Below are 144,179 nucleotides of genomic sequence, written 5' to 3'. Positions count from 1 at the left end.
GTGGCCACAGCAGTCACGTGACCAACGTTGCCTTTCTCCATGACAACACCCATCTGATCTCCACTGGTGGGAAGGACATGAGTATCATTCAGTGGAGTGTCGTCTAGGTTACTGCACTTTATCCAGTGATGCATTCCAGCCATATGGGTTGGGAGGTGCTAGGGCACCACAAAGTACAACTCTGTTCCCTGGTGCCCCATTAGTTGCCATTTTTGTGGAATCTTTTTTTTATTTTTTGTGGGGGGTTGCTCTTGCCCATTGCCCTGTCCTCAGCAGCTGCACTATGTGCTTTTTGAGATGACTCGCTTTTCAGAACCGTTCCAACTAAACTTGAGGACAATCCCAGTGCTCCATATAATCAACTCGCAGTCAACTGCATAGTCTGTCACCGCCTCTACTGCTATCACCTGTTGCTAAAGTCATGCATGTGGTCAACAATTGTAATAGTTCAGGTGGAAATCAGCTCCCATATTAAGCAGCGGGTTTACACAGGACTCCTCCTGTGAGGATTTCTCCTCTGGGGAATGAGCATTTAATTGCAAGGGCAGGGTGGGTAGGAGAGAGGGCTGGGGTACCTTTTGCTTCAACTTGGGCACCCAAGGCCGATAAAGCTGCTGTCAAAAGGCAAACAGTATGCTGGCTTATTTTAAGTGGGAGATTGTTTAAATATGCAAATCAGGGTCCTATGTCATTGCAGGCCTCCCAATCGGGATTTTGGTGGGACAGGGTGGGCGATACCAGCCCATGGTTGGACCCGCCCCCCCCCCCCCCCCGCACCAAGGGTTCCCTTCTGCCTCATTTGCACTGACAGAGCAACACAGCAGAAATTTTTAGGGCCTCTGAGATCAATGCCTATTTCTCGTTCCCTGGCCAATAACTTGGCAAAGAAGAAGCCATGATCTCTACTAGCAGTGCTGATTCTGCTCACCAGGGTTATAGCCATCCTTTTTTATAGCTGCGGATTTAAGCCACATGTCTATCACTCCTGGGGAATCTATGTAGAAGGGCTCTTGTGTCACAATAATGGTTGAGGAGCAAGAGCATAAGCAATCATTGGTTTTCAATATATTTTGTAACCTCTTAACCTGCTGGTTAAGAACTTTTTTTCCCTAAAATTTAAAATTCAAAGCTGACAATTGGATTTTTGATTTTGATAATCATCCTGTCTAGTTGGATTTTCTATACTGTTCCTACAACGTGACATTAGTGCAGGTCTATAATATACTGTTCTAAAATGATTTTTAAATGGGAGGTGAGGGTGTTAAGAATAGTCTTTGCTTTATTATATTTTCTTGGGAAGAAAGTGTTCCAGGTTCATGGACTTTAATTTCCCTTTTGTGTCTAGTGCATTCTCCAAATATAATTGTTGTCCTTTCCCAATATGGTGGGCTGGCAAGCAGAAAGCTTGTGCACATTTCCAGCATGCTGATTTGCAGTAGAGTTTCCTTTACAGGTGGCCTGACTAACAGGGTAAATTTCCATTTGTGGGTGTGGCCTGTTTTTAAGCACACCGATGAACCTATTTATACTAAACTTTTGTTCACTCAATTTAAATACAATCGTCAATGCCACTATGGTGGCTCTGCCTCTGGTGCTGTGCTGGTAACTCTGAGCTCATGATCTCAAATTGGGAAATTGAATTGGATCAATTTGATAAACTGAAGGCTGACACCAGAGATGAGTTAAAAGCCGTCAGATTATTGGAAAAGCCTTCACCAACGCCTTCAAGAATGGGAACCTGCTATCCCTACCTGCTCTGGCTGAGCTAAGACTCGTATTCCAGACTGCATGGTTAACTCCCTCCTAATGCCTCTAAAATGGGCTCATAAGTGCACTCCCAAAGCAACTAGAGGCGACCAATGTATCCAACCTTGCCAGTGTCATCCACGTTCTGAGAATAAATTGAAAATACGTACGTTATCATTTAAATAATTTAACAATCATGTTGAAATAATGCCGATAGAAAATTAATTGAGCATTTCTGCTGCAGAGAAATTTAACCTTTGAAATGTTTGTGTTGTGGAGGCTACAGCAAACTGTACAGTGAGAAAGGGGAAGACATTGATCCAAAGTTTCAGCCAATCACAATTTTCCTGTAACTTCCTAAACTTGGGTTAGATACTTAACAATCAACAAAGTACACAGAACTTTCGCCACGCACAGGCATGTTTCAAACCCACGCGACCTTCCAGTACAAGGTGACCTACAACTGGGAATACTTCCATTTAAAAAAAAAAAATGAAACTGTTTCTGAGAAATAGGAAGTATGAGAGTAGGGAAATTTTCTTCGATTTTTTTTTTCACTTTTTAAAAAAAAACTATCCAGTATGGAAGGTGGTCATTTGGCCCATTTTATCTGCACTGGATCCACAATCCAAAGCCAATCCCACTGCCCCACTTCCTCTTTATAGCCTTGTATCTTCCTCTGAATCCAATAGTTATTCAGTTCTCCCTAAAAAGGTGCAATCGCTTCAGTTGATATAGTAAAGGGTTTCACACTCCAAAAAGCCACTACATGAGAAAATTTCTCCCAACCCCCTTCCTCCCCTCCCTCAGTGATATAATTAACAGAAGAGACCTGAATGGGGTTTTTCTCCTTTTTATAACCCACCCAGCCCCTTGACATCCTGTCCAGTTTTACTCTCCATTTTGAAATCCGTTTACCGTCTAGCAAGTCAAGTTAAAGTTGACCTCAACGCCTTTATCCCCCGTGAAAGTCGCACATCGGATAAATGTTGGAGAAAATCCTCTTCTGGTTTCTTTCCCTCTGCGCCTGACACCAAATAGGAGTGCATCTTGACAGCCGTGCAAGGAGCAGGCACAAGTGGGATGTGATTCAACAATCTATTTTGGGCTTACGTGGTGTAAGAATTTCTCCGGTTGCTCAATGTTAAGGGTGTTCCAGATTTCCTCAGTTGCTGGTTCCAGCAAAACTGTAAACGAGCTCTAAAATGGGGGTAGGGGAGGGGATGGGAAGTAAGTTTTGAAGAGAGGTGTGGGGGTGTTGGTGTGAGTTGGATAATTGTGGCTAGTGCTGCATCAGAGGTAACCCCAGTGTTTTTGCGCCTGCATGATTGACTGAGCTGGAGAGGAATTTCCTTCACCTCTTCCTGACATTAACCACAGGCTATTATCTTACCCTTTTTATATTTTCTTTGTCTGCTCCCACAATTAAAACTTTTTATATGGTGCAGTGGTTATCACTGCAGCCTCACAGCTCCAGCGACCCGGGTTCAATTCTGGGTACTGCCTGTGCGGAGTTTGCAAGTTCTCCGTGACTGCGTGGGTTTTCACCAGGTGCTCCGGTTTCTTCCCACAGCCAAAGACTTGCAGGTTGGTGGGTAAATTGGCTATTATAAATTGCCCCTAGTATAGGTAGGGGAATTGTGGGGATGTGGTAGGAATATGGGATTAATGTAGGATTAGTATAAATGGGTGGTTGATGGTTGGCACAGACTCAGTGGGCCGAAGGGCCTGTTTCAGTGCTGTATCAATAAATATAGCGTCTTTCACAACCTCACGACATCCTGAAGTGCTTTACAGCCAATCAAGTACTTTATGAAATGTGGTCGCTGTTAAAATGTAGGAAACCTGGCAGCCAATTCATGCACAGCAAGCTCCCACAAACAGCAATGTGCCAATGACCAGATCATTGATGTTGATTGAGGGATAAATGTCGGCCAAGACAGCAGGAGCAACTCCCCTTCTCTTCTTTGAAATAGTGGCCGTGGGATCTTTTACATCCACCTGAGAGGGCAGGTGGATGCTTGGGTTAACGTCTCATCTGAAACCTTCGACAGTGGTGACAATAATTAGAATTGCTAAGTGGTTAAAGAGTGTGCTGGAAGATTGTACTGTCTATTGGGTAGTGTGAGCAAGAAGAGCTCTTTTGATCTGTAAAAAGCACTGAATTATTATTTCACTAGAAACACTGAAAAGGGGATCTGTTTAATCATGGTATGCATTGCAACCAGAGGAATTCTTGGCCATGGCTCTTCACTTCAGATAGAGGGATCTTTAACTTCTCAGCAGTAATAATTTAGCAGAGAGCAAACACAAAAATCCCTGTGAAATAAAGTGGTTGAAATAGCTCGAGACTGAACCTAATGGGTAGTTTTCTGTGTAACTGATGGGAGAGGAGATTCTCATTGACCAGAGGCCCATAGCGGGGAACAACAACACTGCCCGTGACACTTTGTTGAAATAAAAGGATGGAAAATTTCCAGCACGGTGCCAGTGATGTACACTTTTAGTGGGTGAGATTTCTCAGTACCAGGATGCCCCAAAATCTCGCTTTTGCCACCATGTGTGGAGGATGGGTGAGAATACAATCAGTACCTTGCTGAAGGATGTGAGCCGAGAGACAAATGTTGTGAGGCTATTGGACTGCAGGAACCAGCACAGCCAACCCTGATCCTGTGAGGTCTGCTGACACTATCCCCTCAGTAACCAAAGGCACTGGAAGCACTCCAAATGCCACCTTGGGTGAGCTCACTGACTCAACCTAAGATACGAATTTAATTGAGGACTTTAACTATATTGTTGTATTAGAGCAACTTGAATTAGATGGCACCTTTTAACATCATAAACGTCCCAAGGCACTTCACAGGAGCGTTATCAAACGAAATTTGACACCGAGCCGCACTAGAAGATATTGGGACAGGAAACCAAAGGATTGGTCAAAGATGTAGGTTTTAAGATGGCATTAAGGAAGAAAGTGAGGTGGAGAGGTTTAGGGAGAGAATTCCAGAGCTTAGGGGGACCTAGGTAGCTGAAGGCAATGGTGGAGCAATGAAAATTGGGGATGCTCAAGAGGCCAGAATTAGCAGAGCATGAAGATTTTTAAGGGTTGCCCGGCTGCAGGAGATTACCGAGCTGGGGGTGGGAGATAATAGGAGTTCAGATGACTGTTTGAAAGTCTCACTATGTAAACCTCTTAAGTATATATCAGATCCATCTTGCTTACATGTGTCAATCCCATGGCAAGTTCCACTCTCTTAATTTAAACTGGGTCACAAATGTTGTCTCCAATAAAGAACACATCAAGTTACAAGTAGAAAAAGAATTCTGATTGGCTGAAGATATTACCCATAAAAGCATTTCATTTCATTGTTTATTTCCCCACCCCTCAATACCCATTCAACAGAAGGCATTGTAATGTAAACCTGTAATGTGAAGACATTATCACTTAGTGGAACGCTGTGAACTCAAGGTTTTTTTTTAGTGGGACTGGTTTTATGTTGTTGCAGGAGACCCGTTGCTTCCTATCAAAGTGAGTCCAAATAAGTTTTTAAAAATCCAGTGCACATCAGTTCCTTTGTTAGTGCCTGACTGCTGTATTGGTGTTTTGCTTAATGTGGCGTATTATTAATTAATTGGGAGCCTATTGCACATCACTGACCATCAATTTTCTTTAATGTTTTCCCCTCGCCAAAAAAAAAAAGCAAAGCTCGAGGGGGAATGGGGTGCAGGTTGGGGGGGAAAAGTTTGCCCCAGTAATTCAAGGGCTGAGTGCTTGCTGCCTGACCAAAGGTGGTGAGGTTAGCCAACGTCATGAAGAAGAGCATAAGCCAAACTTAAACACAGTGCCTGGTAAGACACGGATCTACTATTAGTTCAGGGACAAGGGATCTCAAAAAAGGTCTTTCAACATGTGAACAGTCAGTGACTAACAACCAACATCAACGGCCAAACTACGAGGTGAAGCAACGGATGCAAGTGAGTTCAAGCAAAGAGATTTTTAAAACATCTACAGTGGACAAATCCTGGGATGAGAGACTGAAAGTTCCTTGAACTATGGACATCACCTTTTTTGAAAAAAAAACCCTATGCAGTTTTTCGAAGACTGGTTCGTTGTGTGCATAAGTTCTTGACTAACATTTGATCTACTGTGTAGCCCTCAAACTACTACTTCATCCACTAATGGTGCTTCTGACCCTTTTCTTGTTATGCTGCTAGACTTTGTGAGAAACCTCAGGAGTGAAGGATAGTCATCACGGAAGTAGTTAGAAAATAGTGAAGAGTTCGTGTCACTCAGCACAGTGCAGGAGGGGTGTAAGGCTTGAAAAGCCATTGAATAGTGGTCCGCTTTCACGTATAGTAGCCACGTTGGTGTCGTGGCTGACTGGTTTGCTGGCGTGTTTTGTGCGTTCGCTGAAGTATAAATGTGACTAATGGACTAAGACGATGGAAGGTAAACAGTACACGAGGATGGGTAACAAAAAACACAAACTGAAGTGAGCCCTTATTACCACAAATTCATTGCGTTTTAAAGTAATTGGACCCGCTCCATTAACAAAAGAGTTCGGTGGACTGGCTTTTTCACTCTCAGGCCCTGGATTTTAAATCCAGCATTAACTACTGGATAGGTGTATCTGTTTGTTGATGCCTGCAAAAATCTTTGTATTATTTTCAATCCAGGCCCACTGCATAAAAGGTGCCATGAATTTGACACTAAATTAACAATCTTGGATTAGACCCAGTAGATGGGCATGTGTGAGAAATGGAAAATATATTGGGCAGCCAGGGCGCTCTACTGAGGTTTGGACTTGAGGCATGTTATTGGGATGGAATAAGTAGAACTTCACTCTGCATCTAACCCAGGCAATACCTGACATGGGAGGGCTCAATGCTAACAATGAAAGCCCATATATACCATTTTCCAACACTTGACATGGTTTGCATTCAGCATAAACCTTTGCAAAGCAACGTTTGTGTTGCTTGAGTGATGCTTTCCTGATCGCCTCGCCTTCTTTGTGGGTCCCACTGGGCCTATTTTAGCAAGTTTGGACTGCATTTAGAATGCATACGATAAGAGTAAGGGGAGATGGAACAATCTTAATCTACCTATTAAGGGTTGCTAATGTGTGCTTCTCGCTCACATCTCAATTATTTGACCTTGAGCCGCTGACAAGTAGGAGGGAAGTTATTTTCTGATGAAGGATCACTGACCTGAAACGTTAACTCTGCTTCTCTCTCCACAGGTGTTGCCAGACCTGCTGAGTATTTCTTGCATTTCTTGTTTTTATTTCAGATTTCCAGCATCTGCAGTATTTTGCTTTTATTTAAGTTATTTTCTTTATTGCTTTCGTCACCTTTTGCCTCCCACTTGCCTGGGCCTGCGTGTTCGTGACCTATAAGGTGGATGGTGCAGCTGTTCCCAGGGCTGTCAACACGGTGATCAGCCATTAGGAACTGTACCAGGTTAGATGCGCCCTCTCTCCCTTTCTTTTCCCTATGCCCGGCTTCTACTCAGCATTCCGTCATTTCTTTCCCCTCTCCCACACTTCCCCTGATGAAATGGAGCAGCCCAAATTGTGTGGGGGAATATGGGAAACCTGCTTTAAACCTTTGAATAACAGCAAGGTTAGGAGCACCAACACCGAAGTACAAAATATCAGTGGTGAGCAAGATTGGGGTGAATAACTTTGTCCCGATTCTCCATAATGATGGGGTGCTGGACCTCTGCATTCTGGATCGATGACAGCAATTGCAGTGTGCACTTTATAAAAGTTTGTACTGAGGTGAGAGTGTTAAAAGCTGCCTACCAGAATGGAGGGGTCTGTTGTGTGCACAATAAATTATGATGTTTGGTAATTCTTTTGCAGTAATTGGACATTCTACTCATTTTGAAAGGGGCCAGTTCTTCACCAGTTGTGTCTCTAAAGAAATTTACTCTCCCCCATCACCACCTAGGGTTGCCAACTCTCTAGCATTTCCCTGGAATCTTCAGGAATTAAAGATTACTCTTCAGGACACTGCTATGAGAAAAATTCAGGAGAATAATCATTTGTTTTCATTCTAAAAATATTCGACATGGGGAAAATTGCTGTTGGACTGACAGTATGGAATCATCCAATTGGCGAATGAGATTCACCTTCTGATTGGGTGTGGGAAGATGGTGCATAGCGAGTATGGGTGTATTGGTCGGCCAATGGCAGGAGTGTATGGGCGGAGCAATTGAAGGCAGGAGGTCATGTGATGACATTTAACACTGAGAAGTGCAAAGTGATACATTTTGGTAGGAAGAACGAGGTGAGGCAATATAACCCACAGGATACAATTCTAAAGGGGGTCCAAGGGCAGAGAAACCTGAGGGTATATGTGCACAAATCATTGAAGGTGGCAGAGCAGGTTGAGAAAGAAGTTTAAAAAAGCATACAGGATCCTAGGTTTTATATATGGAGGACTGGTGTACGAAAGCAAGTAAGTTATGATGAACCTTCATATAACATTGGTTCAGCCTTAATTGGAGTATTGTGTCCAATTCTGGGCACCGCACTTTAGGAAGGATGTGAAGGCATTAGAGAGGGTGCAGAAAAGCTTTCTGAGAATGACTTCTAAATGAGGGACTTTCGTTATGTGGATAGATTGGAGAAGCTAGGGTTGTTCTCCTTGGAGAAGAGAAGGTTGAGTGGAGATTTGATAGAGGTGTTCAAAATCTTTAAGGGTCTAGACAGATTAGTTAGAGAGAAACCGTTTCAATTCAATAGAATGGTTGTGAACCAGAGGACATAGATTTAAAGTGATTGAATAAAGAACCAAAGGTGACATGAGGAAAAACTTTTATCCAGTTACAACCTGGAATGCACTGCCTGAGAATGGTGGTGAACTCAGGCAAGGTTGTCGAAAGGGAATTGGATAAGTACTTAAAAGGAAATAAAATTGCAGGGCTACAGGAACATGGTGGAGGAGTGGGACTAGCTGGATTACTCTTGTAGAAAGCCTGCAGGGGCTCAACAACTTGAATGGACCCATTCTGTGCAGTAACTATTCTATGATGCTTCCAGGAATATGTCCAACTAGAGTTGGCAACCCAATCCCAACCCATGAGGTGCAAAAGTTGCCAATCCCAACTTCCCTAGTTTACCAAGTTTTATTTATCGCTTTGTTGGTATTAATAAATTGTTTTCCTGTTCATTGACGATATAAGGTAGTTATGATGTGGGAGGTGATTTGTGCCCTCTTTGATACCATTTTGGATGTCTCCAGTTTCGAAGGCGGCTGGGTGGTGGGGGAGGTGGGGAGTGGCAGTGATGTTGGCAATGCTCAAAGCCAGCAAGATAAACATGGAACAAAGTCTATGAGAAGTGAATAAGTGTAGAAGCTCAGGATCACACTCACAGCCCCGGTGCACATAAGAAAAGTCCAGGCATTTAACTTTTCTTGCCTTTTTTCTAAACTTCTGTCCATGAGCTTAGTCCTTCACTCTTTGGGTCCATTGTGGCACAGGCTAAAATTCTCTTTCCTTTCCAAATTGCTTAGGAGAAATTATAAGGCTGGGGTGCATATTCATGTGATTTTGAGAATGTTTATTAAACTGGGGCTCCGAGGTTTGTTGAGGTCATTTGATGGAATGTGTTAGAGACAAGAAAAATTTTCATTTGACTCAGTTGCTTGGGGGCATTGGTTATGAGAACTATGAGCGAAATGTGACACCAGCAAGGTTGGGAGTTGGAGGAAGGTGTTCGGGCAGAAAGCAAGCTCTGGGAAAGAGATTGTCTAAAGTACACAATATATTTTTATAACTATATTTAAAAATATAAGTCTGACTGATGTAAGTTGATAGTTGAGGTAGCTGAGATTGAGTTTGGCTCCCCTGGGCTAGGGAGGGAGCAAAATCAGCCAAGGTTCCCTCTCCTGATTGCTGTTGGCCTATGCTGGAAGGAGTAGATGCTTGGATGCCGGGTGTGGACAGCTTTGGGCTCACCTCTGAGGTTACATAGAGTCCAATGACCAGTTGAGATTTGCTATCGAGGTTTACCCGCTTGAGTGAACTGTCAGGCAGTCGCTGGTGGAACCTTACCCAGCGAGAGTCAATACCATCAGGAAAGGAGGATATCGGAGGAACAAAAGAATGAAGGCAAGCCCCATGCATTATTGTTTTGGTCAGCTCTTCGTAAATGTCCAATGTGCATCATTAAACGAAAGTCCCAATTCTTAAATACCCACATTGCTCTTCACAAACTCCTCCACTGTCTTTGGAAAACTTTCTTTCTGTATCCTTCTTGAAAGGAGAGTACATACTGGAGCTATCCTCTACTGTCAGGCATCCACAATGGCGGCACAGGCTGGTTGACATCTGGGCAGTACCTCTTAATTTTGGTGAGTAAAGGGTGCGGTGGGAGGGAAGAGATTGCGACCAGAAAGTAGTTACGATTTACAAGGTGCTATGATGCTGTCACAATCAAATATCTGAATCATCAAACAGGGACATTGATATAAAATTCTTGTGTGGCTTGACAGGGTAGATGCTGAAAAAATATTTTCTCTGGCTGGGAATTTGGGACACGGGATCACATTCTTAGAATGAGAGGTTGGTCATTGAGGACTGAGATGAGGAGAAATTTCTTCACTCAAAGGGTTGTGAATCTTTGGAATTCTCTACCCCAGAGAGCTGTGAATGCTCAGTCATTGAGTATATTCAACACTGAGGTTGATTATATTTTTGGGATATTGAGGGATATGGGAATAGGACAGGGAAGGTGGAGTTGAGATATCGGGTTAACGGGCTCGAAGGGCCTACTCAGCTCCTTTTTTTTCTTATGTTCGTTTTTTTTTAATGAGGCAGAGTTGGTTTGAGTTCCTACTACCATGACCTTGTTTTCTGTCTGTGTGAAGGCAGAAGGGAAACCAGTGCTGGATCTCAGCACTGGCAGATGGTACTGGGGGTGGAATGGCCATTGAAGGGAGCAGCAGGAGGAGGCTTATGGTTACTGACTTGGTAGCTCAGATGGTAACTCTGGCCCAGGGGAGAGGGGGATAAAGGTTTCTTCCCTCAGGCTATGTGTTCGGCAGGGACTGAAGCTTCGTTTTTGACCCAGTTCTTTCTGAATGTGGTTCTGTCGTGCAGCTGTCAATCTTTCTTTTGGGCCTCCTTATCTCGAGAGACAATGGATACGCGCCTGGAGGTGGTCAGTGGTTTGTGAAGCAGCGCCTGGAGTGGCTATAAAGGCCAATTCTGGAGTGACAGGCTCTTCCACAGGTGCTGCAGAGAAATTTGTTTGTTGGGGCTGTTGCACAGTTGGCTCTCCCCTTGCGCCTCTGTCTTTTTTCCTGCCAACTACTAAGTCTCTTCGACTCGCCACAATTTAGCCCTGTCTTTATGGCTGCCCGCCAGCTCTGGCGAATGCTGGCAACTGACTCCCACGACTTGTGATCAATGTCACACGATTTCATGTCGCGTTTGCAGACGTCTTTATAACGGAGACATGGACGGCCGGTGGGTCTGATACCAGTGGCGAGCTCGCTGTACAATGTGTCTTTGGGGATCCTGCCATCTTCCATGCGGCTCACATGGCCAAGCCATCTCAAGCGCCGCTGACTCAGTAGTGTGTATAAGCTGGGGGTGTTGGCCGCTTCAAGGACTTCTGTGTTGGAGATATAGTCCTGCCACCTGATGCCAAGTATTCTCCGAAGGCAGCGAAGATGGAATGAATTGAGACGTCGCTCTTGGCTGGCATACGTTGTCCAGGTCTCGCTGCCGTAGAGCAAGGTACTGAGGACACAGGCCTGATACACTCGGACTTTTGTGTTCCGTGTCAGTGCGCCATTTTCCCACACTCTCTTGGCCAGTCTGGACATAGCAGTGGAAGCCTTACCCATGCGCTTGTTGATTTCTGCATCTAGAGACAGGTTACTGGTGATAGTTGAGCCTAGGTAGGTGAACTCTTGAACCACTTCCAGAGCGTGGTCGCCAATATTGATGGATGGAGCATTTCTGACATCCTGCCCCATGATGTTCGTTTTCTTGAGGCTGATGGTTAGGCCAAATTCATTCAGCTGTCAATAGACTGAAAAAATAAATGGTGGGAGAGACGGGTCGGGGAGAGAATACAAAACTTATTACCATAGGAAAATGGAACTGATTTGGAAGGAGATAATAGAGTATTAACTATGGGCAGTGTGGCATTTTGGTAGCGACATCAAATGGTTGAATGCAGAAGCTACCAGTCACTCCTGGTCATTCTGATTCCTGGAGTAAGACTAATATTTACTTTGGGTCGGGCCAGTCAAACCCTTTGAAGCTGAAACTTGACATGTTTGATATTACTGTAAAAGAGTGATATATTCAGATTGCTGGAGGTCGGGTACAGTGTATGCAGACTTGTACAGTGTATGCATGGTATTTTTATATCCTGGCAGCAAATCTTTATAACCAAAATATACTATCATGCTACAAGGCTGGAGAAACAGAAATATGAAGATGGCTTTTTAGCTGCACTGCAGTTTTTTTTTAAGAAAAGAAAATTTATGTTGTATGTGTACATTTGATCGAATAAAATATGAAAAAATTTTCACGTCATGACATATGCTTGGGAACTTTTTTTGTTGAAAGGATGTGAGCATCACTGGCAAGGCCAGCATTTATTGCCCATCCCTAATTGCCCTTGAGAAGGTAGTGGTGAGCTACCTTCTTGAATACAACTGAATGTTTTGCTTGGCCATTTTAGAGGGTAGTTAAGAGTCAACCACATTCCTATGGGTCTAGAGTCACATGTAGGGCAGACCAGATAAGGGTGGCAGATTTCCTTCCCTAAGGGGCATTAGTGAGAACCAGGTGGGTTTTTATGACAATCAATGATCGTTTCATGGTCACCATTGCTGAGACTAGTATTCTCAGGAGGGAGTTCCAGCATATTGACACAGTGAGCATGAAAGAATAGTGATATATTCCCACATCGGTACTTGGAGGGGAACTTGTATTTGTCTGCTGCCCTTGCCCTTCTAGGTGGTAGAGGTCATGGGTTTGGAAGGTGCTGTCGAAGGAGCCTTGGTGAGTTGCTGCAGTGCATATTGTAGATGGTACACACTGCAGCCACTGTGCGTCGGTGGTGAAGGGAGTGAATGTTGAAGGTGGTGGATGGGGTGCCAATCAAGCGGGCTGCTTTGTCCTGGACAGTGTCAAGCTTCTTGAGTGTTGTTGGAGCTGCACCCATCCAGGCAAGTAGAAAGTATTCCATCACATTCCTGACTTGTGCCTTGTAGATGGTGGACAGACTTTGGGGAGTCAGGAGGTGAGTTACTTAGTGCAGAATTCCCAGCCTCTGACCTGCTCTTGTAGCCACAGCATTTACATGGCTGGTGTCAAACCTGCCAGTAAAACCAAGCAAGAGGCAGCAGAGCAGCTAGAAGTGGCCAAGGTAAATAATCAGAGGAGCAAGAAGAAATCCTCAGGTATTCTTGCCCTCGGTCCCCAGCAACCCGCTCCCGCCAGCTGACCTTGACATCTTTTCTGCCAGCTTTGAGCGGGTCACTGATATCAGTTAATCAAATGGGATCCTTAAGTTAAAAGGAGTGGGGCCTTGCTTCCTTCATAAACATATAAAATTCTTCAGGGACTTGACAAGGTCGGTGCTGAGAAAATGGTTCCCCGGCTGGAGAATCGGGTACACGGCCATCTCAGGATACAGGGTCAGCCATTTTGGACTGAGACGAGGAGAAAGTTCTTCATTCAAAGGGTTGTGAATCTTTGGAATTTTCTACCCCAGAAAACTGTGGATGCTCAGTCGTTGAGTATAATCAAGACAGAGGTTGATAGTACCCAAAAATCTAAGAGAATTGACAGATATGGAGATAGTACAAGAAGTTTGAGTTGAGGTAGAGTAGCAGCCATGATCTTGTTGAATGGTGGAGCAGGCTCGAAGGGCTGAATGGCCTACTCCAAGCCCCTATTTCTTATGTTCTTACATTTTTATATCTGCTGGGTGCCTTCCATAAATCCCACCCCACGCCCTCAAAAATGGAGCCTCAATCTATGGTCTGTTAGACCAGCACCCATAACCATTTGACCATGCTATCCCACAGGGCCATGTTAAGATAACCCAGGTCAAGTTTTGAAAAATCACAGTAGCAGCAATAAAAATAGGACTGGTGCACCACACACACACACACACACACACACACACACACACACACACACACACTGGTTTCAGCATGTTGCGGTTGCAGAACTTTCAAAAGCCGCATAGGGCCAACTCAGCATCTCTGATCTGCACAGCGTATAGGCTCCAGATGCACTGCTACGTTTTTCTTGGATCCCCAGGAGTCATTCTGATGTTTTTATTTTATTACGTATGCTTTTTTTTTACAGGAATGTTTAATAAAAAACCCCGAGTCAGATACTTAGTTTTGTTTTGAATTGGGTGAAGTGTTTTTTTTTTAAGTTTTCGGGATTTATGTCGAGCTAATACCTCTGGGAGTTGTGCTGTCATTCTGAAGCTTGTGACTAAATGCTTACAGCAGAGTGATTCAAACAGTGCCTGGAAACCTGTCTAATACATCTGTTTATGACTCCGGTTTGTGTCTGGTATTTTGTCGATGGCACTGATGGTTCCACTAAAGAGACCGGAATCCCTTTTGAATCAACTGCAGTAAAAACAATTTTCTTACAATGCAATAACAGCCCGAGCGATGCATTAGCTAAACCACCAGTTAGCCTAACACTAATCCATATATATTGGAACCAGGTTTAATTTCTGAACTGTGTCAACAATAACAACAACTTGCATTTATATAGCGCCTTTTAAGGTAGTAAGACATCAGAAGGCACTTCACTGGCTCCACATAATTTGACACTGAGCCACATAAGGAGATATTAGGACAGGTGACCAAAAAGCTTGGTCAAAGAGGTAGGTTTTAAGGAGCGACTTAAAGGAAGAGAGATTTAGGGAGGGAATTCCCAAGCTTAGGGCCTCGGCAGCTGAAGACACGGCCGCCAATGGTGGGGCGATGAAAATTAGGGATGGCACAAGAGACCAGAATTGCAGGATGTAGATGCTTTGGAGAGGGTGCAGAGGAGGTTCACCAGGATGTTGCCTGGTATGGAGGGCGCTAGCTATGAAGAGAGGTTGAGTAGATTAGGATTATTTTCATTAGAAAGACGGAGGTTGAGGGGGGACCTGATTGAGGTGTACAAAATCATGAGAGGTATAGACAGGGTGGATAGCAAGAAGCTTTTCCCCAGAGTGGGGGATTCAATTACTAGGGGTCACGAGTTCAAAGTGAGAGGGGAAAAGTTTAGGTGGGATATGCATGGAAAGTTCTTTACGCAGAGGGTGGTGGGTGCCTGGAACGCGTTGCAAGCGGAGGTGGTAGATGCGGGCACGATAGCGTCTTTTAAGATGTATCTAGACAGATACATGAATGGGCAGGAAGCAAAGAGATACAGACCCTTAGAAAATAGGCGACATGTTTAGATAGAGGATCTGGATCGGCGCAGGCTTGGAGGGCCGAAGGGCCTGTTCCTGTGCCGTAAGGGAGGGGTGAGGGCATGGAGGAATTGAGAATTTTCAGTAAACTGGGACAGCATTAGTGTGTACTAGCATTGTCCTCTGTACTACTGGACAAGGGAGGGTGAAAGTCAGCCAATATTCTCATTACTGATGGCTATCTCCTGACTCCTGCTGGAAAGAATATGTAGGTGGATAGAAGGCAAGAATATAATCGGGTCCTGTTGTGAACCTCCTTCCATAGTCAAAAGCCTGGCAACTCTGACTAGGCCTAGAGCCGTATCTCTGCGATGGATAGCTGGTTAGAATTCTGTCGAGAATTTAGAATCCCTCTCCAGACTTGCCGTCTGAGAGGGGGTTGGGTCGTGACGGAGAATGTTAGCGTGCCTACCTTGGTAACTTACCCTGTGATATCCTAACTCTACAACAGTGCAGTCAGTATTTAAATAGTCTGGTTCAATAGTAAAGGTTCACAATCCTGATTTCAGATCAGTGTCTAGAATGACCCAAAGTCAGTGTCAGCATTACAGAGTTGTGATTAATGACTTGATCACTGGATTTGGGGAATGGCCCACCATCCTCAACTAGATCAGGAAACATTTGTTACATAAACAAGAAATGCTGGAATCACTCAGCAGGTCTGGCAGCATCTGCGGAAAGAGAAGCAGAGTTAACGTTTCGGGTCAGTGACCCTTCTTCGGTCACTGACCCGAAACGTTAACTCTGCTTCTCTTTCCACAGATGCTGCCAGACCTGCTGAGTGATTCCAGCATTTCTTGTTTTGGTTTCAGATTTCCAGCATCCGCAGTATTTTGCTTTTATTTTAGGAAACATTTGTTGATGTGAATCACTCTCTTCCAAAAGTATTGCCAATGAATACCTCCTGGGAGTGTTGACGGTATAACCAAGTTATGGCTCTTTATCTTGTTTTTCTCCCTGAACCTCAAGATGGAACTGAAATCCCATCATCTTTGCAATGCTGCCTTTGAGGTCCCAGAAGTAACATGTTTTTCTTCGGGTGACACTAATATTCTTCCTTATTTAAATGCTTCCACATGGTCTCCCTTCATCAATTTGACACACGGGGTGGAGCACTTTTTTAAAAACAAAAGCAAGGGGTCAGGACTATTTGCAGGTCGTGACCCCGATTGGCTGTCAGGGAATCCACCTGGGAGATCTTCCCGGAGGTAGCCAATTAAGAGGCTGTCTCCACGTCTGCTCTCCAATTAAGGACAGTGGGAGGGTACCTGAGGCTGCAGGCCCACCGCCAGAGGCGGGCAGAGCCGCTGCAGGATGGGGACCGTGAGAGCACCTCCATCTTGAGGCACCTCTGATGGCGGCGGTTCCAGTGGGGGGGCGCGGTTAGCACAGGAGGCCTCACGGGCCCTAACCGCCCGCCTCCCCCCATTGCTCGCCAACAGCAAACTGCCTCCAGGCACCTGCTGGGCTTGGCGCCTAGACGGGGGGCCCATCTACTAGTGGGAAGACCCTGCCCACAAATTGCCCGTTAGTGCCAGTTAGTAGCACGGTCACCTCAGACGGTTGTGGGTTCAAGCCCCACTCTAGAGCTTGACCTCTTAAGCTAGGCTGACTCTTCAGAACAGCATGGAGGCAGAGCTGTACTGTGGGAGGTTGCTGTTATTTGGATAAAACACTAAACCAAAGCCCTGTGGGCCTGTTGAAATAGAAAAACACATTGCACTATTTGAAGAACTGCTGGGAGTTCTCCCAGCATCCGACTAACATTCCTGGTCATTTTCTGGTCATTCTTCTCGTTTGGTGCCTTTTGGGGTCTTGCTGTGCATATATTGGCTGCTGTGTTTGCATATGTAGCAACGGGAATTGGCTGTGAAGTACTTTGGAATGTCCTGATGACCTGGCGATGTGAAAGACAATATATAAAATATTAGCTGTTTCCTCTTTATATTTACAGTATGTACAAGTTCTTTTAGACAGAATATAATTCTCCTGTCGCACAAAAGGGTGAAAATGCAAGAGTGGAACTGGTATAAATCCAGGTTCAACCTGGAATCAAAGCTACATCAATGGCTGAGCCCAGGACGGACATGCCTCACCAGAGGCCAGTGACCACCTCCTCAAAAGGGTTGTTGGGCTAATCAGACAATTGGGTAAAAATTGCTATGAAGGAGATGTTCCACACACACTAGTTATAGCTGAGTATGTTGCAGGCAAGACTGTTGTAGTTTTGGCCTCCTCATTCAAGGAGAGTTTAACATTCATTGGAGGCAGTTCAGAGAAGGTTCACTAAATTGATTCCTGGGTTCAATGGATCCTCTTAAGAGGAAAGGTTGAGCCGGTTGGGCCTTATACCGATTGGAGTTTAGAGGAATAAGGTGACCTTGTTATGGGGATGGAGGTGGTGGTGTAGTGGTAATGTCACTGGGCTAGTAATCCAGAGGCCAGGCTAATGCCATGGGTTCAAATCCCACCATGGCAACTGTTGGAAATTAAATTCAATTAATTAATTTTAAAAATTTGGAATTGAAAGCTACTCTCGGCAATGGTGCCTTGAAACTATCTTCGATTGTTCTTTTTAAAAAAACCCATCTGGTTCATTTCAGCTATTGAGATAGGCTAGGGTTGTTTTCCCTAGAGCAGAGAAGGCTGAGGGGGGCCTGATTAAGGTATACAAAATTATGAGGGGCATTGGTAGGTTAGATAGGAAGAAACTTTTTCCCTTAGCGGAGGGATCAATAAGCAGGGGGCATAGATTTAAAGTAAGGGGCAGGAGATTTAGAGGGGATTTGAGGAAAAAGAATTTTCACACTGGAATCTGGAGCACACTGCCTGAAGGGGAGTTAGAGGCATAAACCACCACAACATTTAAGAAGTATTTAGATGAGCACTTGAAACGCCATAGCATACAAGGCTACGGGCCAAGTACTGGAAAATGGGATTAGAATAGATAGGTGCTTGATGGCTGGCACAGACGCGATGGGCCGAAGGGCTTGTTTTTGTGCTGTATGACTCTATGACTCCAATGTCCTTTAGGAAAGGAAATCCTTACCTGGTCTGGCCTATATGTGATTCCAGACCCACAGCAATGTGGTTGACTCTTAACTGCCCCCTGAAATGGTCTAGCAAGCCACTCAGTTGTAAAGGGCAATTAGGGATGGGCAACAAATGCTGGCCTTGCGAGCGATGCCCAGGTCCCATGAAAGAATTGAAAAAAGAAACATATGTAAGATTCTGAAGGGGCTTGGGAAGTAGCAAATGTAACCCTGCTATTGAAGAATGGAGGGAGAGAGAAAGTGGAACTATAGGTCAGTTAATTCGACATCAAATTATCCATTCTACTAGTTGCATCCTCAAAAAACTAACTGATTTGTCAAACATGATTTTCCATTCATAAATCCATGTTGACTCTGCTCAATTATATCATGATTTTCTAAGTGCTCCGTTATGTTCCTAATAATAGATTGAAGAGACGTTTGAGAGGAGATTTGAATGAGGTGCTCAAAATCACGAGGGGTCTGGACAGAGTAGAGAGAGAGAAACTGTTCCTGTTGGTGGCAGGGTCGAGAACCAGAGGACACTGATTTAAGGTGACTGGCAAAAGAACCAAAGATGACATGAGGAAAAATTATTTCACGCAGCGAGTTGTTAGGATCTGGAATGCACTGCCTGAGAGTGTGGTGGAGGCAGATTCAATCACGGCTTTCAAAAGGGAATTGGATAATTATCTGAAGGAAAAAAAAATTGCAGGTTGTGGGGAAAGGGCAGGGATGTGGTTACTACCCGAGTTGCTCTTGCAGAGAGCCTGCACGGACACGACGGGCCGAATGGCATCCTCCTCTGCCATAACCATTCTACGATGATTTTCAGGTTGCCAGGCTGTAACACTCAGAGTATGCAAGGATCACTGCTTGGGCCTCAGCTATTTACAATCCATGCCAATGACTTAGACAAGGGGATCACGTGTTATGTATTCAAGTTTACTGATGATACAAAATTAGGCTAGTAAACTGTGAGGAGGACGCAAAAAGGCTACAAACAACAGGATTTAGACAGATTAAATAAGTGGATAAGTAGGTGGCAAATGGAATAGAATGTGGACAAATGTGAGGTTATCCACTTTGGTAGGAAAAATAGAAAAATTAATATTTTTAAAATGGTGAGAGCCTGGGAAATGTTGGTTTTCAGAGGAATCTGGGTGTCACAGAAAGATAACCTGTAGACAATAAGGAAAACAAATGGTATGTTGGCCTTTATTACAAATAGTTTGGAGTATCGAAGTGAAGAATTCTTACTACCATTATATAGGGCATTGGTGAGACCACACCTGGAATACTATGTACAGCTTTGGTCTCCTTACCTAAGAAAGATAGACTTGCCTTAGAGCCAAGGCCTGCTACCCCACCCGAACCCGATGGGAGCCGACGACATGTGTCCGGTTCGGGTCGGGTCGCTCTTCCGAGTCCGGCTTTCGGGCTCAGGTCGGGTCGGACCGGGTCTGGGTCAGGCCGGTCCGGGTCGGACACGCACAGTACTACCTTTTGCTCTGCTGGGAGGAAAAGGGAAGTTGAGTCGGTAAGCATCAAAATTTGAAAAGCCTGCCTCAGCTTGGGACGTCAAGGAGGGGAACGTGCAACCGGACTCCACAGACTCTGAGTCTGCGCAGTGAGCGAGTGAGCGTCTCTATGACGTCGTCGTGCTCATGCTGCAGCTTCCTCCCATTCCATCCATCCAAAAGTAGTAAGTGCAGTGAGTGCACTATGGATGTAAAACGAATGCTGTCAGCTGGAGAAATTGAACATTCTGGTGGTCGGGTCAGGCTCAAGTTGGGTTGGGCGCGGGAAAAAAATGGAAGGACTGGGGCCGGGTCAGGTTTGGGTCCAATGTGGTTCTGTCAGGTTTTTTTCTCCAGACCCGAGCAAGCCTTTACCTTAGAGGGAGGGCAACAGAGGTTCACTAGACTCATTCGAGGGGTGAGGGAATTGTTCTATAAAGAGAGGTTGAGTAGACTAGGCTTATATTCCTTAGTGTTTAGAAGAATGAGAAGTGATCTCATTGAAACATATAAAATTTTTAATGAGTTTGACAGGGTAGATGCCGGGAAGCGGTTTCCTCCTGGCTGGGGAATCTAGAACACAAGGGATCAAGATGTCAGAGTAAGGGGTTGGCCATTTAGGACTGAGATGAGGAGAAATCTCTTCACTCAAAGGGTTGTGAATCTTTGGACTTCTCTACTGCAGAGAGCTTTGGATGCTCATTCATTGAGTATATTGAAGACAGAGATCGACAATGTTTGAGTACTAGGGATATTAAGAGATTTGGGGATAGTGCCGGAAGATTGAGATGAGGTGGAAGATGATCCATGATCTTATTGAATTATTTCAAACTTTTATCATCTGTCCTCACATCTCCTTATGTGCCATCATGTCGAATTTTGTTTGTTAACGCTTCTGTGAGGCACCTTGGGACAGTTCACTATGTTAAAGGTGCTATATAAATGCAAGTTGTTTTTGTTGTTGTTCTTCTGTTCTTTAAAGAGATTGAAATGGCCTCCTCCTGCTCCTATGTTATGTATAAGACACTAGTTCGGCCTCAGCTCGAGTATTGCATCCAGTTCTGGGCACCGCACTTTAGGGAAAATGTGAAGGCATTGGAGAGAGTGCAGAAAAGATTCACGAGAATGGTTCCAGGGGTGAGGAACTTCAGGTATGAAGACAGACTGGAGAAGGTAGGACTGTTTTCCTTGGAGAAGAGAAGACTGAATGGAGATTTGATAGAGGTATTCAAAATCGTGAGGGGTCTGGACAGAGTGGATAGGGAAAAACTGTTCCCACTCGTGAAAGGATCGAGAACGAGAGGGCACAGATTTAAAGTGACTGGCAAAAGAAGCAAAAGCGACATGAGGAAAAACCTCTATACACAGCGAGTGGTTAAGGTCCAGAATGTGCTGCCTGAGAGTGCAGTGGAGGCAGGTTCAACCAAGGCATTCAAAAGGGAAATAGACAGTTATCTGAAACAGGGTTACAGGGAGAAGGGGCGGGGGAATGACACTAGGTAAATTGCTCATTCGGAGAGCCGGAGCAGAGACACAATGGGCCGAATGGCCTCCTTCTGTGCTGTAACGATTCTGTGACATTTGTACAAAATTGTGGAAAGTTTAAGTTGAATTTTTTATTTGGGCAAATGGAAAATTATGTTTAACACTGACATGCTTTGTACAGTCCCTAAGAGAAATGAAATAGGCATGGAAAGAAGGGAATAGAATTAGCACGGAGAATTTGGAAGGGATTTGGAAGCAATAATTATCTCAACATTGATGGTCAATGTGGAAAGGCATTGTAAACAAAACCTATTAGGCTATTGGGACAGACAGAAGCAGTACTGAGACTTTATAAGTACTGGTCAAACCATACTGGGCATTGTGTATGGTTTGACAACCACACTTGAAAAGGGACAAGGGGCATTTTTCTAACCAGTGCTGGCCCTGTACTGCTCATGCTAAATTCCTCCAGTTGTTTTTTGAACATGAATGTAACCTCCATTTATTTTGAAGGTGTGAGTATTGAACAGTTCGATAGGCATGGCCCTGGTTGGAAAATGCATCCATCATACGTACTGCAGTGGGACCAGAGAAGAGTAGCTAGGCTGAATGCAACTGTTTAGGGACTGAGTTATGAGGAAAGATTAGATAACTTGCAGCCTAGAGATAAGGATAACAGGCAATTTCATTGACGTGTATAAGGTATTTAACAAAAGATTTTTGCCCCCTCAAATTTATCCATTTTTCATTAATTTAAATTCATGTCTTTAGATCCAGCTGGCTTGAGATAGCTTGAAGTAATATTTATTCAGAGGTTTGGATTATACTTCACAGAAGGAGGCCTTATGGCCCAGTGTAGCCCTGCCTGCTCTTTGAAAGAGCTGTCCATTTTGTCCCACTCCCCCTACTGTTTCCTTATAGCCCTGTCAATGTTTATTGCCCTTCAAGGGTGGTTAAAGTTTGGAATAATTAACCTTTGGGTGTTGGCCTGAGTGTAGCACTAAAGGGAAAGGCTTCAATGAGTGGGCTGTACAGCTTTGTCTCATTGTTGACTTTCACTTTTGTTCTTACACTCTTCATATCTTTTTCACTTCCCTCGGTTCCCTCCAGAGTGCAGTGACTCATCCAGGATTTATGCTTCGGCCGTGTCTGCAGTACTCATCATCACTTTTACACATGCATGTCTGGGCTCTGAGAGATATTGTGGCCTAATTTAATCACTGCCCTTTTAAAATAATGAATAAAGCCAAGGGCAGGGAGCTCCAATCTCGGTAACCAGCCTGCAATGCCAGAGGGGTCGAAGCCCCTAAGTATCAGTACAGCTGACTCTTCAACTCCGGAGGCTTCACACCCAGAGCCGATGAGGTCATGCTCAACATGTGAGTAATTTAAAATAGTTTATGTAAGAGTGATACATAATATAAAAGAGATTTGTTCATTCTTGAAGTGTTTCTGTTGGATGAGTGAGGGAGGGGGCGGGGCAGGGGGCTGGATCTATGCAGAACACGAGTTACTGAAACTTATAATTTCGATATTAAACTCAATACAGCAGTTTTTGTATTAGTGTCACTGTCAGTGGTTACTGGGAATTTTTCTCTCTAATTTCCTTTTTTTAAAAAAAACATGAGGGACTTTTCAGGAAGACCCAAAGTTTAAAAAAAAAAATTAATTCAAACCATTTTGAGAGCTTCCCTCAAGGGAGCTGAGGCTAATTTGTTCTATAGTTTTCAGTAACTAGGATCACAAGCCGTTGGGTGATGAGTAACTCGGCTTGAGGGTCATTACCAACCTGTAAAAACCCACTATGCCTGCCCTTTTATAGAACTCCGAATGATGCACTTAACAGGTTCAGAGACTTGGGAATGTGGTCAATAGAAGCAGCAGTTTAATTTATCATGATTAAATATATATATATATTTATTGCCCTTATTTGCTTATAATAAAATACTGTTAACACTCAATAAACGGGTGCACTAATTGATAGCCTTTCAGCAAATATTGTCAAGATGTTTGACTGATAAGGACCCAGTTGTGTTCTATTGATACATGCACACACACACACACATGGCCTTTGCAGCATCGGGTGCTCATTAGCCGTGGTAACAGTTCGGAGAATTTGAGTTCCGTTGAGAAAAAGAAATAATTTTGGAAACAGAAGAGCTTTACAGCCACGAATCCCTGACTCGATCTCAGTAACAGCGACCATGAAGATGGGGGACTATCCCGTTGAAAACCCAGCTGGTTCACCCATGTCCCTTCAGGGAAGGAAGAATAAGAATTAGGAGCAGGAGTAGGTCACTCGGCCCCTTGAGCCTGCTCCGCCATTCAATAAGATCATGGCTGATCTGATTCCCGCCTACCCCCAATAACCAAGATAAAGTGGAGCCCTATTCAGGTGTCACCCAGTTTCGTCCGACAAGCTCACATCAATAATTCCTGTTGAATAACGCTGGTGTAAATAATCAGAAGAATGCAATACATTGCAGTCCTACTATGTCAGCTGTGGCTCGGAGTAGTCCTCTTGCCTCTGAGTCTGAATTTGGGGGCTGTTACAGCACTTCGCGACATCCTGAGCTTGTGAAAGGCATTATATAAATGCAAGTTCTTTCTTTCTAATGGACCCCTCCCTCTTGCTACCCCAGCATCTTCCCCCTCCGCCTCAAAAGGGTGATTTTATTGGGTCTTGGTCCTCCCATCACCCCACACGTGTGAGAAGTCTACTTTTATTTTGAAGTGTTTAGTTTCAACAAAATCAGCAGGCGCGATTTTAATTCACTCAAAACCCATTCACTTACCCAAGAGTTAAAATCGGGTCCCAATGTGTTCTTGGAAGAAATAAACCACTCCCAGTCGTGAAGGAGCTTCCTTCTCTGCAATTTGCAGAGTATTTTATTCTGGGACTTTCAGAAGTTCCGAAAGTTTCCTCTAAACTTAGTCATGGTTTCCCTTACGCGGCAAATGTGAGTTCTTCATGAACTGGATCGGGGATATGTGACATAACTGAGCTTCAGGTAAGGAGCGTAAGAACTTAACCCTTAACACGGCACAGGATCTTAAAACCATATGAAGAGGTGCTTCTTTTAAAAAAGAGAAAAGATTATCAACCAGCCACCAGAGAAACATTGTGGTTAAAAAGGAAGGAGATCTCTGCCGGGGCTCTTGTTTCTGAGTGAGGAGCTCATGGATTCAAGTCCCACTCCAGACACTTTGAGCACATAATCTAGACTGGCACTCCCTGTGCAGTACTGAGGGAGTGCTGCACTCTCTTTTGGATGAGATAAACCAAGGTCCCATGTGCAAAAAAAATCTGAGTTACTCAAAGCAAACCATGAATATGGTGTAAGGGGTCTGTGCAAGAGGTGTTCCATTGGGTCTACAACGTGGAAGCAGGCAAATTGGCCCAATTGGTCTAAGCTGCCATATATACTCCACATGAGCCTCCTCCCATCCCTCTTTATCTCACCCTATCAACATATCTTTCTATTCCTTCCTCCCTCATGTGTTTATCTCGCCTCCCCTTAAATTCATCTATACTATCCACCTCAGCTACTCCCAGTGGTAACGAGTTCCAGATTCTCAGTAACAGCGACCAGTAACAAGGATTTCTCCTGAATTCCCTAGTGGATTCCCTGGTGATTATCTTATATTTGTGACCCCCTAGTTCTGGTCTCCCCCCATAAGTGGAAACATTTTCTCTACATCCAGCCTATCAAACGCTTTCATTATCTTAATATATCAGGTCACCCCTCCGCCTTCCCTTTGCAAGTATTGATAGTTTGTTTGTTCTAGTTGCTACTTAAGGGAAATCTTAGTTGTGCTTTTTGGGGAAACTTTTAGTATTGATTGCAAATGTTTCCCTGATCATCACGTCATTGTGACTGGAGATGGGAGTGGAGGGAAACTATCAGAGACATGTGAGTTCAGATGTGGGTTTAAAAAATAAATAAAAACTGCACTGTTGAATTACTGGAACTATTTGGAAAGAGTGCAAGCTTTGCAAATGATGAATTGTAAGAAGACTTATGTTTATTGGCACTTCATATACAAGGAACTTATTGCTGGGAGAGACTGACTCTTATACAACATCTGAACACATTGGCCAGGGAGATTTCAAAGCGCCTCACATGCAACATTTAGGGCTGCAATGACTGTTACTATGGAGGCAAAATGATTAGGGTACTAACTCCTATCTCTTTGCATTATTCATGGGTAGCATGGGGCTGAACATGAGAAATAGGAGCTGGCATAAGCCATTTGGTCCCTAGAACCTGCTCCACTATTCATCAAGATGTTGGCTGATCTTCTACCTATCCCCATATCCCTTAATTCCCTCATTACCCCCAAATCTATAAGAAATAAGAAACAGGAGCAGGATTAGACCATATGGTCCCTTGCCCCTACTCTGCAAGACCTCTGTCTCGAATATACTCAATGACTGAGCATCCACAGCTGTCTGGGATAGAGAATTCCCAAGATTCGCAACCCTCTGAGTGAAGAAATTTCTCCTCATCTCGGTCCCAAATGTTCTGAGCCAGCAGCCCCCATGTTCTAGATACTCCAGCCAGGGGGAAACATTTTCTCAGCATCGACCCTGTCAAGGGCACCTTAAGAATTTTATATGTTTCGATGAGATCACCTCTCATCCTTCTAAACTCTAGGGAATATCGACCTAGTCTACTCAATCTCTCCTCGTAGGAGAATCCTCTCATCCCAGGAATCATCTAGCGAACCTTCGTTGCACTCCTTCTGGAGTACAGTGGCGAGGCTTTATTTGTCCGGTGGCCCAGCTTGTGTTTAAACTGGTCGGTCCCAATTATCTCTGTGTCTCCTGAAGTCGCTGGTTCTGACTGTGGACATTATGGCCACCTTTCAATAGCTCTCAGATGCTTTCACGCTTTACAGACCTGGAGGACACTTTTAGGCATTTGGACATCATCATCTTGACTCTACCCGGAAAGCTGTCAATGAACTGTTGCACACACAGGGAAACGACATGCATCGAAATGACGCCATGAGGACACGTCAGGGACGCTTCAGTCCGCTCGAACTGAGTGGCTCCTGGTGCTGTCCCACAATGCCCTGCCGGCCAATCGCCATCGTGCTCCATCAGATGGCAAAGGTCATGAGCAACACCGATCGACCCAATCATGAAGACTTGAAAAATGCACCATGAAAGTGTTTCAAATCGCAGTGGCCATCCCGGGAAACAGCAGCTAATATTCAGGCAGCTGGTATCGACCCTCTATCCAGATGGACGCAATCGGGGGACACACAGAGCATAAATAACCAGCACCTCATCACTGACCCAACAGCCGAGGTCCCTAGCATCAACCTCCCTTGAGGAGAGTGGACCGAATCTGCACAGGGCCTGTGATGGGCCCACCTGCGTCATAAGTGGAAGGTGAGGGACAACCTGAAGTGCAATTGTGGCCGTGAATCTCAGGCCATGTAGCACTCCACACCAGCCTACTCACTAAAGATCTGCTGTGGGAAGTGCCTCATTTCTCCATTCAGGAGCCCATCGAATGGATAGTCAAACTAGACATCGCATTGTAAGCTTTGTCCTCAGACAAAAGTAGCAGTAGTATTACCTCCCAGAGGTTCATACGTGAACACAGACAGTGGGTGTCAGTAGGTTATTTGTCAGCAGAGTATCTGAGACTGAGCCTGATCATATATTCACCTAAATCGCAGTGCACGCACACACAGACATACACACACCCACATGCTTACACACAGAGACACGTACACATGTACACACACACAGACACATGTACACACACAGACACACACACAGACACACACGCACACAAGCACAATCCCCTACTAGTAGATGTGATCGGCTGACAGTCACTTGTAGTGCTCCATCTATCCCCCCTCTCCCACCAGTTGAGATCATCAGACTGAGCACAGGTGAAGAACTCCACGGGACAGGCGTAGTGACAATATCACCGGACTAGTAATCCAGAGTCCTTGGCTAATGCTCTGGGGACGTGGGTTCAAATCCCACCACGGCAGATGGTGACATTTGAATTCAATTAATAAATTTGGAATTAAAAGCTAGTCTAATGGTGACCATGAAAGTATTGTCGATTGTTGTAAAAACCCATCTGGTTCACTAATGTCCTTAAGGGAAGGAAATCTGCCCTCCTTACCTGGTCTGGTCTACATGTGACTCCAGACCCACAGCAATGTAGTTGACTGAAATGGCCTAGCAAGCCACTCAGTTGTCAAAGGGCCATTAGGGGATGGGCAACAAATGCTGGCCTTGCCAGTGACACCCACATCCCATGAAAGAATTTTTAAAAAAACCTTCTTCTGGTGTACAGGTCTGAGTAGCTGCTCCCGCTGCCAACTGAATCAAGAGAGTTTGTGGATGGGGGTGACCAGCATATTGATGCAATAGACCAGAGTTAATCGGCTGGCAGCAAACCAGACTCGTGGAATGTACGAACAAGAGGAGGCCATTCAGCCCCTCGAGCCTGATCCACCATTCAATTCAATCATGACTAATCTGTATCTTAACTCCATTTACTCATTTTGGTTCTGAAACCCTTCATCCCCTTACCTAACAAAAATCTAGCAATCTCAGTTTTGAAATTTTCAGTCGACCCCCCCAACAGCAACAGCTTTTTGGTGGGGGAGAGAGTTCCAGATTTCCACTTTGTGTGAAGAAATGCTTCCTGACATCACCCCTGAACAGCCTGGCTCTAATTTTAAAGTGACACTCCTTCATTCTGCCCGTCAGAGGAATTAGTTTCTTTCTAGCTACACTTTGAAACCCTCTAACCATTTCAAACACCTCAATTAGAATCACCCCTTCATCTTCAATACTCGAGGGAATATAAACCTGGTCTATGCAACCTGTCCTCATTGTCAAAGACTGCGGGAAGAGTGTGTAAACCGTTTGGAGATGAGCTTGGTTAATGCTCATCATGAATAGATAAAATAGTTAACTCGGTTTAAGCCGTGCCTGACTATCATTCTCCATCCTCCAGCAATATATTCATCTTCTTCTTTAGTGATTCCAATTACACCACATGCTCAACATCCTCCAGCATTTCTTGTTCGAGAGTTCACACCATTTCCACCTTTGCCCAAGTCAGCTTCCTCCTCACTGAAACACAAGTGTGTGTCCAATAATGGGCCTTTTCCCTGATGGATGGAGCAGTTTGTCCATCATTTCAAAGATGGCCCCTTCCATTTCCATTAGCCTCCGCATTGGACCTCAAACCCGGGACTGTCATAATGCACCAGGCAGCAGTGATCCCTGCTCTGCTATATGCTTCAGAGACTTGGACAACCTACAGCTGGTACCTCAAGGCACTGGAGAAATATCACCAACACTGTCTCCGCAAAATCCGATACATTCGTTGGCAGGAAGGGCGGTCTAATGTCAGCATCCTCTCCCAAGCCAACATTCCCAGCATTGAGATGCTAATCACCCAAAACCAGCCTTGCTGAGTTGGCCACGTCACTCACATAACCGACACCAGGCTCCCGAAGCCACTGCTCTCCTCCGAGCTTCGCTGCGGCTAAAGACTCCCAGGAGGACAGAGGAAACACTTTACGGATGTTCTCGATCCATCCCTGAAGAAATCCAACATACCCAGCGACTCATGGGAGCCCCCTGACCCTCGACCGCTCAGAGTGGTCAAGGTGCATTCGGGAAGGTACCGAGCACCTCGTGAGATCTTAGCAAGAGCCCGCGGAAGCCAAGTCCAGGCAGCGGGAGAAGAGAGAAGCGCACAGCCCTGCCCCCCCAGTAACTCACCTATCCAGCTTTTCAAACACCACCTGCCCCACATATGTTAGTGTTTGAGGTTCGTGCATCGTTAGCCGTGGTAGAATGCACCAAACCGGAGTGGAAGCAAGTCATCCTCGGTCCTGAGGGGCCAAGAAGACATGCTGAAGATCACCAACATGTCTTCACAATGGTGTGAAACCGGCTCCTGATTCAGTATAGACCCATTTCACACTGGTGTCATACACCAATCTCACCCTCTAACAATCAGTGCACAGGATGAAACTGAATCACAACTTTTGAGCCTAAGCTGTAAAGTGATATTGATCATCTTGTCTCTGAAACACAAGGTGTGAAACTAGAGAGCAGTTCTTCCCTCCATTTTCCAATGATTTCTTGCCCAGAATATAGATCATCGAGAGTTTTTGTGGATAACACATGGCCCATGTGATCTCCCGGACTAGTTTTGATCGCTTGAGAGAAGTATTTCAGCTGATTGTCCCTGGGATTTTTCTCTGTGTGTTTCTGACTCGCACAGGAGGCTGGATGGGAAGGCTGGGGACAGTGATTGAGAGGGAGGGAGGAAATGTCAAGGCACAAGACTCTGTTCATTATGCTGCCTGCTTTTTGGGGAGGTTCTATTGGAGATTTACAAAAACTTATTTTGGAATTTTTGTCATAACTGAAACCTCTAGAATGAGGTAACATTTCCCATGAAACATTTCTCACCCTAGATTGTAACAGAATCACTAGAAACAGATTATCTGCTCATTATCACATTGATGTTTGTGGGATCTTGCTTTGCACAAATTGGCTGTAGTGTTTCACATAGACGTACATCAAGTCCACAGCATAGAAACAGGCCATTCGGCCCAACTTATTTATGTCGGCGCTTATGCTCCACACAAGCCTCCTCTCACCTTTTTCATCTATCAGCATATCCTTTTATTCCCTTTTCCCTCAAATGCAACAACAACTTTTATTTATATAGCGCCTTTGACATAATAAATCGTCCCAAGGCGCTTCACATCTAACCAAGCCACATAAGAAGATATTAGGACAGGTGACCAAAGGTTTGCTCAAAGAGGTAGGTTTTTAGGAGCTTCTTAAAGGAGGAGAGAGAGGTGGAGAGGTTTAGGGAGGGAATTCCAGAGCTTGGGACCCAGGCAGCTGAAGGCACGGCCGCCAATGGTGGAGCGATTAAAAAGGGCAATGCACAAGAGGCCAGAATTAGAGGAGCACAGAGATCTTGGAGGGATATGGGGCTGGAGGAGATTACAGAGATAGGGAGGGTAAGGATAGTGATAGGATGTAATTTTCTAGCTTCCTTTTAAATGTATCCATGCTATTTGCCTCAATAATTCTTTGTGGTAACGAGTTCCACATTCTCACCACTCTCTGGCTAAAGATTGCAGAAACTGGGCCTCTGTTCACTAAAGTTTTGAAGAATGAGAGGTGATTCCATTGAAACTTACAAAAATTCTTACAGGGTGTGACAGGGTAGATGTGGATAGGATGTTTCCCCTGGCTGGTGAGTCTAGAACCAGGGGACACAGTCTCCGAATAAGGGACAAGTCATTTAAGACTGAGATGAGGAGGAAGTTCTTCACTCAGAGGGTGGTGAACCTTTGGAATTCTCTACCCCAGAGGGCTGTGGAAGCTCAATCATTGAGCATGTTCAAGACAGAAATCGATAGATATCTGGGTACTCATGACATCAAGGGATATGGGGATAGTGTGGGAAAGTGGCATTGAGGTAGATGATCAACCATGATCTAAATGAATGGTAGAGCAGGCTCGATGGGCCGAATGGCCTGCTCCTGCTCCTAATTCCTATGATCCTATGTAAAGAAGTTTGTCTTAAATTCCGTATTGGGGAATATTAATGCTGACTTTCTTATATTTATGGCCCCCTAGTTTTGACCCAAATCCCCCTCCAAAGAAAAGCCTTTACGATCACAAAGATTTTAACCTCTAACTTCATCAACTCCTGCCTCATCCCATATATTACTGAAACCTTCAAAGTGTGTGTGTGTGTACACATACATGGGTTCACATTCCTCTCTCAAGTTCATCTTTTTTTCTTCTATACAATTTCTGGAAAGTTGATTCAGATTTCCTCTAAACCATTTCAGCTTACTCCCTCCCCCTTCCCCTCCCCCGTCACCACCCCCACCTTCCCCCCTACCCCCTCCCCTCCCCCCACCACCACCCTTAACTTCGTTTCTATTTCTTTCTAAAAAGCACAGTAACTCATAGCAGGAAGAAACGGCACAGTTGGGCATTCAATGAGTCACAGCAGGGTAACCTTCTCCCCGTTCTGAGGCGATTTACATACATGTAAATTAGATTTGTCAGAACGTTCTTTGAAGGATAACGGAACCATGAAACTAAAAAAAAGAGCGTGTTACTTGTGTCGATCAGCAGAAAAGCAGCCTTGTGAGCTACGGAGAGCTGGACCCAAAGATCGGGCAACGTGGATCTAGGTTGTTACCACAAGATCACAACTCTCAAGGAACTGCAACTCTGGATGTGAATCACACCTCTCCTGAAGAGAAACAGGTCAGTTCTTTTTCACTTAAGCTTAACCGTCACTTTTAAGCCAATCGGCAAAAGAACCAGGAGGAGGAAGAATTTCTCTTTTGTTCCACACAGTGGGTTGTTGTGATCTGGAAGGTACTGAAACTGCCTCGGCCAGGTCAGTTTTGCGTATCATCTTTCATGTAGTCGGCAGTGAGCAATGATTTTCCACTCCCACGAATTATTAGTTGCTTCTCCTGAAGGCAGAGACACGAGTTACACTGAGTGTCCAGCGCAGAAAACCGGCCATGTACAACCCACCAGGTCCTCGCTTATGTTCCACGTGAGCCTCCTCTCACCAGCAGCCCCCCCCCCCCCCTCTTCAAATCACCCTATCGCCAGAACCTTCTATTCCTTTCTCCCTCGCGTATTTAGCTTTCCCTTAAATGCTATTTACCTCAACCACTCCTTATGATAATGAATTCCACACTCTCACCACTCTCTGGGTAAAGAAGTTTCTCCTGAATTCCCCATTGGAGTTATTGGTGACTCTCTCAAATTGTGACCCGTAATTTTGGACTCCCTCACAAGTAGAAACATCATCTCTGTGTTTACCCTATCGAACTCCTTCATAATCGTAAAGATCTCGATCAGGTTACCCCTCAGCTTCACTATTCTAGAGAAAAAGAACCGCCACCTATTCATTAGTTCCTGATGGTTCTAACCTCTCAGCTCTGATATCATGCTACTAAACCTTTTTCTGCACTTTCTCCAGTGTAATATGGAGACTAGAACTGTGCACAATGCTCCAAGCGTGGTCTAACCAGGGTTCGATACAAGTTTAACACAACTTCTGCACTTTTCAATTGTATCCCTCCAGAAATGAACCTCAGTGCTCGTTTTCTGAAATGGTTTTATTAACTTGCGTGGCTATTTATAGTACTTTCTGATAGTGGTTCCACAGGTTCTGGTAGCTGTCCAGTCCAGCCCACAAGTGCCATTTTTCACCATGGCAGGAAGGGGGCAGAAGGAGTCATTACAACTGAGTCTGGTCCACGTATGTACACCCTCCAGCAGATGCCAATCAGAATCAGGACTCCCCAGGCGAATCCTTTTCCTTCCAAGGTCAGGAGTGCTGACTTGTAACACTCCTACAACAACAACTTGCATTGATATAGCACCTTTAACATGCTGAACCGCCCCAAGCGTTTCACGGGAGCAATTACCAAACAAAGTCGGACCCCGAGCCACATGAGGAGCTGTTAGGGACAGGCGACCAAAAGCTTGATCAAAGAGGTAGGTTTTAAGGAGCGTCTTAAAGGAGGAGAGAGAGGCGGAGAGGTTTAGGGAAGGAATTCCAGAGATTAGAGGCCCAGGCAGCTGAAGGCACAGCCGCCAATGGTGGGGCGATGAAAATGGGTGATGAGCAAGAGGCCAGAATTGGAGGAGAACCTACTCCCACCCCGTCGCAAAACAGACCAGGGACTGACCTGAAATGTTCCTGCTCTGTGTTGGTCAATAACCCCACACATTTCCAATGATGGGCCAAGACCAATTAATGATGTCTCAGAGTTCATTCCTAATAATTCGGTAATCTAGAAACACACACATTATACATTCCTAAGATCACATTTATAATGGAAACTGCCTATTGCAGTCATGTCACAGAGTAATGTTAGTGGTAACACTTTTGCTCTGTCTCAGAATGTTGTGAAGTCCCATTCCAGAGAATTGAGCACAAAATCCAGGCTGACACTCCCAGTGCAGTACTGGGGGAGTGCCGCACTGTTGGAGGTGCCACCTTTCGAATGCAAGAGAAACTGAGGCCAGTCTGCCTTCTGAGGTGAACACAAAAGATCCCGTGGCACCAGAATAATCCAATTTGTCCTCTGAAATGGAACAGGTTGTGATAGGTCAAGTGGCCTTTGCTCACTCTGCATTTTCCTCTGTTCTCAGAATCTGGCGGCCATTGCTTTTGCCTGGTGTTTTACACTGAAGGGTAGTTTTGGCAATATCACTTGGCATGCACAGCTGCTCACTCACTAAAGCTCCCTGCCTCTCTACCTCTCCTTTAAAATGCTCCCTTTAAACTTTCTTGTTTGACCAAGCTTTTAGTCACCGGCCCCGCCTGCAGCCCTACAACTCTCCGAGATCTCCGCGCTCCTCCACTTCTGGCCTCTTGTGCATTCCCAATTTTAATCGCACCCCCCCAAGAATTGGCGGCCGTGCCTCCAGCTTCCTGGGCCCTAAGCTCTGGAATTGCCTTCCTAAACCTCTCCGCCTCTCTCTCCTCCTTTTAAGATGCTCCTTAAAACCAACCTCTTTCACCTAGCTTTTGGCCGCCTGTCTTCATGTCTCCATTCGTGGCTCAGCGTCAAATTTTGTCTAACTTTCCTGTGAATCTCCTTGGGATATTTTGCTCTGTTAAAGGCACTAATAAATGCAGAGCGTATATCGTTTAAACAATGAGACTTTGCCATCTTGGCTTTGGACCCTTAAGAGGAAGGCCAGCCATGGTAGATCAGATGGCCAGTCTATATGGAGTCCAGGGGTGAGATGGAGTTACAGCCTCGAAGATAAGTTGGCATGAACCATTTGTCTTGGCTAGTTGTAGCAACTATGCTTCTGGGACTGGGATATTATATAAATGGTAATCAGCCCACAATCTTCTGTTGGGCCTCACAAGATTGACAAAAAAAGGTCATGGAAACATCTTTATTATTATTTATCCTTGGGAGGTGGATAACGCTGCAAGATCATTTTCATTGACCATCCCCAGTTGCCCTGAGAAGGGGCTCATGGATGCTCCAAGCTGCATATTTGATGTTTTAACAACCGACAGGCTCCCACCCAGGGCATTAAGACCAAAGGAAATAGGAGCTGGAGTAGGCCATTCAACCCCTCAGATATGCTGCGCCATTGAATAAGGTCATGGCTGATCTTCTCAATCAACTCCCACCTTCTCCCCAAATCCCTTGATTCCCTTCCTGCCCACAAATCTATCGATCTTGGTCTTGAATATTCCGCAGCTCTCTGGGGTAGAGAATTCCAAAGATTCACAACCCTCTGAGTGAAGCAATTTCTCACTCATCTCACTCCGAAATGGTTGACCCCTTATCCTGAGACTGTGACCCCTAACGCTAGATTCCCCAGCAAGGGGAAACATTTTCTTAGCATCTGTGCTGTGAAGTTCCTTAAGAATTTTATACATTTCAATGAGATCACCTCTCATTCTTCCAAACTCCAGGACATATAGGCCCATTCACCTTACAGGACAACCATCTCAGTGCAGGAATCAATCCAGTGAACCAACATCATCTAAGATGTATATACCCTTCCTTTGGTAAGGAGACCAAAACTGTACACATTGAGTGCCAAGCACCTAGTTTGGGTCTAGAATCTCTTACAGGCCGGACTGGGTACAGCAGAAGGTTCCCTGCAGAGCATTTGTGAACCAGTGGGGGTTTTTTTTATGACAAAACAGCGGTTTTCGTGTTCATTATCTGGTTGCGGCCCACACACTACCAGATTTATTGAGTTCACTTTCACAGCATGTCATATTAGGGCTTGAGCTCATAACCTCCGGGTTTCTAGTCCCGTATTCTAACCACTGTAGCGTCATACCTATTTCCTGCATCATAAACCTGGAAATAACACCAGGCGATATTATGGCCCGATATTTAATGTATTTGGATAAAATACCTCTGTTTCAAATTTTAAAGGAGGCATTGAACTCTTACCAGTCGGCAAGGTTAACATCTCATTGAAGAGTGGACCCAGGAATCTGATCCAAATTCACGTGACAGATGACTTGTCATGACCTCAAGATTTCCTCGTGTGATTCACATGCAATGGACTAAGTTTCGAAGTGTAGTCACTGTCATTATGTAGGCAAATGGAAATCGGACTTGTAATCATCATTTCAGTGGAAGGGATTTCAGCTATCAGCTATCCATTATCACTATATATGAGGTTGTGGGTTCAAGTCCCACTCCAGAGACTTGAGCACAAAAATCTTGGCTGACACTTCAGTGCAGTACTGAGGGAGTGCGGCACTGTCAGAGGCACCGTCATTTGGATGAGACATTAAACTGAGGCCGCCTCAGCCTTTCAAATGGATGTAAAGGATTGCATGGTCGCTATTTCAAGGAAGAGCAGGGGGGAGTTCTCCCTGCTATCCTGGCCAATATTTATCCCTCAACTGACATCACTAAAACAGGTCATTTGGTCATGGTCACATTGCCGTTTGTGGGATCTTGCTGTGCACACATTTATTGACGCGTTTCTTACATTACAGCAGTGACTACACTTCAAGAAGTACTTCATTGGCTGTAAAGTGTTTTGGGATGTTCCGAGGTCATGAAAGGTGCGATATAAATGGAAGCGCTTACTTTCGATTTACTTCCTAATGGGAATCAGTCAAAGGCACAAGAAATACCCCTGCAGCAACACTTCAACACTACCTGCAATGATCTCACTGTGAGAGATGTTCCTCACCCTTGGTGTTATTATCTGGGGATATGGTAGCACAGTTGTTACGTTACTAGATTGTAATCCATTGGCCTGGTCTCTTCATCTGGAGACTTGGGTTCAAATCCCACCATGGTGACTTTGCAGTTTAAATTCAATTAAGTAAATACATCCGGAATAAATAGCTAGTATCAGTAATGCTGACAATGAAATGAATAAATTGTGGCAAAAACTCCTCTGGTTCACTAATGCCCTTTGGAGAAGGAAATCTGCTGTCCTTACCTGATCGGGCCCATATGTGACTCCAGACCCATGGGGTTTGATTCTTAACTCCCCTCTGAAACCACCCGACAAACCACTTGGCTCTGTATAAGGTGACTTATCAACACCTTCTAAAGGGCAATTAGGGATGGGCAAATAAATGCTGCTATTGTCAGTGATGCTAATGTCCAGCGAATGAATTAAAATAAAATTCCTTGTCATCTTTCTAAGTTGCCCACTCAGTATTTCCCAGACTATATTCACATTAAAATTGATTTCAGTCTCCAGGGGTATATTTTGCTGATATGGTCTCTGAAAAGTCGCAATGTCTTTTTCTCTCCCCCCGCCCCCCGCCACTCCACGGACCCCCACAACAGAGTTGTAATGGGTTGGTGTTAGGGTTGTAATGGGAACACAGTAGGGTGATCTCACCTCTGAGTAAGGAGTTAGTTGATTCAAGTCCCACGCCAATGATTTGAGCATAAACATCGAGGCATTACTGAGGGAGTGCTGCACTGCCAGAGGTGCCGTCTTTTGGATGAGACATTAAACTGAGGCCCCGTCCGCCCTCTCATGGCACTATTTCGAAACTGGCTGTCACATTTCCTACAACATAACAGTGACTATACTTCAAAAAGTACTTCATTGGCTGTCAAGTGCTTTGGGATGTCGTGAAGTCATGGAAGGTGCTATATAGATGCAAGTCCTTCTGGTAATTGGAAAATGTTGGGAAGGTGACGTTGTTGTTTTCAAAATGTGGTCCGCGGACCACTAATAGTCCGTGAGCGTCCTCCGAGATGGTCCAAAGTGCAAGTCACTGACATGCAACGCCATGGCTGAGACCATACGAGAGAACAGACCAGAACCTCATTCCCAACATTCGTGAGACATCACACAACCAGACCGGCTCCCATGTGTGCGTATGAGTCGTGAGCGTGAGCAACAACAATGTAGGTTCATAAGCAAGATTACTGTTACAATATACAACTGCAAGATCAGACTCCCAACAGTTGTGGAGCTGAAAACAACGAGGAACCGGTTGAAAGTGGATCCCGACATGGGACTGAAGCTTGGAACCAGACGTCACCTCGTTGATGTCACATCAAAAGCCGCGCCTTTCTTCCCATTAATTCCGATGTGTTTCTTTGTGGTGGTAAGTGAAGGCAGGTGGGGTAGGACTGGTAGGTGGCCCGCAGGGTCTTTGACCCCGCCTAAAGTGGTCCACGGACGAAAATGTTTGCGAACCACTGTTGCAATGGGACAGTTTTAGAAGTTGGAAAAACACAAAGTATTCTGACAGAATGAGGTCAAAGGTTAGGTCCAATTGGTAACACTTTCAGGTCTAGGTCCGAAGTTCAAGCCCCAACATGGAGTTTGAGTCACTAACATGCTGACAGCCCAGTGCTCAAATGAGGGAGTGCTGCATTGCCAAAGGTGATACCCTTTGGGTGGGACGTTAAACTGAGATTGTTTCGGATTGCTCTTGTGGTTGAGGTTGCTGTTAAAGGTTCCACTATTCAAGGCACACCCCACCCCCATACTGTCCCAACCAAGGGTGATCAGTCAAGAAATACCATCAACGAACAGATGATCTGGTCATTCACCTCTTTTGCTGTTTGTGGTCTGTTTGTACTGACTTGTTATGTGGGTAAACTTGAAAAACAATTCACTAGGTGAGAATTTTAGACACGAGGGACTGTATACATGCAAGTCTTCGTAAATGACACTTTACTGGGGTGATAAGGTTCCCCTGTGCGTGTTTATTGTACTTCGAAGCATCTCAAAGCACTAATGAACAACTCTGGACTGTAAATAATTTATATTTTGGGAAAAACATAATTGATAATTAATGTGGTTGTGGTAATAAGAGGGGGCCAGCGTATCTTGGGCTAAAGCTCCATAGTGCTTTTTTAATCTTAAATTTAATTAAAAATATAAAAATCTGATGGTTGCATTGTGACAAAAGTCAAGGTGGACCAGAAAAAGTGTCCCCTGGATTTCGCGGAGGGCCCTGTTCCTAAATATGGCCGGTCTGAGATTCTTCATAAGGGAAAGAATAATTTCGGTTCATCTCAGTAAGTGCCCTGTGATGCAGAATCACTCACACGCACCGGAAAGCTTGAAGTTCAACCTCTGGTCCATGCTAACCTCAGGACATTCCAAGGTGAAGATCACGGCAGTCAATTTGTGCGCAGCAAGATCCCACAAACTGAGACAATGATTAGATAATTTTTGTTTTGAAGTGATGATTGGTTATGGGATTTTGACCGGGGCACCAGAGAGAATTCCCCAGCTTTTCTGCCGTTAGTGCAATGGGATCTTTTACGTCCAGGCCGGGGCCTTAGTTTAACATCTCATCCAAAAGACAGCACCTCCGACTCTGCAGCCCTCCCTCGGTAGTGACACTGGAGAGTCAGCTTGGATCGTGTGCTCAAGTGTCTGGTGTGGGAATGTCACTCCTCAATCTTCTGTCTTTGAAAGTGTTAACCATAGAGACACACCTGAACTGGCCCTTTCAGCCTGTAGATGAACTAAGCCGTTGATGAATGCAAGTTTGATCGTGCCATCGCTGAATGCCGCACGTGGAGTAGGACTAAAATGGGCGAGGGTTCAGTTGCCAGAGAGAGAGTGCATTACTTGAGCTGTACAGTCCAAAAGGCTTAAAGCCACACCAGTTCGCCAAATGCTACAGTTCCGAATCAAACCAATGTTTGATGAATCAGGATGAATCTCAGCTGCATTTGAACCCTGGCCCTAAAGGTGAAAGGTCAGTACCTAATTCCACGGTGCCGAAGATGAAAGTTTATTGTCTCACTCCACTGCAGCAGATTTATTTTCATAGATCCTAGTTTTGGAATGAATGAATGGCAGGTCTTGGCAGTTTCCCAGATTGTCTCATGTGAATGTTAGCTGATTGACAGGAGGATATAATAAAAAGGACACGATGCGAGTGCACTGAAGAATTTACCGTGCAGATAACTGTGCCCAAGGCAACAGAAAAAAACAGCCTGCCAATCACCGACATCGCTAATAACAACACAGGCACATGCCCTTCTGAAAGAATGCTGTGTGGCTAATGAGGAAGGAGCAAAAACCAAACAGAAAGGTGCCAGCTTTAAGGCATTGTCTGTGTTGAGTAACCTGCTCACCGTCAGTAGGAATATTACACCAAACCTGAGGCACAGGGAGCTGTAAAATCACTCATGGAGAAAAATGAGTCTTGCATTTATATAGCGCCTTTCATGGCCACCGGACATCTCAAAGAGTTTCATAGCCAATGAAGTACTTTTTGAAGTGTAGTCACTGTTGTAATGTAGGAAACGCGGCAGCCAATTTGCGCACAGCAAGATCCCACAACCAGCAATGTGATAATGACAGGATCATCTGTTTTTGTGATGTTGATTGAGGTATAAATATTGACCAGGACACCGGGGAGAACTCCCCCTGCTCTTCTTCGAAATAGTGCCACAAGATCTTTTACATTCACCTGAGCAGGTAGTTGGGGCCCCAGTTTAACATCTGATCCAAATGACAGCACAGCACTTCCTCAACGTTGCATTAGAGCACCAGCCTTGATTTCCTTTTTTGTGTTTAAGTCCTGGAGTGGTTCATGAACCCAGAACATTATGACTAATACTGAGTCATGGCCAACACTGACAAGTCAGTAACTAGATGATGACTACACAGTGACACCTACTGGTGCTTAGGAGCTGAGGGCTAGAGCAGGTTGTGAAGCTTCCCATTGTTGGATAGCCCACTGGTAATCATTGTCCGTGTATCCAATTGAAGAGCTAATTAGATGGCGGGATGGGTTTCGATGGCTTGATGGGATGACCAGCTGCTGGAGGAATTATTAATACTCAGTAATCCCCTTCAGGAGAGGGGAGGACAAGAGATGGCGGGAGAATGGAGTGAAAATTAGTGGGTGTTAACGTAAAAAAAAAAGAATAATATGTCTATGGAAATACCATTTGTAAAAGATGCACAGTAACACCCATGCTTTCCTGATCCCCTGCCTCAACATCTCAAAGCTTCAAAATCAATCCTCCCCAAAGGAATTTGTTACAATCAGTATCACTGAAAGGAAAAGGTGAACCTGTGTGTTATAAATCACTCTGGCTTTATTTGGGAGTTTTTTTTCTCTCCCTTGTAGATACAGAAATGAATTCATGAACTTTGCATTGAAAGGTTTATGCAGAAGAGGAGTGATCATAGGTCGGTGCTGAATTGGGGATTTCCAGAGGAAATCGTTTTTTTTTTCAACTTGTTGGAAGGGGACCAATTTGAGAAAAGAACGAAACAGTGTACAGGGTGCTTTCCACAGCAACAAATCAGTAAGACAAGGGCTTAGCTAATCAGAGAACACTCCTGAGTGCAGCCCTTTAGTTCAATTGTGTCCTTCTACCAAACCCGGCCAGTCCCTGTTCAGCTCGAGGCATTTCTGGGGTCTGAAGGATGGATGATGCATTTATCTGGGTTGTAAAGGGGTCTATGTTTGTTTATTAGCCTGACTGTGGAGACCACACTGGCTATGTTTCAACGGTTTTCCTTAAGGTGAGTCTGTACCTTATTTTTGGGTTCATTTACAGCCTCGTTGAGATTAATATGTTGCAAAGAGTGAAATCATTTATTTTTATTGCTATGAATGAATGTGAAGTGTGTTCTGCAAACCCGACTAAGCAGGCACGATTGGGCTTTTGGGTTTTACAGTGATAAAGGGAAGGTGCCTTTTCTCGTTTGGCAAGATTATAGGAATATGCCGTTAATAAAATGCATTAGTTATTATACTTTGATTGTTTCTGGAGTTCAGGGTGAAGTGGCTGCTGATTAGTAACGTAGTCGTGTGCTGGTCGGTAAACTTTAGTGTTCATGAAAGTGGAAATTGCTGCTGGTGATATTAATGGAAAAAACAGACTTGCATTTCTATAGCACCTTTCACAAACTCGGGGACCTCCCAATGCTCCTTACTGCCAATGAAGTACTTTTTCTTTTGCATAGTCACTGTTGTGATGTAGGAAACGTGGCAGCCACAGTAAGCTCCCACAGACAGCAATGTGTTAATGACCAGATCATTTGTTTTCTTTTCGCTGTTTTTTGAGGGGTAAATATTTGTCCAGGTCACCGGGGAGAATTCGCCTGCTCTTTGAAATAGTGCCAGGGGATCTGTTGCATCCACTTGAGAGGGCAGACAGAGCCTTGTTTTAAAGGCTCAGCCGAAAGGTGGCACCCACTGACAGTGCTGCACTTCCTCAGTACTGGCACTGGGAGCATCATTCTCTGCTTCGATCTCTGGAGTGGGACACGAGACTCCAAGGCGAGAGTGTTACTGACTGCGCATGCAATGGTTGCATACTTAACACATTCTGCTGGAATTCCAACATCCACTAGCTGAATGGAGGCATTAAAATAGCAACGTAATGCCTCACCAATGTATGAAGTGTCTGTGGTTCATTTTCTCTACTCATTACCCATGTGTGGCATTTCTCTTCTCTGTCTTAACAGAGCAAGTGTACTTATTTGGACCAACAATCTTTGTGTTTAATTAAAAAAAAGATTGTAGATAACGATCGGGGGCTGTGTTTGCTCTAGTGTTACCTAGTGTTAGATTTATCCACACAGATTAGGAAGATCCCAGGTTGGTTCCTGGATGATTCCAAGCAGTAGGAGATTCAACGTTGACCTCCGTATTTTGGGGTCATGAGGAGAAATGTTGGGAGCAGTGCTGACGCCCTCTTTAAAGAGCATTTATGCTGTCTTGGTTGTGTGAATGTTTCACATCAGTTTGCAAGTGTAATTTAGAGATGTTCCCTTAATAGTTTTTACTTGGCACGTGTACCAATAAGCAACTGATTTAATCCATTCCGTATTAGAAGGAATTTTGCAATATGGATTCTGTAAGCAGAGACTGAAGCAGCTTTACATAAAGTTTGATAAAAGGTACAGTGAACCGTGAATAAGAATTTTTGAGCTGCTGCAGCCTGGCTAAGCTCTCGTTGTAAGAAGGGTGAGGGACGAGAGAGTGCAGTTCCCCGGGGACAATAACACAGCCCACAACTTCAGGAGAGGAAAGAGAGGAATTGTGGAAAAGCAGTTCTGCAGGACTAAATGCTGCCAGGCTATTGCCAACCCTGCAGGAATGTGCTGGATCCTCCGGGAATTCAAGGTTCATCTCCTGCTCGCTGCCGGGAGACAAAAAGATATAAGGGGCATTAGGACAAAATGGTTTTCTTTTCATTCCCTTCGGAGACTTTTGCTGAATTAATTCTAAAAATAGTGGAGACGGGTTTAAATAAAAGGCTGAAGGCGGATGCTGACAGGATGAAATCTTCACCCTCCCGGTTGTCACATTCCAAGCTGTTCGGGAGCTGTGTTGCCAATTATCTTGTCAACCGCCAGCGGAGGATTTCTCATAAGCCCACTGTAACGGCTTTAGTGCCTAGATCGGGTGTAGAAAGGAGTTTGCTTTCAGAAAATAACATTGGGCTGGATTTTAAGTGCTCACCACCGATCTCGGTGGGCCACCTGTTGCGATATTCAGCGTGGCGGCTCATTTAAAAGGCCTTAATGACGTGGAGGGGACTGGCGGTCCGTCCCTGGCAACGGCGTCCGGTGCCATCAAGCATTTTTAAAGGGCTTCCTGCCCTTCCATTTCGTTCAAATATTTAAAGATATTTTACAGTTCATTAAAAATATTAAGTCAATGTTTTTAGCCCCTCTCTCACCCTCCCCCAATACCTGGACGGTCCATTCCTTGACCTCTCCCGCTCCAAAATATTACCTTGTGTACCTAAACTCCTCCCCCCTCCCTCCCCATCAAAGTTCACGACCTTTTATCTTTAACCCTTCCCACCTTCCCCTCCACTAATCATATTAGTTAGATCCTGCCCCCACTCCACCACACTGAAATACTTACCTGCTCCCAGCTCCCCACCAGTGTCCCGCATCAGATGTCCGAACGCGGAGGGTGGTGGGGGGGGGGGGCGTCACGAGGCCTCGCCATCGCTGGCAAATATGGGGCCGGGACTTCCCGGCATCGAGACCTGTGGCAGGCCTCTCCCGGAGCCTTTTTTCCGGGCCCCCCCCCCCCCTGCCACCACCACCACCATGACCCCCGTTGTGTGGCAGAGTATTTGGGTGATTGAGGCATGGGGTGTGGTGAGTGAAGCACGCTAGCGAGAAGTAGAATTTTGGAACTTAAAGCTCTGCACAACTGGGGCTTTTCCGTGCCTCAGTGCACAGTGGCGCAGTGGTTAGCACCGCAGCCTCACAGCTCCAGCGACCTGGGTTCGATTCTGGGTACTGCCTGTGTGGAGTTTGCAAGTTCTCCCTGTGTCTGCGTGGGTTTCCTCCGGGTGCTCCGGTTTCCTCCCACATGCCAAAGACTTGCAGGTTGATAGGTTAATTGGCCATTATAAATTGCCCCTAGTATAGGTAGGTGGTAGGGAAAGATAGGGAAAGGTGGGGATGTGGGAGAAATATGGAATTAGTGTAGGATTAGTATAAATGGGTGGTTGATGGTCGGCACAGACTCGGTGGGCCGAAGGGCCTGTTTCAGTGCTGTATCTCTAAAACTAAAAACTGTTCTGGACTAATCCACAAGAAATCGATGACTGTGACCGTTCTATCACAGGACTATCAAGGATGATAGAAGCCAATCTAGGTAGTTCTTGGTCTATTTTCAGCCAACAATTCTTATGTGGGGCTTTTTTTTTAGTGACTATCACTTACCAGCTTGGCGGAGAAACTGAAACTAATTGACTGACTCCTCCCTGATGCTGAGAGTTCGCGTCTCGTGTAGCTGATAAATCATGATAAAAGGAAGACCTGCATTTATATATGGCGCCACTCATGACCACAGGTCATCCCAAAGCACTTTACAGGCACTGCAGTTCTTTATTTCCAAGTGTAGGAAACGCAGCAGCCAATTTGCGCACAGCAAGCTCCCACAAACAGCAATGTTATAGTGACCGGATCTTCTGTTTTTCTGATGATAGTTGAGGGCCTTCTTCAAAATAGTGTCAAGGGATCTTTTATGTTCATCTGAGCAGGTAGACAGGGCTGCAATTTAATGTCTCATCCGAAAGGCAGCACCTCTGACAGTGCCGCACTCCCTCAAGCCTCTGGAGCAGGACGTGAACCCACATTCTTCTGACTGAGGTGAGAGTGCTGCCCACTGAGTGCTGCCCACTGAGTCATGCCTAGCACCTACTGTGAATGTCGTGTTCTCACATTGTGCATTATTTTAACAAGAGTATGATGGTGTCATTGAACATGTACCCGTAGAAGAGCCAGGACAGGATATGAGGGTAGGAGGGTAGAAAGTCTCCACCTTCAGGGGAGGGGGAGAGAGAGTCAGCACCTTCAGGGGAGGGAGGGTCAGCACCTTCAGGGGAGGGGGAGAGACTCAGCACCTTCAGGGGAGGGAAGGAGGGTCAGAAACGTCAGGGGAGGGGGAGAGAGAGTCAGCACCTTCGGGGGAGCTGGAGAGTCAGAAACTTCAGGGGAGGGGGAGAGAGGGTCAGCACCTTCAGGGGAGGGGGAGAGAGTCAGCACCTTCGAGGGAGGGGGAGCGGGAGTCAGCACCTTCAGGGGAGGGGGAGCGGGAGTCAGCACCTTCAGGGGAGGGGGAGAGAGTCAGCACCTTCAGGGGAGGGGGAGAGAGTCAGCACCTTCGGGGGAGGGGGAGAGGGAGTCAGCACCTTCAGGGGAGGGGGAGAGAGTCAGCACCTTCAGGGGAGGGGGAGAGAGTCAGCACCTTCAGGGGAGGGGGAGGGAGAGTCAGCACCTTCAGGGGAGGGGGAGAGAGAGTCAGCACCTTCAGGGGAGGGAGGGAGGGTCAGAAACATCAGGGGAGGGGAAGAGAGTCAGCACTTTTGGGGGAGGGGGAGAGAGAGTCAGCACCTTCAGGGGAGGGGGAGAGAGTCAGCACCTTCGGGGGAGGGGGCGAGTGAGTCAGTACCTTCAGGGAGGGGGAGGGAGAGTCAGCACCTTCAGGGGAGGGGGAGAGAGAGTCAGCACCTTCAGGGGAGGGAGGGTCAGAAACTTCTGGGGAGGGGGAGAGAGAGTCAGCACCTTCAGGGGAGGGGGAGAGAGTCAGCACCTTCAGTGGAGGGGGAGAGAGAGTCAGCACCTTCAGGGGAGGGAGGGAGGGTCAGAAACCTCTGGGGAGGGGGAGAGAGAGTCAGCACCTTCAGGGGAGGGGGAGAGAGAGTCAGCACCTTCAGGGGAGGGAGGGAGGGTCAGAAACTTCTGGGGAGGGGGAGAGAGTCAGCACCTTCAGGGGAGGGGGAGAGAGTCAGCACCTTCAGTGGAGGGGGAGAGAGAGTCAGCACCTTCAGGGGAGGGAGAGAGAGTCAGAAACTTCTGGGGAGGGGGAGAGAGAGTCTGCATCTTCAGGGGAGGGAGAGAGAGTCAGCACCTTCAGGGGAGGGAGGGAGGGTCAGCACCTTCAGGGGAGGGGGAGAGAGAGTCAGCACCTTCAAGGGAGGGGGAGAGAGTCAGCACCTTCAGGGGAGGGAGGGAGGGTCAGAAACTTCTGGGGAGGGGGAGAGAGAGTCTGCATCTTCAGGGGAGGGAGGGAGGGTCAGAAACTTCTGGGGAGGGGGAGAGAGTCAGCACCTTCAGGGGAGGTAGGGAGGGTCAGAAACTTCTGGGGAGGGGGAGAGAGAGTCAGCACCTTCAGGGGAGGGGGAGAGAGAGTCAGCACCTTCAGGGGAGGGAGAGAGAGTCAGCATCGTCAGGGGAGGGGGAGAGAGTCAGCACCTTCAGGGGAGGGAGAGAGAGTCAGCACCTTCAGGGGAGGGGGAGAGAGTCAGCACCTTCAGGGGAGGGAGAGAGAGTCAGCATCGTCAGGGGAGGGGGAGAGAGTCAGCATCGTCAGGGGAGGGGAGAGAGTCAGCACCTTCAGGGGAGGGAGAGAGAGTCAGCACCTTCGGGGAGGGGGAGAGAGATTCAGCATCGTCAGGGGAGGGGGAGAGAGAGTCAGCACCTTCAAGGGAGGGGGAGAGACTCAGCACCTTCAGGGGAGGGGAAGTGAGTCAGCACCTTCAGGGGAGGGGGAGAGAGTCAGCACCTTCAGGGGAGGGGGAGAGAGAGTCAGCACCTTCAGGGGAGGGGGAGAGAGTCAGCACCTTCGGGGGAGCTGGAGAGAGAGTCAGCACCTTCAGGGGAGGGAGAGAGAGTCAGCACCTTCGGGGAGGGGGAGAGAGATTCAGCATCGTCAGGGGAGGGGGAGAGAGAGTCAGCACCTTCAAGGGAGGGGGAGAGACTCAGCACCTTCAGGGGAGGGGAAGTGAGTCAGCACCTTCAGGGGAGTGGGAGAGAGTCAGCACCTTCAGGGGAGGGGGAGAGAGTCAGCACCTTCGGGGAGGGGGAGAGAGTCAGCACCTTCAAGGGAGGGGGAGAGACAGCACCTTCAGGGGAGGGGGAGAGAGTCAGCATCTTCAAGGGAGGGGGAGAGACTCAGCACCTTCAGGGGAGGGGGAGAGAGTCAGCATCTTCAAGGGAGGGGGAGAGAGTCAGCACCTTCAGCGGAGGGAGCGTGAGTCAGCACTTTCAGGGGAGGGAGAGAGAGTCAGAAACGTCAGGGGAGGGGGAGAGAGTCAGCACCGGGGAGGGGGAGAGAGAGTCAGCACCTTCGGGGGAGCTGGAGAGAGAGTCAGCACCTTCAGGGGAGGGAGAGAGAGTCAGCACCTTCGGGGAGGGGGAGAGAGATTCAGCATCGTCAGGGGAGGGGGAGAGAGAGTCAGCACCTTCAAGGGAGGGGGAGAGACTCAGCACCTTCAGGGGAGGGGAAGTGAGTCAGCACCTTCAGGGGAGGGGGAGAGAGTCAGCACCTTCAGGGGAGGGGGAGAGAGTCAGCACCTTCGGGGAGGGGGAGAGAGTCAGCACCTTCAAGGGAGGGGGAGAGACAGCACCTTCAGGGGAGGGGGAGAGAGTCAGCATCTTCAAGGGAGGGGGAGAGACTCAGCACCTTCAGGGGAGGGGGAGAGAGTCAGCATCTTCAAGGGAGGGGGAGAGAGTCAGCACCTTCAGCGGAGGGAGCGTGAGTCAGCACTTTCAGGGGAGGGAGAGAGAGTCAGAAACGTCAGGGGAGGGGGAGAGAGTCAGCACCGGGGAGGGGGAGAGAGAGTCAGCACCTTCGGGGGAGCTGGAGAGAGAGTCAGCACCTTCAGGGGAGGGAGGGTCAGAAACTTCAGGGGAGGGGGAGAGAGAGTCAGCACCTTCAGGGGAGGGGGAGAGAGTCAGCACCTTCAGGGGAGGGGGAGAGAGTCAGCACCTTCAGGGGAGGAAGGGTCAGAAACCAGGGGAGGGGGAGAGAGTCAGCACCGGTGAGGGGGAGAGAGTCAGCACCTTCAGGGGAGGGGGAGAGAGTCAGCACCTTCAGGGGAGGAAGGGTCAGAAACCAGGGGAGGGGGAGAGAGTCAGCACCGGGGAGGGGGAGAGAGTCAGCACCTTCAGGGGAGGGGGAGAGAGTCAGCACCTTCAGGGGAGGGAGGGAGGGTCAGAAACATTAGGGGAGGGGGAGAGAGTCAGCACTTTCGGGGGAGGGGGAGAGAGAGTCAGCACCTTCAGGGGAGGGGGAGAGTCAGCACCTTCGGGGGAGGGGGAGGGAGAGTCAGCACCTTCAGGGGAGGGGGAGAGAGTCAGTACCTTCAGGGGAGGGGGAGGGAGAGTCAGCACCTTCAGGGGAGGGGGAGAGAGAGTCAGCACCTTCATGGGAGGGAGGGTCAGTAACTTCAGGGGAGGGGGAGAGAGAGTCAGCACCTTCAGGGGAGGGGGAGAGAGTCAGCACCTTCAGGGGAGGGGGAGAGAGAGTCAGCACCTTCAGGGGAGGGGGAGAGAGTCAGCACCTTCGGGGAGGGGGAGAGAGTCAGCACCTTCAAGGGAGGGGGAGAGACAGCACCTTCAGGGGAGGGGGAGAGAGTCAGCATCTTCAAGGGAGGGGGAGAGACTCAGCACCTTCAGGGGAGGGGGAGAGAGTCAGCATCTTCAAGGGAGGGGGAGAGAGTCAGCACCTTCAGCGGAGGGAGCGTGAGTCAGCACTTTCAGGGGAGGGAGAGAGAGTCAGAAACGTCAGGGGAGGGGGAGAGAGTCAGCACCGGGGAGGGGGAGAGAGAGTCAGCACCTTCGGGGGAGCTGGAGAGAGAGTCAGCACCTTCAGGGGAGGGAGGGTCAGAAACTTCAGGGGAGGGGGAGAGAGAGTCAGCACCTTCAGGGGAGGGGGAGAGAGTCAGCACCTTCAGGGGAGGAAGGGTCAGAAACCAGGGGAGGGGGAGTCGGCACCGGTGAGGGGGAGAGAGTCAGCACCTTCAGGGGAGGGGGAGAGAGTCATCACCTTCAGGGGAGGAAGGGTCAGAAACCAGGGGAGGGGGAGAGAGTCAGCACCGGGGAGGGGGAGAGAGTCAGCACCTTCAGGGGAGGGGGAGAGAGTCAGCACCTTCAGGGGAGGGAGGGAGGGTCAGAAACATTAGGGGAGGGGGAGAGAGTCAGCACTTTCGGGGGAGGGGGAGAGAGAGTCAGCACCTTCAGGGGAGGGGGAGAGTCAGCACCTTCGGGGGAGGGGGAGGGAGAGTCAGCACCTTCAGGGGAGGGGGAGAGAGTCAGTACCTTCAGGGGAGGGGGAGGGAGAGTCAGCACCTTCAGGGGAGGGGGAGAGAGAGTCAGCACCTTCATGGGAGGGAGGGTCAGTAACTTCAGGGGAGGGGGAGAGAGAGTCAGCACCTTCAGGGGAGGGGGAGAGAGTCAGCACCTTCAGTGGAGGGGGAGAGAGAGTCAGCACCTTCAGGGGAGGGGAGAGAGTCAGTACCTTCAGGGGAGGGGGAGGGAGAGTCAGCACCTTCAGGGGAGGGGGAGAGAGAGTCAGCACCTTCAGGGGAGGGGAGAGAGAGTCAGCACCTTCAGGGGAGGGGGAGAGAGAGTCAGCACCTTCAGAGGAGGGGGAGTGTCAGCACCTTCAGGGGAGGGGGAGAGAGTCAGCACCTTCAGGGGAGGGGGAGAGAGAGTCAGCACCTTCAGAGGAGGGGGAGTGTCAGCACCTTCAGGGGAGGGAGTGAGAGTCGTAAGTTGTCTAAGGAGCTGGCATGTCAGTTCCCAAAATTATCCCCTGCAAATCCTCTTTCAGTTTATAGAATTACATGGAATGTGGAGCACAAAAACAGGTCATTCAACCCAATCTCCTTCCAGTCTACTTCGTCTCACTATATCAACATAACCTCCTATTCCTTTCTCTTTCAGGTGCATATCAAGCTTTTCCTTAAATGGTTAGAGTTATTCAGTTCCAGCACTCCATGTGTTAATTGCACAATATAGAGTAGAAGGAGGCCATTCGGCTCGTTGTGTCTGTGCCAGCTCTTTGGTAGAACTGTCCAGTTGATCCCACTTCCCTCCTCCTTCCCTACAGCCCTGTACATTTTTTCCATTCAGCTATTTAATCAACTCCCTTTTGAAAGTTACTATTGAATCTGCTTCCACCGCCCTTTCAGGCAGTACGTTCCAGTTCGCAATGACTCGCTGCAGTTAAAACATTCTTATTTCCACCCCCCCCCGCCCGCCCTGGTTCTTTTACCAATTAACTTAAATCTGTGTCCTCTGGTTACCGACCCTTCTGCCACTGGGAACAGTTTCGTCTTGTTTTCTCGATCAAATTATTTATCTTCGAACAATGAAATAATTTTAAATAGACTTTGATTTTAAAGTTATTTAACCTTTAACAGTTTTAAGACCACTTTAGTAGACGATTAGATCGTTATTTTAATGGCTAGATAATAGAGGGTATGGATTGGGATCAGACAAGCTGGTTACCGTAGAAACAGTACTAGCAGATGTGATGACTTGAATAGCCTGGCTTTGTGCTGGAATATTTTACGATTCTAAAAGGATTAATAATTGTGTCACACTTTGGGATTTTTTTTTTTGATTTTTCTTTCGCGGAAAGTATCTTGAGGTGAGTTACCTTAAAATGTGCTTTGAAGTTAAAACTTGCCACGAAGGATTTCCTTTATTCAGGACAGGAAGAGATGAGGAGAAACTTCTTCAACTCAGAGGGCGAATCTTTGGAATTCTCTCCCCCAGAGAGCTGTGGATGTTCAGTGGTTGAGTACATTCGAGGCGGAGGGCAATGGATTTTTAGGTACGAAAGATATTAAGGGATGTGGGGATAGTGCAGGAAGGTGGAGTTGAGCTAGAAGATCAGCCATGATCTTGTTGAATGCCGGAGGGAGATCGATGGGCCGAATGGCCTAACGCCAGCTCCCATTTCTTATGTTCTTATGTGTTGGGATGTGGATCAGGAGTCAGGTGAATAATGTTTAGAGAGGCCCCAGTCCGGAGGGTCTGTTAAAATACTTTCGAGCAAATGTTCATACCTCAGTGATTCATCCAATCTACGTAGCTCATTTCAAGGCAGGGCCTGCATCCAGATAGGTTGAATTTGTACCCCCACCATCCCAAAGAAGCAAACTACCTCCTCTTGGAAACTCTTGAACCAGCAAAACTACAAAAACAATGCATTTTTATCGAGGAGAAAGCAGCGAGGATCTTCGCTGTGCATGGGCTCGATGGGCCGAATGGCCTCCTTCTGTGCCGCAGTGAAGAGGTTGGAGATGCTGTAGGATGGTTCCAAGACCTCTTGTTCAAGGCAGGTACATCGACCCACTGATGTGAGAAAGTATAGCGTGTGCATTATTTTGTATCATTATTTTGTATCATTATTTTGTATCATTATTTTGTATCATTATTTTGTATCATGCTGTGATTTGTAAGTTGCACTGATTGGACTAAAGTGAACCTGATCACAAGTGTTGCTCCTTATGATGGAGGAAAGTAGTCGAACAATTCTAACCCAGCCTCGGCTGACCCAGTATTAACTTGAGTCACTTTTTGGAGAGGTTGAAGAAACACATGTGAAAAGATGCATGTCCCATAAAAGTGAGCCATTCAGACCACTTACAGGAGCCCCTGTCACCTGAGAAAGCATCCACGGAAGATTTCAGTTTGTTACTTGCTGCATTTTAATAGAATATCGAGTGATAGTGCAACAACATGCCTCCCAGAGAAAATTAAACCTCTTACTGATTCCAGGCATGTCGAGCGTCACTCAGCTGGGGTGAGGGGAGGGGGTGAGTTTACAATCACTGTTAAATAAGTTGTTGGATTAAAAAAGACATGAGGAGTTTCATTTCCGCTCATTAATCAATTGTACAGGAACATCACGGATCAGAAAATAAATACCCTAGAGTACGATGTTTAATCTATAGATCGCTCAGCTAATGTGTGGGATTGAACCCTTGACAATGGGAGGTTCCAGTTCTAATCCTGGATCTGGGCTGAGTTCAGTTTGTATCATGTGTGAACAGGAAGGGCCAGCCTTTCCTTTCCTGCTTCTTTCATTATAGGGTCAGAAGCTGGGAATTCTGCAGTACGTAACTCACCTCCTGACTCCCTGATGCCTGCCCATCATCTACAAGTCAGGAGTGTGACGGAATACTCTCCACTTGCCTGGATGGGTGCAGCTCCAACAACACTCAAGTAGTTCGACACCATCCAGGACAAATCAGCCGCTTGATTGGCATCCCATGCACAAACATTCACTCCCTCCACCACCGACGCACAGTGGCAGCAGTGTGTACCACCTACAAGATGCACTGCAGCAACTCACCAAGGCTCTTTAGACAGCACCTTCCAAACCCGCGACCTCTACTGACTAGAAGGACAAGGGCAGCAGATGCATGGGAACATCACCACCTGCAACTTCCCCTCCAAGTCACACAGTATCCTGACTTGGAACTATATCGCCGTTCCTTCACTGTCACTGGGTCAAAATCCTGGAACTCCCTTCCTCACAGCACTGTGGGTGTACCTACCCCACATGGACTGCAGCGGTTCAAGAAGGCAGCTCACCACCACCTTCTCAAGGGCAATTAGGGATGGGCAATAAATGCTGGCCTAGCCAGCGACACCCACATCCCATGAAGGAATTAAAAGAACAGTTATAGGATTCTGTTGTGTCCCTTTTAATACGAGGAATACAAGAATCTTAAACTTAAACAAAGCCAATTATGAAGGTATGAGGGGAGAACTGGCTAAGGTTAATTGGGGAAATAGACTGGAAGGTCTGGAGGTAAATGAACAGTGGAAAATATTTAAAGAAACAATTCAAAGGTTTCAACAAAAGTACATTCCGTTCAAAAACAAAAACTCGTCCAAAAAATCCTTGGCTCGCTCAGGAAGTTAAGGAGAGAATTAAACTAAAAAAAGAGGCTTACAATGTTGTAAAAAAACAGTAGCAAGTCTGAGGATTGGGAATGTTTTAGAAACCAGCAAAGAGCCACCAAAACGTTGATGAAAAGGGAAAAAATAGCATGGGAGTAAACTAGCCAGCAATATAAAAACAGATTGTAAGAGTTTTTATAAGTACATAAAGAAGAGAGTAGCTAAAGTAGACATTGGTCCCTTCGAGGGAGAGACAGGAGAAATCATGGGGAATGAGGGAATGGCAGAGGCATTGAACAAACATTTTGTTCACAGTAGAAGACACAAGTTCCATACCAGAAATAGGCAGTAACCTAACGGTTGAAAAAAGTGAGGAAATTAAAGATATTGATATCAGTTGAGAAAAAGTATTGGAGAAACTTGAGGGACCAAAATCTGACAAGTCCCCGGGACCAGATGACCTACATCCTAAGGTTCTAAAAGAAATAGCTGCAGCGATAGATAATGTATTGGCTATGATTTTCCAGAATTGCTTAGATTAAGGAATGGTCCCATCACATTGGAAGTTGGCAAATGTTTTGTCACTTTTCAAGAAAGGAGGTAAAGAGAAAATAGGAAACTACAGGCCAGTTAGCCTAACATCAGTCATTGGGAAGATGCTGGAAACTATTATTAAAGAAGTCTTAACATTGCACTTGGAGAAGCATAGTATGATGAGAACAAGTCAGCATGGTTTTACAAAAGGGAGATCAGAGTTTTTTGAGGATTTAACTAGTAGAGTAGATAAAGGGGAACCAGTAGATGTAGTATACCTGGATTTTCAAAAGGCATTCGATAAAGTGCCACATAAAAGATTGATATACAAGATAAGGGCTCATGGTAATATATTAGCGTGGATAGAGGATTGGTAAACAGACTGGAAGCAGACAGTGGGCATAAATGGGGCATTTTCAAGTTGGCAGGCAGTGAATAGTGGGGTGGCACAAGGATCAGTGCTGAGGCCTCATCTATTTACACTCTATATTAATGAAGAGAGTAATGTATCTAAGTTTGCTGATGATACAAAGCTCGGTGGAAAGGTAAGCTGTGGGGAGGATGTAGAGAGGCTGCAAAGAGATATAGACAGGTTACATGAGTGGGCAACAAGATGGCAAATGGAGTATAATGTAGGGAAGTGTGAAGTTGTTCACTTTGTTCGTAACAAATAGAAAAGCAGAATATTTTTTAAAAGGTGTGAAACTGATAAGTGTTGATGTTCAGAGAGACGTGGAGGTACTCGTACAAGGAACACACAAAGTTAACATGCAGGTGCAGCAGGCTGTTAGGAAAGCAAATGGCATGTTGGCCTTTATTGCAAGGGGATTGGAGGACAGGAATAAAGAAGTCTTACTAAAATTGTACAGGGCTTTGGTGAGACTGCACCTGGAATACTGTGTGCAGTTTTGGTCTCCACATTTAAGAAAGGATATACTTGCATTGGAGGCAGTGCAGCGAAGATTTACTAAATTGGTTCCTGGGGTGAGGGGGTTGTCCTATGATGAGAGGCTGAGTAAATTGGGCCAATATTCTCTGGAGTTTAGAAGGAGAGGCGATCTCATTGAGATATACAAGATTCTGAAAGGGCTTGATAGGGTAGAAGCTGAGAGATTGTTTCCGCTGGACGGGGAATCTACAACACAGGGACACAGTCTCAGGATAAGGGGCCAATCATTCAGGACTGAGATGAGGAGAAATTACTTCACTCAAAGGGTTGTGAATCTTTGGAATTCTCTACCTCAGACAGTTATGGATGCTCCATCATTGAATACATTTAAGGCTGGGATAGATAGATTTTTGGTCTCACAGGGAATCAAGGGATAAGGAGAGTGGGCAGGAAAGTGGAATTGAAACCCAAGATCAGCCATGATCGTATTGAATGGCGGAGCAGCTCGATGGGCCGAATGGTCTACTGCTGCTGCTATTTCTTGTGTTCTTGAGGCTGACAGTTTGAATTAGCTTATAAGATCAAAGTGGTTTGCGTCTTTGATCTAATTAAAAGCCCTTGCTTTAATGTAAAAAGTCTTGTTTGTCCCAGTGTGTTGACTTATATAAGATTGGAACATGATGGGTTGATGTTAGTGACTGGGCTGATTGAAGTTTTCCAAAAGCATTACTCATCTCAGTCCCCTGGAGTTCAGTCCTTGCCCATAGAACTGATCCCAGTCAATTAGGGTGTCTGCTGTGGAATGGGGGACATCACTGAGGAGTTGCTTTTATAGATGAAAGGCAATCGGCCATCGCCTGTCCTATTGAGAGATGGTGTGCCCACTGTCCTACTCCCTTACCACCTAATCTACTGGACAAGGCGCAAAAGACAACTAGAGGGAGGGAACACAAACAGATCTCGCTTGTGTTTCTGCCAGCTACATGAGCCTCAAGCATAAGGAACAAGTGACACGAGCACAGTGAGCACACTGATTGCCCCCCTCAGCTGGGGGGGGGGGTGACAGATCCCATGGCGATATTTGAAGGGGAGCAGGGGAGTTCTCCCCGGTGTCCTGGCCAAATATTTATCCCTCAAGCAACATCACTAAGTCAGGGTAATCGGTCATTGCCTCATTGCTGTTTGTGGGATCTTGCTGTGCCTAAATTGGCTGCCATGTTTCCTACGTCACAACAGTGACTGTACTTAATTGGCGGTACGGTGCATTGGGACGTCCCGAGGTCATGAGCAGTGCTATAGAAATGCACTTTCTAGTGAGTCTGTAGCTCTGCAGGAAGCCATTTAACCCTTTTTTCCCCATTGCTGTCTCTCTGCAGTTACAGAGACACTGTCAGAGTTACTGTCCCATTCCCCAAACCCTTTGACATTTTCTTTTTTCAGATAGAGCTGTGCTTGCCTTGTGAGAGTTAGTCTGGAATCTGTTCCTGCCCCTGCTTCTGCTCGGGCATGCTATAGCCTGATAATTATAGAAACATTCTCCAAATGGTTCACTTGGCTCCTTCAGAGCAGACCTTCAGCACAGTGGGATATCTTTCCTGCATCTGAAATAAAAGGTGCAGGGTTCAAACCGTGTTCCAGACAGTCCTGGTGTGCAGAGACCCAAGATCCAGCTCGGAACTCCAGATTCTCATCCAGTGGGATACTTATGTCTGGTTGGTGTGAGTGGATTCCCCCCGCATCCCGTGTGTGGAAGCTCATAAAACCCTTCTGGCTGTAAACCCGCACCCTGCTATCCCACTCCCCCCTTGTCAGCTGGTATAGAGATGGCTCCAACCATGTTTACTTAATGCCCTATCAGACAGCTACTGCCCTTTCCAGAACAAACATCAAAACTGACACTTCAGTGCAGTACCGAGGGAGTGCTACACCGACTGAGGGGGCCGTCTTTTGGTTCAGACATTAAACCAAGGCCCTGTGGCCCTCTCGGTTGGATATAAAAGATCCCCTGTTCGATTTCGAAGAACTAACCCCGGGGTGTTCCTGGCCAATATTTATCCTTCAATTGACATCACAGTAACAGATGATCTAACCGTTGTCACTTTGTTGTTTGTGGGATCTTGCTGTGCTGCCACATTTCCTACAGTACAATAGTGACTACACTTCAAAAGTACTTCACTGGCTGTAAAGTGCTTTGGAACGTCCCATGGTCGTGATAGGCGCTATATGAATGCAAGTCTTTCGTTATCCCTAACATTTCATTGTTTTGCTTGCCCGCTATTTGTTCACCAGCAGAGTCTCAGTGGGGGGAGGGGCTTATCCACCTGGCTTCATCCATTTAAAATAACAGAATGCTTCTCCCAAGCTGAATGGAGTTCAAATCCATCTGTGGAGAGAGAAGCAGAGTTAACGTTTCGGGTCAGTGACCCTTCATCAGTCCCACCTGTACCCCACCCCCAGGACGTGTGGTGCTGAACCCCAGTGAGTCCCAGCACCTTCAAGCCACTAAGATCATGCTCACAAAAATTAACTTACAACTCGTTTGAGGGTGCAGAATGTTCAGCCTTTTGCCTCGAGGGACGGCTGCTGACTGTATACGGTTTGCAAACGGTCATTGCTAACCTGCTGGGGTAGGAGACTGGCACCGTGATGGGTATTATCACACAAAGGGCCGACTGCTGCCAATCCCTCCAATCTACCAAACTACAATTTGACCGCTGACTTCTCAACATCAGTCGCCTGCTGCCGAAAATTAAACTGTCTTTTATGCATCAGTGCCAAAAGAGGACTTCTCTTTAAATACCTGCTACCTGGCAATGGAGAGTGGTGTTCTAGTTTTTAACCCTTGCTATATTTATGTAGTTGAGAAAATTTCCCAATACCAGCAGAAACACAGCTTTCACTATTCGCCCATCAGCCTTTCTCACTCCGTCTTTACATTCCACACCCGAACTGCGTGCATGAGGTAACACATCTGATAATCAAGGGACTTGAGGAGATTGCAGCTGTTGGCAGCTCTTGTCAGATAATGCGGAGGGAAGGGAACAAGAAAATGCAGTGAATATCAAAATTCCAGTGTCTCAGGTGCTCTTCACGGTAGTTTCTGGTATCACCCTGAGTGCAGGGCAGTTCCCACATAGTTTGGTCCTTGGCATTCATCAGTCCCATTAACATGTGCTTGTATGTTTTTTCAGTGTGGGTATGCATGTTTCAGTGTGTTTCTCTGTGCGTCATTTGTGTGTGTGTTTCTGTGAGCGCGTGTTTCTGTGTGTGTTTCGGTATGCATGTTTCTCTTTGTGTCCGTGTGCATACACATTTCTGTGTGCATGTTTTTCTGTGTGTGTGCAGATTTCTGTGTGTTTTTGTGTTTCTATGTGTGCATGTGTATGTGCATGCATGTTTCTGTTTTTGTGTGCGGTGTGCATGTTCCTGTTAAGGTATGGCAGGGCATCTCTGCTGAGTGGAATGTACAGCCTGTGACATGTGGAAAGTCATGGATGGACACATCTGCAGGAAGTGTCACTGGCTGCAGCAGCTTGAGCTCCGGGTTTCGGAACTGGAGCAGCAGCTGGAGTCACTGTTGTGCATCCGCGAGGCGGAGGACTACGTGGATAGCACGTTTAGGGAGGTAGTCGCACCGCAGGTTAGGAGCATGCAGGCAGAGAGGGAATGGGTGACTGCCAGGCAGTCTAAGAGAACCAGGCAGGTTGTGCAGGAGTCCCCTGATATGATCTCACTCACTAATCGGTTTTCCATTTTGGATACTGGTGAGGCTAATTGTTCCTCAGAGGAGTGCAGTCACAGCCAAGTTTGTGGCACCACAGGTGGCTCAGCTGCACAGGAGGGGAGGAAGAAGAGTGGAAGAGCAGTAGTGATAGAGGACCAGTTAGTTAGGGGAACAGACAGGCATTTCTGCAGCAGTAAATGTGACTCCAGGATGGTGTGTTGCCTCCCTGGTGCCAGGGTCAAGGATGTCACAGAGCGGCTTCAGGACATTCTTCTGGGAGAGGGTGAAGAGCCAGAGGTCATGGTCCACATTGGTACCAATGACATAGGTAAGAAGGGGGATGAGGTCCGGAAAGCAGATTTTAGGGAGCTAGAAATGAGATTAAAAAGTAGGACCTCAAAAGCAGTAATCTCAGGATTACTCACAGTCCCACGTGCAAGTGAACAAAGGAATAGGAGAATTGAGCGATTGAACAAGTGGCTGGAGAACTGGTGTAGGAGGGAGGGCATCAGATTTCTGAGACATTGGGATCAGTTCTGGGGCAGGTGGGACCTGTACAAGATGGATGGGTTGCATCTTAGCGGGACTGGGATGGATATCCTGGCAGGGAGATTTGCTAGTGCTGTTGGGGGGGGGAGGGTTTAAACTAAATTATCAGGGAGATAGGAACCTGAGAGGAAGCTCAGATTGGACGGAAGCAGAACTGGTAACTTGTTAGGGGTGTGGAAACCAAAAGGAAATATCAGAGAGGAATACCAAGGTGCACAGAATACCAGGGGAGATAGATAGCACAAGAGTAGGGAATAGTACGTGATTAGGTGGGGTCAGAGTAAGGGACAAAGTAATAAAGTCTGAATCAGGGTTAATGTGTGGGTTAATGTGAATGCACGGAGTGTGGTCAATAAGATTGGTGATGTACAGGCGCAGATTGCCATGTGGAAATATAATGTTGTGGCTATAACAGAGATCTGGCTCAAAGAAGGGCAGGACTGGGTGTTAAATATTCCTGGATACAAGGTGTTCAGGAAAGATAGGGAAGGGAAAAAATGGGGATGGTGGCAGTATTGATTAGGGAGAGCATTGCAGTGCTGGAGAAGAAGGATGTCCCAGAGGGGTCGAGGACAGAATCAATTTAGCTAGAGCTAAGGAACAAAAGGGTGCAGTTATATTGCTCGGTGTTGTCGAGAGGCCACCAGCAAGTGGGAAGAACGTGGAGGAACAAATTACAAAGGAAATTACAGAGAGGTGCAAAAATTATAGGTGGTTATAATGGGGGACTTTAATTATTCAAACATAGACTGGGATAGTAGTAGAGTAAAGGGCAGTGAGGGGCAAGAGTTCCTAGAGTGTGTTCAGGAAAATTTTCTACAGCGGTATGTTGCTAGTCCAATGAGAAAGGAGACACTGCTAGACCTGGTTCTTGGGAATGAGGTGGGCCAAGTGGATCAAGTATCAGTAGGAGAGCATTTAGGGGACAGTGATCATTGTATCATAAGGTTTAGGCTGATTATGGAAAAGGACAAAGAGCAATCCAGAGTAAGAATAATTAACTGGGGGAAAGCCAACTTCAATGGGGTAAGAATGGAGCTGGGGTGAATAAATTGGAGTCAAAAGCTGGCAGGAAAACCGTTAGATGAACAATGGGCTACCTTCAAAGAAGAGATAGTTCCGGCACAGTCAAGGTATGTTCCCCCGAAGGGGAAAAGTAGGGCAAACAAATCCAGAGCTCCCTGGATGACAAAAGAGGTAGAGATTAAGATAATGAAGAAAAAGTGTACTTATGACAGATGCCAGGAAGAAAGTACAATTGAGAACCAGGCTGAATATAGAAAGTCCAGAGGCGAAATGAAAAAGCAAATAAGAGAAGTAAAGAGAGAGCATGAGAAGAGACTGGCAGCTAGCATTAAAGGAAATCCCAAAGTTTTCTATAGACATATAAATAGTAAAAGGGTGGTAAAAGGAGGAGTGGGGCCAATTATGGACCAGAAAGGGGATTTACACATGGAGGCAGTGGGCATAGCTGAGGTATTAAATGAATACTTTGCCTCTTTCTTTACCAAGGAAGAAGATACAACCCAGGCGATGTTGAAAGAGGAGGTAAGTCAGACACTAGAGGGGTTTAAAATTGATAAAGAGGAAATATTAGATAGGCTGTCTGTACTTAAAGTGGATAAAGCACCAGGACCAGATGAGATACATCCAAGAATACTGAGGGAAGTGAGGGTGGAAATCGCAGAGGCACTGGCCATAATTTTTCAGTCTTCCTTAGACTCAGGGATGGTGCCAGAGGACTGGAGAATTGTAAATGTTACACCCTTGTTCAAAAAAGGGTGTAAAGATAAGCCCAGAAACTACAGGCCAGTCAGTTTAATTTCAGTGGTGGGAAAATTTCTAGAAAAAATAATTCGGGACAAAATCCATAGTCACATGGACAAATGCGAGTTAATTAAGGAAAGCCAGCAGGGAAATTCATGTTTAACTAACTTGCTGGAGTTTTTTTGAGGAGGTAACAGAGAGGATTGATGAAGGCAATGCTGTTGATGTGGTGAACATGGACTTTCAAAAGGCGTTTGATACAGTGCCACACAACAGACTTATAGCTCATGGAATAGAAGGGATAGTTGCAACATGGATACAAAATTGGCCGAGTGACAGGAAACAAAGAGTAGTGATTAATGGATGTTTTTCGGGCTAGAGGAAGGTTTGTAGTGGAGTTCCCCAGGGATCAGTGTTGGGACCTCTGCTTTTCCTGATCCATATGAATGACCTAGACCTTTGTGTACAGGGCACAATTTCAAAGTTTGCAGATGATACGAAACTTGGAAGCATTGTGAACTGTGAGGAGGATAGTGTAGAACTTCAAAAGGACATAGAGAAGTTGATGGAATGGGCAGACAGGTGGCAGATGAAGTTCAATGCAGAGAAATGTGAGGTGATTCATTTTGGTAGGAAGAACATGGAGAGACAATATAGAATAAAGGGTACAATTCTAAAGGGGGTGCAGGAGCAGAGGGACCTAGGTGTATACGTGCATAAGTCATTGAAAGTGGCAGGACAGGTTGAGAGAGTGGTCAATAAAACGTACAGTATCCTGGGCTTTATTAATAGGGGCATAGAGTACAAGAGCAAGGAACTTATGTTGAATAAAAGCAAAATACTGCGGATGCTGGAAATCTGAAATAAAAGCAAGAAATGCTCGAAATACTCAGCAGTTCTGGCAGCATCTGTGGAGAGAGAAACAGAGTTAACGTTTCAGGTCAGTGACCCTTCTTCAGTACTTGAGGTTATGTTGAACTTGTATAAGACACTAGTTCGGCCTCAGCTGGAGTATTGCGTCCAGTTCTGGGCGCCACACTTTAGGAAAGACGTGAGGGCATTGGAGAGAGTACAGAAAAGATTCAGGAGAATAGTTCCAGGAATGAGGAATTTCCATTATGAAGACAGATTAGAGAAGTTAGGACTGTTTTCCTTGGAGAAGAGAAGGCTGAGAGGTGATTTGAGTCGTAGAGTTAAAGAGTTATACAGCACAGAAACATCGGCCCAACATGCCTGCGCTGACCATCAAGCACCTGTCGTAACTAATCCCATTTCCCTGCACTTGGCCCAGAGCCTTGTATGTTATGGCTCATCGAAATACTTCTTGAATGTCGTGAGTGTTCCTGCCTCTACCACCCCTTCAAGCAGTGTGTTCCAGATTCCTCTGGGTGAAAAAATTCTTCCTCAACTCCCCTCTAAACCTCCTGCCCATTACCTTGAATCTATTCCCCTTAGTTATTGACCTCTCCACTAAGGGAAAAGGTTTCTTCCTATCTATCCCATCAATGCCCCTCATAACTTTGTATACCTCAATCAGGTCCCCCCTCAGCCTTCTCTGCTTCAAGGAAAACAACCCCAGCCTATCCAGTCTGTCCTCATAACTGAAATGCTCCAGCCCAGGCAACATCCTGGTGAATCTCCTCTGCACCCTCTCCAGGGAAATCACATCCTTCCTATAGTGTGGTGACCAGAAATGTACACAGTACTCCAGCTGTGACCTAACCAGAGGTTTATACATCTCCATCATACCCTCACTGCTCTTATATTCTATGCCTCGGCTAATAAAGGCAAGTATCCCATATGCCTTCCTAACCACCTTATCTACCTGTGCTGCTGCCTTCAGTGATCTGTGGACAAGCACCCCAAGCTCCCTCTGATCCTCTGTACTCCCTAGGGTCCTACCATCCATTGTATATTCCATTGCCTTGTTAGTCCTCCCAAATTGCATCACCTCACACTTCTCAGGATTAAACTCCATTTGCCACTGCTCCGCCCATCTTACCAGCCCATCTATATCATCCTGTAATCTAAGGCCTTCCTCCTCACTATTTACAACACCACCAAGTTTCGTATCGTCTGTGAACTTACTGATCATACCTCCTATATTCACGTCTAAATCATTAATGTACATTACGAACAGTAAGGGTCCCAGCACTGATCCCTGTGGTACACCACTGGTCACAGCACTCCATTCGCAAAAACAACCCTCGACATCACCCTCTGCCTCCTTCCACTAAGCCAATTTTGAATCCAATTTGCCAAATTGCCCTGGATCCCATGGGCTCTTACCTTCTTAACCAATCTCCCACGCAGGACCTTATCAAAAGCCTTACTGAAGTCCATGTAGACGATATCAACTGCTTTACTCTCATCTACACCTCTAGTCACCTCCACGAAAAATTCAATCAAACTTGTAAGACACGATCTCCCCCTGACAAAGCCATGATCAATCCCTGCCTCTCCAAGTGGAGATTAATCTCGTCTCTCAGAATTTTTTCCAATAATTTCCCTACCACTGATGTTAGACTCACCGGCCTGTAATTACCTGGTTTATCCCTGCTACCCTTCTTGAATAAACCACATTTGTTGTCCTTCAGTCCTCTGGCACCTCACCTGTGGCCAGAGAGGATCTGAAAATTTGTGTCAGAACCCCTGCTATCTCCTCCCTTGCCTCACATAGCAGCCTGGGATACATCTCATCTGGGTCTGGGAATTTATCCACTTTTAAGCCCGCTAATACAGCTAATACTTCCTCCTTTTCAATGCTAATTTGATCAAGTATATCACAATCCCCCTCCCTGATCACTACACCTACATCGTCCCTCTCCATAGTGAATACAGATGAAAAGTAATTGTTCAAAACCTCACCTATGTCCTCCAGCTCCAAACACAGATTGCCTCTTTGATCCTTAATGGGCCCCACTTTTTCCCTGGTTATCCTCTTGCCCCTAACATACTTATAAAATGCCTTGGGATTTTCCTTTATCTGGTCTGCCAGTGATTCTTCATGCCCCCTCTTCACTTTCCTAATTACTTTTTTAAGTACTCCCCTACACTTTCTATACTCCTCTCGGGCCTCCACTGTTTTCAGCACTCTGAATCTTCCATACGCCTCCTTTCTTTTCCTTATCCAATCCTCTATATCCCTTGACATCCAGGGTTCCCTGGACTTATTGGTCCTACTCTTCACCTTTACAGGAACATGCTGGACCTGAACCCTCACAATTTCCTTTCTAAATGACTCCCACTGGTCTGATGTAGACTTTCCTATAAGTAGCTGTTCCCAGTTCACTTTGGCCAGATCCTGTTTTATCATATTGAAATGTGCCTTCCCCCAATTCGGTACTCTTATTTCCTGTCTATGTCCTTTTCCATAACAACCTTAAATCTTAGAGTTATGGTCACTATCCCCGAAATGCTGCCCCACTGCCACTTCTACCACTTGTCCGTCTTCATTCCCTAGGATTAAGCCCAGTACCGCTCCTCCCTACATACTGGCTCAAAAAGCTCTCCTGAATGCACTTGAAGAATTCTGCCCCCTTTAAGCTTTTTGCACTAATACTATCCCCTCTAATATTGGGGAAGTTGAAATCTCCTATTATTATTACACCTCTCTGAGATTTGCCTACATATCTGTTCCTCTATCACTGCCTGACTGTTTGGAGGCCTGTAGTACACTCCCAGCCAAGTAATAGCTCCCTTTTTGTTTTTAAGTTCTACCCGTTTGGCCTCATTAGAGGAACCTTCTAAGATATCATCCCTCCTTACTACAGTAATTGACTCTTTAATCAACAGTGCAATGCCACCTCCTCTTTTACCCCCTCCCCTATCACGTCTGAAGATTCTGTACCCTGGGATATTCAGCTGCCAATCCTGTCCTTCCCTCAACCATGTCTCAGTGATAGCAATAATATATTCCCATGTGTTAATCAATGCCCTCAAATCATCTGCCTTACTAGTAAGACTCCTTGCATTAAAATAGATACAATCCAGCCTTGCATTATTTGCCTGAGCCTTAACAGGTCTTTTTGATAGAGGTATTCAAAATCATGAGGGGTCTGGACAGAGCAGATAGAGAGAAACTGTTCCCACTCGTGAAAGGATCGAGAACGAGAGGGCACAGATTTAAAGTATTTGGTAAGAGAAACAAAAATGACATGAGGAAAATCTTTTTCACACAGCGAGTGGTTAAGGTCTGGAATGCGCTGCCTGAGAACGTGGTGGAGGCAGGTTAAACTGAAGCATTCAAAAGAGAATTAGACAGTTACCTGAAAAGGAAGAATGTGCAGGATTACGGGGAGAAGGCGGGGGAGTGGAACTGGGGGAATTGCTCTTTTGGAGTGCGGACACGATCGGCTGAATGGCCTCCTTCTGCACTGTGACAATTCTGTGATTCTATGTGTGTTCCTGTGTATTTGTGTGTGTGTGTGTATGTGTGTGTTTGTGTGTGTGTTTGTGTGTGTGTGTGTGTGTGTGTGTGTGTGTGTGTGTGTGTGTGTGTGTGTGTGTGTGTGTGTTTTTGTGTATGTGTGTAGACTGCAGATTTCCCTATTTGGGACAGGAACTGAAAGGCGAAGAGCACAATGCTCACACTGCCCTGGAGTAAAGGGATTTTCCAGATACAGTGTGAGGTTACCCTGACAAATTGCCAGCTGACTGCAGGGAACATTCTTATAGTTAAACAGCAAGTGGAAGCATCCAGCATAAATAAAAAGCCCCATTGTGTTTTTAAGCAACCGGTGCTCTCAAAGGCAGCCATTGCATTTTTGTTGGGTGAAAGGCAGATTAATAACATGTCATTTCCTCTTTTTTTTAGAATTAGAATTAGAATATTACAGCGCAGTACAGGCCCTTCGGCCTTCGATGTTGCGCCGATCATCTGACCTACACTATTCCATTTACATCCATATGTCTATCCAATGACCACTTAAATGCCCTTAAAGTTGGCGAGTCTACTACTGTTGCAGGCAGGGCGTTCCACGCCCCTACTACTCTCTGCGTAAAGAAACTACCTCTGACATCTGTCCTATATCTTTCACCCCTCAACTTAAAGCTATGTCCCCTCGTGTTTGCCATCCTCATCCGAGGAAAAAGACTCTCACTATCCACCCTATCTAACCCTCTGATTATCTTGTATGTCTCTATTAAGTCACCTCTCCTCCTCCTTCTCTCTAACGAAAACAACCCCAAGTCCCTCAGCCTTTCCTCGTAAGACCTTCCTTCCATACCAGGCAACATCCTAGTAAATCTCCTCTGCACCCTTTCCAAAGCTTCGACATCCTTCCTATAATGCGGTGACCAGAACTGCACGCAATACTCCAGGTGCGGCCTCACCAGAGTTTTGTACAGCTGCATCATGACCCCGTGGCTCTGAAACTCGATCCCCCTACTAATAAAGGCTAACACACCATATGCCTTCTTAACAGCCCTATTAACCTGGGTAGCAACTTTCAGGGATTTATGTACCTGGATACCAAGATCTCTCTGCTCATCTACACTACCAAGAATCTTCCCATTAGCCCAGTACTCTGCATTGCTGTTACTCCTTCCAAAGTGAATCACCTCACACTTCTCCGCATTAAACTCCATTTGCCATCTCTCAGCCCAGCTCTGCAGCCTATCTATGTCCCTCTGTACCCTACAACACCCTTCGACACTATCCACAACTCCACCGACCTTCGTGTCATCCGCAAATTTACTAACCCACCCTTCTACACCCTCATCCAGGTCGTTTATAAAAATGACAAACAGCAGTGGCCCCAAAACAGAACCTTGCGGTACACCACTAGTAACTAAACTCCAGGATGAACATTTGCCATCAACCACCACCCTCTGTCTTCTTTCAGCTAGCCAATTTCTGATCCAAAGCTCTAAATCACCTTCAACCCCATACTTGCGTATTTTCTGCAATAGCCTACCGTGGGGAACCTTATCAAACGCCTTACTGAAATCCATATACACCACATCCACGGCTTTACCCTCATCCACCTGTTTGGTCACCTTCTCGAAAAACTCAATAAGGTTTGTGAGGCACGACCTACCTTTCACAAAACCGTGCTGACTATCGCAAATGAACTTATTCTTTTCAAGATGATTATAAATCCTGTCTCTTATAACCTTTTCCAACATTTTACCCACAACCGAAGTAAGGCTCACAGGTCTATAATTACCAGGGCTGTCTCTACTCCCCTTCTTGAACAAGGGGACAACATTTGCTATCCTCCAGTCCTCCGGCACTACTCCTGTCGACAATGACGACTTAAAGATCAACAACAGCTTCACATACAATAAATTTAGTTTGTAATCTGGAAGTCACTCCCCTGTCACCCTCAAAAAGCTGTTGAGTTTGGGGGTCAGTTGCAAATTTCAAAACTGAGATTTGTCGTAGGCAAGAGAGTTATGGAACCAGGGTGGCTGAATGGAGTTAAGATACAGATTAGCTGTGATCTAATTGAATGGAGGAACCTACACCACATGGACTGCAGCAGCTCAAGAAAGTGGCAATTAGGGGTGGGCAATAAATATTGGTCTTGCCAGTGATGCTCACATCCCCAAGAATGAATAAAAAAATAAGGCTCGAGGAGACTTAACGCAATATGCAAGGTCATGGCGACAGACCATCTTGTGACAGAGACCAGAACAAGAGGGGAATCTTAAAATGAGGGCTCGGCCGTTCAGGGGTGATGTCTGGAAGCACTTTTTCCACACAAAGGGTAGTGGAAATATGGAACACTCTCCCCCAAAAAGCTATTGAGGCTTGGAGGAGGTGAGGTCAATTTCAAAACTGAGATTGCTAGATTTCTGTTGGGTAAGAGGTTACGCAACCAAGGTGGGCAAATGGAGTTACGATACAGATCAGCCAGGAGCTGAACTGGATGGTGGAAGAGGCTCGAGGGGCTGAATGGCCTCCTGTGACCCTAGGTGCATGTGAACAAAGGCAGCAGCCATTTTGCAGACAGTAAGGTCCTGCACACAGCATCAGATGGCTGTTTGGTTATTGGGCGTACGTGGTGGTTGAGGGAGAATTGTTGGCTGTGCAGGAAGATGGCAGACTGCATGTGCAGAGAAAGGTTCGACACGCAATTTCTGAGTGGGAGAGTGGGTAGTCTCTCCTCCACATTAATTGGGGGCTAGCTTCATACCCAACTGCAGAGGTGAAAGGCCATGGATCCACAGTGATTGAAATTGGACTGAGATGATGACTGTTTTCTGAGGGCCACAGCCAATCACAAACAATAGCGATCCTGAGGGGAGCTTGTCAGTGATATTCCCCCACTCCCTCACTCCTCCCCTCAAGAAAAGGCCAGACACATAGCTGCGAACTCTACACGGTTCCTCAACAGAGAGATTTGCTGGAGCAGTGTTGGCGGTAGGTACAGTACAAAACCAAATGGTAAACCATCATGTTTTAGCTTCAGAAATGCTACAAAAAGGGTTTGACCAGAGAGGGAGATGGGTTTAGCTCAGCTTTGAGTCACCTCGCTTCTCATTACTGCCCTTTGGCAAAGCCTGGCCAAGTAGGCCTCAGGCCTGCACCTGGAATTCTTGGACAGCAAACATACAAGGGTAAAAGTCATTGAATGGCAGAACAGGTTCAAGCAGTTAAATGGCCTCCTGCCGTTCCTATGTGCTTTTCCATCCCTTAAAAGATCAGGATGCTAACTTCTGTTTTTTTTTTCTCTCTATTTTCAGCGTGGCTGGAAAGTGTTAATGGCGACAGGAAGTGGTTCAGACAAGTCAAAATCATGCTTATACCAGTCTTCGAAAGAGTCTCCCTCTGGCAGTTCCTGTAGGCCCCTCGTCCCGGGTGTCGAGCCTTTGGAAGGGGGCTACACTGAAGAGTTTGTTCGGCCAGTCGATGACAAGTACAGGTGCGAGCAGTGTCGCCAGGTGCTGTGCAATGCCAAGCAAACGGAGTGCGGGCACCGTTTCTGCGAGAGCTGCCTCAACAAGCTTCTCAGGTAGGCCGAGCAGTTCTTGGGACATCAGGACACGTTCTGTGAGCAGTGCTGTCAGTGATGAATGCATTCCAGATCTGAGATGTTCAGTCAGCATGCCGCCTCGCACCACAAGCGCCGCCTTTTATTGGGATCTCGCTGTGCGCAAATTGGCTGCCACGTTCCCTACATTTACAACAGTAACAACACTTCAAAAATACTTCATTGGCTGTGAAAGGGCCTGAGGGTGTGAAAGATGCAGTATAGATGGTTAAAAGCCATGTCTTACCAGTGAGCCTTGTGATATTAACCTGTTCCTCTCCATCTTTTTATTCCTCGCCCTCTCCTTATAATTCAGCTGCCTTTCTGACTTAAATAAAATGAGCCAGCACAGAAGGAGGCCATTCAGCCCATCATGCCTGTGCCAGCTGTTTGAAAGAGCTATCCAATCAGTCCCACTACCCCCCCCCCCGCTCTTTCCCCACAGCCCTACACATTTTTCCTGTTCAAGTATTTATCCAGTTCCCTTTTGAAAGTTACTATTGAATCTGCTTCCACCGCACTTACAGGCAGCGCGTTCCAGATCACAACAACACGCTACGTAAAAAAAAAAATTCCTCCTCTCCCCTCTGGTTCTTTTGTCGATTATATTAAATCTGTGTCCCCTGGTTATTGACCACCACCCCCCCACCCAACCCCCCACCAGTGGAAACAGTTTCTCCCTACCGACTCTATGAAAACCCTGCATAATTTTGAACACTTCTATTAAATCTCCCCTTGACCCTCTCTGCTCTAAGGAGAACAATCCTAACTTCTCCAGTCTCTCCACGCACCCAAAGTCCCTCATTCCTGGGACCATTCTAGTAAATCTCCTCTGTATCCTCTCCAAGGCATTGACATCCTTCCCAGAGTGTGGTGCCCAGAAATGGACACAATCCTCTCTCCCTGTAAACCCCTGGTTGAGGTCCTGATAGTGAGTGCAGGAGGTCTCAGTCACAATATGTGAGTCTCCCACCAAATGCAGAAGAATTGGTAGCCCTGTCTGACAAAGTCCTCTTTCCCCTGAACTCAACAGGACTAATGACCTGTATTCGAGGGCCTCCTAGCCCCTGAATTATACACATTGGTAGGCCTGCCTGCCTGCGAAACTCCTTTAGCTTCTTAACTCCATACTTTCTGAAACTTTTGAAGAAACATGGGCTGGCATTTTAAAACTTGGCGGCCTCCTTGCAGGTTGTGGTGGGGGCACTTCTGATCGGGTACCCTATGCCCCATGGAGGGCCGTCCCCACGACCCAACCACTCCCACTACACAACACTCACTCTCTCTCCCTACTGACCCCCTTGCCTTGCTGGGGTCCGACCGATTGTCTCCGGCGAGACCCCAGACAGATACCTTGTTTCCGGGGTTGGTGTCCTTTGTGCTGCTGAAGCAGGCTGCAGTCCCAGCAGTGACCACCGCTCCCACTGGCGCTGCTGGGACTGCCAGCCCGCTGATTGGCCAGCAGCTCTTGTCGATGGGACTTCCTGTCTCAGAGGGGCAGAGGTCCCACCTAAGGCCAGTTAAGGACCTGGGGAGTGTAAAATCCTGGCATGGCTCCCCAGGCCCAGCGGAGGCGGGCTCACCCCCCCCACTTTTTTTGGCCGGTGGGCAGGGCCTCCCGCTCAACGTAAAATTTCGGCCATGGGGTGAAAGGGTTGTCCTATGAGGAGCGATTGAGCCGAGTGGGCCTATATTCTCTGGAGTTCAGAAGAACGCAAGTTGATATCATTGAAACTTATAAGATTCTGAGAGGGCTTGACAGGGTAGACGCTTAGAGGTTGTTTCCCCTGGCTGAGGAACCTAGAACATGGTGTCACAGCCTCAGGATAAGGGGCCAATCATTTAGGACTGAGATAAGGAGAAATTCTTTCACTGAGTGTTGTGAATCCTTGGAATTCTCTAACCTAGGGAGCTATGGATGCACAGTCATTGAGTACATTCAAGGCTAAGATCGGCAGATTTTTGGACTCCAGGTGAATCGAGGGATAGGGGATTGGACAGGAAAGTGGAGTTAAAAGATCAGTCATGATCATATCAAATGGCAGAGCAGTATGAAGGACTGTTTGGCCGCCTCCCAATTGCTTATATTCTAATGTTTAACACCTTGGCCTGATGACCCAAGTCTGCTTCACCCATGTGTCGATTGTCAGTCAGAGAAAGCTGCTGTTACCGTGGTAACATGTCGTGAATGAGTTTGCCATGTCCCATTCGAAGCCACAAACCTAGAGTTTTAACCCGGAAATCGGGTTGGACAGAGAGCTTGGTGCAGAAGCCATGCGTGCTTGTGATATTTTGGTCTTGCCACTTTATTAAGCAATTTAAGCTCTTTCGTGTTTCTGGAATTCGGCATCCTAAATAACTCCTGAAAGCCGCCATCAAAAAAAAAAGTGGGAGAGGGAGTCAACAAGCAAGAGCAGGCGATGTGTCCGTGAGGGATTCCCTGGTAGAAATGATTGTTTGGTGACTAGGGGTTACCAATCCTCCAGGACTGGTGTGGAGGAATTAAAGATTAATCTCCGGGACTTTGCCCTGAGCAAAACCTAAGAGAAAAATCATAGGGACAGTAATTTTCCTTCCATTTTCTTTGAATGTTTTCATTTATTAGTTATATAAAATTGGAGTTGGGGTCTGTTGACTGAGAGGGGCAGTTGGAGGTGGAAGGTCATGTTAAAGACCTCCAGGAATAGGCCCAACTAGAGTTGGCAACCCTATATTGATGGGAATTCACAAGGGCCAATCGAGCATTGTGGGCGGTTCGGCAAGCTGCTCTATTGACCTTTTGGACAGTGGGTGAAAATCTCCTTTTGCTGTTCCCTACGGTTAACTCCCTGCACATGCGGACCAGCTGAAAACTGCCCCTAGTTACGGAAATATTGCCACTTCAGACCGGTCTTAACCCTGTCTGGGGTGAAGAATGGATGTTGCGGCAGTGTCGTATAAAAGAATTTCATTTCCCTCGCACCTTTCACAATCTCAGGATGTCCCAAAGCGCTTTACAGCCACTGAAGTACTTTCCTTCAAGTGCAGTCACTGTTGTAATGTAGGAAACGCCAGTTTGCGCACAGCAAGCTCCCACAAGCAGCAATGAGTGGGCTACATTTGACAGGGTGTCGATATCCTCAGATCTCTGAAATTGTAAAAACTTGTTGATAGGATGTTTTCCGTGCATACCAGGTCAAATTCATTGCCGCCTGTTAAAGGAGTGAAACGGTTATGTTAATGTGCTAGTAATCCGGATTGTGGGCTCAAATCCCACTGCAGCAGCTGGAGAATTTTTCATTCAGTTTGAAAAAAAATCTGTAAAGGAATCTGTCGGATTATCGTAAAAACCTATCTAGTTCACTAATGACCTTTAGGGAAGGAAATCTGGCCCACACGTGACTCCAGTCCTCTTACTTCCCACTGCATCAAACTGGACCTTCACCACGCGGACTGCAGACGTTCAAGAAGAGAGCCAACCACCTCTATCATATTAGGGCAATTAGAATCTCCTTCCAAAACCGCGACCTCTACCACCTAGAAGGACAAGGGCAGCAGCCGCATGGGAACACAACCACCTGCAAGTTCCCCTCCAAGACACACACCATCCTGACTTGGAACTATATCGGCCGTTCCTTCACTGTCGCTGGGTCAAAATCCTGGAACTCCCTTCCTAACAGCACTGTGGGTATACCTACCCCACATGGACTGCAGCGGTTCAAGAAGGCAGCTCACCATCACCTTCCCAAGGGCAGTTAGGGATGGGCAACAAATGCTGGCCTGGCCAGCAACACCCGCATCCCGGGAATGAATTTTTTTAAAGTGTTGGTTTCTATATATGTAGAGTACATAATGGGTATGACTGATTTAGTCCCGTCTGGTAGTGTGTGTGTCCAGTGCCCACTCTCTTGGCAGAGTCCCTTTGCCAGTAGAGGAGCTGGTATTAGACAGCAGTGTTAATGGTTACAGTAACTATAAATGGTGCATACCTCCTGGAGAAATGGTGCAAAACCTTCTTATTACAACTGGGTTTAAGAAAGAAATAGGCTTTTTTATTTCCTGTTACTTATTGTAACACATTATGATTTATTTCTAGGATCCCTGGTCAGGTCTGCCCAGCTGATCGGGAGCCCTTGGCTGACACTGAGGTAAATGAACTTAACCAATCATTGGTCCTTTCTCTCCTTCTCTCCTGTGCCCGCTGACCTACATTGGCTTCGGGTCCAGCAACCCCTCAAATTTAAAGTTCTAATACTCGTGATCAATTCCCTCCATTTCATCACCCTTCCTTCCCTCTATAACCTCCTGCAGCTCGACGACCCTCCGAAATCTCTTTGCTCCTCTCCCATTTTAATCGCTCCACCACTGGCGGCCGTGCCTTCAGCTGCCTGGGGCCCTAAGCTCTGGAATTCCCTCCCTAAACCTCTCTGCCTCTCTCTCCTACTTTTAAGACGCTCTGGCCAAGCTTTTGGTCGCCTGTCCCGATATCTCCTTAACTCTTTTTGTTTGACAGTTGCTCCTGCGAAGTGTGTTGAGATGTTGGAGAGCGCTATATAAATGCAAGTTGTTGCTGGAGGCCCTGACTCTTATGGGATACACACTGACAGTCTGCAGGATATCATCTAAATGGATATCTTCGTGCGGGAGCATGCTTGAGGAGTGTGAGCAAGCTGCTCAACTGCAGAAAACCTCACAGACAAGCCCGGTCCTGCCGCTGACCGTCAATCGCAGGCGTGCATTAGGGTCACTGGACCGTGATTGGGATCAGGAACCTCGGCCAATGCTTACTCCGACCCCTCCCCCCCACCCCTCCCATGTGTTCAATAGTAACTGCTCATGGTCAGACTGACTAGGATCAGTTGACTCAACTTGTACCAGGGACTGGACCTGGAATTTGTTGGAGAGCAGCTCCATTCCACATTGGGCAGTGTAAAGATTGTGACAGTCGGAAAGTGGTTTCACCAAGTAATGCTCCTTTAAATGGGTTGATTAATTCCATTGAACCAAACCATATTACGATGCAGGAGGCCATTCGGCCCCTCACGCCTGTGCCAGCTCTTTGAAAGAGCTATCCGATTAGCCCCACTCCCCTTTGCTCTTTCCCCATAGCCCTGCTAATTTTTTTCTTTTCAAGTATGTTACAGAAAGCTCTGGTAGCGGGGTGGGATGAGAGGCGCGTACCATTTAATGGATTTGTTTTCAAATGCTGCAACCATGAAAGCATTCTCGCTATATCTCCATAGGTATTTAATGACAACTGTTGCCGGAAGGAAGTATTGAAGCTGATAGTTCACTGCAGAAACAAAAATGTGGGCTGCAAGCAACAAATCGCATTAGGAATGCTGGAGGTGAGAAATGGCCAGTGTTTTACGCCAACGAGTAATGTGTATTTAAAGGGTTAAAATCACCAGAGAAACAACTGGATTCAAAAGGATTTGGAGCATTAACCTCACTGCTGAGGCCTTCAGCAAATGAACGAGTTTGGACCAAATTCGTCCGTCCACTATTTTCACGGAAGTTTAAACCTTTGTTCACTGAATTATTTAAATCACAGAGGGCACAAATTAAAAATTAGGAGCAGTCATCTACTGTATTTACTGTTTTTACAGTATTTACTGTTACGTTTGTGCTGGATTTCTGGATATGGTCTGTATCTCTGATTTACTTCAGAGCAATGCAGATATCACACTTGTATTAAATCACCAACTGGTTTATTTACAGCACATTAAATCAGTTCTTACATGATTTCAGTACATGTCTTCTCATAGCAGTCAGTGTGTTTTCTGAAGAAGATCCAAGCTGTGTCTTTTAGTTTCACTTTTAACTCTTAAGCTCCACCTTAAGCAGTCAAACACGGTGAACACAGATAAGTGGACATACTAATACAATCGGACCAGATCAATCAAAGTCAATCAAAAACTACACTTACAGCACAGAAACAGGCCATTCAACCCAACCAGTCCATTCTGGTGTTTATCCTCCACCTGAGCCTCCTCCTACCCCCTCTCATCTAAACCTATCAACATAACCTTCTATTCCTTTCTCCCTTATGTGTTTATCTAGCTTCCCCTTAAATGTAACAATGCTACTCACCTCAACCACTCTCTGTGGTAGTGAGTTCCACATTCTCATCAGCCTCTGGGCAAAGACATTTCTCCTGAATTCCCTATTGGATTTATTAGTGACTGTCTTTATCGCCCCTTGTGCTGGTCTTGTCCACGAGTGAAAACATTTTCTCTCTGTCTACCCAATCAATCCCTTTTGTAATCTTGAAGGCCTCTATCAGGTCACTGCTCAGCCTTCCTTTTTCTAGAGGATTCTCTGAATAGGTAAGATGCAAAGTTAAGGTTTCATGCAGAATAAGCTGTGCAGGAAGGGCTTTGAAGCAGTCGAAATGGAGTCAAGGGCGTCGGCCATGTTTCTGGAGAGAGAAAGGATTGAACGATAGCTGGGATGTTGGGAATCAGTGAAGCTGATCCACTAAAAAAGAATCGAGTGAGCAAAACTACGGCAGATGGAGTGCAATGCGGGGAAATGTGAGAATTTCAGGTCTGAGAAGGACAAATCGGAATATTTTCCTAATGGTGGGACACTAGAGATATGGAAAAACAAAGGAATTTAACCGTATAAGGCTCAAATCATGAAAAGCTAGCTCACAGGTATAAAAAAGTAACCCTTGAACTAGTTGGGGTTAATGGCCTTTTGTCTATAGAAGATCTTAAGCTTTTATGTTATGTCACACATCCAGTAAAAAAACAAACAAAATCTAAAGCTACCCCATACAGCACTATCTGATACCACTCAGTGTCTAATATAATGGAATAAAACCTTTCAATGCCACAACTCGTTGGACAGGATGGGGCCATTCAGCCCCTCAAGCCTGTTCTGCCATTCAGTTAGATTGTGGCTGACCTTGATACTCTCATAACAATAACTTGCATTTGTATAGCACCTTTAACATAGTAACAGGTCCCAAGGCATTTTATTTAGAGATACAGCACTGAAACAGGCCCTTCAGCCCACCGAGTCTGTGCCGACCAACAGCCACCCATATATACTAACCCTACAGTAATCCCATATTCCCTATCACCTCCCTACACTAGGAGCAATTTACAACGGCCAATTTACCTATCACTATCACCTGCAAGTCTTTGGATGTGGGAGGAAACCGGAGCACCCGGCGAAAACCCACGTAGACACAGGGAGAACTTGCAAACTCCGCACAGGCAGTGCCCAGAATCGAACCCAGGTCCCTGGAGCTGTGAGACTGCGGTGCTAACCACTGCGCCACTGTGCCAATTATCAAACAAAATTACCTAACAAGAATCGACCAATTCCACTCTTGAAGTTGTCAATCGACCCCTAGTATCCACTTTTGGTGGAGAAATCTCCAGATTTCCATGACACTTTGTCTTTCTCATATCCAAAGGTTCTCACACATCCACATTGAACTCGATCTGAAATAGTTTTGCCCACTCACTTAATGTTTGTCTCTTAGCAAATTCCTGCTCCCATTTACACATGTCTCCTAACCCATCTACAAACCTGGATATATAATTCTGCATTCCCACATCAGAATCGTTAATCTATATGGTAACAAAGCTGGTACAGAAACTTGCGGAACATTATTTGTCACATCCTGGTCTCTTCTTCTTCTTTGGCCTCCTTGTCTCGAGAGACAATGGGTAAGCACCTGGAGATATCCCAACTCTTTTTACACATCCTTGCTGACTCACTTTGGTCAGCTGATATATTCTCGTCCCGGTTGAGAAAATGTAATACCTTCCCCGCAAATGGTGTTAAACTGACCGCTTTGAAGAGATCTTGATTTCTCCATCCAACCATTCTTAAATAATGGAGTGATATTTACAATTTCCTGATCCAAAGAATCAATTACTGAATCTAGAGAGCTTTAGAAATTGTGCACGTGACAATATTTGCAGGAGGTCCCTGGGAGTGTGTCAATATTTGTAGAAAATCTCTGGGAGTGTGTCAGTATTTGCAGGGGGTCCCTGGGAGTGTGTCAGTATTTACAGAGAGTCTCTGGGAGTGTCAATATTTGCAGGGGGTCTCTGGGAGTGTGTCAGTATTTGCAGGGGGTCCCTGGGAGTGTGTCAGTATTTGCAGGGGGTCCCTGGGAGTGTGTCAGTATTTGCAGAGAGTCTCTGGGAGTGTGTCAGTATTTGCAGAGAGTCTCTGAGAGTGTGTCAGTATTTGCAGGGGGTCTCTGGGAGTGTGTCAGTATTTGCAGAGAGTCTCTGAGAGTGTGTCAGTATTTGCAGGGGGTCCCTGGGAGTGTGTCAGTATTTGCAGGGGGTCCCTGGGTGTGTGTCAGTATTTGCAGAGAGTCTCTGGGAGTGTGTCAGTATTTGCAGAGAGTCTCTGAGAGTGTGTCAGTATTTGCAGGGGGTCCCTGGGAGTGTGCCAGTATTTGCAGGGGGTCCCTGGGTGTGTGTCAGTATTTGCAGAGAGTCTCTGGGAGTCTGTCAGTATTTGCAGAGAGTCTCTGAGAGTGTGTCAGTATTTGCAGGGGGTCCCTGGGAGTGTGCCAGTATTTGCAGGGGGTCCCTGGGAGTGTGTCAGTATTTGCAGGGGGTCCCTGGGTGTGTGTCAGTATTTGCAGAGAGTCTCTGGGAGTGTGTCAGTATTTGCAGAGAGTCTCTGAGAGTGTGTCAGTATTTGCAGGGGGTCCCTGGGAGTGTGCCAGTATTTGCAGGGGGTCCCTGGGAGTGTGTCAGTATTTGCAGGGGGTCCCTGGGTGTGTGTCAGTATTTGCAGAGAGTCTCTGGGAGTCTGTCAGTATTTGCAGAGAGTCTCTGAGAGTGTGTCAGTATTTGCAGGGGGTCCCTGGGAGTGTGCCAGTATTTGCAGGGGGTCCCTGGGAGTGTGTCAGTATTTGCAGGAGGTCCCTGGGAGTGTGTCAGTATTTGTAGAAAATCTCTGGGAGTGTGTCAGTATTTGCAGGGGGTCCCTGGGAGTGTGTCAGTAATTGTAGGGGGTCCCTGGGAGCGTGTCAGTAATTGCAGGGGGTCCCTGGGAGTGTGTCAGTATTTGTAGAAAATCTCTGGGAGTGTGTCAGTATTTGCAGGGGGTCCCTGGGTGTGTGTCAATATTTGCAGGGGGTCCCCGGGAGTGTGTCAGTAATTGTAGGGGGTCCCTGGGAGTGTGTCAGTAATTGCAGGGGGTCCCTGGGAGTGTGTCAGTAATTGTAGGGGGTCCCTGGGAGTGTGTCAGTAATTGCAGGGGGTCCCTGGGAGTGTGTCAGTATTTGTAGAAAATCTCTGGGAGTGTGTCAGTATTTGCAGGGGGTCCCTGGGTGTGTGTCAATATTTGCAGGGGGTCCCTGGGAGTGTGTCAGTAATTGTAGGGGGTCCCTGGGAGTGTGTCAGTAATTGCAGGGGATCCCTGGGAGTGTGTCAGTAATTGTAGGGGGTCCCTGGGAGTGTGTCAGTAATTGCAGGGGGTCCCTGGGAGTGTGTCAGTATTTGTAGAAAATATCTGGGAGTGTGTCAGTATTTGCAGGGGGTCCCTGGGTGTGTGTCAATATTTGTAGAAAATCTCTGCCGTCAGAGGTTTGCAGGACCAATGTGCTGGCAGGTGTCAGCAATGCAGCAACATAGAAGCAGCTGATGTAAACCCTGGTGGGATAGTGGACCGAAATTTCTCTTTATCTCTTTCACACACTACTCACCGATACTTTTATTAAAGTTATTGTCATTCTGCTTCAATCTCAAAAACCCTCTCTTGAACATATTCCCTCGACTACATCTTTCATGCTTTTTCCACAGCTTGCACAGGTATCTTTGCGGAGAGCGCTAGGTTTTGTATTGCACCTACTCTCAAGTGCAGCAGCTTGCAGAAAAATTGTTCCCTGCAACATGTCATTAAATTTTAGTGCATTACGTAGGGTGACGCAAGGGTAAAAAGTTAAATTAACAACTGTTCCCATCGAACAATGAATTTCTTATGAGATTATATTGTTCTGAAAGTTAATGAATGAATTCAAACTGAGAACATGGTTATACAATTACCATGTAATTTCCTACTAGCCATTCGTCTTGAGATTGGTTCAGCTTCTGGAGTTGGGTTTGGGTCAGTTTGGCTAGGTTGGGTTTTGTTTAGTTGATGTTGGTTGAGTTTAGATTTGATTTAATTGATATCGGTTGAACTTGGTTTAGATTGGCAGGGTTCAAAGTTCCTCCAATTATTGGGTGTTCAGTTTGTCTTTTGCTTTGCTTTCCTTCCAGGGCCATTTGAAAGCTTGTCCCTTTCAGCAAGTCCAGTGCCCACGTGCAAGTTGTTCCGAGCTTGTTCTGCAGCGAGACCTGAGTGACCATTTAATGCACAAGTGTAAACACCGAGAAACGAAATGTAAATATTGCCAAAAAGAGACAACTTTAGCTGAACTAAAGGTACAGATCTGCATTGCATTTGCAAGGCCCCGTCTTCTGAAACAGTAACCTTCCTCATTAATGATTCCAATGTCAATTAATTTCTGGTTTTAAATGCTCTATTTATGGTATTATCATAGGGCAATAGAGTGGATTAAGGGTGGAGAGTCAAAGGTGAGGGATCATCTCAAACTGCTCATGACAACTGAAGGCACTTATGATGAAAGAGGGAACCTAGGAACAGGAGGAGACTATTCAGCCCCTACGTTCCGACATTCAATTGGATCATGGCTGATCTGTGTCTTAACTCCATTTGGTTTGGTAATCTTTAATCCCCTTACCCAACTAAAATCTATCAATCAGTTTTGAAATTTTCAATTGTCACAGCACTTTTGTCACCCGAGAAAATGTCAATCACTTTTGCGAATTTTGTGCTCATCAAATTGTGGAATTTTAGCACTGAGGTTGGGTCACTTTCCATTTCAGGAATGTCATGTCAGCATTCCGCATTTCCAGTGAGGAATAGCAGGGTTAGGTGCAGAGTAAGTTACCTTTGCTCTCTAACAACAATGTGCCTAAGCCTCAAGCTCAGAACCGCAGCAACTCCTGCACTCACGAGCAAAACCTCCATTCACTCCACCAGCCCTTTTGTGGCCTCTCTGAGTGAGATTTCGTAGTTTGGAGCAATTGGGTGCGATGGGCTCGGACCTGCTGGGAACTGGATTCAGAACTTGCTCAAGCTCACTTAACACAGCAGCCTTTATAATCAGGCGCCAGTGGGGAGCTTTATTCCATTATTTAAAACCGAAAACATTGACAGCAAGGAAAAGACCAGCTGGTCTGTCAAACTGCCCCTCATGATGACTGAAGCATTGTGACTGAACACTTCCTCCCTCCCGTCTCACACAGCCATGTAAATTCCTGCAAGAGGCCAAGAAAAAACAGAGAAAAAACCCAGCGCCAATGAAGGACAGAAATACTGTGGAAACTTCCTCTCTGATCCCCTCAGATGGTTGAAACCAGTCCAGGTCATCACATTGACCATGTGTTATCTATAAAGGCACTTACCTTCTCCGCCCCTGTCAGGAAACAGGTGCAGCTCCCTTTTGAAGGCAAAGAGTCAGTGACCATCACCCCAGCCAACAACTCTTTCCAGAGGCTCACTACTCTCTGGGAACAGAAGAACCAGCCAACATCCAGTGCATTCCGACACTTGTGACGTTTCCTGTTGGGACTTGACTTCAATCTCTGAGCGTCTTTCCTCTCATCAGTCCCTGCCACACACTATTCAGTGTTTAGAGATTTTGTGTGGTGAAGGGCGTTTGGCTAGATACTGAATGGCGTCGATCGAACTGGAACATGCACTCTGATTTCGGTGAGCCCTCATAAATTGCTGCCACTTGTCCTACTGAAGGAAGGAACCCTGCATTTCACTGAAAGAAAAGACTTTTATTTATATCATGCCGTTCACAACCTCAGGGATTCCCAAAGGGCTTGGCAACCATTTAAGTATTTTTGAAGAGTAATTACTGTTGTAGTGTGGGAAAATGGAACACCCAAATTGCCCCCAGCAAACAGCAATGTGGAAATGATCGCAGAAACTGTTTCTGTGATGTTGGTTGAGGGATTAATATTGGTCCCATTCAGCACTGCCTGGGACATCAGGCAAGATTACTCGCTCAAGTCTCTGAAGTGAGACTGGAATGCAGGACGTTTTGAGAGGCTAGTATGCTACCCACTGAGCCAGAGTTATATTTAATACAGACTGTCATGTTTAAGGGTGTGGTATTATAGTGGTTATGTTACTGGCTTTATAATCCAGCCGTCTAGAGTAATGATTTGGAGATAAAGAGTTGCACCCCACCACAGTGGCTGTGGAATTTAAATTCAATTAATGAAATAAATCTTAAATTTAAGAAGCTAATGTCAGTAATGGTGACCATGAAAGTGCTGGATTGTACTAAAAAACCCATCTGGTTCACTGATGTCCTTTAAGGGAAGGAAACCTGCCGTCCTTACCTGGTCTGGCCTGCATGTGACTCCAGACCCACAGCAATGTGGTTGACTCGTAACTGCCCTCTGAAATGGCCGAGCAAGCCACTCAGTTGTGTATAAGGGGGCAGCTCGCCACCACCTTCTCGAGGGCAATTAGGGCTGGCCAGTCAATGCTGGCCTGGCCAGTGACGCCAACGTCCTGTGAATGAATGAAAAAAAGAACATTATAGCCTGCGGTATAGATTTTCTGGCTGGGGTGAGGGACACTACTTGCCTATTCAGATTGAGTTGTGTTGATAATAACTATAGTGTCTCGTGAGACAGGTAAGGACACAAAAAAGCCCCTTTCAGTTTGCCTAATTAATTAACGATTTTGGATTGGATACTGAAGGGTTGCTGGACTGGTGGAAAATTCTGCCAATGTGAATCCACACCTTTTGGAGACAAGGGAGAGTAAATTGGGGGAAGGAAAGGCAACTGGGGATAGCCTGGGTACAAGCCTCTCTATGTGGACAAGCGGTCACCAACTTTCTGTCTCTAGATTTTCTAGCAATTTGGTCAGTATTCGTTTTATCAAGGAGTTAAAAGGCACGTCCCTTTATTAATAGAAACATTTAAATTTTCCTTTAGACACATGAAGACTTTGAATGTCCATCTGCTCTGATGCCATGTCCAAAAACCTGTGGGGCACATGTTCACAGAGCTCAGGTAAGAGGCTGCCACGGAGTAAGAAACCAGTTAGAATTATGAGGTTCTCGAGGGGAGGTGGGTTAAAATATTGGCGTGAATTCTTTTGAGAGAGAAAAACAAGCTGTGGAAAGTAACAGGCAGGCGGCAACCCAGGATGTTCATCTGGTCGAGAGTGACGTTATACACCTTGACAACGAGGGAGATGGTTTACTGTTATTGGAAACCTGAGATGAGATTATTTTCATTAATAATAACTCCTACACCCAGTTAAAAAGTGCTGTTTGGATTTTAAGTGTTAAGAGCAATAGAATTGTCATTAATTCTACCCTCACTGATGTGCATAACGTTTTCTCCATTTTCTACGTTGACTTTTCATAGGCATATAAGGAGGCCATTCAGCCCCTCCAGCCTGTTTCACCATTCAGTTAGATCAGGATATCTGTATCTTAACTCTACTAACACCACCCCCACTCTTTGGCTTCATATTCCTTAACACACTTACCTAATAAAAATCCATCAATCACAGTTTTGAGATTCCCAGTTGACCCCCAGACTCAACAGCTTTTTTGGTGGGGAGAGAGTTTCAGATTTCCGCTACCCCTTGTGTGAAGTAATGCTTTCTGACTTTACCCCAGAATGGCCAGCTGTAATTTTAATGTTATATTCCCTTGTTCTAGACTCCCCCCACCAGAGGAAATTATTTCTCTCTATCTACCATTCACAAAGCCTTTAATCACCTCACACACCTCAATTATATCACCCATTAGTCTTCTATAAACAATTGGCACAAAAGCTGTGGCTTGTGAGGCAGTATCTCGGGTAACACACTCATTCAGTCAATGCAGCACAGTAGTTTCACTGATAAAATTCAATACGCTCAAATTTAATCTGCAATGTTTTATTGAGAAGATTGCTCACTGTATTATGTAATAGCACATTTCATGGACTTTTCTAGAATCTCACGGCGCAGAAGGAGGCCATTCAGCCCATCATGCCTGTGCCAGCTCTTTGAAAGAGCTATCCAATTAGTCCCACTCCCTCACTCAATCTCCACAGCCCTGCTAAATTTTCCTTTTTAAATACATATCAAAAATCCCTTTTGAATGTTCCTATTGAATTTGCTTCCACTGCCCTTTCAGACAGTGCATAACAACTCACAGCATAAAGAAAAAGTTCTTGTCTCCCTCTTGGCTGTTCTTCCGATTATCTTAAATCTGTGTCCTTTATTTACCAACCCTTCAGCCAGTAAAAACAGTTTCTCTCTGCTGGTCTTTGTGTCAGCTGTGGCTCTCTGGATAGTCCTCCTGTTTCTGAGCTGGAAGGTCGTGGGTTCACATCCTGTTTTGTAGACTTGAGGAAAATCCCCAGTTGATGCTCCGTTGCAGTACTGAGGGTGTGCTGCACTGTTGGCGGTGCTGATTTTGAATGAGATGTTTAAACTGAGGCCTTAGATGGATGTGAGAGATCCCATGGCTACTGTCTTGAAGTACATCATAAAAACAGATTAACTGGTCATTATCACATTGCTGTTTGTGGGAGCTTGCTGTGTTCCCTATGTTACCATGGTAACTGTACTTCATTGGCTATAAAGTGCTTCGGGATGTCCTGTGCTTGTGCTGAGGCCAAATAAATTCAAGCCTTTCTTTTATCTGTCACAACTTTCCTTTCTGCAACTCCTTCCCGAAACCCATCTGCCTCGCTTTCTCTCTCCATACCTTTGTGTCTTCTCCAAGCCTACCTACAGTCATAGAGTCATTCGGCACAGAAGGAGGCCATTCAGTCCACTGAGCCCATGCCATCTCTCTGTAGAGTCAGTCCCATTTCCCCGCTCTATCCCTGTAGCCCTGCTAGTTTGTTTCCCTCAAGTGTCTATCCAATTTCCTTTTGAAATCATTGATTGTCTCCGCTTCCACCACCCTCGTAGGCAGTGAGTTCCAGGTCATTACCACTCACTGCATAAAAACGGTTCTTCCTCACATCCCCCACTGCATCTCTTGCCCAAAACCTTAAATTTGTGTCCCCTAATCCTTGTACCATCAGTTAATGGGAACAGCTATTCTTTATCTACCTTAACTAAACCTGTCATAATCTCGTACACCTTTATCAAATCTCCCCTCTATTGCCTTTGTTCCAAGGAGAACAATCCCAGCATCTCCAAACTAACCTTGTAGCTAAAATCCCCCATCCCTGGAACCATTCTGGTTCCACTCTGCACCCTCTCAAAGACCCTCACATCCTTCCCAAAGTGTGGTGACCCGAACTGGACGCAATACTCTAGTTGTGGCCTAACCAGAGCTTTATAAAGGTTTAGCATAACTTCCCTGTTTTCATACTCAATGCCATTTTATGAAGCACAAGATCCCACGTGCTTTGCTAACTACTCTCTCAATATGTCCTGCCACCTTTAAAGATCCATGCACATAAACCCTCTAATCATCCAGACCTTTGGTCATAACCCCTAACTCCTCCGGTTATACTTGTCGCCCATTCTTAGTCCTCTTTGAAGCATTTTGCAGTCTTTCTGTACATTAAAGGAGTTTTATGCGTAAAAGTTTGTTTTAGTGTGTGACCAGACCTAGGTGATTCATGGTGGTTAATATTTGGGAGGTCATTCAGAGTTCATTGCTGGTGAAGGTTTCCTGTAGATTGGCGACTCCTTGTAAATCCTCACCTTCGCCCCCAAAGTCAGAAGAAACCGGAGCAAATGGTTGATTTGTATTTTTCCCTTGCCTGTTAAGTGAGACACAGATGTGCACATGTGTGAAAGCTGAAATGATAGGGATAAATCATCAAACTTTTATATTCTTTAACAGATAGATTGTGATGGACGACAGTTGTAGCATTATCACCATCACCACTGGTGTTATGAAAGCTTTTCTGTTGTCTTGCAAACATGTAGCCAGGTCATGGAGAATGTAGAATGCGGGTTAGTTTTCTGGCCCCCACAACCTTGCAGCAATGACTGCATGCCTTCATTATGGTTCAGTGGACAGCATGCTTGTCTCTCTATCAGACGATTGTGGGTTCTCGTCCCACTCCAGAGACTTGAGCACAAAAACCTAGGCTGACGCTCCCGAAGGAGTGCTGCGCTGTCAGAGGTGCTGCTTTTGGATGTGACAATACACTGAGGCCCCAACTGCCCTCTCAAGTGGATGTATAAAGATTTCTGTGGCTCTTTTTCATCAAAAGTGCACGAGAGTTCCCTCTGGTAAATTGGCCAACATTTATCCCTCAGCCCACGTCACATAACCCGTTGAATCACATTGCTGTTTGTGGGATCTTGCTGTGTACAAATTCGCCACTGCATTGACGAAATTACGACAGCGACTACAATTCAGAAGTATTTCATTGGCTGTAAAGTGCTTTGGGAATGATCTGCGGTGGTGAAAGGCGCTATAGGAATGCAAGTTCTTTCTCTCGTGCTCTTGCAGCTAGATGAATACGGAAGCCTTTTTTGCACAGGTTTTGACTCGAAGCACAGCGCCAAGTTAAAAACTGCAAAACTGTGGAAATTCTTAAGCTCTTTTTCATTTTTCAGTTTCAATTCTAACTTTGTGCATATCACACACTATAGTTATTGACATTTCTGCAGGGATTTCCCCTTCACGGAGAGGCTTCAACTGTCTGAATTAAAGGTGCTCTTCAGTGCCTGAGAGACAAAGTTGTTCTCCCAAGATAATTCTCTTTTTTCACAGTGCTGTTTTTGTTGAATTGTATAGGGTCCTGCGCTCGGAATGTTGGAGCAGGAAGAGGTCATTCAGCCCTTTGAGACTGCTCCACCATTGAATTAGATATGGCTGATTTGTATTTTAATTTCATCTTCCCATCTTGGCTCTGTAATGTTTAATACCCATACCCAACAAAAAATCCATTCGTCTCAGTGTGGAAATTTCCATTTGACTTTTGGGGGAGAGAGTTCCAGATTCTCACCACCCTTTGTGTGAAGAAGTGCTGAACGGCCTTGCTCTCATTTTAAGTTTATGCCCCCCCCCCCCCCCCCACCTTGTTATGGACTCCCCCATAAGGCCCCCAAGATAGTCCGTCTTCAGCCTGCAAGTTTCTCGAAGTTGAGTTAAAGTACGGTGAGCTAATTATTCTTCCTGCACTTTCAGCTTAAAAGTCACATGTCAGAGTGTCCCAAGGCCGAAGGATGTTGCAAATTTAGCAGCTACGGATGCACGTTTAAGGTGAGTGCCCGTTCCGGGGTCACGGCATGTCAACATGTGAGACCACAGATTGAGGTCATGAAGGGTACACAGGGGCACTGATTCATTCCCATTTTGTGAATGGGTTAGACAAGGTAGATGTGGAGAGAATATTTCCACATGTGGGGGAATCCAAAACCAGGGGGCCATAAGTACTAGATAGTTACTAATTAATCCAGTCAGGAAATAAGGAGAAATGACTGGTTAGAATGTGGAATGCGCTACCACAGGAGGTCGAGGCAAATAGCTTTCAAAAGGAAACTAGACGAGTACACAAGAGATGAGGCAATAGAAAGATATGGTGAAAGGCTGGGATGAGGCAGATGGAGTGGGACAAGTCTCATGTGGAGTGTAAACACAAACTAGTTGGGCTAAATGGTCTGTTTCTTTCTTGTCTATTCTGTGTAACTCTATGTAACCCAGTGCTCCCAACAATGTAATATAACAGCACTGTGGGTGTACCTACCCCAAATGGACTGCAGCGGTTCAAGAAGGCTGCTCACCACCACCTTCTCAAGGGCAATTAGGGATGGGCAATAAATGCTGGCCCACATCGCCCACGAATGAATAAAAAAAAAAGGAGCAAGCTGCAATAGCTTAAGTTGTGAGGAAAGGGCAAGAAAGTTGGGCTTATTTTGTTTGGAAAGGTCAGAGATATCGAGATGACGAAAGGGAAGTTGTCAAGATTAGTGGACTGGCGAAATATATCCGGGCAAATTGTTCACAGTGGGGAAGAGTGGGTATGACAAGGGATGCAAGTTTTTCAGAAAGCTGGGAAGTTGGAAGAGAGCAGTCACCCAAAATATAATAGCTTTGAGAAACGTGTTATAAAGGTTCACTGAAGCAGTCATTTATAAATGTTCATGAGTCAGGAGAGCAGCGTAACATCTAGATGAGAGATGAGAGGGCTGTCGTGTGAGAAGAGATTGAGTAGAATGGGCCTATATTCTCTAGAGTTTAGAAGAATGAGAGGTGATCTTATTGAAGTGTATAAAATACTTAGAGGGCTTGACAGGGTAGTTGGTGAGAAACTGTTTCCCTCCCTGGCTGGAGAGTTTAGAACTAGGGTCCCTCATCTCAAGATAAGGGGCCGGATAATTGAAGACAGAGATGAGGAGAAATTTCTTCACTCAGAGGGTTGTGAATCTTTGGAATTCTCTACCTCAGAGAGCTGTGGAAGCTCAGTCGTTGAGTACATTCAAGACTGAGATCGATAGATTTTTCAACACTAAGGGAATCAAGGGGTATGGGGAGCGGATGAGAAAGTGGAGTTGTGGTTGAAGATCAGCCAGGATCTTATTGAATGGTGGAGCAGGTTCAAGGGTCCGTGTGGCCTACTCCTGCTCCTATTTCTTATGTTTTTAGATAATAAACTTCAAACCCCAAACCCAAATCCCAAACTTTCCAGCTCTGTAACATAGACTGAGTGAGGCTTGCTAATCAGTGATGACATTAAAATGTGTGATTCTTTCTACAAACAGGGACTAAGTCAACGGACCAAGGAACACGAAATCCAGTCGGTGGATCAACACTTGTTGCTGGTGTTGTTAAAAAACAAGGCACTGGAGGAAAAGGTAATGGATCTGGGCTGTGAGGGCTGTGCAGTGTTGGTTCTGGCTTAGACACTGGGATGAAGCCTCTTAGACACTGGGATGAAGCCTCCCAATCTGTGCAGGAGGATCTCAGGTCAACTGTGCTGTGTCGGGATGGAGTCAGCAGAATTCCTGATTGCCCCTTGCCATCGTCTACATCATCTGGGAGTTTGAAGCCAGCCTGCACACTCTCAAATCTTCATTGGAAATTTATATAGTATAAGCTGTAACTTGCACATGAGCCCTGATGGTCTTACATAAGACAAGATTTGGGGGTGTGTTGGGGAGGTTAGAGAGAGAGGGGATAGAGAAAGGATAGAGAGAGAGAGGGGATAGAGAGAGAGAGGGGATAGAGAGAGAGAGGGGATAGAGAGAGAGGGGGGGATAGAGAGAGAGAGGGGGGGGGATAGAGAGAGAGGGGGGGATAGAGAGAGAGAGGGGGGGGATAGAGAGAGAGAGGGGGGGGATAGAGAGAGAGAGGGGGGGGATAGAGAGAGAGAGGGGGGGGATAGAGAGAGAGAGAGAGGGGGGGGGATAGAGAGAGAGAGGGGGGGATAGAGAGAGAGAGGGGGGGGATAGAGAGAGAGAGGGGGGGGATAGAGAGAGAGAGGGGGGGGGATAGAGAGAGAGAGGGGGGGATAGAGAGAGAGAGGGGGGGATAGAGAGAGAGAGGGGGGGGATAGAGAGTGAGAGGGGGGGATAGAGAGAGAGGGGGGGATAGAGAGAGAGGGGGGGGGATAGAGAGAGAGAGGGGGGGGGATAGAGAGAGAGAGGGGGGGGATAGAGAGAGAGAGGGGGGGGGATAGAGAGAGAGAGGGGGGGATAGAGAGAGAGAGGGGGGGATAGAGAGAGAGAGGGGGGGATAGAGAGAGAGAGGGGGGGATAGAGAGAGAGAGGGGGGGATAGAGAGAGAAGGGGGGGATAGAGAAAGAGGAAGGGATAGAGAGAGAGGGGGGGATAGAGAGAGAGAGGGGGGGATAGAGAGAGAGAGGGGGGGATAGAGAGAGAGAGGGGGGATAGAGAGAGAGAGGGGGGGATAGAGAGAGAAGGGGGGATAGAAAGAGAAGGGGGGCTAGAGAGAGAGGGGGGGCTAGAGAGAGAAGGGGGGATAGAGAGAGAGGGGGGGGAGATAGAGAGAGGGGGGGATAGAGAGAGAAGAGGGGATAGAGAGAGATGGGGGGGATAGAGAAAGAGGAGGGGATAGAGAGAGGGGAGGGGATAGAGAGAGAGGGGGGATAGGGAAGGGTTTATAGAGAGCGAGGGGGGTAGAGAGAGGGGGGATAGAGAGGGTAGAGAAAGAGGGGTTAGAGAGAAATGGGTTTATAGAGAGAGAGGGTTAGCAAGAGATAGAGAGAGAGGAGGTAGAGAGGGGATACAGAGAGAGGGGATAGAGAAAGGGAGGGAGGGGGTAGAGAGGGAGGGAGGGGGTAGAGAGGGAGGGAGGGGGTAGAGAGGGAGGGAGGGTGTACAGAAAGAGGGTAGAGAGAGAGAGAGATTCAACAAGATCAAAGCTAACCTTCTGCATCAACACATTCCCACCCTCTTCCCATTTCCCTGATTCCCTCAGTGTCCAAAGTGGGTGAACAGGATTTGCAGCAGGTTCATTAGGCCCATCAATTCTTGTCAATCCACGGGGTGGGGGTGGGGGAGGGGGAGGGTGGGGGTGGGGAGGGTGGGGGGGCGGAGGGTTGTGCATCGGCATTTCAGTGTCACACAGCAATCGACCGGCTGTAACTATCAGTAAGATGAGTATCTGAGAAATTCACACTGTACATGTCATCTTTGGTCTCTTTTTACAACGAATTTGAGAAATTTGCATACTGAGCAAATGCTGCTTTGCTATCTTATGCCTCGTGCAGTAAAAGTTTTTCAGACATTTATATTCAGTTGGTTAACAGCTCATCACCCAGCACAATTCACAGACTCCTTGCCCCTCACTCCATTCCTGGCTCCCACTATCCCATCTCCATTCTCAGGCTCCCAATTGTTCCAACCATCCCTCCTTCCCAAGCTCTTCCATTCCCGGAATCCTGAATGGCAGAGTAATTTGAAAGCAGCAAGGTAAAGAACTGCCGATGATGAGAAGGAGGAAAATAAGGAAGCAGAGGAAAACTAAAATTCAGATCGTGGCAGTCCATGTCAGCAGTGTGCAACCTAAACCTGGCTGATTTAATGTGAAAAGGAAATGCCAAAAGGTCTGATTGGCTCAATTTGGTTCAAAATTCAAGTTCTGAACTATTCAGTCTTTGCAACTCTAAATTGAATCAGAAAAAACAAGCTGCATCTGTTAGCATGTCCCCATTCCCTCAATCCCCTCCATGTGTTTTAGGTGGAACACTGTTCTGGGAAAGAGGGTCTAGGCCAATGTAGCAATCAAGTGGTACAAATTAACCTTGCAAAAATGTCTGATTCTTCTATGGATTAGAAACCTTCTAAAAGAGTGTTGTGTTTTATCCTCAGGTCTCAGAACTTGAGAGTGAGATGAAGGAGAAGACTACTATCTTACAGAAGTTGGCCAGTCAAATTCCAAAAATGGAGACGGAAATGTCTTTAACAAGCCAATCAGTAAACAGAAGTGATATAAAATTGAACCAATCACAGGTCAGTTCCATAACAAAACATTCAATTCAAATGATCATGGATCAATGGCACACAGGAAAATGGACCAATTACAGGCCATTTCTACACAGCATTCTCGACCAATCACAAGTCCCTTTCACAAGGCACCCATGGCCATTTGCGGATCAGTTTCACTGAGTCAACTTTAGTAGTTTCACACTGCAAATTCAACCAATCACAGGTAGTTCCGCACAGCAAACTCGACCAATCACAGGTCAATGCCGTAAAGCAAACTCGACCAATCACAGATCACTTCCACACAGCAAACTCGACCAACTGCAGGACAGTTCCATGCAGTGAACTTGGCCACGGAACAGGCTTAACCAATCATATTTGCTGTTACTATCCAGGTAGCACAGCCCAACTCCAACTGTCATCGCTGTCACACGACAACCAAACAGTAGCAAAATCTATTTTCTGTTGCAGAAAACGTTGGCTATTCACACCGATAAGCTGCATCAGGTTGAATGTGAGCTATTGCAGAGACGCAAGTTAGAGGAAGATTTAAAACAAGACATCCTGTCCATACAATATAGCACAGGAAACCTGTCCAGCAGGATGTCACTTCTAGAAAATGGCCAAAGCACGCCAGGCTTCTATAGGGGCAACAATGGCCCAGGTGAGTGCAATGGAGTTTAAGGAACAAACAAGCATGAAGAATTTGCTTGCAGACAGTTAGGGTTGGCAGGAGTTGTAAATTAGTTACGTTGCATTCCTTTCACTGGTTAGGGTGGGACCCAGTCCATGTTTCATTCTAGATCTGATAAATGCTCCATCATAGATGTAGTTGAGAAAGGAATCGGAGAGCTAGGAGCTGCAGTGTAACATGCAGCATTAAAGACACATGTTCAAGTTGGCTTTAAACAGAATATTTTAATCAACAACAACAGCTTATATTTATATAAACACCTTCAACGTAATGAAACGTCCCAAGGCACTTCACAGGAGCGTTATAAAACAATGTATGACACCGAGCCACAAAAGGAGATATTAAGTCAGATGACCAAAAGCTTGGTCAAAGATGTAGGTTTTAAGGACTATCTTAAAGGAGGAAAGCTAGGTGGAGAGGTTTAGGGAGGGAATTCCAGAGCTTAGGGCCCCAGGCAGCTGAAGGCACTGACACCAATGGCGGAGTGATTAATATCAAGGAAGAGGACAGAATTGGAGGAGCACAGAGATCCTGGAGGGCTGTGAGGCTGGAGGAGATTACAGAGATAGGGAGGGGTGAGGCCATGGAGGAATTTGAAAACACGGATGAGATTTTTAAAATCAAGATGTTTCTCGACTGGGAGCCAATGTAGGTCAGAGAGCACAAGGGGTGATAGGGGAAGAGGACAGTGTGAGTGAAGACATGGGTAACAGAGCTTTGGATGACCTCAGGTTTATGGAGAGTAGAATGTGGGAGACCAGCCAGGAGTGCGTGGGAATAGTCAAGTCGAGAGGTAACAAAGGCATGAATGAGGGTTTCAGCAGCAGATCAGCTGAGACAGAGGCAATGCCGGGTAATGTTACAGAGGTGGAAAAAGGCGATCTTAGTGATGGCACGAATATGAGGTTGAAAGCTCATCTCGGGGGTCAAATGTGACACCAAGGTTGCGAACAGACTGGCATAAGCTCAGACTGTTGCCAGGGAGAGGGACGGAGTTGGGAACTAGGGAACGGAGTTAATCAGCATTGGCTGCAATGTTTAAAACAAGGGAGCAGATTCAAAGTTGTCAGCTTGATCAGAGTTTCAAACAAATCAGGATTCACTGCAGAGGGATGGGATATTAATAGTCATTTATATTGAAGTGTTCTGTTGGTGCTCGAAGTCATTGTGTTATAGAGTGATAAGATGAAGGGGAGGTCCAACTTGGGAGCAAAGGCTGAGAGAGTGATCAATAACAGATGGTTGATAGATCTTCTTGGATGGTGGGCTCTCCACACCTCTTGTAGGCAATTATGAATCCCACAAGGGTTGTCGTGGAGTAGTTGGCAGTTTTCTCTCTCTTTCCATCTGCTACTTTCTACCTTCTGTCCCAAAAGAACTTGACAGCCAATCAGCTACTTTTGAAGTGTAGTCACAGTTGTGATGTAGGAAACGCAACAGGCAATTTGCGCACAGCAAGCTCCCACAAACAGCACCATGACAATGACCAGATCATCTGTTTTTGTGATGTTGATTGAGGGATAAATATTGACCAGGACACGGGAGAGAGCTCCCCTGCTCTTCTTCGAAATAGTGCCATGGGATGATTTACATCCACCAGACTGGGCCTCAGTTTAATGTCTCATCCAAAAAACAGCACCTCCAACAGTGCAGCACTCCTTCAGTACCGCACTGAAGCATCACTTTGCGGCCAAGTATTTGGAGTGGGATTTGGGCCTTCTGACTAAGAGGCAAGAGAGCTATCTGTTGAGCCATTGAGAAAGAGTAGCAAAGCAGATGAGGTTGATTACATGGTGCTTCAAGCATGGATTTTAAACTGGCTCGATCCCTTTTTTTTTAGTTTAAAGCAGTGTGGCGACGGGAAATAATATATGCCCGGTTTCCATTTCAGCGTTGGTCAAGCATCAAGTCGCCCAACACGACGAGATGCTGAGCGTCCACGAGGTGAGGCTGGCTGAGATTGACCTGCGCTTCCAGCTGCTGGAAACGGCAAGCTACAATGGGAGACTGATCTGGAAAATCCGGAACTACGCACAGCGGAAACGGGAAGCAGTCTCCGGCAAGACACTCTCACTCTACAGCCAGCCATTCTACACCAGCTCCTTCGGGTACAAGATGTGCGCCCGCGTGTACCTCAACGGGGACGGGATGGGCAAGGGGACGCACCTGTCGCTGTTCTTCGTAGTGATGCGAGGCGAGTACGACTCTCTACTGCCCTGGCCTTTCAAGCAGAAAGTGACGCTCACCTTACTGGGCCAGGGACCATCCAAGATGCACGTGTCAGACACCTTCAAACCAGACTCCAACAGTACCAGCTTCAGGAGACCACAGACAGAAATGAACGTGGCGTCTGGCTGCCCTCTCTTTGTGACTCAGACAGTGCTGGAGAACGAAACCCACCATTACATAAAGGACGACACGATTTTCATCAAGATAATGGTAGATATCTCGGACTCCTTGGAGCCTTGAAACCCTTCGCTCGGTCTGCTTTGAACAGTGCAATAGTCCTATGATCGACAACTGTGACCACAGTGAAAACTATCGGGAGCATTCTAGGCACAGTCAGTCCGATATGCAAAAAAAACTTAGTTCTAAGATCTGGGGCCAGAACAATAAATTATAGAACTGCAGTAATTCCTTTTGTAAATAGTATCAAATCTACTTAAACCATTTCATATTATAATATATACACGCACATTTTTTATATATATATAAATATACATACATATATATCCAGCAGTGTTATTTGCCAATGATAAGTGGGTGTATTTTTTTGCAGTGACCCGACCACCATCACCCCTCTCTATTGGTCAATATTTGACTGAGCCCAGCATTGACAGCTATAACGGGACCAAAAGAATGGAGAGAAACAGAGATGGCTGAGGTTAAGAGGGATAGAAGAGAGGGAGGAAGAATGGAGCAGAGGCAGAGAGGAGAGAGAGAAGTGGAAGGGGGACCGACCAGAGAGAGAGTGAGAGAGAGAGAGCGAGAAACGTAGATCAGGAGGAGAAATGTACGCTTTTAAATACAAATTTGCTTTTGGGGCAAGGCCCCATTTCTTGGCCAAACCTCAATTGACACATGGATCCATCCTCTACATGGATTTTAGCAAGGCTTTTGACAAGATCCCACATGGCAGACTGGTTAAAAAAATTTCCCATGGGATCCAGGGAAATGCAGCAAGGTGGATACAAAATTGACTCAGTGGCAGGAAACAAAGGGTAATTGTTGACGGCTGTTTTAGCGACTGGAGGGCTGTTTCCAGTGGCGTTCCACAGGGCTCAGTACTGGGTCCCCGGGGCGGTGCAGTGGCGCAGTGGTTAGCACCGCCACCTCACAGCTCCAGCGACCCGGGTTCTGCCTGTGCGGAGTTTGCAAGTTCTCCCTGTGGCCGCGTGGGTTTCCTCCGGGTGCTCCGGTTTCCTCCCACAGCCAAAGACTTGCAGGTTGATAGGTAAATTGGCCATTGTAAATTGCCCCGAGTGTAGGTAGGTGGTAGGGGAATTGAGAGGATGTGGTAGGAATATGGGATTAATGTAAGATTAGTATAAATGGGTGGTTGATGGTCGGCACAGACTCGGTGGGCCGAAGGGCCTGTTTTAGTGCTGTATCTATAAATATATAATATATATTAACCATTTGGATGTAAATGTAGGGGGCATGATCAAGAAGTTTGCAGATGACACAAAGATTGGCCGTGGGGTAGATAGCGAGGAGGATAGCTGTAGACTGCAGGAAGATATTGATGGTCTGGTCAGATGGGCAGAAAAGTGGCAAATGGAATTCAACTTGGAGAAGTGTGAGGTGATGTATTTGGGGAGGTCAAGCAAGGCAAAGGAATACACGATTAATGGGAAAATACTGAGCAGTGTAGAGGAAGTGAGGGACCTTGGAGTGAATGTCCACAGATCCCTGAAGGTAGCAGGACAGGTCGATAAGGTGGTTAAGAAGGCATATGGATAGAGTGGAGGTGAAGGGTCTATTCACCTTAGCAGAGAGGGGAGATGAGGTAAAACATTTTCACCCAGAGGGTGGTGGGGGTCAGGTACTCACTGCCCGAAAGGGTAGTCGAGGCAGAAACCCTCAACTCATTCAAACGGAATCTAGATACGCACCTCAAGTATCGTAATCTGCAAGGCTATGGGCCAATTGCTGGAAGGTGGGATTCGAATGGGTGGATCGTTTTTTGGCCGGCACAGACATGATGGGCCAAGTGGCCTCTTTCTGTGCCTTAAACTTTCTATGATTCTATGACACTGAGCCACCTAATGAGATATTTGGACAGGTGACCAAAAGCTTGGTGAAAGAGGTAGGTGCTAAAGAGTGTCTTAAAGGAGGAGAGAGGCGGAGAGGTCTAGGGAGGGAATTCCAGAGCTTAGGGACCAGGCAGCTGGGGATGCTCAAGAGGCCAGAATTGGAGGGGCGCTGAGATCTCCAAGGATTGTAGTGCTGGAGGAGGTTGGAGAGATCGAGGGATTAAGGCAACAGAAGCATCTGAAAACAAGAATGCGAATTTTAAATTTGATGTGTTGGTGAACTGGGAGCCAGTGTAGCTCAGCGAGCACAGGGGTGATGGGTGCTCGGGGCTTGGCTTGAGTTGGGATATGGGCAGCATGTTCTGGATGAGCTCGAGTTTACAATGTGGAAGGTCAGCCAGGAGAGATTGGAAAATATATTTTGGAACGCACCACCCAAGAGAAAGTATGATGTGTTAGCTGAACCCCTGTTATAAAGGAGAAATATTTTTAAACCAATGATTCACACAATGAGTATTGATGTGCCTGACTGTCTCAGAATGTAATCAGTATTTAACCAAGGATATGCTATCCTAACAGGGGTTTTTTCGGGGAGTGGGGGGGGGGGGTGTTAGAATGGGTTAGTTGAGTGAAAGTCAGATTTAAAAACTGCCTCTAGGTGCTTCACAGCAACGCTAACAAACAAAATTTGACACCGAGCCGCAGGAGACATTAGGGCAGCTTTTGATCCAAAAGGGAGGTTTTAAGGAGCATCTGAAAGGAGGAGAGAGAGAAAGAGGTTTAGGGAGGGAGGGAGTTCCAGAGTTTAGACAGCCGAAGGCACGGCCGCCGTTGGTGGAGCGATGGAAATGGGGGATGGGCAAGACGGCAGAATTGGAGGAGTGCAGAGACCTCAGAGGGTTGTAGGGCTGGGGAGATTATAGAGATGGGGAGGGGGACGGGGGCGAGACACTGGAGGACTCTGAACACATCTGGCAGCTCCCTGTTCTGTGTGGTTTATTACAGCACCAGTTGGCGGTAAAGAAGGGAAGGATAGTTGTGGCCAACTGCAGGCTTCCGCCACGTGCCCCTCACATGGACTTGTCCATTAGTGGGGGCAGCGGGGTTGGGGGAAGGAGGGGGAGCTATCACTGGCCCTCAGTGAAGAGGGCAACTCCGAACCCTATCTCATGCGTTCTGGTTTGTTCTGGTTGGATTTTGTTAGCATGAGTTTTGGAAAGGATTGTTGCCACACTGATGGTTAAATCCTGAATCAGAACACCGAGATCACTTAAATAGCCAGTCCTCCAACTGCACTGTTCCACCAAACACCTCTAGGTCTGGCTTTCTGTCCTCCAGTGTCCCAATGGCAGAGAAAGTGCCCCCCACCCCACCTCCGCACCCCCCCAATAGCACTAGTGTGGCATTTCACTTGCCCACACGTGCATCCTCTCTGAGCGAGCTTGATAATTCAGTGTCTGCTTAGTGACAATCCATGTATCTACTGAAGTCACCTTTGGCCATTCTTCAACTGCAAACCCATACACACTAAGAAATGGGTTGAGGTGACTCCAGCTCATTTCTCTTAGGAGCTAGCAGAGAGAAAGGACTTTCAACTTAGCAGTCCCAGAAATAATCAGACCATGTTCAAAGTGAGAAGTCTCTATTCAGGATCAAGAGGAGGCCATTCAGCCCCTCGAGCCTGTTGGAACATCCAGTTGGATCATGGCTGATCAGTAACTCAACTCCCCCCACTCACCTTGGTTCTGTAACCCTTAATACCTGTACCTGACAAAAATCTAGCAACCTCACTTTTGGCACTTTTTATTGGCCCCCAACCTCAACAGATTTTTGGGGGCGAGAGTTCCCGATTTCCACTCCCCTTTGAAGAAGTGCTTCCTGACATCACCCCTGAACTGCCTAACTCTCATTTTTAAGGTGATGCAATTTGAATTCAATTAATAAATCTGGAAATTAAAAAACAAAGCGACTCCTGACAACACAGCCCAGCACTGACATCAGCAGAGTGTGCCCAGCTTCGCACATGTGCAGAACAGACTCTTGCTGCCAGTGTGGTGCTGCGCATGCACAGCCTATGCCAGCAGTCAGCATACCAGCACGTTGCTCATCGCCTCCGGCCTCGCCACTTTGCCCCACTCGGCTGCTCACTCCCCGCATCACCACCCACCCACCCCCCCCCCCCCCCCCACCCCCCGCCACCTGTGGGCCCTCGTCGATTCCTCCCCTCTGCTCTGCCTCTGCTCCCGGCACAGGGGAACAGAGAGAGTGACAAGATGGGGAGGGGAGGGCGACTGCGAGTGGGAGGGAGTGGGGAGCAAGCGGCCGAGGGGGAAGAAGTGGCGAGGCCACGGATTCCGTTGAGTTGCGCACATGCAGCTGTCCTGGAGCTGCTCTGTTGGTCTGGTATAGATTGGACAGGTCCCAGTGTGTTTCACAGACTCAATATTGACCCAAGGCTACTATTTCCAGCCAGATCCATTTAAAATTCTCATATTAAAACAAAACGTCCACTGGATTTAGGTTTTTGAAACAACAACTAGACAAAAAACCAGACTAGTTGTTTTATATCTGCACCGGTCTAAATACAAAGCTCACTGAAATGATGCTGGATCAAGTTGTGGATTTGGCTCTGATTACAACACAGAAGCAGCTCTCTGCCAGTGTTCATGCTGAACACAAGTCCCCAGGAATTTGTGATAAATTGAGCAGCGCCATCTTTGATACTGGCAGCTGCCTGAACGTCGCGGACAGTGACGTTTCAGTGCATGAGGCTGCACTTGCGCATGTGCAAGTACTGCACCACCTAGTGGTTGCGTTGTCAGCAAATGTAGCCACTAAAAAGCTAGTCGAATGGTGACCATGAAACCGTTGTCGATTGTTGTAGAAACCCATCTGCTTCACTCATGTCCTTTCGGGAAGGAAATCTGCCGTCCTTACCTGGTCTGGCCTACATGTGACTCCAGACCCACAGCAATGTGATTGACTCTTAAAATGTCCTCTGAAATGGCCTAACAAACGGCTCAGCTCAAGGGCAATTCAGGATGGGCAATAAATGTTGGCCTAGTCAGCGACGCCCACTTCCCACAAAAAAAACGAATAAAAAAATAGTGTGGTCGTTGCCATGGTGGTATGGCCCTATTTTGGAAGCCGTGTTCCCATTGAGTGGGTCTGCTGGCTGGGAGTTTAGGTCCACTGCCTTTTCCCCCATGACACCAGCATGCTGCTTAGAGATAGGTTAACAAAGAACTGACAGAGGGAGTTAATCCATTTTCTTTCATGCTTCTGTCTGTTCTCTGCACAGCAAGTGTGACACTGTTCTGTCTGGTTATTTAAATTAAGCTTGCAGATTACCGAAATCCAACTCGACAGAGTTACAGAGACCCTAAAACACCCTCAAAGCTCAACGTTACTTATATCTTGGTCATTACATGATGCTGTGAAGGAAAAAAGCGGCTATTCTGTGTGAATGAGACCAAACAGTGCAGAGTTTCAATACACTCAGTTATAGGGTGTGATAGTATTGTGGTCATGTTACTGGACTAGTTAATCGAGGGGCCTGGACTAATAATCCAGAGATTATGAGTTCAGACCCCACCATAGCAGCTGGGGAATTTAAATTCTTTTATATAAATGGTGAATTATAAACTCTAGTAACAGTATTATCACAAAGCAAGTGCTGGAAATACTCAGCAGGTCTGGCAGCATCTGTGGAGAGAGTAACAGAATTATTGTTTCAAGTCTGTGACCTTTCATGGCATTAAAAAGCCATCTGCTTAGCTCAAGTCCTTCAGGGGAGGAAATCTGCCGTCCTTACCTGGTCTGGCCTACATGTGACTCCAGACCCACAGCAATGCGATTGGCTCGTAACTACCTCTGGCCTCTGGAATGGCCGAGCAAGCCACTCAGTTGCATTCAAGAAGGCAGTTCACCGCCACCTTCTCAAGGGCGATTAGGGATGGGCAATAAATGCTGGCCTGGCCAGCGATGCCCACATCCTGTAAATGAATAAAAAAAACTTGCATTCAACCAAAAATGGATTTTGACTCATTCAGTTAATGTGATGCCCTGATGACGACCAACACAGATACCCATTCACTGAGCTTGAAACTTTGTGCCCGACATCCATTTCTTTCAGGTGAGGCCTGCTTGAGATTGTTGTTAGGCTGTATTTAGTTGTAACTTAGCTATAATTTATATATGTTAATCAGGTGTAACTTCAGCAATGTCCTTCAGTGCAGACAATGTGAAATAAAATACTGCTGTTGACCCTGGTATCTCTCGCTCTCTCTTCTTTCTAATGTGACTAAATAAAGGGTCGATTTTTAAACTAGATTCTGGTTTTGAAATTTTATCCTTTCTGTTACTGGGTGTGATTTCAGAGGGACTGGTCAATCGGAGCATGGGTTAGTCATTCAGCTGCTCCCAACTGTTGCGCCATTTGTTCAGCCATTATCGCTGTATCCCATTTAAATCTCAAATTCTAGACTTTTCTCCACAATCACTGAAAGCTCTTGCTTCCAAGTTTTTATAATCATAGAGCCATACAGCACAGACGGACATTCAGCCCCATCAGTCTACTGCCGGTCATCAGTTGATCATGGTGTCATCGAGAGTGCTATCATGTGGCTCAGCAATCACCTGCTCACTGGCGCTCAGTTTGGGTTCCGCCAGGGCCACTTAGCTCCTGACCTCATTACAGCCTTGGGTCCAAATGTGGAGAATAGAGCTGAACGCCAGAGGTGAGGTGAGGGTGACTGCCCTTGACATCAAGGCAGCATTTGACCGAGTATGGCATCAAGGAGCCCTAGCAAAACTGAGGTCAATGGGAATCGGGGAAACTCTCCACTGCTTGGAGTCATACCTAGCACAAAGGAAGATGGTTGTGATTCTTGGAGGCCAATCATCTCAGCTTCAGGGCATTGCTGCTGGAGTTCCTCAGGATAGTGTCCTTGGCCCAACCATCTTCAGCTGCTTCATCAATGACTGTCCCTTCATCATAAGGTCAGAAATGGGGATGTTTACTGATGATTGCACAATGTTCAGCACCATTCGCAACTCCTCAGATACTGAAGCAGTCCGTGTTCATATGCAGCAAGACCTGGACAAAATTCAGGCTTGGGCTGACAAGTAATATTCGCATCACACACGTGCCAGGCAATAACCATCTCAAACAAGAGAGAACCTAACCATCTCCCCCTGATGTTCAACAGCTTTACGATCGCCGAATTCCCCACTATCAACATCCTGGGGGTTGCCATTGACCAGAAACTGAATTGGACCAGCCGCATAAATACTGTGGCTACAAGAGCAGGTCAGAGACTGGGAATTCTGTGGTGAGTGACCTACCTCCTGTCTCCCCAAAGCCTGTCCACCATCTACAAGGCAGAAGTCAGGAGTTTGATGGAATACTCTCCACTTACCTGGATGGGTGCAGCTAACACTCAGGAAGCTCGGCAGCATCCAGGCCAAAGCAGCCCACTTGATTGGCACCCCATCCATCACCTTAAACATTCACTCCCTCCACCATTGACACACAGTGGCAGCAGTGTGTTCCAGTTACATGATGCACTGCAGTAACTCACCATGCCTCCTTCGACAGCACCTTCCAAACCAATGACCTCTACCACCTAGAACAAGGGCAACAGATGCATGGGAACACCACCACCTGCAAGGTCCCCTCCAAGTCACACACCATCCTGACTTGGAATTATATCACCGTTCCTTCACTGTCACTGGATCAAAATCCTGGAATTCCCTTCCTAACAGCACTGTGGGTGTACCTACCCCACATGGACTGCAGCGGTTCAAGAAGGCAGCTCACCACCACCTTCTCAAGGGCAATTAGGGATGGGCAGCAAATGCTGACCTAGCCAGCGATGCCCACATCCCATGAAACAAATAACAAAAAAAAGCTCATCGCATCTGTATCAGCTCTTCGAAATTAATCCCGCTCCCCTGTTCTTTCCCCAAAGTCCTGCAAATGTTTCCTCTTCAGGTATTTATCCAATTCCCTTTTGAAAGTTACTATTGAATCTGCTTCCACAGCCCTTTCAGGCATCGCGTTCCAGATCACAACTCACTGCCTAAAAAAAAATACTCCTCATCTCCCCCTGGTTCTTTCGCCAATTATCATAAATCTGTGTCCTCTGGTTACAGACCAACCTCCAGTGGAAATAGGTTATCCCTAATTTACTCGATCAAAACCCCTCTCTCTTTCCAGTCTATCCCCATAACTGAAGTCCCCTCATCACTGGTATCATTCCGGTAAATCTGCTCTGTACCGTCTCCAAGGCCTCGACATCCTTTCTAAAGTGCGGAGCCCAGAACTGGACACAATACTCATGCTAAGGCCTAACCAGTTGGGTATCCCATCTAAACTCCTCAATTGACTGTGTACCTATGACCTTTTGGGTCAGTGCATTGTCTATACTAACAAATCTTAGTCTGAAGAATTTTTTGGAGATTTTACTTGTAGCTGGCCTAATTCAAAGTGGAAGAGTACGCCCCCTGCCTGGGGAAATCACCTCTTAACCTTCTCAACACTGGGGAACAGAACCCAGTTTTTTTTCTCGCATCTGTCATCATAACCGAATCGCTTCACCTTGTCTACTGTCCTGATGAATCATCACTGGATTCGGCTTGGTGCTCAAAAAGTCCTGTGATTTATGAAGTGAGCACATTCAAATTTCTGGGCCTAGCAATTTATCATCCAGCTTAATGAAGGGCCCAATGATGTGATGGGGGGGAATAATTTCCAGTGGCACTGCCAAGTTCAATAGCAGGGAAATTCCAGCTCTACCAACAAGATTTGGGTCAATCAAAGGCAAAACTTCCACCTTCTCACCACGTTCCTCAATCCCTGCTCATTCCAGGAACACACCTTGTTTTCTGAAGAACACCATCCACTTCAGTAGCTGATAACTTAGTCCACATGGGTATTATCCTTTGTGTAAAATAGCACTGCCTCTTTGTACTCCCCTATTTTTCAGTAATGTCCCTTATATTACAAATATTTTGGTCGGCCCCATTTGTTGCTTTCCCTTACATTGGTATTCTTGCGGATTGTCCTGATGAGTGCAAGATGAAGAGCTTCAACAAAATGCCTCTGTTTTCAGCAGAAACTTCTCTATGTAAAGAGTGGTGAGAATGTAGAACTCGCTACCACAGGGAGCGCTTGAGGCGAATGACATAGATATATTTAAGGAAGAAAGGAATAGAAGAATGTGCTGATAGGACGAGATGAATTGGGTGGGTTAAGCATAAACACTAGTATAGACTAGCTAGGCCAAATGGCCTGCTTCTGTGCTGAACATCCAGTAAAGGGATATGGAGCCAAGGCGGGGTCAGTGGAATTGAGATGTCACTCGGCAATGATCTGATTGAATAGCAGACAGGCTTAAGGGGCTGAATAGCCTCCTCCTGTTCCTATGTTCCTGGTATTCTGATTGACACATCCTGCCCTTGAGAACTCCTCCCCCCAAACCCATTGCCCATTCACATATTGGTTTCTCTCTCTCTCTGTCTCACAGTTTCAACTCCAGCATGTCAACACCTGTTAAAGGAAACCATGTGATACTGATCTAACCTTTTGGTGAGAAGTTATCTTCAATCTGTTCACGAAACGATGAAAACTGAAATCTGTGTGAGATTTATGCCGTAGGACCCAAAACTCCAGATGTCTGCTCACGCAGCTCTCCTCTGGCTGCAGGCATGAGAAAATCTTTCCAGCCTGCGGGCTCATACAAAACTGGGGGCCATAAATAGAAGACTGTCACTGATATATCCAACAGGGAATGGTGAGAAGGTGGAACGCGTTACCAGAAGGAGTGGTTGAGGTGAATCGCGCAGATTCATTTAAGGGAAAGCTGGATAATCATATGAGGGAGAAAGGAATTGAGGGTTATGTTGATGGGGTGAGATGGAGAACGGTGGGAGGGGGCTCATGTGGCGCCTAAACACTGCCCAGTTGGGCCGAAAGGCCTGTTTCTGCGCTGTCCATTCCTCATAAGTAAAGTGTCAATTAATCAGAATTTGGTTACAGAATCCAAAATCTACTCCAGTTTCACAATAAGGATCCAACCTCTCTGTTCTATAGGCCGTGTTTCTCGGTTATTCAGGTGTATGGCCTTCACTGGCTTTCCTCATTATAAATTCCTAGACTACATTTATAAAGGGAATTGTCTGTGTAAACACGTCACAGCAATTACTGCTTCTTACCAATGGTCCGACTATCAATGGGGTCTAATTACAGCGTAGACGTCAGAATTTATATTGGGATTATGACAGTGAGGGTAGAATGAATAGCTTATGTACACCTCAATTTTAAAATTCTCATCCTTTATTTCAAATCTCTCCAGGGCCTCGCCCCTCCCTATCTCTGTAATCTCCTTTCGCCCCACAGCCCTCTGAGATCTCTGCACTCCTCTAATTCCGGCCTCTTGTGTATCCCCGATTTTAATCGCTCCATCACTGGTGGCCTTGCCTTCAGCTGCCTGGGCCCCAAGCTCTGGAATTCCCTCCCTAAACCTCTCCGCCTCTCTCTCTCTCCTCCTTTAAGACGCTCGATTATCTCTTTATGTGGTTCAGTGTCAAATTCTGTTTTATAATGCCCTTGGGATGCTTTATTACATTAAAGGCGCTATATAAATGCAAGTACCTTCGCTCTTGACTCCCCATGTGCAACATCTCGTGAGCTTGACTCGTAATATTGTAAAAATCTTGCATGTGTATTCACTTTGTGTCTGTCAGAATATAAGAAATGGGAGCAGGAATCGGCCATTCGGGCCGCTCGAGCCTGCTCCGTCATTTGATAAGGTCATGGCTGATCTTCCACCTCAACTCTGCCCATATCTGTTAATTCCCTCCTTATCCAAAGGTCTATCGCTCTCACTCTTAAATATACTCAACGACTGAGCATCTGCAGCTCTCTAGGGTAGGGAATTCTGAAGATTCACAGCCCTCTGAGTGAAAGAAACCTCCTCTCATCTCAGTCTTAAATGGCTGACACCTTATCCTAAGACTGTGACCCCTAGTGCAAGACTCTCCAACCAGGGGAGACAACTTCTCAGCATCTCCCCCATCAAGGCCTCTCGGAATTCTATATTTTTTAGGCTTATAAGCACTCCCAGCTAGACAGATTTCTGGACACTAATGATATCAAGGGATATGGGGGGGAAATGGCATAGAGATAGATGATCAGCCACAATCTGTTTGAATGGCGGAGCAGGCTCGATGGGCTGAATGGCCTACTCCTGCTCCTATCTCCGATAATCCTCATGGCTGCAGCTCCCACAATGCTACAGTCTGAGCATGTGCACTGTGGGGCAGGGTAGGGGGCATAAGATCCCCTTTAAAAGCTTAAGAAACGCATTCAAATTGACCAAATTCCGAAAAATAAAAGCTTGGTTAATTAATGTTACCAGTGTCTGGGAAAGTTTCCCTCAATTCAGGGGTACAACACAAGCCATGCGACAGTCTAGCAGTCTAGTAGAACAGCTCAAGAAGTACTGCACATCCATCGAACTATTTTAACATGCTGTTGTTCTAGAGAAAAACATTTAGATAATCAACTTGGCTACGGGAAATGGGATTAGAATAGTTAGGTGCTTGATGGCCGGCACAGACACAATGGGCCGAAGGGCCTGTTTCTGTGCTGTATAACTCTATGACTCTATTCTAGATCCTGTACTGAAATTGTGTGTGCGTGGGTGGGGAGGAATGGATAAATGGATCACGGTAACTCCACTGCTTTAATGAGCTTGTTGAGTTTCCAAGTTACGACTTACAAAAATCATATTAAAACTATTTTTTCTTCTTCAACTTTTTAATCTATGAAGTCATTAAATACAAATTCTGAATGGTTAGGATCAGTGTATTGCTCCTCAGATTACAACTATTGTTAAGGCTGTAACTAGCAAGACTTAAGAGCTTAAGCTCATGCAAGCCCTAATTTTCTTGGGGAGGGGCAGCAGAATTCAATTAATTTTCCCCATCGCTGCCACGACTATTTGACCCCACACCCCAGCCTCTGCTACCTCCCGACCCTTCCCAGTCCAATCACCCCCTTCCTAACCTGATCGCAAGCCCACTCCTAATCCGATCACGCCCCCACAATCTGATCGACCCCCACCCCCCCACCTCCACCTCACTTCCATCGCTCCCACCATTGGCGGCCATACCTTCAGCTGCCTGGGGCTGAAGCTCTGGAATTCCCTCCCTAACCCTCTCCGCCTCTCTCTCTCTCTCGCTCCTCTTTGAAGACGCTCCTCAAAAACCTGCCTTGTTGGCCAAACTTTTGGTCACCTGTCCTAACAGCTCCTGCTATGGCCGGTTGCCAAATGTTGCCTGACAATTGCTCCCGGGATGTTTTGCGACGGTAAGGGCGTTATATAAATGCAAGTTGTTGTTGTACGGTGGACATTTAATATCCTGCCTGCACTCAGTCACTCGCCATGCTCTTCTGTTTCCTGTGAGCTGTCAATGAGTCAATTATTGAGCAACTTTGGGGAAAGCACCGATTTCCTTTCAAGATCTGGGGCAAATCGTCGACTGGGTGTTTGAGAGAGCAGCCAAACCACAGAGATCTGACATTACCTGATAACGCACAACTTTCTGACTGCAATGTGTAACTTGCTCACAAATCTGCACCAAGGCACATGGTGCCTCTGGCTTATAATGGAACCGAGATGATTCCTGACCAACTTTTTTCTTTAATGTGCACTTGGGTCCCACTGTTCCTCTGAGGCTGCCACCAAGCCCCAAGCAACTGGGTCTCGGCAGCGGCTCAGTGGGTGGGACTCTGATGCTGCAACTCACGAGTTTGCTTCCTGATTCCAGAGAGTGAGCAAATAATCCAGGCCGACACTCCCAGTGCAGGACTGGGGGCGTGCTGCTCTGTTGGAGGTGCCATTGATCGGATGAGATCTGCCCTCTCCGGGAGACATAAAAGATCCCATGGCACTATTTTGAAGAAGAGAAGGGGAGATCTCCCCGGAGTCCTGGCCAATATTTTTCCCTCACCCAACATCCCAAAAACAGATTATTTGGTCATTGTTGCATTGCTGCTTGTGGGATCTTGCTGTGTGCAAACTGGCTGCTAGGTTTCCTACATTTTCTCTGTCCTGAAAGTTATCGATACTAGATTTTTGTCTGGAGATGTGGGCATCGCTGGCTAGGCCAGCATTTATTGCCCATCCCTAATTGCCTTTGAGAAGGTGGTGGTGAGCTGCCATCTTGAACTGCTGCAGTCCATGTTGTGTAGGTACACCCACAGTGCTGATGGGGAGGGTGTTCCAGGATTTTGACCCAGTGACAAAGAAGGAACAGCGATATAGTTCCAAGTCAGGATGGTGTGTGGCTTGGAAGGGAACTTGCAAGTGGTGGTGTTTCCACGCAGTTGATACCCTTGCTCTTCTAGGTGGTAGAGGTCACAGGTTCAAAGATCGTTAGAAGCTCTCCTTCTCTCTCAACCGCTCTTCATGTGCTTGCCTGCCAAATGAAATCAGCCTCTTTAATTGAGATGAACATCGCAACCATACACTAAGTCACACATACATTGACTCACACTCACTCTCACTCAATCGTAAGCTACGTCACATTGACACAAACTCATTCACAAGTGCCTGTCCTCGGTAGTAATTCTCCCTCTCAGTCACTCGCCTCCTTGCTCACTCACTCGCGACCTCCCACCGATGCTGACAAATCTCCCAGAGCCCTGTGAAAGGTCTCAAGTATGTAAATAAAATCTCTTGATGGCTTCCTTCACACTTTTGGTTACAATCTGAGTAACACGAGTTTTGAAATGAGAATCGCTTGCAAAATGAGCTTGACGAGAACAGGTGCTGTACTGAGGTCAGGGAGTGACGCTGTGACCAAGACAGACAGTAAATAAAGAGGAAGCCACACTCAGGAGATCTGCTCGTTCCTCCTCACTGACCGACAGTCAGTAACTGTGAGCTACTTGACCTAGTAATACCATTCTGCCTTCTGAGACCTCAACTGATTCCAGGAATTGCCAGAGGGCGGGGGAGAGGGGGAAGGGGGAAGGGGGAAGAATTTGGTTGATCCAGAGGAGGGATTGGGATTTGGGTGAGGGAAAAAATACCGTCAATGTTTCCCACGCTAGCAATTAATCAGATTTAGTCACGCTCATCTCTCCTTTGTAGGCTGGACAAGAGTGTCCCAATTCTTGCAGCATCCCAGTACCCATTCAAAAACAACTTGCATTTATATAGCATCTTTAACAACATCCCAAAACTCTTCACAGGAGGGTGATCAGACAAAACTTTGACACCGAGCCGAATTAGGAGATATTGGGACAGTTGGACATAGGCTTTGGGCTTAAGGAGTGGCTTAAAGGGTGAGAGAGCGAGGCGGAGAGAAGGGAGGGAATTGCAGAGCTTGGGTGCAGACAGCTGAAGGCACGGCCCCCAGTGGCAGAACGATGAAAATCAGGGATGCACAGGAGGCCAGACTTGGCAGAGCGTAGTGATCTGAATTAACAGATATGGGCAGAGTTGAGGTGGAAGATCAGCCATGATGTAGGGCTGGAGGAGGTTACAGAGATTAGGAAGGTAGATCATTAAAGATGAGTCACTTGCGATACCAAGTTACTTAGGCAGAAATTGTAAGGGGTTTGAACCCTTTTTTTTGTAAAAACCAACACTGAACCATTGACTTTGAGTCTGGGAGTGGTGGGGGAGGGTAGAATACTGTCTGTCACTCAAATGTGCCAGTCTCAAGTATTTTACAGGCCTAGCTGCTATGGTGCTGGTGCATTATAACCAATGTAATAGCCACATTTATTGGTGGAATAGACGTATAACATTGGCAGTTATCATTGTTTCTTGATGTTTGGAGTGGCTCATCTATTGAAAGTAACTGCATCAACGTTTCTCCCTCCCAGTCCAAGGCACTGACTCCTAGCTCCACACTAGGATGAACCTCATTGTAACATCCTACTGCTGTCCTAACTCATTAACTATCTTAGCACAAGCCACAGATTGCCTCTTGGACCTCACTAGCCCATAATGGGCCAGTACCACTTTTTAAAGAAATCTCTAATTGCCCTAGAGAAGGTGGTGGTGAGCTGCCTACTTGAATACAAAAGAGTGGCTTGCGAGGACATTTCAGAGGACAGTTAAAAGCCAGCTGCTGTGGATCTGGAGTCACATGTAGGCCAGACCAGGTAAGGATGGCAGATTTCCTTCCCTGAAGGGCATGAGTGAGCCAGATGGGTTTTTATAACAATCCAGTAATTACCTGGTCACCATTACTCATACTGGATTTTTATTCAATAGAACTTAAATTTAGCTGCCATGGTGGGCGTTGAACCCATTTTCCAATTTTCATTTCTGTAGCTTCTATATTCCCTGTGGAGATCAGCCTCAGTGATGTGAGGCATTTAACTTGTACACAGTGGCCACAAGAAAGGCAGCACAAGATGGCTGGACAGTGGCTACGCCACCATCACCGTAGCAACTCCCACCCTCTGATGTAGCCAGTGCACCACTGCCCAGCCTCTCGTAAGGTAGATGCAGTGGACATGCTCTGAAGCCTCCTGAGGTTCTGTAGGCTTTTCTCTTCAGAACACACCGCCACTGAGATGGGAGGTGGCAGGTTTGTTGATGAGTTTTTTCTTAAGAGCCAAAAGCATAGGCTTTTGGGTTCTTGTTTGCCCATCCCAGGAAAATGCTTTCCAATTCTTATCTCCCCCATCCCCATCCCACCCCTTTCCCAGACAATGGTCCAGTCCGCTGGGGCTGTGCGGCCTTCGGTATCCATGTGCGTCCACAACAGCCGCTGTGGAGTCTCAGGGTGGTGCCACTGGGCCGCAGGTAGGTGGCACATCTCTGAATCCAACCATCCACAAGAGTAGGAACCCCTTCATCACTCCCATTGGCTTAGGGACCTAAAAGAAAAATGGAGGTACAGACAAGGTTAACAACACAGCGGCCACTTTGGAAAAACACCGGTGAGGTAAATGTGGGCTTTATAGCACGGAACAACGGAATCCTGGGACGATGAGGTGTGATCTTCATATGCTGAGATTTCAAGAGGCTGTACAGTCTCCACCTCGGGGTCCCAATCACAGGATAAGGGGTCGGCCATTTCAGAACTGAGATGAGGAGAAGTTTCTTCACTCGAGGGTTGTGAATCTTTGGAACTCTCCACCCCAGAGAGCTGTGGATGCTCAGTCATTGAGAATATTCAAGACTGAGGTCGATAGATTTTTGGGCACGAAAGGAATCGAGGGATAGTGCAGGAAGGTGGAGTTGAAGTAGGAGAGCAGTATGATCTTACTGAATGGTACAGCAGGCTTGAAGGACCAAATGGTCTACTCCTGCTCCTATTTCTTATGTTCTTAAATGATCATCTCTCAATCGGGAGGAGTGATCAGGATGTTACAGGCCCCTACACTTATGAGTTAGAGGGGAGGGAAAATTGATCTGGATCCATGGGCCCTGATCACTATCAGTGATCCCTTCTGGAGTGCATGCATGTGAGCACTGGGTGAAGATCAGACCAGCCTGGGTGTTAATGCGACAATTATAATGCGACAATAATCTAACACACCCACGGTATCGATTCACACGTTGGAGAGCAGCCCTTTGGGAGAGGTACCCTACAGGGAGGCATTGCTATCAGGAAGGAAGGTTAGATAGCTAGTAAAAACAGGTCAGCTGTGTATCGCTATATAAATACATAAATTGTATGACTTTTACAACTGGAGTTTGGTTTGTTAAAAAGAAATTGTAAAACAAAAAAAGGAATTTGCACTTATATAGCGCCTCTCACAACCACAAAGCGCTTTACAGCCAATGAAGTGCTTTCGAAGTGTAGTCACTGTGGCAGCCAATTTGTGCACAGCAAGATCCCACAAACAGCAGTGTGATAATGACTAGATAATCTGTTTTTCGTGATGTTGGTTGAGGGATAAATATTGGCCAGGGCGCCCGAAAAACACCCCTGCTCTTCTTCGAAATAGTGTCATGGGATCTGAGAGGGCAGTCAGGACCTTGGTATAATGTCTCATCTGAAAGGCAGCACCTCTGACAGTGCAGCATTCCCTCAGTACTGCACTTGGCGTGTCAGCCGAAAGTAAGTGCCCAAGTCTCCGGAGTGGGTCTTGAACCCAGAGCCTTCTGAATAAGTAAGTGAACTATTGCCTATTGGAATATAGGGCCCAACCTGGCCTCGGCAACGTTGTCCTAGCCCAGAATGCACTGCAAGAAAGTTATATCACATGGTGGCAACTTATGGGATGACCCAAGTAATGCCATCATACTTCGGAGGAGACAGTGGCATAGTGGTAATGTCACTGAGCTAGTAATCCAGAGGCCTAGGCTAATGCCCTGGGGACATGGGTTCAAATCCCACTATGGCAGCTGTTGGATATTAAATTCAATTAATTATTTTTTAAAAATCTGGAATTGAAAGCTACTCTCAGTAATGGTACCTTGAAACTATCTTCGATTGTTTTGGGATTAGCATCCTTAAAAGTTGATAAATCACCAGGGACAGATGAAATGTACTCCAGGCTGTTGAAAGAAGCAAGAGAGGAAATAGCAGAAGGTTTGACCATCATTTTCCAGTCCTCACTGGATACAGGTGTGGTGCCAGAGGATTGGAGAACTGCTAACGTTGTACCTCTGTTTAAAAAGGGAGCGAAGGATAGACTGAATAATTACAGGCCAGTCAGTCTAACCTCAGTAGTGGGCAAATTATTGGAAGCTGTTCTGAGAGACAGGATAAACTGTCACTTAGAAAGGCACAGTTTAATCAAGGATAGTCAGCATGGATTTGCTAAGGGAAGATCTTGTTTGACAAACTTGATTGAATTTTTTGAAGAATTAACAAGGAAGATAGATGAAGGTAGTACAGTTGATGTGGTCTACATGGATTTTAGCAAGGCTTTTGACAAGGCGCCACATGGCAGACTGGTTAAAAAAATAAAATCCCATGGGATCCAGAGAAATGCAGCAAGGTGGATACAAAATTGGCTCAGTGTTTAGCGACTGGAGGGCTGTTTCCAGTGGCATTCCGCAGGGCTCAGTACTCGGTCCCCTGCTTTTTGTGGTGTATATTAACAATTTGGATGTAAATGTAAAGGGCATGATCAAGAAGTTTGCGGATGACACAAAGATTGGCCGTGTGGTAGATAGCGAGGAGGATAGCTGTAGGCTGCAGGAAGATATTGATGGTCTGGTCAGATGGGCAGAAAAATGGCAAATGGAATTCAACCTGGAGAAGTGTGAAGTGATGCATTTGGGGAGGTCAAACAAGGCAAAGGAATACACGATTAATGAGAAAATACTGAGAAGTGTAGAGGAAGTGAGGGACCCTGGAGTGAATGTCCACAGATCCTTGAAGGTAGCAGGACAGATCGATAAGGTGGTTAAGAAGGCATATGGAATCCTTTCCTTTATTAGCCGAGGTATAGAATATAAGAGCAGGAAGATTGTGCTGGAACTGTATAACTCATTGGTTAGGCCACAACTTGAGTACTGTGTGCAGTTCTGGTCACCTCATTACAGAAAGGATTTTAGCAAGGCTTTTGACAAGGTCCCACATGGCGGACTGGTTAAAAAAATAATATCCCATGTGATCCAGGAAAATGCAGCAAAGTGGATGCAAAATTGGCTCAGTGGCAGGAAACAAAGGGCATTTTAGTGACTAATTGCACTAGCAAGGGTACAGAGGAGATTTACGAGGATGTTGCCAGGACTGGAAAAATGCAGCAATGAGGAAAGATTGGATAGGCTGGGGTTGTTCTCCTTGGAACAAAGAAGGCTGAGGGGAGATCTGATTGAAATGTACAAAATTTTGAGGGTTCAAAATTTTTGGATAGAGTGGAGGTGAAGGGTCTATTCACCGTAGCAGGGAGGTCAATGACGAGGGGGCATAGATTTAAAGTGATTGGTAGAAAGATTAGAGGGGAGATGAGGAAAAACCTTTTCACCCAGAGGGTGGTGATAGTCTGGAACTCACTGTCTGAAAGGGTACTTGAGGCAGAGACCCTCAACTCATTCAAAAAGAGTCTGGATATTCACCTCAAGTGCCGTAATTTGCAGGTCTAGGGACCAAATGCTGGAAGGTGGGATTAGAATCGGTGGATCATTTTTCGGCCGACACAGACACGATGGGCCAAGTGGCCTCTTTCTGTGCCTTAAACCTTCTATAATTCTATGATTCTATGTTGCTCTCGTGCTCTGCTGTTGTTGCACAGTCACAGTAACCTTGCCAATGAGCTCTTACTCTTGGCTTTCTCTGGAGGGGGTGCCAGAAGGATGTTGCACAATTTCCCGACCCCACCCATAGCAACCGATCCTCGACAACCAGAGTGTGGCAGTTCGGTCAAGCATCCTCGGGGACCCCCAATCAACCCCCGACCTGGGAAAAGACGACCTGCCTTTGTTTTCAGATCGGATAATGGCGGCCGATGTAGCGATTTGCCTAAATGAGACCCCGTTGCAACAGAGGTCGGATGTTGACAACCTTCTTGTGAGCTACCAAATCTGCAGATCGTGCCCCTAAAACAAATATAATCCACGATGCAATACATGTTTTGCAAATCCAACCAATCCATGCAAGACGTAGGACGGGGTGGGCGACAATAGGGAGACAAACTAGACCCCAGATCACATGACCTCATGTCAACCATCAAAGTCAAAGGTCATTCACAAATGTGCCTTCCTTTTTTTTGTTCAGGATGTCAACCAATTGGAACAGAATCAGGCAGGAATGTAACGGATACACTGCATTTAAAAGTATGAGAGCAATGGTATCTCTTCAAACTCTGGGACACCAAGATTGACCGTATTTGTTTCCCTTATGCATTTTTATGCTCCTAACTTCATAGGAACGTAGGAGGAGACCGTTCAGCCCCTTGAGTCTGTTCTGGTATTCAATTCGATTATGGCTGACCGATGAAAATATACCATCTCAGTTTTCAAGTTATCAACTAAACCCTCCCCCGCCCCCAACAGCAGCAACTTTTTGGGGCGAGAGTTCCAGATTTCCACTACCCTTTGTGTGAGAAAGTGCTTCCTGACATCACCCCAGAATGGCCTAATTTTAATTTTAAGGTTTTGCCCCCTTTGTTCTGGACTCCCCCCATAGTTTCAATTTTCTGTTCATCAGGAAGCAATCTGTGACTTTTTCCTTGGTTAATTGTAAGTTAATAAAATCTAATGTACTGCCTACAGTGACAAGAAAGAACTCCCATTAATATAGCGCCTTTCCCATCCCCAGGATGTCCCAACATTTCACAGTCAATGAAGCACTTCGGAAGTCTTGTCATTGTTGTTCTGTAGAAACATGGCAACCAAAATTTGCACACAGCAAGGTCCCACAATTAGATAATGACCAGAGAATCTTGGTTGAGGGATAAATATTGGCCCAAGACAATGGGGAGGATTCCTGTGTTCTCCATCCAATCACACTGTGGGATCTTTTACATCCTACTCTACACTGTCCCCCATCAAACACTCCCAGGGCAGGTACAGTACGGGGGTTAGATACAGAGTAAAGCTCCCTCTACACTGTCCCCCATCAAACACTCCCAGGGCAGGTACAGTACGGGGGTTAGATACAGAGTAAAGCTCCCTCTACACTGTCCCCCATCAAACACTCCCAGGGCAGGTACAGTACGGGGGTTAGATACAGAGTAAAGCTCCCTCTACACTGTCCCCCATCAAACACTCCCAGGGCAGGTACAGTACGGGGGTTAGGTACAGAGTAAAGCTCCCTCTACACTGTCCCATCAAACACTCCCAGGGCAGGTACAGCACGGGGGTTAGATACAGAGTAAAGCTCCCTCGACACTGTCCCATCAAACACTCCCAGGGCAGGTACAGCACGGGGGTTAGATACAGAGTAAAGCTCCCTCTACACTGTTGCAACGAAGTGCCTGAATTCTCAGCCTCCGGTTGTGACATTCCCATTCCCCTCACACTCACTGCCTGAACTCGATGGCCAATATCCTACCAAGTAAGGTTGAACTAGAAGTATTTCTTGTGGGTATGCAAGCTGGATGGTGACTGCCCAAACTCCCTGCCCTTACAGAGTTGCCAGGAGACACATTCTAAACAATCTAGCTTAGGTTTGATCTAAAGTGTAGGTGCTGGGCCGTTTCCAAACCACATGGACCCCTCAAGTCCCCATTTTCTAAGGCGCGGTTTAGTGACGGCTGATTGGTAATGTGGTCGGAGGTCTAGTGTTCGTCTGGTTGTTGGAAAGCACGGCAAAGCATTCGGACGTACCCCAGTGAACAACACAAGATATCGAAGAACGGGGACCACAAGAGGAGAATCTGAAAGTGAGGGAGCAACCATACAGTCTCTCTATAAATGAGGAACAGAAAACAGCCAAGAATCTCTTAATCACATATTTTAAAATTAAAGAAAGAAAGATTTGCATATATACAGCATCGTTCACAAACTAAGCACGGCCCCAAGGTGCATAACAGTAAATGAGGTACTTTTGAAATATAAACATTGTAGGAAATGCGGCAACCAATTTGCACAAAGCAAGCTCCCAGAATGTGATAGTGACTAGATCATCTGCTTTTAGTGATGCTGCTGGAGGGATAAGTATTGCACAGGACACCAGGGAGAATGTCCCTCCTCTTCTAGGAATAGTACCATGGGATCTATTACGCCCACCAGAGAGGAGTCCTGGTTAAACATCTCACCCGAAAGACAACAGAATGACCACATGAGGGGACAACTATCCAACATCGATAGGCCAACAGCCTCATTGTGGATATTGGGAAGCTCCTGCATGTTCTGCCAGTGAAACACGGTGCTGATAAATGGGCTGCCTGTCGCACTGCGGGCTTGGAAAATCAGTCGGTAGTTTGCTGTTCACTTTTTAACCTGTAACGTTACAGAAAGTGGCCGGGTAAATCTCTCCATCTGTATCAAACCTCAGCAACTGCAGCGGCTGAAGAAGACAGCTCACCACCACATTCTCAGGGCAACTAGGGAAGGGCAATAAATGTCGGCCTTGCCAGCGATGCCCAGATCCCAAGAATGAATAATACAAAAAAAAAGATGATATGAGTGGAATTCTAGAATAATCTGAAGGTTGGCAACATGCCCTGGAGATACCAAACATAGAACTATAGAAATATACAGTACAGAAGGAGTCCATTCAACCAATCATAACTGTCTTAATGCTCAGGGTCTACCCTTGACACTGATGCCCGGGGTCCACCCTTGACCCTGACGCCCAGGGTCCACCCTTGACCCTAATGCCAGGGTCTACCCTTGACCCTGATGCCCGGGGTCCACCCTTGACTCTGACGCGCAGGGTCCACCCTTGATCCTGACGCCCAGGGTCTACCCTTGACCCTGATGCCTGGGGTCCACCCTTGACCCTGACGCCCAGGGTCCACCCTTGACCCTGACACCCAGGGTCTACCTTTGACCCTGACGCCCAGGGTTTACTCTTGACCCTGACACAGGGTCTAGCCTTGGCCCTGATGCCCGGGGTCCACTCTTGACCCTGACGCCCAGGGTCTACCTTTGACCCTGACACTTGCGTCAATCATTCTGACAGGTTCTTGCAGTTTGGGTTCCCAATTGATGTTGATCGCTGCTTATAAAGTGGAACAAGCTCCCAGATACTTACATCGCACAGACTGTCCAGCTCAGGGCAGAATGGAAAATGTCGAAGGTCAAAGTGCATCAGATCTGTTAATAAACAGAATCAGGATATTAGTTTGCAGAGCTTCAACCAAATCTATTGGCTACTTAAAGAGACAGCACACCATCCTCGTGGGCAATGTCCAACCTCTCCCCACCAGCACAGGAACTGCAATGATTGGTGACCTATTTAATCATCTTGTTTTGTACCTATCCCTGAGATCTCCAGTCCCCTTCCCACCCTGACACTTGTTCAACGCCTTTCCGAAGAAGCTGATCAGCTTCTTTTAAAGGAAGGAACCTGCTTTTTGAATAGCTCCTGACACATCCTGAAGTCGTCCCGATGAGCTAAATGAATTGCAGTCCTGGCTATTTTTTTAGGCAAATGTGCACAGCAAGATTCCACAAATAGAATGCGGAGTCGTGGTCAGTTGATCTGTTTTTGGTGGTGTTTGCTGAGGACTAAATATTGACTAGGACATCGGAAAAATTCCTCTGCTTTTCTGTATATTGGGATTGTCCAGTGCTTCCCAACATTCACAATGACCCCTCTCTGTCTTACCTTCCGTTGAAAATAATGTCACCCGTGCGAGTCTCTCCTCGTTAGTAAATGCCTGAAAACCAGGAAGGGGAGATATTGCCCTTCTCTGAATCCTCTCCAACACAACAAAGCCTTTTTGAAGAGACACAATAACGTTGCAATCAGCAGCTCCCCTTCTCAAGATACTATTGGCATTTCAGATGTGGGGGGTTGGGGGGCCACATCAAGGGGTGCTACCATTTTCCTCCGAACCCCCAGGCTAGAGAGAAGGGAATAATTTGCTGGAATATGTGTGCATGTGGACACTGGAGAAGGACAAATCCGCACTCCGAATGACCTGTCCCCCCACCCTGCAACGATGCTGGAAAAACCTGGTAACACAAGGTGACAGCACGAATGGTGGAAATATGTATTTAAATCCCGCCATGGCCTCACTACGCCCTATCTCTGTCACTCCCCTTCCAGCCCTGCAACTCTCTAAAGCTCGCTCCTCCAATTGCGGCCTTTTGAACATTCCCAATTTTAATTGCTCCATCACTGGCGGTCATGCCTGAGGCCTGAGCTCTGGAATTCCCTCCCCAAACATCTCCACCTCTCTCTCTTCCTTTAAGAGGCTCTTCAAAAACCTATTTCTTTGACCAAGCCTCGGGTCACCTGTTCTAATATCTCCTGAGTGGCTCAGTGATAATCACTTCCCTAAAGTGCCTTGGGATGTTAAAGGTGCTAAATAAATGCAAGTTTTCTTTTGTAGTTGAATGCGTGTCTGGGAGAGGTAACATTGGTGGTGGCAGGAACACTGGGGAGCCCATCATCATAAATAAACGTCATGATAAAATGGAATAACTTACCTGAAGGTTATATTTGATGCCCACAGTGCCACCTAGGCTGGAGAAGGACCCAGGAGGTCTCAGGTCAGGTCAGTAGCGACGCCCATGGTCACTGTTTTGGAGAAGAGCAGGGGAGTTCTCCCCGATGTTCTGGACAATATTTACCTCTCAATCAACATTATTGATCAACTGATTATCCAGTCATTATCGCATTGCTGTTTGTGGGAGCTTGCTGTGAGCAAACTGACTGCCCCGTTTCCTGCACTACAACAGCGACCGCACTTCAAAAAGTACTCAATTGTCTGTGAAGCGTTTTGGGACATCCTGGGGTTGTAAAAGGCGCTACATAAATGCAAGTTTTTCTTTCTTTGTACGGTTGCTGTCTGCCTGTAACTGGGGAGCAGTGGGTAACAATAGGAAGGGGCCAAGATGCAAAGAGAAGATGTGGGGAGGGAGAAATAATTATAAATGTCAAATATTTAGAAACTGGTAATAATGAACTGTTTTTGTTCAATGTTTAGTTATTGAATGCCTCAGGTCTGTTGCCAATCACCTCATGATAAGTACACCGGTACCATCTAGTGCCAAAACTGAAGGTCTGCAAGAAAGGATGCTTGTGTTTGGACGGAGAGATTAAAGACAGAAAATATTACCTTGTCTCTTCAAACCATCTCAATGCATTTTATACAATTAATTACTTTGAAGTACAGTCGTTGTTGTTATGTAAGCAAAATGGCTGCTACTCTCTACACAGTAAGATCCCACAGTGAGGAGATAAATGACACTAAGTATGTATTGGTGGTGCTTGCTGCTGGCCAAGAAACTTGGACAATGTCCCGCTCTTCTCCCAGTAGTTCCTCAAGAACTTAACACCTGCCTAAACACGCAGACGGGGCCTCGGTTTAACGTCTCATCCAAAAGGCGGCACCTCGGACAGTGCAGCACTCCTGGGACATTGGCATTCTGTCGTGGGACTTGCCGCTACAACTTGATGACCCAGAGGCCAGGGAGCTGCAGAACCAATCTGACACCTTCACCCAATCACTCTGAACTGATTGGCTCCCAGTTTTCCCAGGTGGAAAGCGGGCATCTAATCCAGTGCAGCAGCTATTTTGAAAATTAGAAAAACATACCAGCTGCCAGCAAGAAAAAGAGAGGTTGTCAGAGGCCAGTGGGTCATTGCTAATGTGCCCTGCCGTCAAACATCACATTCACATATTCACCGCATGGTGCGACTAGCAGGAGGAGCAGGGAGAGAGAATACAGAGAACAGGGAGAGAGAGAACACAGAGAACAGGGAGAGAGAGAACAGAGAGAGCAGGGAGAGAACACAGAGAGCAGGGAGAGAGAGAACACAGAGAGCAGGGAGAGAGAGAACACAGAGAGCAGGGAGAGAGAGAACACAGAGAACAGAGAGAACAGGGAGAGAGAGAACACAGAGAGCAGGGAGAGAGAGAACAGAGAGAGCAGGGAGAGAGAGAACACAGAGAGCAGGGAGAGAGAGAACACAGAGAGCAGGGAGAGAGAGAACAGAGAGAGCAGGGAGAGAGAGAACAGAGAGAGCAGGGAGAGAGAGAACACAGAGAGCAGGGAGAGAGAGAACACAGAGAGCAGGGAGAGAGAGAACACAGAGAACAGAGAGAACAGGGAGAGAGAGAACACAGAGAGCAGGGAGAGAGAGAACACAGAGAGAGCAGGGAGAGAGAGAACAGAGAGAGCAGGGAGAGAGAGAACACAGAGAGCAGGGAGAGAGAGAACACAGAGAGCAGGGAGAGAGAGAACAGAGAGAGCAGGGAGAGAGAATACAAAGAGCAGGGAGAGAGAGAACACAGAGAGCAGGGAGAGAGAGAACAGAGAGATACAGAGAGCAGGGAGGGAGAACACAGAGAGCAGGGAGAGAGAGAATACAGAGAGCAGGTAGAGAGAGAATACAGAGAGCAGGGAGAGAGAGAATACAGAGAGCAGGGAGAGAAAATACAGAGAGCAGGGAGAGAGAATATAGAGAGTAGTGAGAGAGAATGTAGCGAGCAGGGAGAGAGAGAACACAGAGAGCAGGGACAGAGAGAATACAGAGAGCAGGGAGAGAGAACACAGACAGCAGAGAGAGAGAGAACACAGAGAGCAGGGAGAGAGAGAACAGAGAGAGCAAGGAGGGAAAGAATGCAGACAGCAGGGAGAGAAAATACAGAGAGCAGGGAGAGAGAATATAGAGAGTAGGGAGAGAGAGAACACAGAGAACAGGGAGAGAGAATATAGAGAGTAGGGAGAGAGAACACAGAGAACAGAGTCTAGTGAGTGTGACCGTGACAGCAACATGCAATGAATGTGTAGGACAAGGTGAGGTGACAGTGCAAGTTTGGGCCTCTTCCCAAAAGTATTATTTTTTCAAATAAACGTATAAATACTCGCCCTGGTTTAATCTACATTTCATTTCTTCCACCTCCTTCATCAGATTCTTCATTTCTTCCTCCAAGGTTGTGTTCCTGGCATTTACTGCCACCAGTTGCCTGCAGAGAGTGAGAGAGTGAACGAGAAAGTCAGGAGATTGTAAGAGAACGGGAGTGATGGAAAACCGTCAAGTGGAAAATGACAGCAAGGGAGGGAAAGAACTGAGGATGTGTATATACCGCAACAGAGCATGTGGAGAACAGTACATCTCATTTAATAGGGCACCTGTCTGTACTGTGTGTATCTGCCGCCCTCAAGGTGGCTGCAGTGGGGAGGAGACTGTCACCTACCTCCATCTGGAATGCACCAAGCAAGTGTGGAGTAGCTGCAATGGTTTTTGTCGAGGTTCATCCCAAGCAGCTCTGTAACACAGGCGTCTGTGCTCTACGGGGCTGTTCCCAGGGACGCACACCGAGATAAACATCGACTGCTGTTGGAGGACCATCAATTCGGTAAAGGACGCTCTTTGGTCTCCCAACGCAAAGAGCTTCCAACAACCAAGTGTTGCAGACTGGCACATTCCAAGGTCCAGGACGACGTGCTGAGGGACGCACTAAAGCTTGGGGCAGCTGCGCAAATGCTCAATGGGGAGAGGTCACTGTGTAAGGTCCTCCTTCTGAGGGGCTGAAAATTGTGTAAAACCCCTCGGGCTGTATGTTTGACGTGAAATGCATATTGTAAATATAACCTGTAATTGTAAATGTAGTGAAGTACCTCAGAGCGTCATGTACTGTATTGAAAGAAACTGAACTGTACTGCACTTCATTTAATGTCAAATTTCAATGGGTATGTAATGTACTTTTAGAAATTTTATGAATAGGGTATACTTTTTGCAAAAAAACAGATGGCATGTGGGGGACATTAACTGTAACAGGGTATGTAGGGAACAGTACATATAGGTCAATAGGGCACTTAGCTGTACTGTATGTGTATCTGCTAAAGGGCACTTGGGGTACAGTATATACTTGGTTTGGGTTTTGGGGGAACAGTACATACTGGGTTAGGGTATGTGGGGTACAGTATATACTGGGTTAGGGTATTTGGGGTACAGTATATACTGGGTTTGGGTATTTGGGGTACAGTATATACTGGGTTAGGGTATTTGGGATACAGTAAATACTGGGTTTGGGTATTTGGGGTACAGTATATACTGGGTTAGGGTATTTGGAGTACAGTATATACTGGGTTTGGGTATTTGGGATACAGTTTATACTGGGTTAGGGTATTTGGGGTACAGTATATACTGGGTTCAGGTATTTGGGGTACAGTATATACTGGGTTTGGGTATTTGGGATACAGTTTATACTGGGCTAGGGTATTTGGGGTTCAGTATATAGTGGGTTCAGGTATTTGGGGTACAGTATATACTGGGTTCGGGTATTTGGGGTACAGTATATACTGGATTAGGGTATTTGGACTAAAGTATATACTGGGTTTGGGTATCTGGGGTACAGTATATACTGGGTTCAGGTATTTGGGGTTCAGTATATACTGGGTTTGGGTATTTGGGATACAGTATATACTGGGTTTGGGTATTTGGGGTACAGTTTATACTGGGTCAGTGTATTTGGGGTACAGTATATACTGGGTTAGGGTATTTGGAGTACAGTATATACTGGGTTTGGGTATTTGGGATACAGTTTATACTGGGTTAGGGTATTTGGGGTACAGTATATACTGGGTTCAGGTATTTGGGGTACAGTATATACTGGGTTTGGGTATTTGGGATACAGTTTATACTGGGCTAGGGTATTTGGGGTTAAGTATATACTGGGTTCAGGTATTTGGGGTACAGTATATACTGGGTTCGGGTATTTGGGGTACAGTATATACTGGATTAGGGTATTTGGAATACAGTATATACTGGGTTTGGGTATCTGGGGGACAGTATATACTGGGTTCAGGTATTTGGGGTACAGTATATACTGGGTTTGGGTATTTGGGATACAATTTATACTGGGTCAGTGTATTTGGGGTACAGTATATACTGGGTTTGGGTATTTGGGGAAGAGTATATACTGGGTTTGGGTATTTGGGATACAGTTTATACTGGGTTAGGGTATTTGGGGTACAGTTTATACTGGGTTTGGGTATTTGGGGTACAGTATATACTGGGTTTGGGTATTTGGGATACAGTTTATACTGGGTTAGGGTATTTGGGGTACAGTATATACTGCGTCAGTGTATTTGGGGTACAGCATATACTGGGTTTGGGTATCTGGGATACAGTATATACTGGGTTAGGGTATTTGGGGTACAGTATATACTGGGTTAGGGTATTTGGGATACAGTTTATACTGGGTTTGGGTATTTGGGGTACAGTATATACTGGGTTAGGGTATTTGGAGTACAGTATATACTGAGTTTGGGTATTTGGGATACAGTTTATACTGGGTTAGGGTATTTGGGGTACAGTATATACTGGGTTCAGGTATTTGGGGTACAGTATATACTGGGTTCAGGTATTTGGGGTACAGCATATACTGGGTTTGGGTATCTGGGATACAGTATATACTGGGTGAGGGTATTTGGGGTACAGTATATACTGGGTTAGGGTATTTGGGATACAGTTTATACTGGGTTTGGGTATTTGGGGTACAGTATATACTGGGTTCGGGTATTTGGAGTACAGTATATACTGAGTTTGGGTATTTGGGATACAGTTTATACTGGGTTAGGGTATTTGGAGTACAGTATATACTGGGTTTGGGTATTTGGGATACAGTTTATACTGGGCTAGGGTATTTGGGGTTCAGTATATACTGGGTTCAGGTATTTGGGGAACAGTATATACCGGGCTTGAGTATTTGGGATACAGTTTATACTGGGTAAGGGTATTTGGGGTACATTTTATACTGGGTTTGGGTATTTGGGGTACAGTTTATACTGGGCTTGGGTATTTGGGGTACAGTATATACTGGGTTTGGGTATTTGGGATACAGTTTATACTGGGTTAGGGTATTTGGGGTACAGTTTATACTGGGTCAGTGTATTTGGGGTACAGTATATACTGGGTTTGGGTATCTGGGATACAGTATATACTGGGTTAGGGTAGTTGGGGTACAGTAAACACTGGGTTAGGGTATTTGGGATACAGTTTATACTGGGTTTGGGTATTTGGGGTACAGTATATACTGGTTTAGGGTATTTGGAGTACAGTATGTACTGGGTTTGGGTATTTGGGATACAGTTTATACTGGGTTAGGGTATTTGGGATACAGTTTATACTGGGATAGGGTATTTGGGGTACAGTATATACTGGGTTCAGGTATTTGGGGTACAGTATATACTGGGTTTGGGTATTTGGGATACAGTTTATACTGGGCTAGGGTATTTGGGGTTCAGTATATACTGGGTACAGGTATTTGGGGTACAGTATATACTGGGTTCAGGTATTTGGGGTACAGTATATACTGGGTTTGGGTATTTGGGATACAGTTTATACTGGGTTAGGGTATTTGGGGTACAGTATATACTGGGTTCAGGTATTTGGGGTACAGTATATACTGGGTTTGGGTATCTGGGATACAGTTTATACTGGGTTAGGGTATTTGGGATACAGTTTATACTGGGTTAGGGTATTTGGGATACAGTTTATACTGGGTTAGGGTATTTGGGGTACAGTATATACTGGGTTTGGGTATTTGGGATACAGTTTATACTGGGCTAGGGTATTTGGGGTTCAGTATCTACTGGGTACAGGTATTTGGGGTACAGTATAGACTGGGTTCGGGTATTTGGTGTACAGTATATACTGGATTAGGGTATTTGGACTACAGTATATACTGGGTTTGGGTATCTGGGGTACAGTATATACTGGGTTCAGGTATTTGGGGGACAGTATATACTGGGATTGGGTATTTGGGATACAGTTTATACTGGGCTTGGGTATTTGGGATACAGTATATACTGGGTTAGGGTATTTGGGGTACAGTTTATACTGGGTCAGTGTATTTGGGGTACAGTATATACTGGGTTTGGGTATCTGGGATACAGTTTATACTGGGTTAGGGTATTTGGGATACAGTTTATACTGGGTTATGGTATTTGGGATACAGTATATACTGGGTTTGGGTATTTGGGATACAGTTTATACTGGGTCAGGGTATTTGGGGTACAGTATATACTGGGTTTGGGTATTTGGGACACAGTTTATACTGGGTTAGGGTATTTGGGGTACAGTTTATACTGGGTTAGGGTATGTGGGTTACAGTATATACTGGGTTTGGGTATTTGGGATACAGTTTATCCTGGGTTAGGGTATTTGGGGTACAGTTTATACTGGGTTTGGGTATTTGGGATACAGTTTATACTGGGTCAGTGTATTTGGGGTACAGTATATACTGGGTTTGGGTATTTGGGATACAGTTTATACGGGGTTAGGGTATTTGGGGTACAGTATATACTGGGTTTGGGTATTTGGGATACAGTTTATACTGGGTTAGGGTATTTGGGGTACAGTATATACTGGGTTTGGGTATTTGGGATACGGTTTATACTGGGTCAGTGTATTTGGGGTGCAGTTTATACTGGGTTAGGGTATTTGGGGTACGGTTTATACTGGGTTAGGGTATTTGGGAGACAAGTATACTGGGCTAGGGTATTTGGGGTACAGTATATACTGGGTTCAGCTATTTGGGGTACAGTATATATTGGGTTTAGATATTTGGGATACAGTTTATACTGGGTTTAGATATTTGGGATACAGTTTATACTGGGTTTGGGTATTTGGGATACAGGTTATACTGGGTTAGGGTATTTGGGGGACAGTAAATACTGGGTTCAGGTATTTGGAGTACAGTATATACTGGGTTTGGGTATTTGGGATACAGTATATACTGGGTTGGGGTATTTGGGGTACAGTTTATACTGGGTCAGTGTATTTGGGATACAGTATATACTGGGTTTGGGTATTTGGGATACAGTTTATACTGGGTTAGGGTATTTGGGGTACAGTATATACTGGGTTTGGGTATTTGGGATACAGTTTATACTGGGTTAGGGTATTTAGGGTACAGTATATACTGGGCTTGGGTATTTGGGATACAGTATATACTGGGCTTGGGTATGTGGGGTACAGTTTATACTGGGTCAGTGTATTTGGGGTACTGTATCTACTGGGTTTGGGTAATTGGGATACAGTTTATACTGGGTTAGGGTATTTGGGGTACAGTATATACTGGGTTATGGTATTTGGGGTCCAGTATATACTGGGTTTGGGTATTTGGGATACAGTTAATACTGGGTTAGGGTACTTGGGGTACAGTTTATACTGGGTCAGTGCATTTGGGGTACAGTATATACTGGGTTTGGGTATTTGGGATACAGTTTATACTGGGTTAGGTTATTTGGGGTACAGTATATACTGGGTTAGGGTATTTGGGATACAGTAAATACTGGGTTTGGGTATTTGGGGTACAGTATATACTGGGTTTGGGTATTTGGGATACAGTAAATACTGGGTTTGGGTATTTGGGGTACAGTAGATACTGGGTTAGGGTATTTGGGGTACAGTATATACTGGGTTAGGGTATTTGGGATACAGTAAATACTGGGTTTGGGTATTTGGGGTACAGTATATACTGGGTTAGGGTATTTGGAGTGCAGTATATACTGGGTTTGGGTATTTGGGATACAGTTTATACTGGGTTAGGGTATTTGGGATACAGTTTATACTGGGTTAGGGTATTTGGGGTACAGTATATACTGGGTTAGGGGATTTGGGATACAGTTTATACTGGGTTTGGGTATTTGAGGTACAGTATATACTGGGTTAGGGTATTTGGAGTACAGTATATACTGGGTTTGGGTATTTGGGGTACAGTATATACTGGGTTCAGGTATTTGGGGTACAGTATATACTGGGTTTGGGTATTTGGGATACAGTTTATACTGGGCTAGGGTATTTGGGGTTCAGTATATACAGGGTTCAGGTATTTGGGGTACAGTATATACTGGGTTCGGGTATTTGGGGTACAGTATATACTGGATTAGGGTATTTGGACGACAGTATATACTGGGTTTGGGTATCTGGGGTACAGTATATACTGGGTTCAGGTATTTGGGGTACAGAAAATACTGGGTTTGGGTATTTGGGATACAGTTTATACTGGGCTTGGGTATTTGGGATACAGTATATACTGGGTTTGGGTATTTGGGGTACAGTTTATACTGGGTTAGGGTATTTGGGGTACAGTTTATACTGGGTTAGGGTATGTGGGTTACAGTATATACTGGGTTTGGGTATTTGGGATACAGTTTATCCTGGGTTAGGGTATTTGGGGTACAGTTTATACTGGGTTTGGGTATTTGGGAAACAGTTTATACTGGGTCAGTGTATTTGGGGTACAGTATATACTGGGTTTGGGTATTTGGGATACAGTTTATACGGGGTTAGGGTATTTGGGGTGCAGTATATACTGGGTTTGGGTATTTGGGATACAGTTTATACTGGGTTAGGGTATTTGGGGTACAGTATATACTGGGTTTGGGTATTTGGGGTACAGTATATAATGGGTTTGGGTATTTGGGATACAGTTTATACTGGGTTAGGGTATTTGGGGTACAGTATATACTGGGTTTGGGTATTTGGGGTACAGTATATACTGGGTTAGGGTATTTGGGGTACAGTATATACTGGGTTCAGGTATTTGGGGTACAGTATATACTGGGTTCAGCTATTTGGGGTACAGTATATATTGGGTTTAGATATTTGGGATACAGTTTGTACTGGGTTTGGGTATTTGGGATCCAGTTTATACTGGGTTAGGGTATTTGGGGGACAGTATATACTGGGTTCAGGTATTTGGAGTACAGTATATACTGGGTTTGGGTATTTGGGATACAGTATATACTGGGTTTGGGTATTTGGGGTACAGTTTATACTGGGTTTGGGTATTTGGGATACAGTTTATACTGGGTTAGGGTATTTGGGGTACAGTATATACTGGGCTTGGGTATTTGGGATACAGTATATACTGGGTTTGGGTATGTGGGGTACAGTTTATACTGGGTCAGTGTATTTGGGGTACTGTATCTACTGGGTTTGGGTAATTGGGATACAGTTTATACTGGGTTAGGGTATTTGGGGTACAGTATATACTGGGTTATGTTATTTGGGGTCCAGTATATACTGGGTTTGGGTATTTGGGATACAGTTCATACTGGGTTAGGGTACTTGGGGTACAGTTTATACTGGGTCAGTGTATTTGGGGTACAGTATATACTGGGTTATGGTATTTGGGGTCCAGTATATACTGGGTTTGGGTATTTGGGATACAGTATATACTGTGTTTGGGTATTTGGGATACAGTTTATACGGGGTTAGGGTATTTGGGGTGCAGTATATACTGGGTTTGGGTATTTGGGATACAGTTTATACTGGGTTAGGGTATTTGGGGTACAGTATATACTGGGTTTGGGTATTTGGGGTACAGTATATAATGGGTTTGGGTATTTGGGATACAGTTTATACTGGGTTAGGGTATTTGGGGTACAGTATATACTGGGTTTGGGTATTTGGGGTACAGTATATACTGGGTTAGGGTATTTGGGGTACAGTATATACTGGGTTCAGGTATTTGGGGTACAGTATATACTGGGTTCAGCTATTTGGGGTACAGTATATATTGGGTTTAGATATTTGGGATACAGTTTGTACTGGGTTTGGGTATTTGGGATCCAGTTTATACTGGGTTAGGGTATTTGGAGTACAGTATATACTGGGTTTGGGTATTTGGGATACAGTTTATACTGGGTTAGGGTATTTGGGGTACAGTATATACTGGGTTCAGGTATTTGGGGTACAGTATATACTGGGTTTGGGTATTTGGGATACAGTTTATACTGGGCTAGGGTATTTGGGGTTAAGTATATACTGGGTTCAGGTATTTGGGGTACAGTATATACTGGGTTCGGGTATTTGGGGTACAGTATATACTGGATTAGGGTATTTGGAATACAGTATATACTGGGTTTGGGTATCTGGGGGACAGTATATACTGGGTTCAGGTATTTGGGGTACAGTATATACTGGGTTTGGGTATTTGGGATACAATTTATACTGGGTCAGTGTATTTGGGGTACAGTATATACTGGGTTTGGGTATTTGGGGAAGAGTATATACTGGGTTTGGGTATTTGGGATACAGTTTATACTGGGTTAGGGTATTTGGGGTACAGTTTATACTGGGTTTGGGTATTTGGGGTACAGTATATACTGGGTTTGGGTATTTGGGATACAGTTTATACTGGGTTAGGGTATTTGGGGTACAGTATATACTGCATCAGTGTATTTGGGGTACAGCATATACTGGGTTTGGGTATCTGGGATACAGTATATACTGGGTTAGGGTATTTGGGGTACAGTATATACTGGGTTAGGGTATTTGGGATACAGTTTATACTGGGTTTGGGTATTTGGGGTACAGTATATACTGGGTTAGGGTATTTGGAGTACAGTATATACTGAGTTTGGGTATTTGGGATACAGTTTATACTGGGTTAGGGTATTTGGGGTACAGTATATACTGGGTTCAGGTATTTGGGGTACAGTATATACTGGGTTCAGGTATTTGGGGTACAGCATATACTGGGTTTGGGTATCTGGGATACAGTATATACTGGGTGAGGGTATTTGGGGTACAGTATATACTGGGTTAGGGTATTTGGGATACAGTTTATACTGGGTTTGGGTATTTGGGGTACAGTATATACTGGGTTAGGGTATTTGGAGTACAGTATATACTGAGTTTGGGTATTTGGGATACAGTTTATACTGGGTTAGGGTATTTGGAGTACAGTATATACTGGGTTTGGGTATTTGGGATACAGTTTATACTGGGCTAGGGTATTTGGGGTTCAGTATATACTGGGTTCAGGTATTTGGGGAACAGTATATACCGGGCTTGAGTATTTGGGATACAGTTTATACTGGGTAAGGGTATTTGGGGTACATTTTATACTGGGTTTGGGTATTTGGGGTACAGTTTATACTGGGTTTGGGTATTTGGGGTACAGTATATACTGGGTTTGGGTATTTGGGATACAGTTTATACTGGGTTAGGGTATTTGGGGTACAGTTTATACTGGGTCAGTGTATTTGGGGTACAGTATATACTGGGTTTGGGTATCTGGGATACAGTATATACTGGGTTAGGGTAGTTGGGGTACAGTAAACACTGGGTTAGGGTATTTGGGATACAGTTTATACTGGGTTTGGGTATTTGGGGTACAGTATATACTGGTTTAGGGTATTTGGAGTACAGTATGTACTGGGTTTGGGTATTTGGGATACAGTTTATACTGGGTTAGGGTATTTGGGATACAGTTTATACTGGGATAGGGTATTTGGGGTACAGTATATACTGGGTTCAGGTATTTGGGGTACAGTATATACTGGGTTTGGGTATTTGGGATACAGTTTATACTGGGCTAGGGTATTTGGGGTTCAGTATATACTGGGTACAGGTATTTGGGGTACAGTATATACTGGGTTCAGGTATTTGGGGTACAGTATATACTGGGTTTGGGTATTTGGGATACAGTTTATACTGGGTTAGGGTATTTGGGGTACAGTATATACTGGGTTCAGGTATTTGGGGTACAGTATATACTGGGTTTGGGTATCTGGGATACAGTTTATACTGGGTTAGGGTATTTGGGATACAGTTTATACTGGGTTAGGGTATTTGGGGTACAGTATATACTGGGTTTGGGTATTTGGGATACAGTTTATACTGGGCTAGGGTATTTGGGGTTCAGTATCTACTGGGTACAGGTATTTGGGGTACAGTATAGACTGGGTTCGGGTATTTGGTGTACAGTATATACTGGATTAGGTTATTTGGACTACAGTATATACTGGGTTTGGGTATCTGGGGTACAGTATATACTGGGTTCAGGTATTTGGGGGACAGTATATACTGGGATTGGGTATTTGGGATACAGTTTATACTGGGCTTGGGTATTTGGGATACAGTATATACTGGGTTAGGGTATTTGGGGTACAGTTTATACTGGGTCAGTGTATTTGGGGTACAGTATATACTGGGTTTGGGTATCTGGGATACAGTTTATACTGGGTTAGGGTATTTGGGATACAGTTTATACTGGGTTATGGTATTTGGGATACAGTATATACTGGGTTTGGGTATTTGGGATACAGTTTATACTGGGTCAGGGTATTTGGGGTACAGTATATACTGGGTTTGGGTATTTGGGACACAGTTTATACTGGGTTAGGGTATTTGGGGTACAGTTTATACTGGGTTAGGGTATGTGGGTTACAGTATATACTGGGTTTGGGTATTTGGGATACAGTTTATCCTGGGTTAGGGTATTTGGGGTACAGTTTATACTGGGTTTGGGTATTTGGGATACAGTTTATACTGGGTCAGTGTATTTGGGGTACAGTATATACTGGGTTTGGGTATTTGGGATACAGTTTATACGGGGTTAGGGTATTTGGGGTACAGTATATACTGGGTTTGGGTATTTGGGATACAGTTTATACTGGGTTAGGGTATTTGGGGTACAGTATATACTGGGTTTGGGTATTTGGGATACGGTTTATACTGGGTCAGTGTATTTGGGGTGCAGTTTATACTGGGTTAGGGTATTTGGGGTACGGTTTATACTGGGTTAGGGTATTTGGGAGACAAGTATACTGGGCTAGGGTATTTGGGGTACAGTATATACTGGGTTCAGCTATTTGGGGTACAGTATATATTGGGTTTAGATATTTGGGATACAGTTTATACTGGGTTTAGATATTTGGGATACAGTTTATACTGGGTTTGGGTATTTGGGATACAGGTTATACTGGGTTAGGGTATTTGGGGGACAGTAAATACTGGGTTCAGGTATTTGGAGTACAGTATATACTGGGTTTGGGTATTTGGGATACAGTATATACTGGGTTGGGGTATTTGGGGTACAGTTTATACTGGGTCAGTGTATTTGGGATACAGTATATACTGGGTTTGGGTATTTGGGATACAGTTTATACTGGGTTAGGGTATTTGGGGTACAGTATATACTGGGTTTGGGTATTTGGGATACAGTTTATACTGGGTTAGGGTATTTGGGGTACAGTATATACTGGGCTTGGGTATTTGGGATACAGTATATACTGGGCTTGGGTATGTGGGGTACAGTTTATACTGGGTCAGTGTATTTGGGGTTCTGTATCTACTGGGTTTGGGTAATTGGGATACAGTTTATACTGGGTTAGGGTATTTGGGGTACAGTATATACTGGGTTATGGTATTTGGGGTCCAGTATATACTGGGTTTGGGTATTTGGGATACAGTTAATACTGGGTTAGGGTACTTGGGGTACAGTTTATACTGGGTCAGTGCATTTGGGGTACAGTATATACTGGGTTTGGGTATTTGGGATACAGTTTATACTGGGTTAGGTTATTTGGGGTACAGTATATACTGGGTTAGGGTATTTGGGATACAGTAAATACTGGGTTTGGGTATTTGGGGTACAGTATATACTGGGTTTGGGTATTTGGGATACAGTAAATACTGGGTTTGGGTATTTGGGGTACAGTAGATACTGGGTTAGGGTATTTGGGGTACAGTATATACTGGGTTAGGGTATTTGGGATACAGTAAATACTGGGTTTGGGTATTTGGGGTACAGTATATACTGGGTTAGGGTATTTGGAGTGCAGTATATACTGGGTTTGGGTATTTGGGATACAGTTTATACTGGGTTAGGGTATTTGGGATACAGTTTATACTGGGTTAGGGTATTTGGGGTACAGTATATACTGGGTTAGGGGATTTGGGATACAGTTTATACTGGGTTTGGGTATTTGAGGTACAGTATATACTGGGTTAGGGTATTTGGAGTACAGTATATACTGGGTTTGGGTATTTGGGGTACAGTATATACTGGGTTCAGGTATTTGGGGTACAGTATATACTGGGTTTGGGTATTTGGGATACAGTTTATACTGGGCTAGGGTATTTGGGGTTCAGTATATACAGGGTTCAGGTATTTGGGGTACAGTATATACTGGGTTCGGGTATTTGGGGTACAGTATATACTGGATTAGGGTATTTGGACGACAGTATATACTGGGTTTGGGTATCTGGGGTACAGTATATACTGGGTTCAGGTATTTGGGGTACAGAAAATACTGGGTTTGGGTATTTGGGATACAGTTTATACTGGGCTTGGGTATTTGGGATACAGTATATACTGGGGTTGGGTATTTGGGGTACAGTTTATACTGGGTTAGGGTATTTGGGGTACAGTTTATACTGGGTTAGGGTATGTGGGTTACAGTATATACTGGGTTTGGGTATTTGGGATACAGTTTATCCTGGGTTAGGGTATTTGGGGTACAGTTTATACTGGGTTTGGGTATTTGGGAAACAGTTTATACTGGGTCAGTGTATTTGGGGTACAGTATATACTGGGTTTGGGTATTTGGGATACAGTTTATACGGGGTTAGGGTATTTGGGGTGCAGTATATACTGGGTTTGGGTATTTGGGATACAGTTTATACTGGGTTAGGGTATTTGGGGTACAGTATATACTGGGTTTGGGTATTTGGGGTACAGTATATAATGGGTTTGGGTATTTGGGATACAGTTTATACTGGGTTAGGGTATTTGGGGTACAGTATATACTGGGTTTGGGTATTTGGGGTACAGTATATACTGGGTTAGGGTATTTGGGGTACAGTATATACTGGGTTCAGGTATTTGGGGTACAGTATATACTGGGTTCAGCTATTTGGGGTACAGTATATATTGGGTTTAGATATTTGGGATACAGTTTGTACTGGGTTTGGGTATTTGGGATCCAGTTTATACTGGGTTAGGGTATTTGGGGGACAGTATATACTGGGTTCAGGTATTTGGAGTACAGTATATACTGGGTTTGGGTATTTGGGATACAGTATATACTGGGTTTGGGTATTTGGGGTACAGTTTATACTGGGTTTGGGTATTTGGGATACAGTTTATACTGGGTTAGGGTATTTGGGGTACAGTATATACTGGGCTTGGGTATTTGGGATACAGTATATACTGGGTTTGGGTATGTGGGGTACAGTTTATACTGGGTCAGTGTATTTGGGGTACTGTATCTACTGGGTTTGGGTAATTGGGATACAGTTTATACTGGGTTAGGGTATTTGGGGTACAGTATATACTGGGTTATGGTATTTGGGGTCCAGTATATACTGGGTTTGGGTATTTGGGATACAGTTCATACTGGGTTAGGGTACTTGGGGTACAGTTTATACTGGGTCAGTGTATTTGGGGTACAGTATATACTGGGTTATGGTATTTGGGGTCCAGTATATACTGGGTTTGGGTATTTGGGATACAGTATATACTGGGTTTGGGTATTTGGGATACAGTTTATACGGGGTTAGGGTATTTGGGGTGCAGTATATACTGGGTTTGGGTATTTGGGATACAGTTTATACTGGGTTAGGGTATTTGGGGTACAGTATATACTGGGTTTGGGTATTTGGGGTACAGTATATAATGGGTTTGGGTATTTGGGATACAGTTTATACTGGGTTAGGGTATTTGGGGTACAGTATATACTGGGTTTGGGTATTTGGGGTACAGTATATACTGGGTTAGGGTATTTGGGGTACAGTATATACTGGGTTCAGGTATTTGGGGTACAGTATATACTGGGTTCAGCTATTTGGGGTACAGTATATATTGGGTTTAGATATTTGGGATACAGTTTGTACTGGGTTTGGGTATTTGGGATCCAGTTTTTACTGGGTTAGGGTATTTGGGGGACAGTATATACTGGGTTTGGGTATTTGGGATACAGTATATACTGGGTTTGGGTATTTGGGGTACAGTTTATACTGGGTTTGGGTATTTGGGATACAGTTTATACTGGGTTAGGGTATTTGGGGTACAGTATATACTGGGCTTGGGTATTTGGGATACAGTATATACTGGGTTTGGGTATGTGGGGTACAGTTTATACTGGGTCAGTGTATTTGGGGTACTGTATCTACTGGGTTTGGGTAATTGGGATACAGTTTATACTGGGTTAGGGTATTTGGGGTACAGTATATACTGGGTTATGGTATTTGGGGTCCAGTATATACTGGGTTTGGGTATTTGGGATACAGTTCATACTGGGTTAGGGTACTTGGGGTACAGTTTATACTGGGTCAGTGTATTTGGAGTACAGTATATACTGGGTTTGGGTATTTGGGATAAAGTATATACTGGGTTAGGTTATTTGGGGTACAGTATATACTGGGTTAGGGTATTTGGGATACAGTAAATACTGGGTTTGGGTATTTGGGGTACAGTATATACTGGGTTTGGGTATTTGGGATACAGTAAATACAGGGTTTGGGTATTTGGGGTACAGTAGATACTGGGTTAGGGTATTTGGGGTACAGTATATACTGGGTTAGGGTATTTGGGATACAGTAAATACTGGGTTTGGATATTTGGGGTACAGTATATACTGGGTTTGGGTATTTGGGATACAGTTTATACTGGGTTAGGGTATTTGGGATACAGTTTATACTGGGTTAGGGTATTTGGGGTACAGTATACACTGGGTTAGGGGATTTGGGATACAGCTTATACTGGATTTGGGTATTTGAGGTACAGTATATACTGGGTTAGGGTATTTGGAGTACAGTATATACTGGGTTTGGGTATTTGGGATACAGTTTATACTGGGTTAGGGTATTTGGGAAACGGTTTATACTGGGTTAGAGTATTTGGGGTACAGTATATACTGGGTTCAGGTATTTGGGGTACAGTATATACTGGGTTTGGGTATTTGGGATACAGTTTATACTGGGCTAGGGTATTTGGGGTTCAGTATATACTGGGTTCAGGTATTTGGGGTACAGTATATACTGGGTTCGGGTATTTGGGGTACAGTATATACTGGATTAGGGTATTTGGACTACAGTATATACTGGGTTTGGGTATCTGGGGTACAGAAAATACTGGGTTTGGGTATTTGGGATACAGTTTATACTGGGCTTGGGTATTTGGGATACAGTATATACTGGGTTTGGGTATTTGGGGTACAGTTTATACTGGGTCAGTGTATTTGGGGTACAGTATATACTGGGTTTGGGTATCTGGGATACAGTTTATACTAGGTTAGGGTATTTGGGGTACAGTATATACTGGGTTACGGTATTTGGGGAACAGTATCTACTGGGTTTGGGTATTTGGGAAACTGTTTATACTGGGTTAGGGTATTTGGGGTACAGTTTATACTGGGTTTGGGTATTTGGGGTACAGTATATACTGGGTTTGGGTATTTGGGATACAGTTTATACTGGGTTAGGGTATTTGGGGTACAGTATATACTGGGTTTGGGTATTTGGGAAACTGTTTATACTGGGTTAGGGTATTTGGGGTACAGTTTATACTGGGTTTGGGTATTTGGGGTACAGTATATACTGGGTTTGGGTATTTGGGATACAGTTTATACTGGGTTAGGGTATTTGGGGTACAGTTTATACTGGTTCAGTGTATTTGGGGTACAGTATATACTGGGTTTGGGTATCTGGGATACAGTTTATACTGGGTTAGGGTATTTGGGATACAGTTTATACTGGGTTATGGTATTTGGGATACAGTATATACTGGGTTTGGGTATTTGGGGTGCAGTTTATACTGGGTTAGGGTATGTGGGTTACAGTATAGACTGGGTTTGGGTATTTGGGAAACAGTTTATACTGGGTTAGGGTATTTGGGGTACAGTTTATACTGGGTTTGGGTATTTGGGGTACAGTATATACTGGGTTTGGGTATTTGGGATACAGTTTATACTGGGTTAGGGTATTTGGGGTACAGTTTATACTGGTTCAGTGTATTTGGGGTACAGTATATACTGGGTTTGGGTATTTGGGAAACTGTTTATACTGGGTTAGGGTATTTGGGGTACAGTTTATACTGGGTTTGGGTATTTGGGAAACTGTTTATACTGGGTTAGGGTATTTGGGGTACAGTTTATACTGGGTTTGGGTATTTGGGGTACAGTATATACTGGGTTTGGGTATTTGGGATACAGTTTATACTGGGTTAGGGTATTTGGGGTACAGTTTATACTGGTTCAGTGTATTTGGGGTACAGTATATACTGGGTTTGGGTATCTGGGATACAGTTTATACTGGGTTAGGGTATTTGGGATACAGTTTATACTGGGTTATGGTATTTGGGATACAGTATATACTGGGTTTGGGTATTTGGGGTGCAGTTTATACTGGGTTAGGGTATGTGGGTTACAGTATAGACAGGGTTTGGGTATTTGGGAAACAGTTTATACTGGGTTAGGGTATTTGGGGTACAGTTTATACTGGGTTTGGGTAATTGGGATACAGTTTATACTGGGTCAGTGTATTTGGGGTACAGTATATACTGGGTTTGGGTATTTGGGACACAGTTTATACTGGGTTAGGGTATTTGGGGTACAGTATATACTGGGTTTGGGTATTTGGGGTACAGTATATACTGGGTTTGGGTATTTGGGATACTGTTTATACTGGGTCAGTGTATTTGGGGTACAGTATATACTGGGTTTGGGTATTTGGGATACAGTTTATACTGGGTTAGGGTATTTGGGGTACGGTTTATACTGGGTTAGGGTATTTGTGGTACAGTATATACTGGGTTTGGGTATTTGGGATACAAGTATACTGGGCTAGGGTATTTGGGGTACAATATATACTGGGTTCAGCTATTTGGGGTACAGTATATATTGGGTTTGGGTATTTGGGATACAGTTTATACTGGGTTAGGGTATTTGGGATACAGTTTATACTGGGTTAGGGTATTTGGGGGACAGTACATACTGGGTTCAGGTATTTGGAGTACAGTATATACTGGGTTTGGGTATTTGGGATACAGTATATACTGGGTTTGGGTATTTGGGGTACAGTTTATACTGGGTCAGTGTATTTGGGGTACAGTATATACTGGGTTTGGGTATTTGGGATACAGTTTATACTGGGTGAGGGTATTTGGGGTACAGTATATACTGGGCTTGGGTATTTGGGATACAGTTTATACTGGGTTAGGGTACTTGGGGTACAGTTTATACTGGGTCAGTGTATTTGGGGTACAGTATATACTGGGTTTGGGTACTTGGGATACAGTTTATCCTGGGTTAGGGTATTTGGGGTCCAGTATATACTGGGTTAGGGTATTTGGGAATCAGTAACTACTGGGTTTGGGTATTTGGGGTACAGTATATACTGGGTTTGGTATTTGGGATACAGTAAATACTGGGTTTCGGTATTTGGGGTACAGTATATACTGGGTTAGGGTATTTGGGATACAGTATATACTGGGTTTGGGTATTTGGGATACAGTTTATACTGGGTCAGGGTATTTGGGGTACAATATATACTGGGCTTGGGTATTTGGGATACAGTTTATACTGGGTTAGGGTATTTGGGGTACAGTTTATACTGGGTTAGGGTATTTGGGGAACAGTATATACTGGGTTTGGGTATTTGGGATACAGTTTATACTGGGTTAGGGTATTTGGGATACAGTATATACTGGGTTTGGGTATTTGGGATACAGTTTATACTGGGTTAGGTTTTTGGGATACAGTTTATACTGGGTTAGGGTATTTGGGGTACAGTATATACTGGGTTCTGGTATTTGGGGTACAGTATATACTGGGCTTGGGTATTTGGGATACAGTTTATACTGGGTTAGGGTATTTGGGGTACAGTTTATACTGGGTCAGTGTATTTGGGGTACAGTATATACTGGCTTGGGTATTTGGGATACAGTTTATACTGGGTCAGTGTATTTGGGGTACAGTATATAATGGGTTTGGGTATTTGGGATACAGTATATACTGGGTTAGGGTATTTGGGGTACAGTATCTACTGGGTTTGGGTATTTGGGATACAGTTTATACTGGGTTAGGGTATTTGGGGTACAGTATATACTGGGTCAGTGTATTTGGGGTACAGTATATACTGGGTTTGGGTATTTGGGATACAGTTTATACTGGGTTTGGGTATTTGGGATACAGTTTATACTGGGTCAGTGTATTTGGGGTACAGTATATACTGGGTTTGGGTATTTGGGATACAGTTTATACTGGGTTTGGGTATTTGGGATACAGTTTATACTGGGTCAGTGTATTTGGGGTACAGTATATACTGGGTTTGGGTATTTGGGATACAGTATATACTGGGTTGGGGTATTTGGGGTACAGTATATACTGGGTTTGGGTATTTGGGATACAGTTTATACTGGGTTAGGGTATTTGGGGTACAGTTTATACTGGGTTATGGTATTTGGGGTACAGTATATACTGGGTTAGGGTATTTGGGATACAGTTTATACTGGGTCAGGGTATTTGGGGTACAGTATATACTGGGTTTGGGTATTTGGGATACAGTTTAGACTGGGTTAGGGTATTTGGGGTACAGTTTATGCTGGGTTTTGGTATTTGGGGTACAGTATATACTGGGTTTGGGTATTTGGGATACAGTTTATACTGGGTTAGGGTACTTGGGGTACAGTTTATACTGGGTCAGTGTATTTGGGGTACAGTATATACTGGTTTTGGGTATTTGGGATACAGTTTATACTGGGTTTGGGTATTTGGGATACAGTTTATACTGGGTTAGGGTATTTGGGATACAGTTTATACTGGGTTAGGGTACTTGGGGTACAGTTTATACTGGGTCAGTGCATTTGGGGTACAGTATATACTGGGTTTGGGTATTTGGGATACAGTAAATACTGGGTTTGGGTATTTGGGGTACAGTATATACTGGGTTTGGGTATTTGGGATACAGTAAATACTGGGTTTGGGTATTTGGGGTACAGTAGATACTGGGTTAGGGTATTTGGGATAAAGTATATACTGGGTTAGGGTATTTGGGATACAGTAAATACTGGGTTTGCGTATTTGGGGTACAGTATATACTGGGTTAGGGTATTTGGAGTACAGTATATACTGGGTTTGGGTATTTGGGATACAGTTTATACTGGGTTAGGGTATTTGGGGTACAGTACATACTGGGTTTGGGTATCTGGGATACAGTATATACTGGGTTAGGGTATTTGGGGTACAATATATACTGGGTTAGGGGATTTGGGATACAGTTTATACTGGGTTTGTGTATTTGAGGTACAGTATATACTGGGTTAGGGTATTTGGAGTACAGTATATACTGGGTTTGGGTATTTGGGATACAGTTTATACTGGGTTAGAGTATTTGGGGTACAGTATATACTGGGTTCAGGTATTTGGGGTACAGTATCAACTGGGTTTGGGTATTTGGGATACAGTTTATACTGGGCTAGGGTATTTGGGGTTCAGTATATACTGGGTTCAGGTATTTGGGGTACAGTATATACTGGGTTCGGGTATCTGGGCGACAGTATATACTGGATTAGGGTATTTGGGGTACAGTATATACTGGGGTTGGATATTTGGGATACAGTTTATACTGGGCTTGGGTATTTGGGATACAGTATATACTGGGTTTGGGTATTTGGGGTACAGTTTATACCGGGTCAGTGTATTTGGGGTACAGTATATACTGGGTTTGGGTATCTGGGATACAGTTTATACTGGGTTAGGGTATTTGGGGTCCAGTATATACTGGGTTACGGTATTTGGGGAACAGTATATACTGGGTTTGGGTATTTGGGATACTGTTTATACTGGGTTAGGGTATTTGGGGTACAGTTTATACTGGGTTTGGGTATTTGGGGTACAGTATATACTGGGTTTGGGTATTTGGGATACAGTTTATACTGGGTTAGGGTATTTGGGGTACAGTTTATACTGGGTCAGTGTATTTGGGGTACAGTATATACTGGGTTTGGGTATCTGGGATACAGTTTATACTGGGTTCGGGAATTTGGGATACAGTTTATACTGGCTTATGGTATTTGGGATCCAGTATATACTGGGTTTGGGTATTTGGGATACAGTTTATATTGGGTCAGGGTATTTGGGGTACAGTATATACTGCGTTTGGGTATTTGGGATACAGTTTATACTGGGTTAGGGTATTTGGGGTACAGTTTATACTGGGTTAGGGTATGTGGGTTACAGTATATACTGGGTTAGGGTATTTGGGATACAGTTTATACTGGGTTATGGTATTTGGGATACAGTTTATACTGGGTCATGGTATTTGGGATCCAGTATATACTGGGTTTGGGTATTTGGGATACAGTTTATATTGGGTCAGGGTATTTGGGGTACAGTAGATACTGGGTTTGGGTATTTGGGATACAGTTTATACTGGGTCAGGGTATTTGGGGTACAGTTTATACTGGGTTTGGGTATTTGGGATACAGTTTATACTGGGTCAGTGTATTTGGGGCACAGTATATACTGGGTTTGGGTATTTGGGACACAGTTTATACTGGGTTAGGGTATTTGGGGTACAATATATACTGGGTTTGGGTATTTGGGATACAGTTTATACTGGGTCAGTGTATTTGGGGCACAGTATATACTGGGTTTGGGTATTTGGGACACAGTTTATACTGGGTTAGGGTATTTGGGGTACAGTATATACTGGGTCAGTGTATTTGGGGTACAGTATATACTGGGTTTGGGTATTTGGGATACAGTTTATACTGGGTTAGGGTATTTGGGGTACGGTTTATACTGGGTTAGGGTATTTGGGGTACAGTATATACTGGGTTTGGGTATTTGGGATACAAGTATACTGGGCTAGGGTATTTGGGGTACAGTATATACTGGGTTCGGCTATTTGGGGTACAGTATATATTGGGTTTGGGTATTTGGGATACAGTTTATACTGGGTTAGGGTATTTGGGATACAGTTTATACTGGGTTATGGTATTTGGGGGACAGTATATACTGGGTTCAGGTATTTGGAGTACAGTATATCCTGGGTTTGGGTATTTGGGGTACAGTTTATACTGGGTCAGTGTATTTGGGGTACAGTATATACACGGTTTGGGTATATGGGATACAGTTTATACTGGGTTAGGGTATTTGGGGTACAGTATAAACTGGGCTTGGGTATTTGGGATACAGTTTATACTGGGTTAGGGTATTTGGGGTACAGTATATACTGGGTTTGGGTATTTGGGATACAGTTCATCCTGGGTTAGGGTATTTGGGGTACAGTATATACTGGGTTAGGGTATTTGGGATACAGAAAATACTGGGTTTGGGTATTTGGGGTACAGTATATACAGGGTTTGGGTATTTGGGGTACAGTATATACTGGGTTAGGGTATTTGGGATACAGTAAATACTGGGATTGGGTCTTTGGGGTGCAGTATATACTGGGTTAGGGTATTTGGGATACAGTATATACTGGGTTTGGGTATTTGGGATACAGTTTATACTGGGTCAGGGTATTTGGGGTATAGTATATACTGGGCTTGGGTATTTGGGATACAGTTTATACTGGGTTAGGGTATTTGGGGTACAGTTTATACTGGGTTAGGGTATTTGGGGAACAGTATATACTGGGTTCAGGTATTTGGGGTACAGTATATACTGGGCTTGGGTATTTGGGATACAGTTTATACTGGGTTAGGGTATTTGGGGTACAGTTTATACTGGGTCAGTGTATTTGGGGTACAGTATATACTGGGCTTGGGTATTTGGGATACAGGTTATACTGGGTCAGTGTATTTGGGGTACAGTATATACTGGGCTTGGGTATTTGGGATACAGTTTATACTGGGTTAGGGTATTTGGGGTACAGTTTATACTGGGTCAGTGTATTTGGGATACAGTAAATACTGGGTTTGGGTATTTGGGATACAGTATATACTGGGTTCAGGTATTTGGAGTACAGTATATACTGGGTTTGGGTATTTGGGGTACGGTTTATACTGGGTTAGGGTATTTGGGGTACAGTATATACTGGGTTTGGGTATTTGGGATACAAGTATACTGGGCTAGGGTATTTGGGGTACAGTATATACTGGGTTCAGCTATTTGGGGTACAGTATATACTGGGTTTGGGTATTTGGGATACAGTTTATACTGGGTTAGGGTAATTGGTATATAGTTTATACTGGGTTAGGGTATTTGGGGGACAGTATATACTGGGTTCAGGTATTTGGGGTACAGTATATACTGGGTTTGGGTATTTGGGATACAGTACATACTGGGTTTGGGTATTTGGGGTACAGTTTATACTGGGTCAGTGTATTTGGGGTACAGTATATACTGGGTTTAGGTATTTGGGATACAGTTTATACTGGGTTTGGGTATTTGGGGTACAGTTTATACTGGGTTAGGGTATTTGGGGTACAGTATATACTGGGCTTGGGTATTTGGGATACAGTATATACTGGGTTTGGGTATTTGGGGTACAGTTTATACTGGGTTAGGGTATTTGGGGTACAGTATATACTGGGCTTGGGTATTTGGGATACAGTATATACTGGGTTTTGGTATGTGGGGTACAGTTTATACTGGGTCAGTGTATTTGGGGTACAGTATCTACTGGGTTTGGGTATTTGGGATACAATTTATACTGGGTTAGGGTATTTGTGGTACAGTATATAATGGGTTACGGTATTTGGGGTACAGTATATACTGGGTTTGGGTATTTGGGATACAGTTTATACTGGGTTAGGGTACTTGGGGTACAGTTTATACTGGGTTAGGGTATTTGGGATACAGTTTATACTGGGTTTGGGTATTTGGGATACAAGTATACTGGGCTAGGGTATTTGGGGTACAGTATATACTGGGTTCAGCTATTTGGGGTACAGTATATACTGGGTTTGGGTATTTGGGATACAGTTTATACTGGGTTAGGGTATTTGGTATATAGTTTATACTGGGTTCAGGTATTTGGGGTACAGTATATACTGGGTTTGGGTATTTGGGATACAGTATATACTGGGTTCAGCTATTTGGGGGACAGTATATACTGGGTTAGGGTATTTGGGATACAGTTTATACTGGGTTAGGGTATTTGGGGGACAGTATATACTGGGTTCAGGTATTTGGAGTACAGTATATACTGGGTTTGGGTATTTGGGATACAGTATATACTGGGTTTGGGTATTTGGGGTACAGTTTATACTGGGTCAGTGTATTTGGGGTACAGTATATACTGGGTTTGGGTATTTGGGATACAGTTTATACTGGGTTAGTGTATTTGGGGTACAGTATATACTGGGCTTGGGTATTTGGGATATAGTATATACTGGGTTTGGGTATGTGGGGTACAGTTTATACTGGGTCAGTGTATTTGGGGTACAGTATCTACTGGGTTAGGGTATTTGGGATACAGTTTATACTGGGTTAGGGTATTTGGGGTACAGTATATACTGGGTTATGGTATTTGGGGTGCAGTATATACTGGGTTTGGGTATTTGGGATACAGTTTATACTGGGTTAGGGTATTTGGGGTACAGTTTATACTGGGTTTGGGTATTTGGGATACAGTTTATACTGGGTTAGGGTATTTGGGGTACAGTTTATACTGGGTCAGTGTATTTGGGGTACAGTATATACTGGGTTTGGGTATCTGGGATACAAGTATACTGGGTTATGGTATTTGGGATACAGTATATACTGGGTTTGGGTATTTGGATACAGTTTATACTGCGTCAGGGTATTTGGGGTACAGTATATACTGGGTTTGGGTATTTGGGATACAGTTTATACTGGGTTAGGGTATTTGGGGTACAGTTTATACTGGGTTAGGGTATGTGGGATACACTATATACTGGATTTGTGTATTTGGGGTACAGTATATACTGGGTTTGGGTATTTGGGATACAGTTTATACGGGGTTAGGGTTTTTGGGGTACAGTATATACTGGGTTTGGGTATTTGGGATACAGTTTATACTGGGTTAGGGTATTTGGGGTACAGTATATACAGGGTTAGGGTATTTGGGGTACAGTATATACTGGGTTTGGGTATTTGGGATACGGTTTATACTGGGTCAGTGTATTTGGGGTACAGTATGTACTGGGTTTGGGTATTTGGGATACAGTTTATACTGGGTTAGGGTATTTGGGATACAGTTTATACTGGGTTTGGGTATTTGGGATACAAGTATACTGGGCTAGGGTATTTGGGGTACAGTATATACTGGGTTCAGCTATTTGGGGTACAGTATATACTGGGTTTGGGTATTTGGGACACAGTTTATACTGGGTTAGGGTATTTGGTATATAGTTTATACTGGGTTCAGGTATTTGGGGTACAGTATATACTGGGTTCAGCTATTTGGGGGACAGTATATATTGGGTTTGGGTATTTGGGATACAGTTTCTACTGGGTTAGGGTATTTGGGATACAGTTTATACTGGGTTAGGGTATTTGGGGGACAGTATATACTGGGTTCAGGTATTTGGAGTACAGTATATACTGGGTTTGGGTATTTGGGATACAGTATATACTGGGTTTGGGTATTTGGGATACAGTTTATACTGGGTTAGTGTATTTGGGGTACAGTATATACTGGGCTTGGGTATTTGGGATATAGTATATACTGGGTTTGGGTATGTGGGGTACAGTTTATACTGGGTCAGTGTATTTGGGGTACAGTATCTACTGGGTTAGGGTATTTGGGATACAGTTTATACTGGGTTAGGGTATTTGGGGTACAGTATATACTGGGTTATGGTATTTGGGGTGCAGTATATACTGGGTTTGGGTATTTGGGATACAGTTTATACTGGGTTAGGGTACTTGGGGTACAGTTTATACTGGGTCAGTGTATTTGGGGTACAGTATATACTGGGTTTGGGTATTTGGGATACAGTTTATATTGGGTTAGGGTATTTGGGGTAAAGTATATACTGGGTTAGGGTATTTGGGATACAGTAAATACTGGGTTTGGGTATTTGGAGTACAGTATATACTGGGTTTGGGTATTTGGGATACAGTAAATACTGGGTTTGGGTATTTGGGGTACAGTATATACTGGGTTAGGGTATTTGGGGTACAGTATATACTGGGTTAGGGTATTTGGGATACAGTAAATACTGGGTTTGGGTATTTGGGATACAGTATATACTGGGTTCAGGTATTTGGAGTACAGTATATACTGGGTTTGGGTATTTGGGGAACAGGTTATACTGGGTTAGGGTATTTGCGGTACAGTTTATACTGGGTCAGTGTATTTGGGGTACAGTATATACTGGGTTTGGGTATTTGGGAGACAGTTTATACTGGGTTAGGGTATTTGGGGTACAGTTTATACTGGGTTTGGGTATTTGGGATACAGTTTATACTGGGTTAGGGTATTTGGGGTACAGTTTATACTGGGTCAGTGTATTTGGGGTACAGTATATACTGGGTTTGGGTATCTGGGATATAAGTATACTGGGTTATGGTATTTGGGATACAGTATATACTGGGTTTGGGTATTTGGATACAGTTTATACTGCGTCAGGGTATTTGGGGTACAGTATATACTGGGTTTGGGTATTTGGGATACAGTTTATACTGG

The 144,179-nt window shown here is 45.5% G+C and overlaps 2 protein-coding genes across 5 annotated transcripts in view; both read left to right on the top strand.

Annotated features, from left to right (window-relative positions):
* Nucleotides 1-1,920, top strand: part of eml2 (EMAP like 2) — a 54,955-nt gene extending 53,035 nt beyond the window's left edge. The window contains 1 exon segment of the mRNA XM_068018980.1: nucleotides 1-1,920. This exon segment is cut by the window's left edge and continues 19 nt beyond it. Within this exon segment, the coding sequence (XP_067875081.1) occupies nucleotides 1-107 (107 nt within the window). The 3' untranslated portion in view covers nucleotides 108-1,920.
* Nucleotides 1,921-31,411: 29,491 nt separating this feature from the next.
* On the top strand, nucleotides 31,412-98,583 carry LOC137353043 (TNF receptor-associated factor 3-like). Of its 4 annotated transcripts, none has more exons than XM_068018979.1 (11): nucleotides 31,412-31,552; nucleotides 67,609-67,877; nucleotides 71,971-72,022; nucleotides 73,118-73,222; nucleotides 78,122-78,286; nucleotides 80,891-80,968; nucleotides 85,063-85,137; nucleotides 86,637-86,729; nucleotides 89,208-89,348; nucleotides 89,793-89,985; nucleotides 91,907-98,583. In XM_068018979.1, exons 2-11 carry the CDS (start codon nucleotides 67,627-67,629, stop codon nucleotides 92,482-92,484), a joined length of 1,731 nt encoding a protein of 576 aa, XP_067875080.1. In that variant the 5' UTR covers nucleotides 31,412-31,552; nucleotides 67,609-67,626; the 3' UTR covers nucleotides 92,485-98,583. The 4 variants fall into 4 exon arrangements, with proteins under 4 accessions (XP_067875080.1, XP_067875078.1, XP_067875077.1 ...); XM_068018977.1 differs by lacking the exon at nucleotides 31,412-31,552 and adding an exon at nucleotides 40,547-40,795; XM_068018976.1 differs by lacking the exon at nucleotides 31,412-31,552 and adding an exon at nucleotides 59,665-59,697.
* Nucleotides 98,584-144,179: the final 45,596 nt, after the last annotated feature.

Source organism: Heterodontus francisci, chromosome 40, assembly GCF_036365525.1.
Source record: "Heterodontus francisci isolate sHetFra1 chromosome 40, sHetFra1.hap1, whole genome shotgun sequence".
Lineage (NCBI taxonomy): Eukaryota > Metazoa > Chordata > Chondrichthyes > Heterodontiformes > Heterodontidae > Heterodontus > Heterodontus francisci.
This window is presented reverse-complemented; position numbering and strand designations above follow the sequence as displayed.

Bases quoted from the DNA above. Each gene is read 5' to 3' on its own strand.
- LOC137353043 (XM_068018976.1), top strand. The intron at 72,023-73,117 runs GTAAATGAACTT...ATATCTCCATAG, and splicing joins AGCCCTTGGCTGACACTGAG to GTATTTAATGACAACTGTTG. The intron at 89,349-89,792 runs GTCAGTTCCATA...TTTCTGTTGCAG, and splicing joins TAAAATTGAACCAATCACAG to AAAACGTTGGCTATTCACAC.